This window comes from Danio aesculapii, chromosome 10, assembly GCF_903798145.1.
Source record: "Danio aesculapii chromosome 10, fDanAes4.1, whole genome shotgun sequence".
NCBI lineage: Eukaryota > Metazoa > Chordata > Actinopteri > Cypriniformes > Danionidae > Danio > Danio aesculapii.
This window is the reverse complement of record NC_079444.1, coordinates 13,255,667-13,399,845: the sequence shown is the minus strand read 5'-3', so window position 1 is coordinate 13,399,845 and position 144,179 is coordinate 13,255,667. Positions and strand designations below refer to the sequence as shown.

The following is a 144,179-nucleotide window of genomic DNA, read 5'->3' as shown; positions in this document are numbered from 1 at the left end:
ATGATGAGTATTACCATGACCCTGTTTACACTTGATATTACATTGTGCTTTCACCAATCCAATCAAGAGATTTCATGCATCAATCCAATCAAGAGATTTAATTAATTAATTCATTCATTCATTTTCTTTTCGGCTTAGTCCCTTTATTAATCCGGGGTCGCCACAGCGGAATGAACCGCCAACTTATCCAGCACATGTTTTACGCAGCAGATGCCCTTCCAGCTACAACCCATCTCTCTTCATAAACACTCATTCACACACATACACTACGGTCAATTTAGCGTACCCTATTCACCTCTACTGCATGTCTTTGGACTGTGAGGGACACCGGAGGAAACCCACGCGAACGCGGGGAGAACATGCAAACCCCACACAGAAACGGCAACTGACCCAGCCGAGGCTCGAACCAGCGAACTTCTTGCTGTAAGGCGACAGCACTATCTACTGTGCCACCACGTCGCCTCAAGAGATTTCATCTTACCTAAAACCTCTTAATTGCAGAGCACTAGTAGTCATATAAGGAATAATTGACAATGAGCCATTGAACCATTATAAAATAATGCACAAACCTCAGGTGTGCTTTATTTTCAAATAATTCAATGGGTTGGAGTGAATTATTCTGCTCATGCTATCTTTACCACACCTAAAGGCACAGTTCAGATGTCATGCTTTGGTCCTCAAACCTTGAAGTTCTTACACATCTCATCCAAAGTCTTTTGTTTTGGTTTGGTTGGATTTTTTACAGCTGTAGGCAGAGAAATACCTGAAATCGTTCAGTGATATAATGGAACTGTAATGCGGTCAATTATCCTCCTGAAACTACTTTAGCTGTGTGTTTATCTGAAAATAATGACACACCTTAGAATTTTTATCAGCCAATCAGAATCAAGCATTCAACAGCCCTGTAGAATAAAGATGCGGTCACACTACACATTTTGCCTCAATAAAGGCCTGATCACACTGAATGCACTTTTCCATTCTGAGAACACAAAGTGCACGTACTGCACTGCCTTTTTTTGTTAACGAGAAAAAAAGAAGTGCGCTGTGCTTTTTATGTTGCCAGGCAACCACTGAATCAGCTGTGTATTTTGTGAGAATGCTGATATTGTTATAATGTAGTATTTTTTTTAAATGAAATTTTATTGTTTATGTGTTGAGATTAGTATTGTTTTTTTTTTAAATACATTTATTGTTTCAGAAAAATGTGATACATACATACTGTATTAATACCAATCAAAGAACACCCACGGAATCCCGACAGAGCCATAAATGATATATCTGAAGAGTTCAGATGCAAAAACCTCTAAAAGCCATTTGATATTTTCTTCTAAAATTAGCATTTTTCTACAACTCCTGTGTGTAGGCTCAGTAATTGTACTTTTATAGCAACGTATCTTTTCTTTGCTGTCATCTTATTTTATCCTACCAACTTTTGCAGCAACCGAATTTCGCATATTCATGTTAATTTAGATCATTTGACTTATCTCAAGCATGGTGCTCTATAAGCACTCCCATGAAAGAGATGTAAAGTGTGAGAGAATAGGAGAGAGGGGTCTTGATAAAATACCATACAAACAGGAAAAAAGACGCATGTTATTAGTCAGAAATGTTGATGTTTTGGGATTGACAACTCGTGATTGGATTATTGAAAACACGTGTTAAAACCAGTTGGAAACATAGCCTGTAAACAACCTCTGTCTCTGTCGGCCAAAGGTATTCTGATCAATTCACTCATCCTGTGCATCCACACAGAGCTGTCATATATAAGAAATTAAAGAAACATCAGGAAATTACCTGAGTGATGGGATGAACAGCTCTACCCATGGCCTCCAGCCATCTAAGGAGAAAAAAAGAGAAAACAAATAGAAAATATATTATTATTATTTTTTCCAAAAAGTTGAAATCAAAATGTATAATGTTTATTTTAAGAGTTCACACTTAGCTGACAATTATAATTAATGATTATAAAGCTTGTTTGGCATGCTGTCCTGGGAGAGAGCCCTAAGCTCATAAGATCCTCGAGCCCAGGGCTCCCTCCCGTTTGCGAGGCGGGAGGGGAGTTTGAGCTCAGGTAGATCTCGAGAACTCCCCTGCTGTAGTTGCTAATGAACAGAGAGTGATTGCTCTTAAGAGATAACTACTTACTAGGAGCATGTCTATGGTGGCAATTTGGATTAGTCAATTAACTTAAGTTGCATGTTTTTGGAGTACTATTTTTAATCTACTGAAGAAAAAAAAGTTTGTTTTGATAATCTTCAATCAAAGTCTGACCATTTGTTTCTGCGTTTGGAGTGAGGGTCTGTCTCTGTTGACTTAAGTTTGACGGATTCAGCCACAATATTCTTTGTGAGTAGGCCCACCCCAACTCAACATTCACGTGGACTTTAAATGTATATAAAAAACAGCATTAGCAGTCCTTCTAAATATGTGCAAACAAAACAGCAACATTGGGGCTTTGTATACTGTACATGTAATAGTTTAGCCTGGGTCATCCTAAACTCGTGGTAAACTGTTAAACCTTGGTGAACTGTGAAGCATCTCTTTGTGGACCGCTCATAATTTAACCAAGGATAATATTTAAATCAGAGTACCTTCCACGCTGTACAATCCTACAATGCGTAAATGTTATGATTTGTCTTACCGTTTGTCTCATCTAATATACAGTATTTCATCTTGTTTTATTTTCCAGAATGGACTTTTTGGACTGTAATGTATAATAAAGAATGAAATTGATGCGGCTTTTGCAATACAGGCTCAGTGGAAATGTACTTCAGCCTACTTTTTCATGAAACCACAAGCTTCAACACTTCATTTGACTGCAGTTTTAAGCTCATTCCTTGTCAAATCAACCAAATTTTGAAAACCTCCCAAGCTCAACTTTTTATTTTGCCTTTGATTTTTTTTTTTTTTCTGATGACAGACATTTATAGTGATGAAAGCCAAAATATTAAATGCCATGGATGAATATTTATTGAGCATTCCATTGTTGTGTAGAGCGAGGTCAAAATGACGATTTAAACACCAATTTAAAAAAGTCAAATTACAAAGGGGTAAAATTACTTGAATTTTCATCTATGACATTTAAACTATAAGCTTTCATCTTTATACAGTACATCTCAATCTTTCTTCAAAATAAATATTAGCAAAATCTAAAATTGAACCCAGGAACTTCTGGTTAAGTTGACATTGAAAGACCCAGCAAATATATCTAATAGAGACTAAATAGATTCTGATATAGTTCAACATAACTTTGTGTTGTTAGAATAAAAACAATCTTATTAGCTGTTCTAATACATTTTCACTGTGAAGCAACACTTGGCTACTGTATTCGGAAACAGAGAGAGAGCAATACACTATTTATTACTAAAATACTGAGGATTTAATTACATTATTATAATAGAGTCAGTCGTAAAATAAAGTGGGCCAGTCCACGGCATAAAACCTAAGGGCTGAAAATGAATCCCACTCCATCCCTGCTGTAGAGTCATACATTGTTAAGTAATGCACATTATTATAGAACATTCATTTATATTTGATACACTGCCATACATCAAAAGTGCTTCAATACATTAAATTCATTCAGTTCTTCATGACAAATACAATAATTTACCCATCCAAGGCTCACTGAATATATGTGCCCAGGGCTACATTTTTGAGAACCAAAAAATATTTACCCAGGGATATTTGTGCTTGCTTTTCACAAATCCACTTGAGGCCACTATGAAATTTTTTGACAATCTCAAATACGTTACTGTGGTACATTTTCATGTATGCCATTTCTTGTAATCCACCAGCGGGAGCTTTGTATTTCTGGCTGTCCCAGTGTGCTTCTTACACATCGTGAATAATATCAGTTTGCTATCGACTGACCCACAAACTCCCAAGTACATTCATATTGTAAAGTAATATTAAATATACAAATTGATCTACATCTCAAAAAGCATGGCATGTTCTCACCTTTTCATCTCCTGGTTTGATGTAGCACACAAGTAGTAAGCTCTGTTGCCAGAAACAGGGCAGCATCTGAAGACGAAGGGCTTTCCTAAAGTGCTGTCAGCCTCCACTAGTGCGCCCTCCAGACTCATCACAGACAGGGCTCGACTCTTCCCTTCATCCTGTGCAGGAAAAACAAAAGCTTCACTTCATATGTCATTCTATATTCAGATTTTCCAAGATGAAAAATGTGTGGAGTAAACTGAACGTACACGCTTGTTTCTGTAGTAGTAGAGGCAGCAGTCATGTCTGAGCACGAACCACCTCTTTCTCCAGCCCTTCAGGAAACTTGATTGCGTTCGCTTATGCAAGTAACCCCTGCAGGCAGGACGTGGAGTGTTGGGCGTTCGACCAATATCCGAGCCGATGGTCAGAGTTAAAAGCTCTGGGCCTTTATAATTCAAACCAGAAATCACAAAATGAGTTGATGAAGATGTTCAACAGTTGTTCAGATTTGTTCAGTTACTCATTCATTCATTCATTTTTCTTTGGCTTAGTCCCTTATTTATCAAAGGTTGACACGGCGGATTGAACCACTAACTGTTTCAGCATATGTTTTATGCAGCGGATGCCCTTCCAACTGCAACCAAGTACTTGGAAACACCCATAAACGCTGCAATCACACACACATTCGTACACTACAATCAATTTAGTATTTCCAATACTGGAAATAAAGCCCCGGGAAAGAGCCCTGAGCTCATAAGATCCTCGAGCTCAGGGCTCCCTCCCGTTTGCAAGGTGAGAGGGGAGTTTGAGCTCAGGTAGATTTCTAGAACTCCCCTGCTGTAGTAGCTAAAGAACAGATAGTGATTACTAGGAACGTTACTAGGAGCATATCTATGGTGGCGATTTGGATTAGTCAATTAACTTTAGCTGCATGTTTTTGGATGGGAGGAAACCGGGGAACAGGGAGAACATGTAAACTCCGCACAGAAATGTCGGCTGGCTTGGTAAGGACTACAACCAGTGACGTTCTTGCTGTGAGGCAACAGTGCTAACCACTGGGCAACCTGCATGACACATCACTTTTTATGCTTTTTGTTCATCAGTGATGAGTGTTCATCATCAGGGCTGTGCATTAGAGCTTTGTGTTACATATAAGGTTGATAAATAATGTTTATTCCATTACTTTTATGTCTGTTATATTATTATATACTGTATAATGTTATGTTTCTGTGTGTGTAAAAGCTGTGTGTGATGATCTTCATCATATGACTTTCTCATCCACATGCTTATAGTTTTTATTTGTGTAACAAAGCAACATTATGTATAGGTTAGTAATTCAAAACATTGCTGTATGGCTATGAATGAATGAAATACAGGGATTTACCATACAATTGGTTCATTTCTTTAAATTCCTACCATATTTTTAATGGTAAATCTTTTTTACGACTGTCAAAATTTGCAGGTATTTTGGAATGGGTGTGTGAATAGTACTTTTCCAAAATATTTCAGAACATTCTTGCCTGTGTGAACAGCAAGTCTTTAATTTACCGGTATAGTCATTCTGGTAATTTTATGGATATTTACTGGTATTCCCATGTGAAAGGGGCTAAAGTCTGAAGCTAGAAACCCCTAATTGAAACCCATTCTACACAATTTAATTTGAATTACTCTGTCTAGACTCTAAAAATGCTGTGGTGTTGTAACCCAATACTGAGTCAAATAAGGACAAACTTAACAAGTGTAACTTAAATTGAATTGAAAAAAATTAACCCAACATTTAGGTTTGTTTTTGACCCAACACATAATTTTTATAGTGTAAACTACTCAAAATCTCCAGCCTGTCTCAGAATTTCAGGAACACCTAATAAATAATACAGAGTATTCTGGCCTTAAAACATAATACCAAAGTTCTCTTTACAATCTCAAGCTACAGCAAATGTTTAACTGTGCATGAGGGTCCAGATATACCAGTTAAAAAATGAACCTTGTCTATGAGAAAACTGAGAGCTTATATTGTCTGAGAACGTCCACCTACCTTGCCGTGCGAGATCAGCTGCTTCTGAGTGTGGTACACTGGTGACATCCGTCCCGTTTACTGCCTGCACAAAATCTCCAACCTGCAGCCCTGCTTCCTCTGCTGGTCCATCTGAAGCAAAGCACAACAACATCTGTACCCCACTACATTTGTGATCTCAAAGTTTAAACAAAATGATTCATGACATATACATAACCTCAAACAGACTCAAGACTATAAGGTTTGAATTTTTGCATTGTCCATATTCTCAGGTTGATATGGGACTTAGACCTAAGTATGATTATTGTTTTAATTCATTAAAATTAAATCTGAATATTACATGGAAACAATTTGTTGTTCCTAGTTTTTTTATCTTGTTTATTTGCATTTGAGATTAATTCACCAAATTATTTAATGCTAAAAGTAGCTTTTTACCCAGGACAGCTTAGAAGTCATCCTGAGGATTCTATTGGTGACAATATACTTCAAGTGACCCTACACGTAAAGTCGGCATTCATTCCTTCATCCATTCATTTTCTTTTCGGCTTAGTCCCTTTGTAAAGTCGTCATAAAATAAAAATTTACGCATCTTATTATTTATTTTTTTCCTTCAGCTTAGTCCCTTATTTATCAGGGGTCACCACAGCGAAATGAACCACCAATTATTCCGGCATATGTTTTACGCAGCTGATGCCCTTTCAGGTGCAACCCAGTACTGGTAAACACCCATACACTCTCACATTCACGTAAACTTATAGACTATAGGGCCAATTTTGTTTACCCAATTCACCTACAGTGCATGTCTTTGGACTGTCTGGACTTTGGGGTGGAGATATCAGTGGGCATCTTGCTTTATCTTTTCATCAATTTTCCTCCATCTTACAATGATCTAATAGGTTCCCATGGGACAAAATCATGCAACGCCCTACATTTTTTTCAATTGGAAATATGTCATAATATGGGAAAAAAGTTAACTTCTGTTTTATGTCAGCCTTAGGAAATCCTTATGAAGGGGTCGTGTAATAAAAACTGCGCAAATAACACTGTGTCCAAACAAATTGTGGCATGACAGGATTCCAGCAACAAACAATTTGGCTGTCTGAACCAGATGTGACACTACAGAAATACCACAGACATTCAGAGGTGCAAAAAAATTACATTGAAATGGCTTTAAAACTAATTAAGGTTTAAAATCTAATTAATAAATATATAAAATGAATCTTTTTTATCGGATCTTCTAAGTGAAGCAGTTGAATTAGTTCACCAAATCGAACTGAGTTGTTTGAAACAAATTGTGTCTCCAGTAAGCACTCTTATCCACAAACTACTTACTTTTTAACATGCCTAATACCCCCCTCTGACTTGAAATAAATATATACTGTTGTTCAGTTATTAAAAGTACACTGAGTTCAGATTAGAGAAGCGGTAAACTGAAATTCTGATGCGTGATTCAGCAGATGGTACATCATGACAGCCTGCTGTGACTGAACTAAACTTGAACAACTGCAGCACGGGTAAACGAGGGCTTAAATGAGAGGATCTGGCGAATCGTAAGTTTATTTCATGACAGAAAGTCATAGTGGACTTTAAATAAGTGAATCATGCTTCAGTTGGGTTGCAAAACTTAATTCTAAGAAATTTTTCAGATCATAGTGTGTTTTAACTGTTTTAACTGACTTGAAACTGGATAAGGCACAAGTGACAAGTGATTAGCACTGTAGCCTCACAACAAGAAGGTCGCTAATGAGTCTAGGCTGGGTCAGTTGACATTTCTGTGTGGAGTTTGTATGTTCTCCCCGTGTTGGCGAGGGTTTCCTCCAGGTGCTCCGGTTTTCCCCACAGTCTAAAGACATGAGCTATAGACAAATTACCAGTTTGTAAACATTCAGGATGAGCGCTCAGCGAGGTTGTAAAAAAAACGGAAGTGCATTTACAGCGAGGGAATGACATCCGATGCGCTACAGAGTTTGTCGTTAGAAATAAGTTATATTGATTACATATTATATATATTATTTAATAATAATGCTTTCAGAGTATTATAACAGCTTGTTACCCAGTAATAAGCACAGTTATTTGGCAAAATTAACGTTAGAGTGAGCAGCGTTCATCCCCAAATGTACATTGAAACTCCAAGTAATTTTACAAGAGAGAAGTTAAAGGCCTACAGGTGTTTGGATGCCAACAATTATGTTCTGTGGTCATGTGCAAGAAATAATGTTCCATGATTACCAGATTCAAAACTATGTAGTGCTAAAAACCGAGGTTCTGCCTAGCCAAAGACATGGAAAGAAGACGGAGCTATACAAGGCCTAGGTAATCATCAACAAGCAGAACATTTTTATATATGAATTGAGAGTTTTTCAGAGGGAATGGGCTAGTTTTGATTAGCCATTGGGCTACTTTTGTTGTAAAAATCTGGCAACCCTAGGTTTAGGCTTTGAGATTAATAGGGGTCATCTAGTTGAAGTTGGTGAAGTAAACCTCACTCCCCTGGCCTCAAGAGGCTAATATTTATTTCGAATTCCTCTCAAAACCGTGAGTAAAACCAGAGGTTATACTGGTGCCTTCTACTGAATGGGAGTGAGGTTCAGGCTGGTGAGTGTAAAGACCAGCTAGTAGGAGCTGTGTGAGTGAAAATATCATATCCTTGGCTTTAATAGGTGCAAATCTGCTAGAGATTTTGATTACAATCCCACTTTGATTTTGATTACAATCCCACATCAGGTCAAGCAGATGCAGAGGGGTTAAATTGGGGCCGTGACCCAGATGTAAAAAAATTGTATAAACAATCAAGAATGAAGCTCAAATATAACCCTCAGTGAATTTCTAATTGTTTTTACACACATATTTGCTTTTGTGCATTAGAGTATAGAGAGATATATAATATTAAGGACTTACTTGTATCCACCTCAGTAACCACTATGGGTTTGGAGAACTGAATTCTGAAGCCCCAAGGATACTCGCCCACACCTTTGCAGATTTTTACTGTCCGCTCACGAACTGAAATACATGAAGCAATGCATCTTTAAACACTTTAAATCATAAATAGTCAGTTCTAGCCTGTTTTTATTTTGGAATGCTAAGGACTCACTTGCTGCTGGTCGAACACAGCTTCTGAGGCAGTGGGGGCTGTCGTTCTGGGTGACGTCAGCCCCATGGTATATCCAAGAAACTGAGTGAAATGTTTCAGTGTAAAATCCTCTGTCCTCAATGTCTCGCATCGACATGTCCACTGAACGAGTGTCCTCAGAGTTCATTGTGTCTGAATGACGAAACAAACAGAAAATAATATTCAAAACAGCACTCAATTTTTCTTTTGTTAAATATATTTTTGTATTGTTAAGCTACAGCACTTTAGATTTTTCAGCTTGTTGTATTGCATGTTATGGCTTGGCAGAAGAGCAGCAAATTTACATTAATTTTGTCTACTTCATGTATTTCTTTTTGGATTAATTTAAATAGAATTGAAAGGATTAGTTCACCCAAAAAAACTAAGATTCTGTTATTAATTACTCACCCTTATGTTGTTTCAATCCCCTGAGACATTCGCTTATCATTGGAACACAAATTAAATTGTATTTTTTATCAGATCTGATTTTTTTGCATAGCTTTTCACAGAGATGGGCAGTATTTATGATGTATTTTGTAATTTTTATTTGATAGCATTGACGAAAATGGGTTAATATTTTATAACAAAATTCTTTGGTGTCTTGTTTTTTTGAATTTTAAAATACTGTAAAATACTTTGTAAGAAGTCTACATGATGACATCATACAGATGCAGCCTCAGATTGATTCTTCCTCAGTTTTTTGCCTAGGCAAATAACAGAACATTGATAAATAGGTTGGTCGCATGGATGAAAATTATGCAACACACATAAAGAAAATAACCGTCAAATGGCATGGGTATATTTGAATGAAATTAGTATACCGCACAATCCTAACACCAATATATAATGGGTGTATAGTGTTCAACTTGGCATCAGCATCTTTGCTTAAGAAACGAGATGGAATGTAATATCAGTCCTTAGGAACAGGATGTGGAGCCTTCAGTACATAATCATTCTCAGTCTCAGTGCTGCAGTTGGAAATGCAGAGGATGTTTAGAGAAATAAAACTCCTAAAGATGGTGTACTGTTGTTCCCCGGGGGGGAGGGGGGGATTGATTAAATAGGCCTGTTGGTGGAAGGTTTGCATAGAAATGTCATGCTTCCTTGTAAAAGTATTTTGTAGTATTTTCAATATACAAAATACAGTATTTTATTTTGATACATTTGTGGCTGCTGTATTTTGTAGTTTATTTTGATACACTTAAAACTGAGGTATTTGGTATTTTGATTTAAAATACATTTTAATGTATTTTTGCCCCTCCCTGGCTGTTCACACTGTTGTTATAAATGTGGCCAATATCAGATTTCCAGAGTGAACAGACCATGCTCCTAAACAAAAGTTACTATGCACAGCACAAAATGTGTAATTATGCACACAATGTGTGTCCTGTATGAAGTGAATAAAGCCCGTTGTCAGAGAAACGTTGTCATACAGTGTTATGCCTGGAGTTCATCAATAGCCTTGCATTTACTAACACGAGCTATAACTGAAGTATTTGGATGTAATTTGCGTTTTCCTCCGGTAGAAAAATGTTATAAGAACAATGTTTAGTGACTCAATGTATAACAGTGTTTTTTACAACACCTCTTTGCCTTTGTTTGGTATTCCCCAGTTGGTGCGATGACACGCGAACAAAATGGCAACAGTTGGCCACGCCTACTGATTTTGGGTTTTTCAGAAACCTATGGGTGACATCACGGATACTACGTCCATATCTTTTACAGTCTATGGTCAAAACTCATCAAAGTGAAATGGAACCATTGCCTATTAAAAGATTTTGTCCTTAACAACAAAAAAGTTTAAAAAGAGCATTAAACTTGTTGAACTTAGTTTTGTTCATCTAGTAACTATTTATGTGAAATATAGCTATTCGTGTAGGCCTATATTTTATTCCTTTTATATATTTTATTATGGTGGTGTAGAGGGTGTTTGCAGCACAAACCAGTGCAAGACAATGACATGGGTTGATCAAAGTGAAGTTTATTTATAAACTAATTTCGAGAGGATCACATGCTTATGATTGTTCTCAGCTGGTCCCGCATCAGCTCATGATTGATTCTCCAATCAGATGATTCCTAACTCACTATAAATAACCAAAGTTTTCTTATCTCAGTATATTCATCTTGAAGAATCCCTCTTACCCACCCTTACTCCCCCTTCTTTCCAGATGGGTTACAGCGCGGCCCAGTGATTAGAACTGTTGCTTCACAGCAAGAATGTCTCTGGTTAAAGTTCCTTCTAAACCATCTGACATTTCTGTGCGGAATTTGTTCGTTCTCCTCATGTGAACACGTGGGTTTTCCCCGGGTTCCCCAGTTTCCTCCCACATTCCAAAAAACACGCAACCTAAGTAAACTGAACATACCAAATTGATTCCATAGCTAAGCTCTTAGCGAGTACACCTCTCCTCAGCCATCCTATATCTGTCATTAACCAGAAATAAGCCAGGGGGAGTTCATCGAGATCTACCTGAGCTCAAACTTTCCTCTCGCCCTGCAAATGGTAGGGAGCCCTGGGCTCGAGGAGCTTTCTCCCGGGACTGCAGGCCAAACAAGCTTTATAATCAATCATCAGCTAAGTGTGAACTCTTGAAAAGTATGTTAAAGTCACATGAATTCCAATATGACCAGTCATACTGCAGTTGCATTGCAAAACATCAAATCTGTGTCAGATTAAATACCACATATGAAAGTGGCACAAATCAGAAGTAAAAGATCAGATTCCATGCAGTTTGGGCTGTTCACACTGTCATGACAAAAACAGATCTGAATCACATGTGGGCAAAAAAAGTCAAGCCACATTTGCCTGCCGTGTAAATGTAGCCTTATTGCCGGTATTACATGTTCACTCTAACCTGATGTAGAAGAGAAGAAATAGGTAAACAAAGTCATATTTATAGTTTTTTGCTGCACAAAATTGTTCATGGAGCTTTATGTGATTACAGCCGAACCATTGAAGAGACATGAAGGGTTTTGACAATCCTTTTGTTTGTCTGTTTATGGAGGATGGGGGAGCTCCTTTAATTTCATCTATATTATCTTAATTTGTGTTCTGATGATGAACGAATCTCTCAGGTGGAGTGAAACAACATAAAAATTGAGTAATTAATGACAGAATTTACATTTTTGGGTGAGCTAATCTTTTAATGAGCATGGGTGTAAGTGATTACCCGATTCCTCTGTGATATTGCTAGATATTGAATTTCCTCCTGCAGAACTACGCTGTTTGCTCTCCTTGAAGAGTTTACGTCTCTTTGCCCAGTGGTCTGAATGATCCTCTGAATCTTTATGAATGGAATCTGTTGGAGGCTTTAGGTGCTCTTTGACCTCTAATGTATCTACAGTGTGACAAAGTAAAGAAAAATTAATAGGCTTGATTAATACAACACTGTTAAGCCAAGGCCAACAAAACACTTAAACCAGGGGTGCCCAACCTTGGTCCTGGATGGTCGGTGTCCTGCAAAATTTTGTTCCAACCCCAGTTAGACACACCTGAACCATCTAATCAAGCTCTTTCTAGGTATACTAGAAACTTCAAGCAGGTGTGTTGAAGGAATTTGGAACTAAATTATGCAAGACACTGGCCCTCTAGAACCGAGTTTGGGCATCCTTGACTTATACAATAGTGTTTTTACATGGTTTTCAGCTTTAGGATCACAATTTTACATTAGACACATCCGCCTGTTATTATGATTTTTAACATTTTAAATGTAGTTTCAATTCTTAAATTATTTATTTTGATAACTACCTGAACAAACCTGCCCAAACATTTATATAACATATTTTTTTTGTTGTGTGTCTGTTTTGTTATCGAGACAAAAGCATGCATCACATATTTACATATTCATCTAAAACTCACTCTTATGCTAGGTACACTACAAAAGACTTCAAAATGTTAGCGACCACAAACTCGAGGATAAATAATTCTTGCTTTGACTGTTATGCTCAACCCGGGCTCATTCTGAAAATGTACCGCTATATACATTTCTGGAAAGCGTCAAATACGTCCTAGGAGCTGCGTTTTTTTTTTTTTTTTTGCAGTTTTTGTTTTTGCAAATCCACTGGAGGCCACTGTGTACTCTTTTTGAGATCTCAAACTTCTCTCGCGAGTGCCATTCACACCTGCTGTTCTTGCGTAAATCCACCAGAGGCCGCTGTCAACTGACTCACTGACTGACTCATTGATTGACTGATCAACTGATTCACCCTCCTCTTTCCGTAAACCCAACCAATAGCAGTTTCAAAAGCACTGATTGACCCCTTCCTTAAACTCTACTGACAGTTTTAAAAAACAATCCAGTAAAAAGAAAAGCCCTCGCTTGATTGTTTTTACTGCATTTTCATATTTTACCACATTCTCACCATGTTATTTACTTGTTTATTTAATTTTTTAGTTTCTGTTTTTGTCTTACCCACTTTCTGGAATCGTTCTTCTTCATGGTCAACTCCTCTCTGTGTCTCAAGTCTGCCGATACACATGGCGAGCTAACTGGACATTTTGGGAAAGCCGAAAGTGCAAAAAAAATGCATCATACCGCCCTGTAGCATTCGTTTTAAAGACGAAACGCAGCCATACATACTACATAATTTGCGGTCTACAGAAATGTATATAGGGCTATGTTTTCAGAAAGAGCCTATGTTGGTTATGCTTGTATAGCGTGTGCTGTGACAAGACCAATTTTCAACCATAACTACAATGAATATCTGGACGTTAGATCATGCTCGGTCTCTTGTAAAATATGTTGTGTGCAAAAGATTTGAGCCAAAGCATTAAATTGAAATCTACAGTTTAGTTAACGACCACCAGAGTCACTAATAACAAGGATCTGAGATATCTGCCTTCTGTATATACACTCTCAGAAATAAAGGTACATGAGCTGTCACTGGGGTTGGTACCTTTTCAAAAGGTACAAATTTGTACCTAAAAGGTCCATATTAATACCTCAAGGGTACATATTAGTACCTACAGTAAAAAGTACCGGGGTGGTTTTCCTAAATTCTTTAGGTACTACTATATACTTTTGAGATACCAATAGGGTCCATATTAAGTACAAATGTGTACCTTTTGAAAAGGTACCACCCCAGTGACAGTTCGAGTACCTTTATTTCTGAGAATGTAGCCCATTTAAACAAAGCCTATTTTCATGATTTCACACCAGTTTGTGGACAGATATTTTATGGAACAAAATGAACAGATGGTCACCCTAGAGGTATCCTATCACTATCAATGCACTACAGCATATTAAATGGAAAATGACTTTAGTTGATTCACTCAATTTCTCTTTAACAGGACAGATCTCTTTGGTTGTGACCAATCAGTGACCCTATCCCTAATCCCAAGCAAACCTAACCTTAACCTATAACCTTAACTCCTAAGCCCTTATCCTCAATCCCTTACCACCTTTAAGAATGTATCAGACATTTCAGTACTTACTTTTTGAGGCATTTGGCCGTTCAGACAAATCATGTTTATATACTTTTGGTGTTCTACAGACATCTCTGCTTATTTTATCCAGGGTTGCATTTGGTGGCTGAGAGGACATCTTCATCTGTACAGTTGTTGTCTTTGGTGCTTGGGATGAATCCTGGAGTTCTTCTACTACTTCTCTAATGCTGCCGAGGTCATCTACTGGAGACCCAGTTGGAGACTCACTCACTGGGCTCAAAGCATCCGGCAATACATCCCCATCAAGTGAGAAGACGTAGTTGCCTTGTAGAAATCTCTGCTCATTATCCCCAGTGATTATTGTCATCACCGATGCTCTTCGCATTGAACTGTCAGTCTCATCTTCCTCAAATGTGTTAGGCTTGAGGCTGTAGTGTATTCCTTCATTGATTTTTTCTTCAGAGTTGCTCAGTGAAGGTGGGATGACATGAATAAGAAGCTCTCTTTGATGACTGTCCATGGTGTTGCCTGCAGAAATAGACTCGTCCAGTTCCACCATCTCCTCATCAAATCCACTCTCACTGATTTCATTCAGTTCAGTATGTCCCCCTGAGGTGCTGTCTAGATCAGCAAACATCATCCCAACATCAGCTTCCAAACTGGGTTCCTCCATCTCATCTAGATGCTCTTGCTCATGATACTGTTCACCTCTAAAAAAGACTTCTTCTGGACTTTCATCTGACCTGGATGGATAAAATGGGTTTTTGATTGTACTATAAGCTCTACATTTTGGACCAAAAGAGTCCGGACCAGTTGTAGAGCTTGAGCTCGGCCTGTAGCTACTGCTACTGGAAGATTTGCGACTCCCAACTGGACGAAGTCTGTCATCTTCTGCAAAGAATCTGCCCATCTTCTCTGCTTGACAGGGAAGCGACTGCATGAAGAAGGAAGAGAGCGTGCCAGAAGAAAATGACTCTCTGTATGAGGGAATGCTGTCTCTGGCTTGGCTAATAAGATATGATACTCCTGGGAAAGTCTTTCGTCTTTTGGGAGGTATGTCCATGTAGCCTGCAGGATGTGTTTTGGTTTCTAGGATGGCAATGCTATTGTTGCGCAAGCGCGTCTTTCTTTCATGATTGTTGATGAAGTTTTTAGTGAAAGATGATCTGTTAATTGAAACTCTAGGACTCATGAATAAATGTTCATGAGGACTTGCTTCAGATAGTCCTTCACAGTACATTGGCTCATTATTCTCATCCAGTGTATTCTGGCGTATAAACTCTTTGCATAAGGTGACATCAGATGCTGTCTGTGTGCAATTGATGTTGTCTTGATTATTGAATTTTTTTCTGGAACTGATCTGACACGATGCAACATTTTCTGCAAGAACATCCAATGCACTGCTGTTCCCATCAGCAAATTCTTCAGGTGGAGGGATATCCCATAATGCCTCATTACTGAGGCTGGTAGGCAGTGATGGCTGTTTCTGACGTTGCCATAAATCAGAGAGCGATGAACATCGGGAAGATCCATCGACCAGTGTGAAATCAGTGTCAGTTTGACCACCCCAATGAAAGTTATTTTTACAGCAGCTTTTACGACAAGCCACTTCTTCAGGATCATCCCATGAGCTCTGGCTCTTTGAAGCGCATGACGGCTCCGCATTTAGCTCTGCGATGCTAATCTTATAGCTGACATTTTGCTGGTAATGTGCTCCATGTTGAGTCCATGAGTAGATTTGGGGATTTTTGAGATTCTGATGTTTCTCCATTCGGCTTGTGAAATGAGTCTCTTCTCCTCTGTCGTTTTGAAGAGTAACGGTTGTCTTGAAGTTTGAATCATCTGACGTCACTACTTCACTGATCTCAAGCCTCATGTTTGGGCCCATGCACTTGACCTCAGTGGTTGTAACAGCTATTACACTGCTAATTGCTCCTCCTAGAGGAGCCTCGTGGCACCGTTCAAACACAACTCTGGGAGAAGTCAGTCCAAAATTATCGAAGGTCAGTGAATGAGTTATCTTCAACCCTGGATCTCTGCTCACTGATTCTGAGATTGGCATTTGCCTGTCCCTCATCTGTTTGTCTTCGAAGAAATCTTCATTACTCGTGGATTCATTTTCTTTCTCCATGTTTGGAGCCTCTGTCTCTTTCTCATCTTCAGACTCCGAAACTATATGTTCTTTACAGAAAGAGTCCGTTTCTCCCTTCTCTGCAAAATCTTCCCCATGAACCACAGCGTCCATCACAGTGTGCCTTTGAAAATTATATGGAGAGATGCATTCTGTATAAAAAAGAGAAAAGGTTTAGATACATTAGACTATCTTCATGTTTATTTTTGTTGTAGTAGAATCTTTGTTCAGTTTCAAGGAAATGTATTAAGAATTTGCTTAACTTTTGTCAAAAAAAATCTAAGTGCCCTCAAAAATATTTGCACAAATGAAGCAGAACTGTTTTAATATCTGGTTGAGGTCCTTTTATAACACTTTTAATATTTACTGCTGTACACTTAAAGCACTTTACAATCATGTCAGGTCTCATATCGCCGACCACCATGTGCAGCACAGACTGAGTATTGCTGCGTTCTACACCACTTTCAGATATGCAAACTTCCCAAAGCACGTCCCCTCGTGGGAATCCCCACTTCCATTTTAAAGTGTGTTCCACTTTATCAAGTAATTATGGGCAGCTTACAGGGACATACCCTTTTTGACCCCTTGATTTTGACAGAAAATCAGTCAACCATAAAATATGTCCACTCTAGCACTATTTTGCAATTGTGATGCCACAACATTATAGTTCCCAACAGCTTAAATGAAAATTCAGTGCATCCCTAATAAATATGATACTAGAACTGCTGGTTAGGGGCGACAAGTGATTCCCTCAAGTTGAAAATGACTTGATGTCTTCAAAATACAATCATTTGTGTTTAACAGAAGAAAGAAACTCAACATGTTTAGAGTAAGTGGAGGGTAAATAAACGTTGACAGAATTTTCATTTTTGTGAACTATCCCTATAAGTTTGACATAATGTTGCACAGTTTCTGTTTCCAAGCACTAAACTGATCAACAAGCTAATTTAAAGGTCAGATAATGATTCACCTTTTATTAATCATTCATATATTGGTGTCTGGGATGCAGCAAGTCCAGATATTGAAGTAAATTTTGGCTTTGACTATTGGCTTTGACAAGTGGAAATTTGTGTTTGGCTTCACCAATCAATTACATTCAACATCATCACATATATCACATAAAATAGAACAAGTAGCACAAATATATTCAACATCATTACCCAAATCACATTTAAAAAAATAACACAATCAAAACTACTCATACTCAAATCCCAGTATTTCAAATTCTAACAGTTGGCGCAAATTACACTTGATACACATTTTTCTGTGCTCAGGGTCACCTAAAATGTCTTTTGATGACAAAAGCTGAAATTTAATATTCAAGGGATGCGAAAAATCTTCAGTTAGGACATGCTCTCTACTTACATATCATCCAGTTGTTTATGTGTAACTTGTGATGATGACCTGAGCTTTAATGTGTGATGTGAGTAAATAGTGGTCAAAAATGGCTATTGCAATAGAGTTTTATCAATTTAAATGAGTAGAGACTCGGACCGGAAAACAACACGGTATTTAACATGTCACAACTTAACAAGCAGATAAGAGGTGAGGACAGGTGAGTGACAGAGACAAGTCAATGGATAGGGATTACTAGTAGGACACGACTGAAAACAACATATGGATGGAATCTGGCCAGGACACCGGGGTTACACCTGTACTCTTTGACAAGAAGGATCAGAAAGTCAGAACCTTGCTTTAACATCCAAAAGATGGTGCTTTTTTAAGGCTAGTTTACACCGCACAGATAGAAGCAGCCAAATGGATGTCACATTCTTGACATTCTATGATCATCAATTTTGCATGCTGAAGTGACAAAAATAAGATCCAAAAGACACCAAAGAGTAAAAGAGAAAATCCCACAAAACTCAAGATGACAATGGCTTCACAGGTCAATGGGGACATGGCTATACTGGGTAGGACCCACACACAGAAAGGACCCATTCACACAGAATGTGTCTTCGCGTCTAACACACGTACAGATGACATATTTTAAAGAGCATTTAAACTGGAAAGCATCTGCTGTGTACATTGTTCTTATAAACATCTTTAAAAGGTTTTGCTGTATGAACATTCTGAATTGCAAACACCTTAAAGACATAATTTCAACATCAATTTAATGTCCAAAAGGAGATATCTAATATACACAATGTAGATGAGCAGACGCTCTTATAAAGGCATCTTCTAGATGTAAAAACAAACATCCAATAGGCATTTCTGATTTGTGCTATCAGGTTTCTGTGTGAATAGTACTAAAACATTCACTAACACAGCTTCCACAGGTCCTCTATCACTTTCAATAAAAACACAAATTTCCTTAGATGCTAAGGTTTGGAAGGGTGCTTTTAAACTGAAATTAACCACAGATAACAAAATACACACTTTAAAAAATTGATTTGTAGCATATCATATTACCTATATGTATTAACTAAATCTAAATACTAACACTAACACTAAGGAAAGTATCACAAAAACTGCTCTTAAAAATGAAATCCATAAAGCACAGGACTTTGCTCTGGATTTTGTTTAATATCATCAATTTTTCCCCAAACTCTTTTGAAAAATGTAGTCTTTTTAAAAAGGAAAGAAAAGTATATTAAAGAATTTGATTAAGCACCTGATCCTGTTCATATGTTTACACTCCCTGCTCTTGTGTTTCTTTCTTGAGGATCAATAAATGTTTCCAATTTTTCATAATAATTGTGTCTTAGTCACTCAAATATTCTTGAATGTGAAAAACTGTGAAAATCACACAGTCACTGCTGGAAAGTGAATATACAGAAGGTGGAAAATCAGAAGAAACAACAGACAGGATCCCCAACAAACGGGGAACGTTCTTAGAACAATAATAAAATGTGGATGGAATGTAATAAATAATGTAACAAAATATATTCTTAATAATGTTATGGACCCTTTCACATTTCCGGGTTTCTCCGTAGCGGAAGTCGTCACAGTTGGGTAAACTTAGAGCACAGTGAATGGGAGTGAAAATAATTTTTTACAATCCTATTTGCTGAAATAATAAAAGAAAAACTCCACGATAGTGTTATCAAGACAGATGAGAAACAACATCAAATTTACTGCCCTGACACATAGATACTGCATTAGAAACCCCTCGCACAATCGGTAATTTCTTTTTTTAATTCGATGCAAAGATAATATAATTCATTCATTTTATTTTCAGCTTAGTCCCTTTATTCATAAGGGGTCACCACAGCGGAACGAACCACCAACTTATCCAGCATATGATTTACACAGCGGTGTAACGCCATGCCAGCAGATGGAGCCCTCGCCTGACTACTGACTCAGCTCCGCTCCCTCTGCAGTCACTTCCTGTTTGTGCTGTATTTCAGTGAGTGCTCAGGCCATGCTTCCTTGTGAAGTATTGCCAGTTCACCTGCATTATCAAGCATTCTTCCAAGAGACTTTCATGACTGCCTGCCTGCCTGCTTTGAAGAACGTTATCTGTCTTTGCTATCTTGCTCTGTTTTGGACTGCTTATTGTTGCCTTGAACTTTTGCCTGCCTTCTCACCACATCTTCTGGATTTGCCCTTGTGTTTGTTGATCTGTTTTGGACTGATTGTTGTTATACTGAACCTCTGCCTGACTCTCACTATGTCGTCTAGATTTGCCCACTGTGTTGGATTGGACTGCTTGCATGTTGCAGACTCTCTGCCTGTTTATTCGTTGATGTCTCTGCCTAACCCCTTTAATAAACTTCTGCACATGGAATCTAACACAGCCTCAGACCCCATGTTACAAGCAAATGTCCTTCCAGCTGCAACCCATAACTGGGAAAAGATAATATAATACATATACATCTATATACGTTTAAAACATATATATATATATATATATATATATATATATATATATATATATATATATATATATATATATATATATATATATATATATATATATATTAAACATTTTCAGGGAGTTTAAAATTATGAACTGTTAAACGTGTCTTGTGAAAGAGTCCATTATAACAAAAAAATCATGTTAATACATCAGATAAAAAAAAATTATAATAATAGGATGTTTTAAATGTACTAAGAACATTACAAAAATAACATTAAACATTATTAAACTTTTTAGAACCTGAAATTGTTAGCTGGGTTAACCCATCAGAACAAATAACAAGAAACTCCAGAACAACTATCCCTAAACATTAAAATGTGTGTCATCCTGGTAATGTCAGACAATAAAAATTAATGTTAACTTTTAAATGAGGAAATTTTATAATTTTTTTTAATTGGCTTGAGGAAACTAAGTAAACATTAGTTAAGAGAAATAGCTAAAGTGGGTCAAATTGTATGATCACTCAGATTTGAAATGATTAAACTTGTATATATTTAGCAAGAGGTGTTCAAACTTTTGAGCACCGCTTTACTTAAGAATCTTCTAAGTGTCAATACATAAATTAAGTGGAAACTGTATTTTACATTAATCTCAGAACTTTCCCAGTACTGGGTTACGGCTGGAAGGGCATCCGCTGTGTAAAAATAAATGCCAGAATGCTTGGCAGTTCATTCTGCTGTGGCGACCCCTGATAAATAAGGGACTACGTTTAAGGAAAATGAATGAATGATCGAATTAATCTCTGAACAAATAAATGAGATTAAAAATCAAATGATCATTTAGTAGATGTGAAATACTCTTGGGACGGAACTGTAATGTGCTTCGTTTTCTGTAATGAAGCACATTGTGGGCTGGTGTGTGTGTAAATCGGGCTCTCGTGTCTGGGTTGTGCATCAGGCATGGGTTAAGCGTGACTCAGACAGAGTTTAGCGGATTATCCTGCACACGTGGACCCGCAGACGCATTTAGATCCACACTCACGTTTACTGCTGCTGGAGCTTTTCCTCCTGCGGCTGTTCCTCCTCTTCCTCCGGCTCATTCTGCTGCACGCCGGCACATCTACACTCCTGTAAAACATTTACATTTAATCATTTAGCAGACGCGACTGTCCAAAACCATTTGCAATCGAGGAGGCATTCAGCGATTTGAATAATGAGAAGAAATACACACAAGAAGTGCTAATTATACACAGGAACTGTTTGTGCTCAGAGAATTAAGTGCTAGAGTTAGGAGGGGAAGTGTTTTTAACTCGTTAGAGAGAGAAGAGTGTGTCTACAGGTGGTTTGTCAAGCCCACTCACCTGTGTGAAATACACTTCATAAATGTTCACAATGTTTTTTTTTTCAGAGATATGAAGAGATGTATGTAAGAACATGCATGGTGCAAGTGTGGGCTAAAGTGTCAGAGATGAAAGAGTGTGTTTTTTACAGGTGGTTTGTCAAGCCCACTCACCTGTGTGAGGCACACTCGGAAATGCATAATGTTTTGAGTTTGTCAACATGGCAAGCTCACCTCATTTCATCAACTTTACACACATGTAAAAATACTATAGTTAATACAACAGTGTTTTCGAACCATACTATGGGAAAGTGTATTTTACCTGTAGACATTACAGTATTTAGAACATGGTTAATGCATGCTCGAGCATTGTTGTATTCTTATATACATATAGTTTTTACTAGAGTATATTTTAGTATAATATAAGGTATAGTTGTAGAAAACAGTATTGGGTTGTTTATATTATTATAGTTTAAATTTAGCAACAAACTAATTCAAATATTTTACCATAGTATTATTTTAAAACTGCAGTATTTACTAGGAGTTACTATGTTATTTTTTCATGTGCTATTGATAATGTGTAAATAAACATCTTTTCACTGTGATTTTATTATTATTATTATTATTATTATTTGTTTATTCATAAAGTTCTGGAATAGTCCAGTGAAAAACACTTGAAATGTATTGCTTGTGGTTATTTTAAATGACCATATTATAAGTAATGTCAAAGTCTTTGGTAACATTAAAGGTCAATAAAGAAAAGGGGGTTTTCAAGGATGGTAACAAAGTTTTAATTTTATTTTTATACATGTGTCATTACACATTTTCAAATAAATATTTTTTTTACCATGATATACAGATGATACCCATTACAATTTCAGTGTGATGGTAGTTTATGTACTAAAAATATTCATTTGATGACACATTGAAATATGCACCCCAAAAAATAATCATTAATTTTAATTTTTTATCTCAATACTTTGCAGTTAAAATATAATAACGATTAGTATGATCAATTATGGGGCGGAACAGTGGCTCAGTGTTTATCACTGTCACCTCACAATAAGTCAGTATGTTGTCTTGATGAATTTTTACATAAATGTATCTATTTCACTAAATAAGAATACAGCAGCATTGCACCCACATTTTGACATTAAAGTACACTTGCGTTTAAATTCCTTTTTAGGTATATAAAACATTTATGTAAATTTAATCCCATTTACAGATTTTTAAGCACAGTTTTACCTTAGTTCGTTTTAATACATTTTTAAATGACTACTCTACAACTCTGCTCAAATCCCAGCCAATCCCTGCATGCCACCTTCCCTTTAAAAGGTCTTCAGTCTGGTAGTTCAGGAGCAGACTCTCTGACTCACTGTTTGATGCTTTGATTCTTGCATACTGACGCGTTTGTTTGGTTTGCTTTTGTGCTTTGTTAGTGTTTGATAGTTATTACACAGCAAATTATGAGGTGATGAATGGCAGTGGTGATAATCTAGTATACAGTTTTTGCACTCTTAGTGTAAAATTATTTGCTTTCTTTAAGTGTATATATTCAACACTCTTACACTCTGGGTGTGTGAGGTGTTGAATTTCAGGTGTAAGCCCTTGTAGTGTTATAGCGTTAAAATTCAAGTGTACATATATGGTTTTTAACACTGATGTGGATTAAATTAAATGCTTAAACACTCATTTTAGTAAGGCAAAAGAAAAAAGTTAGTTGACATTTTATTATTATTATTACAATTAGTTACTCTCCTTAAGAGTATATTTTCAACACTTTCTAAAGTGTAACTTATGCACTGGGCGGGTGGGACTGTATATACACCAGTAGAGAGTGTAATTTAACACCTCTGGAGTTATATGTTCACTAGACAATTTACCCTGCAGGTGTTAAAAATGTTTCATGTGGTGTGTATTTTTACACTCCAAGTGTAAAATATTTTTCACTGCAGAGGTGTATACACTCAACACTTTTGAGAGTGTAACCTGGGCAGTTGGCTGGTGGGACTCATATATGTATGTATATGTATATATATGTAAATGTGTATATGTATATGTATATGTGTATACATATACACATTTACATATATATACATATACATACATATATGAGTGTGTGTGTGTGTATATATATATATATATATATATATATATATATATATATATATATATATATATATATATATATTTATTTATATATATATATATATATATATATATATATATATATATATATATATATATATATATATATATATATATATATATATATATATATATATATATATACACACACACACACAAGAAAGTGGTAAATTTCAATAGTTGGAATATATATATACACAAAGAATATATATATATATATATATATATATATATATATATATATATATATATATATATATATATATATATATATATATATATATATATATACACACACACACACACAAGAAAGTGTTAAATTTCTATAGTTGGAATATATATATATATACACAAAGAATATATATATATATATATATATATATATATATATATATATATATATATATATATATATATATATATATATACACACACAAGAAAGTGTTAAATTTCTATAGTTGGAAAAAAAAACTACAGTATTTGAGTCATTGGGTTAAAGTACTGTTACTTTAGGATTACCACAAATGATTAGTTCAAATACTTTACTATAGTATGGTTCAAAAACACCACATTAAACTTCAAAATACTTCAATTTCAATTTATACAGCCCCATATAATGGGCACTTGGCTGATGAGAGTCATATATACACCAGAAAGTGTTAAATTCAACACCTGTATACTATAGCAAAGCGTCTTATAGGCTACTTAAATATTTACATTTATCATTGTATTATATTTACAACACTTTGTTAATGAATGCTACAACATACTGTAATTTGAACTCTAGTTAACTGATAAACACTGTAGTATACTTCAGTTTTTACTACATTGAATAAACTATGGTGATACTATCGTATAATACACCCTATAGTTAGAAAATGTATTTGGTCATTTGTATATATTACTGTTCCTTATGTGTTACCATAGCAAATATAGGGTTACCACAAATGACTCAAGTATTTTACTACAGTATGGTTCGAAAACATGACATTAAACATCAAAATAATTCAATTTCAATTCATACACCCCCACATAAATGCATTATAGGCTACTTAAACACGTACATTTATCATATTTATGCTGTATTTACAACACTTTGTTAATGAATGCTACAACATACTGTAATTTATTACATAAGTTTTACCGCAGTTAGCAGTGGTGAATTGTAGTATAATACACCCTACAGTTAGAAAATTACAGCATTGGGTCATTTCTTAATATCACTGTTGTTTGTGTTTCCATAACAACTATAGGATTACCACAAATGATTAATTCAAGTACTTTACTATAGCATGGTTCAAAAACACCACATTAAACATAAGGAAAAATCTAATTCAATTTATTTAGCCCTACATAAAAAATAATATAGTAATTTATAAAAGATACTATAGTGTTTTTGAACTATACTATAGCAAAGTGTATTATAGGCTACTTAAATACTTACATTTATTATATTTATATTTACAACACTTTGTTAATAAATACTACAGCATCTATAGCATCTGTAATCTACAGCATCTGTAATCTATAGTGATCTATAGTGAACTGATAAACACTGTAGTATACTTCAGTTTTTACTAAAGTAAACTATAATTGTAAAAAACTACACTATTGGGTCATTTGGTTAAATTACTTTTATTTATGTGTTACTATAGCAACTGTAGGATTACCTCAAATGATTATGAGTAACACCACATTAAACTTACTACTTTACTATAACTGCTTTAGCAAAGTGTATTATACTTACATTCATCATATTTATACTGTATTTACAACACTTTGTTAATGAATGCTTTAGCATACTGTAATTTGAACTATAGTGAACTGATAAACACTGTAGTATACTTCAGTTTTTAAAGTAAGCTGTGGTGAATTGTAGTATAATGTACCCTAAAGTTGTCAAAAAACTACAGTATTTGAGTCATTTGGTTAAAGTACTATTACCTTAGGATTACCACAAATGATTAGTTCAAATACTTTACTATAGTATGGTTCAAAAACACCACATTAAACTTCCAAATACTTCAATTTCAACTTATACAGCCCCATATAAAAACACTATAGTACTTTACAGAAGATACTATAGTGTTTTTGAACCATACTATAGCAAAGTGTTTTATACATACATACTTTATCATATTTATATTTACAACACGTTGGTAATGAATGCTACAACATAATACTGTAATTTGATAGGCTACTGTAAGTAGTACTATACACTCTCAGAAATAAAGGTACAAGAGCTGTCACTGGGGTACATATTTGTACTTAAAGGGTACTTATTAATACCTCAAGGGTACATATTAGTACCAAAGAAGTACAAAAGAGTTCCTCTGAGGTACCAATATATACCTTTTAAGTACAAATACTGTATGTACCTTTCGAAAAGGTACCACCCCAGTGACAGCTCTTGTACCTTTATTTCTGAGATTGTACTTCAGTTTTTACAACAGATACTGTGGTGAATTTTAGTATGCCCCCTGTAGTTTGAACAGTACTTTGTCATTTGTTCATATTTCTGTTGTTGATGCGTTGTAGCCATAGCAATTATAAAATGACCTCAAAATATTATTTCAAGTACTTTACTATAGTATGGTTCAAAAACTTAGAAATTTACCTAGAAATTACTACAGTTATTACTATAGTTAAATTTTTTTGTCATGAAAGCTCTGGTCAGTAAAGTCAGTCAACAAACAGACATCCAAAAGCATAACATACACAAATGACTCCATAAATGCAGCATTAAGTCAGGTATTTTTGTAGCTTTACTGCTTTGATCTACTGAATTAGGAAATGCGTCAATCGCATGTGTTTCCCCTCATCATGGTTTGCACGAGTCAGCAAAGTCTTAACCTTGTGATGACAGAATGACAGTAGACAACTACAGAGAGACTCTCAAAACTTGACAGAGAATCCATATAAATGCATTTTCTCACCTGAAGGCAGTTAGTGCAGGTCTCCACTGCGGTTTGTTGAGAGAAGTATCGAAGAAAGGGCCAGTATTTGTGCAAACAGCAGCATGAGCTGATATCAGGGCACTGCTCCACTTCTTATTGTTCTATTCTTGACATAAAGCCCAGAAGGAGCTTAATTGATCTAATCCTCTGAAGCTCCACAGACTACAGGTACATGACACTCCCTTCACAAAGCCAGACCACATTATTTCTGGAAGGAAACTTTTTATTTTTTATTTTATTTTATTTTGTCCATTTGCTTTATTTTATTAGTGGCTTTATTTTATTTTATCTTTTTATTTTATTTTATTTTGTCTTGTTTTATTTTATCAGTGGCTTTATTTTATTTTATTTTATCTTTTTATTTTATTTTATTTTATTTTGTCTTGTTTTATTTTATCAGTGGCTTTATTTTATTTTATTTTATTTATCTTTTTATTTTATTTTATTTTGTCTAGTTTTATTTTATCAGTGGCTTTATTTTATTTTATTTTATTTTATCTTTTTATTTTATTTTATTTTGTCTTGTTTTATTTTATCAGTGGCTTTATTTTATTTTATTTTATTTTATCTTTTTATTTTATTTTATTTTATTTTGTCTTGTTTTATTTTATTAGTGGCTTTATTTTATTTTATCTTTTTATTTTATTTTATTTTGTCTTGTTTTATTTTATCAGTGGCTTTATTTTATTTTATTTTATTTTATCTTTTTATTTTATTTTATTTTGTCTTGTTTTATTTTATTAGTGGCTTTATTTTATTTTATCTTTTTATTTTATTTTATTTTATTTTGTCTTGTTTTATTTTATCAGTGGCTTTATTTTATTTATTTTATTTTATCTTTTTATTTTATTTTATTTTATTTTGTCTTGTTTTATTTTATCAGTGGCTTTATTTTATTTTATTTTATTTTATTTTATTTTGTCTTGTTTTATTTTATCAGTGGCTTTGTTTTATTTTATTTTATCTTTTTATTTTATTTTATTTTATCTTGTTTTATTTTATCAGTGGCTTTGTTTTATTTTATTTTAAATTAAAATATTTTAACAATAAGTTAAAACCTGAGAATGTTTTTTATTTGAATATTTCGTTTGATTGTTTTGTGACCAGTGAGTTTTCATTTTATTTTATCTTTTTATTTTATTTTATTTTGTCTTGTTTTATTTTATTAGTGGCTTTATTTTATTTTATTTTATCTTTTTATTTTATTTTATTTTGTCTTGTTTTATTTTATTAGTGGCTTTATTTTATTTTATTTTATTTTATCTTTTTATTTTATTTTATTTTATTTTGTCTTGTTTTATTTTATCAGTGGCTTTGTTTTATTTTATTTTATCTTTTTATTTTATTTTATTTTGTCTTGTTTTATTTTATTAGTGGCTTTATTTTATTTTATTTTATTTTATCTTTTATTTTATTTTATTTTATTTTGTCTTGTTTTATTTTATCAGTGGCTTTGTTTTATTTTATTTTATCTTTTTATTTTATTTTATTTTGTCTTGTTTTATTTTATTAGTGGCTTTATTTTATTTTATTTTATTTTATCTTTTTATTTAATTTTATTTTGTCTTGTTTTATTTTATTAGTGGCTTTGTTTTATTTTATTTTATTTTGTCTTGTTTTATTTTATCAGTGGCTTTATTTTATTTTATTTTATTTTATCTTTTTATTTTATTTTATTTTATTTTGTCTTGTTTTATTTTATCAGTGGCTTTGTTTTATTTTATTTTATCTTTTTATTTTATTTTATTTTGTCTTGTTTTATTTTATCAGTGGCTTTGTTTTATTTTATTTTATCTTTTTATTTTATTTTATTTTGTCTTGTTTTATTTTATCAGTGGCTTTGTTTTATTTTATTTTATCTTTTTATTTTATTTTATTTTGTCTTGTTTTATTTTATCAGTGGCTTTGTTTTATTTTATTTTATCTTTTTATTTTATTTTATTTGTCTTGTTTTATTTTATCAGTGGCTTTGTTTTATTTTATTTTATCTTTTTATTTTATTTTATTTTGTCTTGTTTTATTTTATCAGTGGCTTTGTTTTATTTTATTTTATCTTTTTATTTTATTTTATTTTGTCTTGTTTTATTTTATCAGTGGCTTTGTTTTATTTTATTTTAAATTAAAATATTTTAACAATAAGTTAAAACCTGAGAATGTTTTTTATTTGAATATTTCGTTTGATTGTTTTGTGACCAGTGAGTTTTCACATACAGTATTAAGTGAATCGTTAATAAAATCATTAACCAATAAATTAATTCTTTAAATGTAATTTTTGAATAATAATTTTGAATAGATTAAAGCCATTTTTACTTTACTTTGTTTTATTTTTTGTTTAGTTTTGTTTTGTGACCAGTGAGTCTCCATATACAATATTGAGTGTATTAAAAAAAAAAGTTAATTAATAATAAAACCATTACCCAATAAATTAAAAATATTTTACAAATACTTTTTGAATAATAATTTTGAATACATTAATTTAATTTAATATATAATTTTTTATTATATTGTTTTCTTTTCTTTTCTTTTAAATTATAAAATTTTTTTTATTCTTTTTGAACAATAATTGTAAATAAGTTAAATCTTGAGATCTTTTATTGTATTTTATTTTTGTGACCAGTGAGTTTTCATATACAATATTAAGCAAAACCCTAAAATAGTAAAATTATTACCCAATAAATTAAAAACATTTTACAAAAATGTTTTAAGTAATAATTTTGAATACATTAAAAACAATTGATTTGATTTTTTGTTTGCTCTTGTTTTATTTTGTTTTTCTTTTATGAAAACAGTATACAAGTTTGCAGCATTTACACCATTCAGACTGCTGTCTTTGGTATTGATGACCAGAAGTCAAACACCAGAAGTGAAAGATTTGCAAGCCAAGTTGTTCTATTGGTTGTTCAAGTTATCCAAGTTGTTTTAAAATATACTTTCAGAAGAAAACTATCTAACTATCTATAGTGACGCTATATTGAACTTTCAAATTACTCAATTACTCAATTACAAAATTCAATTGTCAAAACATCTGTAGATATGCCAGCTCTGTCTATGTGTGGACCAAAGGACTTGAACAGCCTTTTCGATCACTGATCATACATATTTTGTTGATACTGTTCTAATAAAAATGATAAAGCATATTTGGTGCCATATTGCTGCATTTAAAATACTGAATGAATTGTTGAAATGGTGAATGCTTTAAATTTATATATATATATATATATATATATATATATATATATATATATATATATATAGATATATATATATATATATATATATATTATATATATATATATATATATATATATATATATATATATATATTACTTTCCAGTCTTTTTTTATCTTTACCTTTTTTACATTCAAGAGAGTTGAATAAAATAATTTATTGTAGTAAAAAAAATTACACCAACACAAACATAATTTATTTTCAAATTAAATTTCAATATTAAAAATATTTTAGAATAGCATTTGGCAGTAAGTGGATTGGTTTTGTAAACTCGATACAATAAATAAATAATAGAAAATTAATAAGTAGTGCTAAATACTACCTAAAACGGAGAAGAAAAAACCCTGACCCCAGAAGAAGTGTTTAATGGCAAACACGCGGCAGATTAGCGGCCAGGCTGTCTATTCATTAAGTGATAAGCGGTTTATGAGCTGTTTACTGAAGCCTCTCTTCCATTCAAAAACTCAAGAGCATTCACGGCATCCCTGTGGAAACTGCTGCACCTACAGGACGGAGTGGAAACTGCTTGTGATTTACAACACAGGGTCTAAAACTTACAGGACCTGGTATCTAGAGAACATTTACAAATAAATCATTTTTACCAGCTGCAAAACTTTCCAGCAAATCAACAATGACAAAAACATGCTGCAGAATGCACATTTGACTGCAATTATTTTTGTTATTAAAATTAAACAGATTAAATAAACAATAAAAATATAAATTTACTTTTAATTTGGAATTATTTTTTATAAAAAAAAATTAATCTAAATAATAATTAAAACAAAATTAAATTGGGACGGCACGGTGGCTCAGTGGTTAGCACGATCGGCCCACAGCAAGAAGGTCGCTGGTTCGAGCCCCGGCTGGGTCAGTAGGCGTTTCTGTGTGGAGTTTGCGTGTTCTTCTCGGGTTGGCGCGGGTTTCCTCCGGGTGCTCCGATTTCCCCCACAGTTCAAAGACATGCGCTATAGGTGAATTGAATAAACTAAATTGGCCGTAGTGTGTGAATGTGAGAGTGTATGGGTGTTTCCCAGTACTGGGTTGTGACTGGAAGGGCATCTGCTGCTTATAACATATTCTGGATAAGTTGGCTGTTCATTCCACTGTGGTGACCCCTGATAAATAAAGGAACTAAGCTGAAGGAAAATGAATGAATAAATAAAAATCAAATTGAGCAATTAGTTTTATATCGTAATTAATATTATTAGTAGTTGTAGTAGTAGTAGTATTTAAGTTGTTATTATTATTACTGTTATTATTATTAATTTCATTATTCAACCGTTATAAAATAAACATTTCAATAACAACTATAACTACTATTATTATTATTATTATTATTAGTAGTAGTAGTAGTATTCAAATTATTATTATTATTTCTGTTGTTATTATTATTATTGTTATTATTATTATTATTATTATTATTATTATTATTATTATTAATAATATTATTATTATTATTATTATTATTATTATTATTATTATTATTATTAATTTCCTTATTATTATTAATATTCAACCAAGTTATAAAATAAACATCAATAACAATAACAACTATAACTACTACTACTACTACTACTATTATTATTATTATTATTATGTTTATTATTATTATTATTATTATTATTATTATTATTATTATTATTATTTCGTAGTTAAAATATTTGAGTAAAAATGATTTGAAGTTCATGGAATTTATGACCTGTACTTTATCCAGCCTCCAGGGGTCGCTTATAAGCTTTAATCTAACAGCACCTGCAAAGAAGGGGATAATTTACCATGAACCAGGCCTAATTTTTTCAGTCTAAATTAAAGGGATAATTATAATTATTTATATAATATATAAAATGAATGAATGAAATAATTAACAATTAGTAACAATAAAAATTTTCCCTATCACAATTAAGCATTTTGCATTATTTTACATTAATTATTCATACATTCATTTTCCTTTGGCTTAGTTTCTTAGACACAGCGGGAATGAACCGCCAACTACTCCGGCATATGTTTTACGCAGCAGATGCCCTTCCAACTGCAACTCAGTACTGGAAAACACCCATACACTCTTATTCACACACATACACTACAGACAATTTAGCTTACCCAATTCACCTATACCACATGTCTTTAGACTGGGGAAACCAGAGCACCCAGAGAAAACCCATGCCAAAATGGGGGGAACATGCAAACTTTACACTGGCGAGTAAAGTGCCAACTGCCAACTGACCCTGGCGAGGCTTGAACCAGCGACCTTCTTGCTGTAAGGCGATTGTGCAAAAATTTGGGATTATGCTTGAAATGTACCCACAATACTGGAAAGTCCTATGCTAATTTCACGATTTATTAAACATAAATATGTATTAGCTTTATTTTAATAACAAAACCAAGCAATGCAATTAAAGAGTAAAAAGAAAAACCACTGTTTTTGTTTACACACACACACACACAAACACATCAACATTATCTTTGAGTTTCCCATTAGTCATTCAACTTCAGATTTAGTTCATTTCCAATTTCTAACTAGAAAACTCATATTTCTAATAATAATCTGATAGTACATTATTATTGTAAAGGCAGCGTGAAGCCTGGGCCAACATCTAAAAGTAAACACTAGAGTGCCCTCATGCATGCACAGCTCCATTGGTGAGCTGATGTAATGGAAGATTTATGGCTCCTGTGATGAGGTGCAATTAAACACCATCTGTGCGTCATCACGTATTCAGTGGTGTTCTGTTTACACACACACTCTTCCTTGGAGAAACACAACCCAGGCTCATTGGAAATCTCAGCCTACTGTACATTTTTGCAAAACTTAGGATATGCTGCTCTGGGCACGTTTTGTTCCATGTTTCAAACAACAAATCCACCAGAGGGCACTGTTTACATTTTATGAAATCTGAATTATGTTAGTTAGGGTACATTTTAGATGCATGTCCTTGTACATGCACATGAGAAAGCAACATTTATTGTCTAGATCAGCAAACCGCTGACCTAAACCCAACCAACAGTGTTTTCAAAAGCAAACATAAGACAAAAGTGCGCCACGACAACAAAGTTTTACCTTGATTTTACATTGCTTTTATCTCTTTTGCGGAACCAAACTTCTTCAGACTTGAACCTGAGCGCTCTGCTTCACAAGTACAACATCACATAGTGAGCTATTGAGTAAAATGGCCATGCCAGAATTGTTGTCCATATGAAGATAGATAGAGAGGCAAACATATTCGATTACAAGTTATAAACGTGTAAGTTGTTTTATTTATCTATTTACTGAAGTACATTTTCTTGGTTTCACAATCATGTAGGCTAACGCATGCATTTCCAGTGAACATGTGTTGCAGCAGTAGTGAGTGATTAAACATTGTTTTGTTGATATCATCACGTATTCAGTGGTGTTCTGTTTAAACAGACTTTTCCTTGGAGAAACACAACCTACTCTAATTGGAAATAAGTGCCTTAGCCACCTGTACAGTTTTGGCAAAACTCAAGATATGTTGCTTTGGATACATTTCGCTGCACGTTTCAGATGACAAATCCACTAGAGGGCGCTGTCTACATTTTATAAAATCTGAATTATGTTAGTTAGGGTACATCTTGGTTACATGTCCTTCTTGTAAATGTCCATGAAAAGGTAGCACATCGTCTAGACCAGCGAACTAATGACCTAAACCAATAGTGTTTTTGAAAGTAAATAAAGGATTTGATTATTATGTGTGTGTATTCTACTGTTTTTACAGACTGTTTTTCTTGTTCTCTCTACTGTGTCTTTACACTGCAGAAATGTGTGTGGGTATGCATATTCTGTTCATCTTATCTCGGTGTGGCTGGAACATTCCGTTCCTCTCTTTGGGTGCGCAAAAAGTCTCTATCTAACTCGCTCACAGATGCGCGCATACCTACACGCACACATTCTCACGTATCCTGGTTGCTGTAAGCTGTCTCTGTATCGCTGTTTTCCTCCTTCTATGATAATATTCTTTTATGTTAGGGCTCAGCTGCAGGCAGACCCTCAATGTGTATATAAGATTGCGCTTCCCTCCCTTGTGTCAGAATAAATCATACTGAACCACTCAGCTGATTTTCTTCTCATCTTTCCAAGCTTGGACGGTCTTGATGCAGATACTCACTGGTGATACAAAAAACTAGAGTGAAGGGACCTGAGAAAAAACGGATTTTCCTACAGTAAACATAAGAGAAAAGTGCACCACGACAACTTAGTTTTCCTGGATTTTACATTGCTTTTATCTCTTTTGTAAATTGTAAAAAGACCACGCCAGAAATGTTGTCAATTTGAAGATAGAGAGGCAAAAGTAGTAGTAGTTGTTTTGTGGTATTTATTTATTTACTGAAGTGCACTTTCTTGGTTTCACAATCATGTAGGCTGAAGCATGCATTTCCAATGAGCCTGTGTTGCAGCAGCAGTGAGTGAGTGATTGAACATAGTTTTGTTGATATCATCACATATTTAGTGGTGTTCTGTTTACACACACTCTTCCTTGGAGAAACACAACCCACTCTCATTGGAAATACGTGCCGTAGCCTACTGTACATTTTTGTGAAACCTAACATATGTTACTCTGGGTACGTTTTGTTGCACATTTCAGATGACGAATAAACTAGAGGGCGCTGTCTACATATTATAAAATCTCAAATGTGTTAGTTTGGATACATTTTAGATGCATGTCCTTCTTGTACATGTCCATGAGAAGGCAACATTTGTTATCTAGATTAGCGAACCACAGACCTGAGCCCTTCCCTAAACCCAACCAATAGTGTTTTCAAAAGCAAACATAAGAGAAAAGAGCACCATGACAAGATAGTTTTACCTTGATTTTACATTATTTTTATCTCTTTTGCTGAAGCATGGTTCTTCAAACTCGAACCTGAGCGCTCTGCTTTAAGTACAACATCACAAAGTGAGCTATCGAGTAAAATGACCGTGCCAGAAATGTTGTCCATATGAAGATAGATAGAGAGGCGAATGTATTTGACTTCAAATCATAAACATGTAAGTTGTTTTGTGGTATTTATCTATTTACTGAAGTACATTTTTTTGGTTTCATTAAAATGTAGGCTGAAGTGTGAATTTTAATGAGCCTGTGTTGCTGAAAGTAAATTGAACATTGTTTTGTTGATATCATCATTTATTCAGTGGTGTTATGTTTACACACACTTATCCTTGGAGAAACACAACCCACTCTCATTGGAAATACCTGCCTCAGCCTACTGTACATTTTTTGCAAAACTTAAGATATGTTGCTCTGGATACGTTTCATTACACGTTTCAGATGACAAATCCACTAGAGGGCGCTGCCTAAATTTTTTAAAATCTGTAAGTTTTTTTTTTTAACGTTAGGGTACGTTTTGTCATGAGAAGGTAACACTTGTTGTCTTGGTCAGCAAAGCACTGACCTAAACCCTTCCCAAAACCCAACCAATACTGTTCAACCCAACCCTAAGCAATAAAAAAAACATAATCAACATAATCAAATTAATCAAATCAACCTGTAAACATAATGAAAAGAGAATTTAGAGATGTTTACCTGAAGATGAGAACTACACAAAGAAATTGCGCGGAATATCTGCATTTAGATTCCCTGACTTAACTGCCACCTTCAAAATACCTACTTTTAAATACCTACTTTTGTACCTCAGGGTATTTCTTTGATATTAACATTTGAACATCTCCCTATTGGGGTGGAAACTTCATGTTACTTTGATTTTGGTGAGAAGAAGTTTTTACTGAAATGTCCAATTTTTTAAATACTCAATTGAATTAATTGAAGTGGATGTGAGGGGCTGTGATGCACCAGGAGCTCACTCAAATACTGGGAGACTAAGCCATTTAAAGCTTTGTAGGTAGTCAATAAGGTTTTAAAAAGTATGTAATGTTTAATAGGGAGCCATTGCAAAGCTGACAGAACTGGAGTAACATGATCTATTTCTTAATTCTAGAAAGCACTCTAGCTATAACAAAAAGGACTGGTAACCACTCACCCAGACAGTGTTTACTTTTAGATGTAAGCTCAGGCTTAATGCTGCCTTCACAATATTAATGTACCATCAGATTATTATTAGAAATATGACCATTGTGTCTGCCTTTTCAACTACTGGCATTTGGAATACTGTTTTTGCACAAGCATGGGCTATTTATCTAAAACTTGCCTGCTTCACCGACTATGATTCAGCTATGTGATTTGGTTTTGTTTGATGACAGAATTACATTTTTTGGGGAAGGGGAGAAAACATATATTTGTATATATTTATTTATTATGTAATTATTAAATGTATTTAGAACACATTTAATTTAATAGTAACCTTCCCTATGCTGCTTACTACACACTATAAGCAGCAGGGGTAGTCTATAACAGCTGCTCTTACAGTGAAGCTACTGATTAATGCTCAGATTAATGGCACTGGCGGCGAGATGCTGGTTAAGTGCTGGCAGGTGCTCTATTATACTGCAGACCACTTGACATGGCGGTAATGAGCCTCACCGGTTTTATTACTCTGACATGTCTAAATACCGCAGAAATTCTTCCTCCACCTTTCTCCCACACACCAGCACTGAGTCAAACCATTCATCCCGTTTGAATAAGCAAACAAACAAACCAGCCAGCTGGCTGAATGACCTTTATGTAATTGTTTACACAAAGAGGAAGCAGAAATATCTACTGCAGCCTTTAAATTATTAATATAATCATTTCTAGTTGAATTCTTAACCCCGATGTATAAAATCATACAATATACGATCAATTGCATAATATTATTTATTTTTGTTGCGTAGTACAATCATATAAACGTGTAGGCACACATGATGTTTATACAGGCATTTCATCCAAACAATATTACAATTTGTGTATCAGATCTCCTAATGTAAAACAGAAACCAACTGTATGCAATTTCTGTACCTGAAATTCAATTCTCATTACCAACATTCCTTTATGGAAATTAACCATATACTTACAGCAAATAAAACCATGTTATTGTACTTAAATGATGGTAGCTACAAAATCTGACACATTTCCCATACTTTAACCATTGTATTTGATGTAAAACTGTGACTACCATACAAAGTAGTCAATAGGTCAAAACATGTTTATTACACTATGTTATATTGGTTAATTTTCAAAAAGGGTTTGCGCACATTCTGATATTCAAGTTAAGTGATAGTTACCCCAAATCATCATTTGTTTCAAACCTTCATGTGTTTATTTGTTCTATTACACACAAAAGAAGACATTTTGAAGAAGGTTGAAAACCAATATGCATTGACTTCTATAGTATTTCATTTTTCCTACTATGGAAGTCAGTGGGTACACTGCAAAAAATGCTTTTCTTATTTATTTTTATTATTTTTATCTTGTTTTTAATCCAAATATCTTAATATTCTTCAATCAAGAAATATTTTCAAGACAAGCAATATATATTCTATAGTTTTATGCCAAAATTAAGTGAGACTTTTCTTTAAAACAAGCTAAATAATATGCCAATGGAGTAAGCAAAATAATCTTGTTTTTCTTTTTGGCATATGATTATTTTGCTTAACCCATTGGCAGATTATATAGCTTGTTTTAAAAGGGACATATTTTACCCCTTTTTCAAGATTCTGAAAAGTCGTTTGTGTCTCCAGAATGTGTCTGTAAAGTTTCAGCTCAAAACACCTGTCAGATTATTCAGAATATTGGAATTTTCAGCTCTGAGCACCTCATAGCTGTTTTTGTCGCCTGCGCCTTTAATGCAAATGAGCTGCTTCTCCCACTGTTCCCACGTGCCTGTCAGAGTGTGTTTTCATCTTCTGCTGTGTCAGACTAACAGCACCGTGACAGACATGAAGGAAGCAGATCTCACATAACATTTGTGAGAAATACTACAGTAAGTACTTTCCCAATGAGTATTTGATGTATTCGTTGCGGAGTGAATTCAAGCCTTTCTGCAATGATGAGTCACACACAATGTCGTTACAAAGTTCACGCAAACACACAACGTGCAAGTTTAACTTTGCACTGTTTTTGCACATCAAATGTGACAGGATACGCATAAATATCCACTGCTTTGTGGATATACATTGTTAATGTACAAAATAAACCTGATTTAATGTCCACAAACCAAGACTGAAGCGTCTTCTTTTAGAATTGTACTGACTCGCGGCTGTGCTGATGAATTACAGCGATTTTATCGTCTTAACTTTATTACAAACATGCGCTGTTTTAAAAATGTTTTAAACTTGTAAATCTCATTCTTGATCACATTTGATGATGATCACAGAGAGCTGAACAGATCTTTTTATCCGGGTTGCTTTGCGCACGTCCTGTCTTGTGGATATGATTATATGTGTTACTACGGAGTCATATTTATTATGCGGCTGTCAATCAAATTGTTGTGCAGGGAAAACCACACTCCTGCGTCACATTGCAGTGGGTCTCAAAATGAGAGGGATTTGGATCCTATTTTAATGTAAGGAAATTTTATTATCATTATATCAACCCAATATGACTGTGGACCCACTATACCTACACACAGTTCTGTCCAAACAGCTTACAAAAAAATGATTTTCATCATAGGTGCCCTTTAATTTTCTCTAATATTTCTTAAAACAAGACAACAGTTTTTGCTAGTCTAAAAAATGCTTCTTGATTTAAGACGTTGTAGATAATTGTACAAGAAAACAAGACAGAAATTTAAGTAAGAAAAGCATTTTTTGCAGTGTACTGGTTTTAAACCATCTTCAAAAAGAATCTCACAATGGTTTCAAAAGTAAATGGTGGCATAATATTTGGGGTGAACTATCCTTTAAACATCGCACTTGTTAAAGGCATCCAGTACTACTGTATATACACTCTCAGAAACAAAGGTACATGATCTGGGGTGGTACCTTTTCGAAAAGTATAATTTTGTACCTAAATGGTCCATATTAATACCTCAAGGCTACATATTAGTACCTAAAAAGTACAAAAGGGTTTCTCTTAAAATTTTTAGGTACTAATACATACTTTTGAGGTACCAATATGGACCCTTCAGGTACAAGTATGTACCTTTTGAAAAGGTACCACCCCAGTGACAGCTTACCTTTATTTCTGAGAGTATACAGTACAGCGGTTTACTTCGATAGAAACACACAAGTGAGTCTCTTCTTGTGACAAACATAGCATAGCACTTGAATTTGATAAATATCTCACTGTACAAGTACCGGTCATGCTAAAATATATCATTATAAAAGCTATTACTCTCAAAAGCACTTGTTGATGTTTCACTAAATACATGTAAACACATCTTAGTTCGTTTTGAAAAACCACAGCCAACTATTGTCACCTTGTAAGCAATATTATTACAAATTTCATTTTCAGACCATATTCATGTTAAGTTCTCTGTACAATTACAGTAGTTGCCACTCTGAGTATAGCCTTACACACTATAATATCCATACAAAATACTGTATACATTACTTGGAAAATAGTCAACATTTGTAGAGTTTTCTTTCTAAAGCTCTGATACAAACCGGGTCTAAGGCATACGGAGTATAATGAAGCTATGGCACAACTAACACAGCAACAATCCTTCAGCTTATTTTAGCTGGCTACTACATCCACTACTGGCTGCATGCCTTGGCTTGTTACCATTCAGTTGATGTGTATTACATTAATTATAAACTGCCTTTTATTATGTATTTGTTATACACTACCTGATAAAAGTGTTGTCGTTGATCCCAGTTGTAAGTGCAACAAATAAAAACTTGAATTCTAGTTGATCATTTCGAAAAGTGGCAGAAGGTAGATTTTTCTGATAAATCGTTTGTTGAACTGCATCCCAAACATCATAAAGACTGCAAAAGACCTATTGGGACCCATAAGATTATCACAGAAATCAGTCAAGTTTGGTGTCAGTTAACCAATCAACTTCTCATACTTTAGCCTCCACATCAAAGTTCCTGAAAGCAAAGAATATCAAGGTGCTCCAGGATTGGCCAGCCCAATCACCAGACAAAAACATTATTGAGTGTATCTGGGATAAGTTTGAGGAGGCATTGAAGATGAATCCAAAGAATCTTGATGAACTCTGGGAGTCCTGCAAGAACGCTCTCTTTTCCATTCCAGATGACTTTATTAATAGGTCAAGACTTTTATCAAGACTTTTATCAGGTAGTGTATACTGTTTTATGTTAAAGCGGAAGTTCACCCAGAAATGTACATTTTGTGAACACTTACACTTGATGCAAACCTGTGTGAGTTTCTTTCTCTTGTTTAGCAAGCATAAAGATATTATGAACAATGCTACAATTCATTGACTCCTATAGTATATATTGTCCGTACTATGGACATCAATGCACTGCGAAAAAAGATTTTCTTACTTAGATTTTTTTGTCTTGTTTCTAGTCCAAATATCTAAAAATTCTTAAATCAAGAAGTATAGTCTAGACAAGCAAAAAAATATAGTCTTGTTTTCAGAAATAATATGCCAAAATTGAGTGAGTTTTTCCTTAAAACAAGCTAAATAATCTGCCAATGGCATAAGGAAAAACCAGATAAGTTTGCTTACCCCACTGGCAGATAATTTTGCTTGTTTTAAGGAAAAACTCACTTAATATTGGCATATTATTTCTGAAACCAGACTTTATGTTTTGCTTGCCCAGAAAAAGCTTCTTGTTATAATAATTTTTAGATATTCAGACTAGAAACAAGACAAAAATCTAAGTAAGAAAAGCATTTTTTGCATTGTGGTTATCAGTTTTCAACATTCTTCAAAATATCTTAATTTGTGTTCAACAGAAGAAAGAAAACAACATGATTAAATGGTGTGTACATTTTCAATTGTGAGTGAAACGTCCCTTTAATTCAGCCAGCCGGTGCTGTTGTCCACACAACTGCTATAAAGCTGACTATTTTGATCGATCCCTGGAATCGATATAGAGCTTTTAAAACCCTTTGCACTGCTTTTTACTGCTTTTTGAAATGTCATAAGTGTACATTACAGTACTGTCATTGAGATCATGCACACTTGGGGATTTTCCCTTTAGAGTTTGCGGTTGCCAGGTAATGCTGAAATCCAGTGCAAACCTACAGCGGGTTCAGTTACATCACAATCACATCTAGGAGAGTTTAGTCATTACAATGATTACTTCATTACATTAGTTTTGCATACTGTAATAAATATCTGTTAATTCACAGTTGCCTATAGCTCATGATTTATGCATGTTTTATTACTATATGCTTCTAAAATGGCATTTTATGACGTTGATGTCTACTTTAATTTATTGTTGATAAGTTTAACAAAGTGACATTCGAGAGTTCAGACTTAGCTGATGATTGATTATTCAGTAAAGCTTGTTTATCATGCTGTCCCAGGAGAGAGCCCTGAGCTTATAAAATCCTCGAGCCTGGGGCTCCCTCCCGTTTGCAAGGCGAGAAGGGAGTTTGAGCTCAGGTAGATCTCAAGAGCTCCCCTGCTGTAGTAACTAATGAACAGATAGTGATTGCTCTTAAGAGATAACTACTTACTACAGTAGGAGCATGTCTATGGTGCCGATTTGGATTAGTCAATTAAGTTAAGTAGCATGTTTTTGGACGGTGGGAGGAAACCCGGGGGAAACCCATGTGAGCACGGGGAAAACATGTGTACTCCGCACAGAAATGTCAGCTGGCTTGGTAAGGACTTGAATCAGTGATGTTCTTGCTGTGAGGCAACAGTGCTAACCACTGGGCCACCGTGCTGCCCATCTAGGAAAGGAGGAGGAGTAGGGGTGGAAGGAGGGATTCTTCAAAACGAAGATGGCTGTTATATGGAACTTAGGGTATTTATAGTGGCTTAGGAATCGTCTGATTGGTGAAACATAAAATAAATAATGTGGGACCATCTGCAAGCTATCATAAGCACGTGATCCTCTCGAAATTAGTTTATAAATAAACTTCACTTATTAGTAGTCTGAAATCATATATTGTCCTGTAAATGAAAATACAGTTATTGTACAGATGTATTTGTTTTTTGTACAATAAATTGTTTCAAACTATTTAAAGTTTGAATTAAAGTCACTTTAATTTAATCTGTTTTGTAACTAAAAACACTATTGAATCACAAAATATAGGCAACTGTTGACTTTTGACTGTTTTTGCAGCGTAGGTATTTTGCCATAAGAAATTGTATGATTTTGTTTAAGGTGTATCTACGGTGGCCATGAGAGCTCAAACACGCAGCAAGTTAAGAAAAAAAAACACATGAAAATAGAAAAACACTAACAAATTGAGATAATAGCATCGGTTTGACCATACAAGCGTAAGCTAATTCTCACCACATGTGCAAATGCAAAACCACACTGCAAATAATGCAGACCACAACAGAAATATGTTGGGGGATGCCAAAAATTGATGAACACAGCTACTTCCTGTTTAGAGTCAGCAGTTATTTAATGTTAATTCTTTAGATTATTAGAGTGAAAATGTACAAACAAGGAACCATAAGATCAGGACTTTAAAATAAACAAAAAGACCTCACAGATCTTCAACAACACAACTGACTCTAAACAGGAAGCAGGCTGGTTTGTCATTTTTATGGTCCCCAGATATTTTTGCAATTTGCAGAATGTTTCTGTCTTTGCATGTGATGTCAGAATTTAAGTGTGCTATCAAATTTAAGATGTATTTTCAGTTTGTTAGGGTTTTTCTATTTGCATGAGTTTTCTTAACTTGTAGCATGTTTGAGCTCTCTTGACCACAGTATTGAGATAGTCATAAGAGAACTACAAATCTGCTGGTATATGGACTACAAGATCCAGTCACGCAGCACACACCCACACCTGTCTCTATTGATTACACTCCCACAGCTGATGCTGCTCATGGACTGATTGCACCACACATATATACGGCTAAAGCTGAGGTCACACTGGACTTTCCTCCCCATAGACTTCCATTCATATGCATGCTAATGCGTCAGACTGGAAATGCAAGCTCGTGCCTCAAGTTTTGCAGATCGCTCCGATGGAAAGTTCAAGCTTGGTGAACTATGACCTGTGAAATCGACTTGCAGAAATTTTAAATATTTTAAATTATAAATAATATTGCTTGCTTTTTTAAATGTCTAATCACCCCTTTTCGCAGGCCTGTATGACAGAATTTTGCAAGTTCAATCTCTAGTGTAACTGCAGCATCACTTTGAAACTCTCATGGCTGAGTTTTGTTATCTGTTTCTATGACATTACAACGCTTTTTCCTTGCCTTGCCTTCCGTGTTTAAATCTTGCTATGTTTTGTTTATTCTTGTCTGCTGCCTGCCTCTCGACCGTCTGCCTGTTTATTGACCGCAACTCTGGATTGCCTGTATACATCTGTTTGCTCCTGTGTTGACTGTTGCTTGGCTGACCATCCTGCTTAATAAACCCTGCGTTTGGATCCGCACCCCTGTTGTCAGCGTCACTTCACATTATAGAAGACTCGGCCATGAGAGTCTCAAAGTGAGCCGTATGTGTGGTGTAATCAGTCCATGAGCAGCATCAGCTGTGGGAGTGTGATCAATGGAGACTTGGAGCAGGTGTGTGTGTGTGTTGCATGAATGGATCTTGTAGTCCATATACCAACAGATTTGTGGTTCTCCAGTGATCTGCATGGGTAAGATCACTAGTGACTGTTACAAGTATACAGTATATCACCCTTTTGTGAATAATGGAAAAAAGCACCATACAAACATCTTATCAAGAATAAAATCACATTACTTCAGATGCATTACTTTTGAGTCATTAGTTAGAGTTTGTAGTTATACTTTTATGATGCTTTTTTTCATTTTGGACATTCTCCTATTCACTATAATAAATAATGGCCTGAATATTTTTCAGAAATGTAACTATTTAAGTTCCATGTAATAAGAAAAGTCTTAGGATTAACTGTTTCTTTAAGGTACTTGAGTATATGAAGGTCACCTCAGGTAATCCTTGCTCCTGGAAATGTACAATGGATGAGTGATGTCTGCCATTCCTGTCCTCAGGTGTAAACAGTGTAAACCCTAGCATTAAAGGGTTGGATCACCCAAAAAATTCATATGTAGTCATTATTCACTCATCCTTAAGCCGTTCCAAAAACCATAGGATTTTCATTCATCTTCAGAACATAAACATATTTTTAATGAAAATGTTTCTGTCTCTTAATTAAAACTCTATTTACCCCATATTAAAAGTAAATAAATCCATAAGGATCAAGCAGCTTAATCCAAGTCTTCTGAAAAGACACAACAGATTTCATTTAGATTTTAATTCACATTTAAGCATTGATCAGTAAACATAAACAAAAGCCCAAGCATACTTTACTGGGACCAAATCCCATTGGTTCTTAACAAAGTAATAATGCCTGATATTTCTGTGACCAAATTTTAAAGGTGCAAAAACTGATATGTCATCAATGTTTCCATGTAAATAAAAGCCTAAATGAAGTCTGTTTTATGATTTATACTTCTTCAGAAGACTTATCTGTTATCATATCTGTTAATATATATTTTTCCAGTCTCCTAATGAATAATTTGAATTGTGCCAAAATTTTTACTTTAAATGTAGACACAAAAATGACTTCCATTTCATTGAAAATATCTTCATGGAAGAGGAGTTGTCACGGACAAAGGACAAAAGTGAAAAGTGGGGGGTTGTTGTCGCGGATGAAAGTGAGGAGGGTTGGGGAGTCACAGAAGAAAGTGAAAGTGAACAGTGGACGAGGGAGGGGGGCAGTTGAGGAGGGTGATCGGTAAAATGAGGTGCCGGATCAGATTTCAGAGGTTCCGGAGCCGGCGTGTTCTGGCACAAATGAAGCCCTGATGTTGTCCCAACACAAATTGATTAAGTTAACGTAATTGTTTTTACAAATTTAAGTTGATTGGACATAAAACAATTTACAATTAATAATTAAGTTGTGTCGTTTCAACTCACTTTAAATAAGTAGTTTGAACAAGCAGCAAAAGTCATTTTTTGAGTGTAAGTGAACAAACTGTGCATAATTATAAAAGTTAAGTTGAGTCAATGAGTTTACTGACTTTTTTTTAAAGTGAAATCAACTTGTTGCGTTTAAGGCAATAGGTTTACTCCCTTTTTTAAAAAAGTAAAGTAGCTAATCAACCACTTTTTATGGTGTGTACAAAGAAGCTGCTTGCCCAGCAGGGACACAACATCATAAGACGTAAATATTAGGTTAGATTTAGGTCATGACGTCAGGTGACAAATTGAATGTCTAGTCAGCGTCAACGATATTTTGACGTCAAATAACGACGTCAAATTAAATTGATATTTGGTTGATTTTAGGTTTTGTTGGAAAGGGACCAAAATCCAACATCTGATAGATGTCATAGTGGTAACGTCCACACAACTTGATTAGACATTGATATTTGGTTGATTTTAGGTTTGACACTGGACATTGACGTCAGCCTGACGTTGGGTTCTGACGTCAACCCGAAGCAAAATCCAATGTCCCCCATGATGTTGGGGTACGTTAGGGTACAGCATCAATATGACATCATATTGATGTCCTGTGCCTGCAGGGTTGAGGAGCAAAACCCAGACAAATGTCTTAAAATACAACATCTGAGCAGCGTGTTTAGGTGTGAGAACCACTGTATAAGTAGAATAATTGCCTTGAATGATTAGAAAATAATGCACCCTCAATGTTTTTGGAACAACTTTGAGTTGAGTACATAATGACAGGATTTTAAATGTTGCAGTAAACCAACTCTTCAATATCATGATAGTGAAAACGTTTTGGTTTTCCACACACACTTCTTCACATGACCACACATTTGCCTTTCAGCTTCTCAGCCCGTTTTTGCTGCTTGCTCTTCTTTCCATCGATCTGAAGGCTGACTGTCCTGCGCTTTTCCAGGTTGAGCAGCTCCTGAAACAGCTCTTTGACGTTGTGATTTGTCTTGGCTGACGTCTCCATGAAGGCACATTTCCACTTCTTTGCCATGGCCTCTCCATCACTGCTCTCCAACTCACGAATGTTCATCTCGTCGCTTTTGTTTCCGACCAGCATGATAGGGATGTTCTCGATGTCGCCTTTAATCTGGCAGATCTCCTCAAATATGGGCTTGAGCTCCTCCAGAGACTGTTTGCTGGTGATAGAGTAGACCAGGATGAATGCGTGGCCTTTGGTGATAGACAGACGCTGCATGGCGGGAAACTGGTGGCTGCCTGTGGTGTCTGTGATCTGGAGGGTGCAGATGCTCTTGTCGCAGCTGATCACCTGCCTGTAGGTGTCCTCGACAGTGGGGATATAGCTCTCTCGAAACGTCCCCTTCACAAAACGCAGGACCAGCGAGCTCTTGCCCACCCCGCCGGCTCCAAATACAACCACCCGATAATCATTGCTCTGTTCTGGCATGATTCTGAAGGTAAACACCTGGATGGAGGCAAACGAAAAAGAAAAAGAAAGTAGTGATTTTAAAAATATACTTTTACTTATATTTCATTGCAGACAATACAACAAACATTATTTAATGTGTTACTCATGATTTTTATTGTTTTTCCCCCAGAATAAACACATTCCAATTTTGGTTCATGCAACACATTTCCAAAAAGTTGGAACACTTTATAATGTTGTCATTCCTTTTCACAACACTTAAAAGATGTTTAGGGTCTGAAGACACCAAGTGATGAAGTGTTTCAGGTGTAATTTTGTCCCATTCTTAAATCTTAAGGTGAGCAACAGAACAGGATCTTCATTGTCACATTTTGCACTTCAAAATGCACCACACATTCTCTATTAGAGACAGGTCAGGACTGCGGATAGGCCATGCTAGTACCGGCATCCTCTTCCTCCACAGCCAGGACTTTGTAATGTGTGCAGAATGTGGTCTTGCATTGTCTTGTTGAAACATGCATGGGCGTCCCTGGACAAGAAGGCAGCATATTGTGCTCCAAAATCTCTATATACTTTTGAGAATTAATGATGCTATCACAGAAGTGCAAGTTACCTTTGCCAAGGGCACTTAAGCTTGACAGACTCTGGCTTTTGGACTTGTTGCTGGTAACAATCTGGATGGTCCTTTTCTTCTTTGGTCTAAAACAGACAGTGTCCATTTCTCCCCTAAAAAATACTTGAAATACTGATTCATCTGACCACAGTACATGTTTCCAGTGTGGGATGGTCCAACCCTGATGCCTCATAGCCCAGAAAATCCCACTGCGCTTCTGGACACTGTTAACATAGGTCTTCCATTTGGCACAGTACAGTTTTAACTGTCATTTGTGGATGTAACTACGTATTGTGGTACTTGACAAAGGTTTGCCAAAGTAGTCCCAAGCCCATCTGATGATATCGCTTATAGATCAATGACAAATGTTGATGCAGTGCCACCTGAGGGATCAGAGATCATTGTGCACCCTTGTTTACGCATTGGCCCTTAAACCAAAGTGTTCACAAAGGTTTTAAATTTAAAATTAGGAATTATAACATGAATGTTTGTCAATAGTTTTTTTATTTATTTTTTTATTATTATTAATGTAAGCGATAATGAACATTATGGGTTTGTTCTCGTTTACACCAGAGATTGTATTTTTTGCGGAGTTTGCGTCTTTTTGGAGTTGACAAGAAACTCATGATGTTGTTTTATAAAGCAGTTCTTGAAAGCATTGTTAGATATGGTATCACAGTGTGGTTTGGCAACCTATCTGTTCAGTGTAAATCTAAATTGATGCATCTCTTAAAGACAGCATGGAAAATTGTTGGGGACGATGAATATTTTACTCCTCGAGTTTTATATGAGAATTGTGTCCTCAATCAGGTGGAAAGGATTGTAAACGATTCAACTCATTTTTTGTTTCCTCATTACGAACTGCTTCCTTCTGGTAGAAGATATAGAGTCCCAAAGTGTAGGTTAAACCGTTATAAGAAATCCTTTGTACCTGTATCAGTGGGTTTATTTAATAAGAGTCTATCTTAATTACCATTATAAATTTTGTAACTGTTGTATTTTGTATTGTTTTATTGCTTGTTTTAAGTGAATGTCTGCAGCAATATGGCGATGCCCATAACAAATGTCCTGTCAAGGACAATAAAGTTTTACTACTACTACTACTACTACTACATCCAAATGGTTGTTCTTGCAAAATAAAGGCTGACAGGTTTATTAGGAGTTGTCAGACTGAAGAGCTTTTTTTTCTGCAAAAAAAATTGGTTGGATGTACATTATTCCACTTATTACACAGCTACTTGACTCAAAACTAAACAATTAGACATGAAATAGTTTAAAATATCTAGTTTTTAATTAAACAAAAAGTGCAGAAAAAAACGTCTTATTTTTGTCTTTGACCAATCAGAGTGAAGTATTTCACAGAGCTGTTTAATAAAATAAAATCTATGGTAAACAAAATGTGACAACACTCTGATGTTGCAAATTAAACACACCTAGATTTGAAATTTGAAGCTTTTATGTGCGTTTTATAAAACACGTTTCTAATAATTCACCTGACATGTATGTCCAGGCCAATTTGCATCAGTATAGCACATGAAATCAGCCAAACATACTGTATAATATTATATTTACTTTAGCACTTTCGTGTTAATGTTGTAAAATTTAACCAACAACAATAATTACAATCATAAAAATATTTGTAAAATATACAATTATACAGTTGCACATCCAAAGAGAAGTGCTATGGGAGGTCTATGGAGAATGCAATATTGAACCACCAAACATACATGCGTGGATAGTGTAAACAAAGTCCACTGATAAAAATGTTTCTGTGATTAAGTACGCTACAGAAATAAAATTATTAAATAATTCAGCCCAGAAAAGTAAAAGTACATTTTATTTTAGCTATCAATTCAAGAGTGTAAAAATTCAACTTAGATATTTTAACAGTACTTTAAATTGTTTGTTTACAATGATTCTTCGTCAAGAATTCTCTAAGACAATTAATTAAAATTGACCAAAATAATTCTGATATGCACTGGGGGATTTTTCAGTTGTTTTTATATTGTGTTTACCATTGTTTTTGTTGTTTGGTGTAGTAAATGGCTCGGTTATGATATTTGGAGATAATTTTCTACTCAGTAATCAAGTTAACTATTAAAATCTCTGTTACAGTATATAAATATGCTATTGTACAGATTATAACAAAAAAAATCTACTGTGTTGTTTACTTAAATGTTTTCTTTTATTATAGACTTCCATACCATTTATGATTTTAAAAAAAGAGACAAACATGAGGAAAAGAGGTAACCACTGACATACATTGTAGAAAAAAAAACTCTATGGTAGTAAAAGGCTACCTGTTTTTTCAACAATCTTCAAATTGTCTTCATTTGTGTTCAACAGAAGAAAGAAACTCATGCTGGTTTGGAAGTGAAGGATAAGTAAATCATTTTGGGGTGAACTATTCAGGTTTAATTCCATGTTAATATTTTAGGTGAAACTTGCAAACAATAAGAGAGTTAAAAGGTACTTACAACAGAGACTAAGTAAATTGCTCAATGATGTTGCATGACTTAGTTAAACAAATTAAACATAATTCTGTATTTTTCTGTATTTTTTAATAAATTATCTTATGTCATTGGTTTGAAGTGTGTTTGAACTAAACAAAGTAACAACAAAGAGAGAACACTTATATTATTAAATCTCTCCGTATAAAGCATAGGCTACTTATATACAATCTTCAGTCTGAGGGTAAAGACAATATGTTCAATTCAATTCATCTTCATTTCTATAGCGCTTTTACAATGTAGATTGTGTCAAAGCAGCTTAACATAGAAGTTCTAGTGAATTGAAACTGTCAGTCCATTTTTCAAAATTGAATTTCAGTTTAGTTCATTCTCATTATGTGCAATTAGCAATTATTTGGGACACGTTGAATGTATATTTAATATTATTATTATGGTTATATGGTTACATCAGGTACATTCAAATCAGACTTTATACAGCTTTTTTCAATACACTATGTTTTTCTTTTTTTTTCTATTAAAACCTGTTTTAAAACATTATAACATCGTTTTTATTTCTTATACATGTTTTTTTAATTCTTGTTGATGTAAAGAACTTTGAATTACCATTGTGTATGAAATGTGCTATATAAATAAGCCTTGCCTTATAATTAATGTTCTTGGTGTACCATAAGTGGGCCTTTAACCATGAATGTTTCAATACATAAACCTTTTCATAAACATTTATTAAAGTATATACTATTAATATTACTACACATAAAGTATAAGCCACAAGAACACTTCACATAAAACATTTCGAATGAATGTTTCCATACTCAGCTTCCATACTAAAACTGTATACGCTATATACAGTAATCAGAGTCAACAGAGACTGCTGGCCAATGAGACTCTCTTCCAGTCTGACATGATTAGTGGAGCCACCAGGACGAATATCAAAGCCTCACGAGCAGCATTTGTTTGCTGAGCACATGGATGCGAGCAAAAACGGCGACGGGGACGATTTTTGAATACATTAGTACGGATTAAATCCGACGGTGAAGCGATAAGGATGTGATGCAGCGCTGCTGATGGTGCAGGCAGGATGAGGATGCGCAGAAAACACAGACGGGATAAAAAACAAAGAGAAAACAGACGCAGACTGTAAGTACAGCCTATATACTGCTCCTTTAAGATTATTTAATATATAATAAATTCTAAATAATAGTTACAAAAGAAAAACATCAATAATTAGATGTTATTCAGGTAGTGTTATTCAGAAACTCACCTAAATGTTGATGTATGAAAGACGCAGTGTTAAATTCCGGTTGTCATGTCACGATGGATTTTTTGGACTGTTTTTCTGGAGCTCTGCGGATCCTCTAAAGCTCCATCCGAGGCATGAGTGCGATATTTAAAGGGGCAGCGCTGTTTCCTGCATCTGCTGCTGACTCCTCTCCCATTATCTCTCCGTGACGTCACGAGGGATTTCAGCACTTCTCCCTCCTGCTGCTGCAAAACACATATGAGCAGCCCTGCCTCATTACCCTGGAGGCTATTTATATGCCGCGCTTCCGTTTGTACAGTTTACAGATCTTGAAGGGCATCGCTGAGTTCGTTCACACTTTCTTTTGTTCATTGCTGTGGTTGTGTACTGAGATGAGATTGGCTTTTGTTGTTCCTGTGTTGGTGATTATATAAGCACATCTGTCATTAATAAATATTTTATTATTGGTGATTTATCTTATTACTAGCATATTTAATTCCGATTAAAAATGACATGCAAAGCATCATACACTCTCAGAAATAAAGGTACAAAATGACTAACTTTACAGAAAAACAACACTATTGTACTTTACTGGTGCACATTAGGGTAGCCTTTATAGTAACCCTTCATTTTGATGTAGTATTTGAGTATTAGTAGACTGCTTAATATCTGTTAAAAAGCCCCTATGATGGGTTTTTGAAACGACCTTCCATGCTGTGTGTCAGTGGCAGTTCTAGCTTAAATGGCACCCTGGGCGAATTACCCTATATACGAATTACCCTTAACACCTCCACCCCCATCCACCGACCCTCCCAAAAAAGAACCAATTTTAAAAAAATGTTGTTTTAACCCAAAATTAACCCAACAAACCTAAAATATGGACAAAACCAGAAATTGGATTATTAAAAATATGTATATTTCATTCAATCATTCATTAATTCATTTTCTTTTCGACTTACTTTAGAATACAAAAATGTATGTTTTATAGAATTATCTCTTCATATTAGACCTGACTCAAGGCCGAGAACTAATGTTAATAAGTCTTACCTCCCTGACTCTATCCCTCCTTTCTGCTTCATAGCCATGCTTAGTCAAAATAAGATCATCGTCATATTATAAGCTTCAGTTTTGTCAACTTGCAAAACTTGCTGCGCATCTACGCCTCGTGTCACAAAAGTAACAGAAATGGCTTTTTGTATTATAATTTTGTATTTAATGTAATTATTATTTTTTATTTATTTTATTTGTTTGTTTATTTAATTACAATTAAATTGTATTTACTACTATTATTATTATTTTTATTATAATTTTTTTCATGTGGGGTTCAGAATTCAAATGACATGTATGATAAATATCTTCTTTTTACTCAATGTAATTTTCTGACATGTTTTTGCACAGAAAATTTTCGGCGTGCACATGGGTGTAAATTTGATTTAACAGTAGGGTGGGGGGACAATAAATATAAAATTTCTTATGAGCAATTTTTTGAAGGGGACACAAATAATACAGTCAAATTGTACTTATAGAGATATGTCCCCACAGTTAAAAATGGTTTTATTATTATTATTATTATTATTATTATTATTATTATTATTATTATTATTATTATTATTATTATAGCATGGAGACCACATCATTATGGTTATTATCAAAGTTTTTCTCAGGTTCAATGAAAAAGCTAATTTTTCTTCAAAACTATTTATTGCAGTATTTGTTGTGTCGTTTACAGTCAACAGACTGACTCCTGAAGCAGCAAAAGTGGAGGAAAAAACGTTTTCCATACTCATAATAACTAACTTGTTTACATTACACTTGTTAAATTGACAGATCATGTTGTTAATTGGTGAGCCTGTGAGGTTCATCTGCTAAACAGCCACAGCTCCAAAAACATTTTAAAAAAATTGTTCAGCCCCCAAAAGAATTGTCATTATCCCTTCAATAAAAGCACAACACCCTTACCTGACACTGTACTGATTGACCCTTCTCTGCCTGTTCCTCAATCATTTCTGTCTCCTTTGCCTGTGATTGATAATGTAGCATTAAGAATGAGTGCTTATGAAAATACTAAAGCCAAATTGCCCTAATATGTGAACTTTTTGTACTTGACGGTTAGGTGCACCGAAAAATTATCTTATGTCCATTTTCTCTGTCATTTATCTAATGCATGACATTGCAAGGCAAGTTTATTTATACTGTAGCACATTTTGTACACAAAGGTAATTCATAAAAATAATCACAACAATAAAAACAAGGAATTAAAATTAATTAATTTTAATTTCAAAATAATTAAGTCACTTAAAAACAGAACAGAAATTGATTATGCAAAAAATAGTGTGGAGTTAATTTGGACATATCACGGTGCTCCTTTAGTAAATACACAGCTAAACAGTATGCTAAATGTGGCCGTTAATGTTAAGTTAACATTATGCTAAGTCGCCACAATGCGTGGAAAACGGCTTTGGCGTGTTAGTTGCAGTGCACTTTGCAACACGCTATTGTAAACAAGCTAAAGTTAACTAAATAAGTAATTTTAATCGCTAATACAGCAGATTAGTGGACAATTACATAGGTAATCAGCATTTTTGCTGCAACTAATTTATGAATGAGTCTGCAATAACTACATTGAAGAGAATCTCTTTATTTAAGGTGAATAAAACAACCTACTTACTGAAGTTCAACGTTAACTGAGCCGCAGTCACACACCTGACTTGTGTGTGTGTGAGAGTAGGTGAGATGAAGATGACGTGGGAAAGCAGGCACTGGGCCAAACCACTGTGAGGAAGGGGAAGGGGAACTCAACTGTTTCTAAATGCATTTTAAATGATTAATGCGGTTTTCTTTCTGCTTAGACAATTAGTCTAGGTATACATAATTGTAATTTTTTTTATACATATATTTTTTCGATGGGATAACATGTTCCCCTCGTGCCAGAAACCCCCCCTCCCCCACTCAGGTAATGTTAAATCTGTATGAGGCTTTACCAATTTACATGTGTTTCTGTCGATCTACTGCTATTTGTCTTTGCTATGGCCACCATCAGCCGTTCCTACACACACATAGCGCAGTCAATTTTCAAAATAGCTCAACTTTTGCCATTGTATGGATTAATACTGAATGTGTGTCATTATTACTTGAGGTCAGGGTTATGAGCAGAATAATATGCTGGTGTTTAACTGCATTGCTTTATTGCATTCCTGCATTGGGCTCTCACATACTTTCTGCTACTTCATACTGTAGCCATGGTGGGCATTTCTCTCTGTCTCGTGCTGAACGCAGTCGACCAATCACAACCGACTGGGTCATCGGTCCAATCAGCGCAGATTAGCTTTGCTAATGATTCATATGAGAGTCGTTGGGATAATTAGGTAAAAATAAACGCATATTATAAGACAATGAAAGTGTTTTTTGACCTTGCACACATATCAGCCTGATGTTGGAGACAAAACCAAAATATGACCTTTTTTAATATAGGGGCTCTTTATAAAATAGGGGCTCTTCAATACTGCTCTTTCAACAGACATTCAACAAATGCAATGTAACTTCGAATTCAACTAACGGACCATCAGAATAAAGTGTGACCCACTTTTTTTTATTTAACAGGTACATTGCTCATTAATCAACAGTAAAACTGTAAATAGAGGAGCCAGAGTTAGCCACAGGGGTTAATTGTAAAAGATTTTAAACAGACAACCTAAGATCAAACAACACATTATTACACATACAATAACAGTAAAGTTACATTAAAAAGACAAAACGTATAATAAGAATTTTATAAAAAGCTAGAGAAAAGAATTAGACATGATTACAAACTTGATTTGCTTTTAGCCATTTCTTTAACTCGTATTTAAATGTTGAATAATTTGTAACACTCCTTAAATCAATAGGAAGTGTGTTCCAGAAATGACTGGCTCTAACTGAAAAGACTGACTGTGCAAAAGTTGCATGTCTAAACTGCACAGTGCAGTCTTCTCTAGTAATAGATCATGTTGCTTTACCATTATTCTTCTTATGTGTTACAAACTCACATAAAGGAGGTGAAGCCTCCACTTAAATTTTAAAAATCAAACAAGCATCAGCAAAATATTTCATATTTTAAAAGCTCAATAAATAATGTTTTTGTATTGTATTACAATGATGATACCTAATAGTCTTTTTATCAAATACTTGAAGTGTCTGTTTATAAAGTGATTCAACTGGTTTTAAAACTGCTTTACTGGTGTGTGACCAACTAGTAGGACAATATGTAATATGAGAAAAAATCCTGGAGTGCATAAAAAGTTTTGCTGCTTCTGTAGTCAAGCAAGGTTGTATATGCCTGAAGTGGGTCAGATTAAATTGAACAGTTTTAATGACCTTCGTGTCACCTTGAAGGTTCACTTTTGTATCTTTAAGGTACAGGGACTTTAAGGGACTTTTTTGGGGGTATTAATATGTACCTCTAATTTAATTAATGTGATTTTTCATTTTGTAGACATTACAAAAAGCTTTTGAAAGAAATAATTTATTTGATACTACAAAAATACATCGCAAACTACCTTGTAGACTGAAATGGCAGAAGCTCTATCTGAATTGGTATTTAGATAGATTCTAGATATATACAGTGGAAGTCAGAATTATTAGCCCCCCTTTGAATTGTTTTTTCTTTTTTAAATGTTTCCCAAATTATGCAACCTCATTCTGAAAACGTACCTCCACGGACGTTTCTGGAGACCGCGAAATACGTCCCGGCGGCACGTTTTTCTGCAGTTTTTGTTTTTCGCAAATCCGCCAAAGGTCGCCGTATATGCTTTTCGAGATCTCAAATTTCCCTCGCGAGTGCCATTCGCGCCTGCTGCTCTCGCGTAAACCCACCAGAGGCCGCTGTCGACTCACTTTTGGACAGATTTGACTGATTGACCGAACGATCGGCTGACCCACCCTCCCGCTTCCCTGAACCCAACCAACACGTTTCAAAAGCAATCCAAAAAAAAAGCCCTCGTCTGACTTTTTTTTTTTTTACCACATCCTCACCCTGCCATTCGCTTGTTTGTTTTATATTTTGGATTCTGTTTTTGTCTTACCCGCTTTCTGGAACCGTTCTTCACTGGACTCGAACCCCCATCTTCATGGTCAACTCCTCTCTGCATCTCAAATCCGCTGACGGACGTGGCGCACTAACGGGACAAACTGGTTGCAGCCGGAATGCCGTCCATACGGAGGTAAGCGTTCAGCTGGTAAGCTCGAAAAGGAACGGCGTCGCACCACCCCGTAGCGTTTGTTTAAAGAAACAAAATGCAGCTAAACGTACCTCCGCCTACGTAATTCGCTGTCTCCAGAAACGTCCACAGGGCTACGCTTTCACAATGAGCCTGTGTTGAAATTATGTTTAACAGACCAAGGAAATTTTCACAGTATGTCTAATAATATTTTTTTCTCCGGAGAAGTCTTATTTGTTTTATTTCAGCTAGAATAAAAGCAGTTTTAAAACATTTTAAGGTAAAAATTATTAGCCCCTTTAAGCAATATATTTTTTTCGATAGTCTACAGAACAAACATCATAATACAATAACCTGCCTAATTACCCTAACCTGCCTAGTTAACCTAATTATCCTAGTTAAGCCTTTAAATGTCACTTTAAGCTGTATAGAAGTGTCTTTAAAATAGTCAAATACTGCCATCATGGCAAAAATAAGATAAATCAGTTATTAGAAATGAGTTATTAAAACTATAAGAGAAATGTGTTGAAGAAATCTTCTCTCCTTTAAACAGAAATTGGGGAAAAAAATAAACAGGGGGGGCTAATAATTCTGACATCAACTATATGTGTCAGCATAGTGACAGATTCAAAAACTAGACTAACATTCTATGCTAATGAGGGAGAGATCATCACTAATGGGCGTGGCTTTCCACCTCTGATGACACAATGGAAGAATGTCAATCAAAGTGTTTCTGCAGACTGTTTTTAAGAAGTGTGATTACAAAAAATAAAATGTATAATTTTTACCTTTAGAAGCTAGTTATATTCACAAACTTTTGCCACACAACTGTCTATAAACCCTTTATAAAAGTGATTTTTGCATAATAGGTCCTCTTGAAAACAATATGGAAATTATTTAATACAATGCTTTTAAATGAAAAACAAAAGCTGTTGTATAATGTTTCACATTTACATGTTTGTATTACAGTAAATAATTTACAGACAATTCAGAGATTTCTGTACTGTACATGTGGGCTTGATAAGATCAGCTTTGATCAGTTTCGGAAAATAAACGGCTTCTAACCACAACATCTATTGCTATAATAGATGTGGTTGCTATGAACATGTTTCAAATTATCTGAAGTATTGTGCTGCCCCCTGCTGTGAACATAAAAAATATTTTACACTTCAAAATTGACAGCAGTATATATAGTTTGGGGTCTGTAGGATTTTAAATGTTTTAAAATAAGATTATCCTGCTTACCAAGGCTGCATTTATCTGTAATGGTATTGCACTATAAAATAACTGTTCAAAAGTAGTTTATAATTTAATTAAATAATTTTTTCCAGTGATTTTAAAGATGAATTTTCGGCTTTATTACTCCAGTCTTCAGAGTCACATGATCCTTCAAAAATCACTCTATTATTATTATTATTATTATTATTATTATTATTATTATTATTATTATTATTATTATTATTATTATTATTATTGATAATAATATTGATATTAATGGTAATATTAATAAAAGCAATAATCACTGGAGTAATAATTTCATTTGAAACTACATACAATAAGAAAGCAGTTATTTAATATATATATATATATGTATATATGTGTGTGTGTATATAATATATATATATATATATATATATATATATATATATATATATATATATATATATATATATATATATATATATATATATATATGTATATATGTGTGTGTGTATATAATATATATATATATATATATATATATATATATATATATATATATATATATATATATATATATATATATATATATATATATATATATATGTATATATGTGTGTGTGTATATAATATATATATATATATATATATATATATATATATATATATATATATGCAATTCTTACAACTCTATGTAAATAGGGTATTTTTAACTGTAGATATTTTTAAATTAAAATAAAGAATAATCTGCACATACAATCTTAAAAATACAAACATTTTGTTAATGAGTTATAAAATACTTCAATACATAGGAAAAAAAGTCCAGTATTTTGCATTAAACAGTTTACTTTTATACATTTATTATGCATGACATAACAAAAATTATTACAATGTCAGTAATGGGTTATTTCTAAGTATCCGGCTATGTGTGGCCTGCTTAACTTGTGACAAAAACTGAAGCACTGCATAGAAGTCATACTTGCTATCTAGAATTCATGTTTGTTGTCAATAAATCTCCATATTTACTTATTCATTCACTGAATTGTTCATTCTTTCATTTATTTATTTGGTTTGTCATAAATACTTTAATACAATTGAGACAAACCAAATTTCCTTTTGTGGTCAAATAACAAACATTGCAAAACTGCTTACATCTTATACCTGACACTCTTTCACTGTTAAAAACTGAGCATTGCTAGATAAACTGATAAACTCCGCCCTCTTTGATTTGATTGGCCAGTCATGAGCCCATGAATGCTGATATGCTGAACAGTTGAGGCAGACCAAATTCGTAACTGGTGTCAGATATGAAATATGTAATATACTTGGTCTACACATGACTCTCTTTCACTGTTAAACACTGAAGTGTCATGCTGAAATTACTCATTGAATAATCAAGTTACTTTTCAGACAAAAAGTAATTAGAAAAGTCATTTAAATACAATATTAATAATTAGTAATTGTATTTAATCGTTTTTGAGGTAACTTACCCAACATTGGTCTCCACATAAAGCTTAAAAGGATAGTTTATCCCAAAATGAAAATTCTGTCTTTTCACTCACACTCCACTTGTTCCAAACCTGACTGAGTTTCTTTCTTCTGTTGAACACAAAAGAAGATTGTGTGAAGAATGTTGGAGACTGACTTCCATTTTTTCCCTACACAATGGAAGTCAATGGTTACCGGTTTCCAACATTCTTTAAAATATCTTCTTTTGTGTTTATCAGAGGAAAGAAACTCAGATTTGCGACCCCTTGAGGGTGAGAAAATAGTGAACACATGTTCATTCTTAAGTGAACCGTCTCTTTAACAAGAAATCCACCATTGAGAGTGGAAATGTCACTGGGTTGTGAAATCCTCTGATGATTGTTCTTGCAGGTGTGCCACGGTTCTCTCTGTTATGTGAAACAACCCTCAGTGCAAACATAAGATATAATACTCCATCACGCAGACAGATGTACTGAAGACTCATTACAGAAGTACAGTAAACTGTGTCCATCACAGCTCAATGAACCGCATCACACATCTGTTTATCCTGATCACACACTTTCCACTAGTGAACATACAGATTGGTTCATGCTGTATTTTTAAATGTTTATTATTTTTGAATGCTTTGCCTGTATAGGGCTGCATGATATTGGAAAAGTTTAGCATTGTGATATTTAGTTTTACTATGATTGCGATGTGAATATAATTTCACCAGATGGTTTGAATAGCTCTATTTTGAAAGACTTCATTGATTTAGATTAATGGGGTGGTCAAGTCTTTTTCTAAACAGTTTTTCTATCTGCATAAATTCTGATAAATTACAAGCAAAAATGGAAACACTTTATGATAATTAAACACAGTGAATAATCTATTAAGCATTAGCAAATAGTGAATGTATTATCTGTTATTAACTCTACATTAATAAACGTTAGTAAGCATTTTATAACTGCAGCTACAAATGAGGTATTCTTGACTTAGAACTACTTTTATAATCTGCTTAATGATTGTACTTTCATACTTTGTTAATGATTTATTTTTCATTACGAAATTAAGTATTGCATCATTTACAAACCAGTTAATTAAACATTGGTGTTTTTTTTAAGATCATTAAGAATAAGTTAGTAAATGATTAATAAACTATTCAAATTAACATTTATAATTCTTATTATTCAGGCTTATACTAATAGATAATTTGTATGTTAATAAATGCTTTATTAATTCAACTTCATCCAGTTTTGTGACTTAATCTAAAGTGAGGACTATTTATGCTTTATAAATCCATAATAAATGACAATTAAAGGCTCAGTTAAATTCTATACAGGAAAAAAGAACATAAAGGACTCATTTCTATTCATTTAAAGATACACAAAAGAAACTATATCAAATGAAAAATAAATCTTTGCAACCTTATCTAAAATAAAATGTACAGTTTAAACATTGCATCTTATTATATTGTTAAATTATTATATTGTTGTTGTTTTATCCAGTTTTATGTTGTATTTTGACACTCCTGTTATTCAGCAAACTTTACAGTAATTTGACTTTTTAGATAGGATTGCAAAGATTTATTGTTCATTTGATGCCGAGCCTTTAATTGTCATTTATAAAAGATTTATAACTTTATATAGCTAAAAAGATTTATAATGCATAAATAGTCCTCACTTTAGATTAGATCGCAAACTGCATTAAGATAAGTTAATAAAGCATTTATTAACATACATAGTAACCATTACTACATGCCTGAATAATAAGAATTATAAATGTTAATTTGAATAGTTTATTAATTATTTACTAACTCATTCTGAATGATCTTAAAAACCTCCAACTACTTTTGAATACAAATGGTTTGTAAATAATGTAATACTTAATTTAGTAATGAAAAATCAACCAGTCACAAATTATGAAAGTACGATTATTAAGCACATTATAAATGTGTTTATAAGTCAAGAATACAGCATTTGAAGCTGCAGTTATAAACTGCTTACTAACGTTTATTAATGTAGAGTTAATGCTTAACAGATAATGAATTCACTAGATAGTAACGCTTAATAAATGATTCATAGTGTGTAGTTATTATAAAGTGTTACTGCAAAAATAAAGAAACAAATAGTGCTTTATAGTTTGGGGAGTTGAACAGTATTCAAGAACAGAAATTGAACAAGTAACGTAAAATAGCATGCTACTATAATTGAATAAATATTTTTTTAAATAATACTTAATAATGTCTTTTAATCTTTATAAATGATCTAATCAGGGTGGCACAATGGCTCAGTGGTTAACACTGTCGCCTCGCGGCAAAAAGGTAGCTGGTTCGAGTGCCAGCTGGGCCAGTTGGCATTTCTGTGTGGAGTTTGCATGTTCTTCCTTTGTTGGCGTGGGTTTCCTCAGGGTGCTCCGCATTCCCCCACAGTCCAAAGACATGCGCTATAGGTGAATTGAATAAACTAGTGCATGTGTGTAAATGCGAGAGTGTATGGGTGTTTCCTGGTACTTGGTTGTCCCGAAGAGCATCCGCTGTGTAAAACATATGCTGAATAAGTTGGTGGTTCATTCCGCTGTGGCGACCCCTGATGAATAAAGGGAATAAGCCGAAAGAAAATGAATGAATGAATGAAATAATCTAATCCTGAGATGTGACTATTGCAGATACACACACTGTGATATTGATACTATTGATATTAATTAGGTTAACTAGGCAGGTTAGGCTAATTAGGCAAGTTATTGTACAATGATGGTTTGTGCTGTAGACTATCGGAAAAAATATATAGCTTAAAGGGGCTAATAATTTTGACCTTAAAATGTTTTTTTAAAAATTCTAAACTGCTTTTAATCTAGCCGAAATAAAACAAATAAGACTTTCTCCAGAAGAAAAAATATTATCAGACATACTGTGAAAATTTCCTTGCTCTGTTTAACATAATTTGGGAAATATTTAAAAAAAGAAAAAAAAATTAAAGGGGGCTAATAATTCTGACTTCAACTGTGCTTTTTAAGGAGAGATTTGATTTTTAAAAAATCATTAACACGTATTGAATGAACTTTAAGAAATATGTACGAAATATGTAGTGTTCATCTTGGCACAAAAGTGCTGTGAAGGAATGAGCAAATAGCAAAATATTCACTACACTCTAAAAATGCTGGGTTCCACACAATCCCTTCATGTCATCCTAACACAAATAAATTAAGTTGACGTAATTATTTTTACAAATTCAAGGGGATTGAACATGAAACACTTAAGTTGTCCCAAAACGTCAAGAATTGTGATCATACAGCTCATTTTAAATAAATAGTTTGAAAAAGCAAAATAATTTTTGAGTATTCAGTATATTTTAAATTAAATAATCTAAAAAAACATTGTTTCAATCAAGTTTTGGGTGACATTTCACTGTAAAAACGGCTGGGTTCAACACAAATCATTCATGTTGTCTCAACACAAACCGATTATGTTTTTTTAAGTGGATTGAACATAAAAAATCTCCAGTATTGTGCCATTTGAACTTATTTTCAACTCATCAAGCAGCTATTTTTTGTGTATTGACAACCCCAACTGCTGGGTTAAATTGTTTGTCCATATTCCACCTACAATTTAGCTAAAGCAACCCAGAACTTTCTGTTAAAAGCAAATCATCGACTTTACCTAAATATATGAGTAAACCCCGTTGTAACATGGAACTCTTAAGTTGACTTAACTTCATTTAATCATGCACTCAGTAAATTTACTTAATAATTCTAAGACAACTCAATTGTGCTCACTTTTTTTCAAGTAAAGTCAGATACTAATCAATAGTCATCACGAGTAATCACTTTTTATAGAGTATACATACTATGATGATTGATTAATTTAATTATTTGACTAAAATAAGAAAATGTACAGTACATTAGGCCTCACTGACTGCATGACTATTCATGTATTGCATGTTATATATTTATGTTCTGAGATAGAAGAGGAAGTTAAAGATAGGACAAAAAAACAGTGAAGGAAGTAGGCAAGTTTCTTAAAATGAGGAAGTCTGCAAATAGCCGCTCTTACTGAAGTACTAAAGAAAAGGTTTGTGTCAGTACAAAAAAGCGAGAGAAAAGGCAAAAAATCTTGCGCTTCTGGCATCAGTGTATGCTCACAGTTTCAGCGTTCAGTCTGTGAGCGAGAACTCCTGAACTGGCAGCTTCTTTTGAACTATCCACTGAGTTTAAAGAGGCTCCACATCCTGTTCAGTTACAGACATTTGAACATGGTATACAGCCACTGGCCAAACTGAGGGCACTTAAACACTTCATACGGTAAGAATGGGTCTGGTTCTTCATGAATGATTTGTTTTATGAATGTGTATGTTGTGCTGGAGTATGATGTTAAATTGAATAAATTTCTAAAGCAAATTATGAGGCCTAAATGACTGAAAAACCTAATAATAATAATAATAATAACAATGTTATTGGCCAAAACTCTGGACACAAACACTTCATGTAGTCAAAGTGTGTCTGATTCTATATGAATGGTTTGTTTTATGATTGTGTAATGTTGGGCTGGTGTATGATGTTAAACTGAACTAATTTCTACAGCATATTAGAAACCTGAATGACTGAAAAAGCTTAAAATTATGTTATTGGCTGAAACTGAGGACACTTAAACACTTCATATGGTATGAATGTGTCTTATTCTCTATGAAATGTATGTTTTATGAATGTATAATGTGTGTATAATGCTGGAGTATGATGTTAAACTGAACTAATTCCTTAAGCAAATTATGAGGTCTAAATGTATGAAAAAGCTAAACTATATAACTATATATTGTTATTGGCCAAAACTGAGGGCATTTAAACACATAATACAATAAGAATCTGTCTGATTTTCTATGAAATTTCCTTTTCTTTTGTATGTTTTATGAACATGTAATGCATGTACAATGTTGTGCTGGAGTAAACAAATTTCTAAAACAAATTATGAGGCCTAAATGATTAAAAAAGCTAATAATAATATTAATGTTATTGGCTGAAACTGAGGACACGAATACTTTATACAGTAAGAATCTGTCTGATTCTGTATAAAAAGTATGTTTTATGAATGTATAATGTGTGTATAATGTTGTGCTAAAGTATGATGTTTAGCTGAACTAATTTCTAAAGCAAATTATAAAACTAAATGACTGAAAAAAAATTAAAATAATAATGTTATTGGCTAAAATCGAGGGTATTTAAACACATAATACAGTAAGAATCTGTCTCATTTTCTTTAAAATATGTGTTTTATGAATGTGTAATGTGTGTACAATGTTGTGCTGGAGTATGACGTTAAACTGAACAAATTTCTAAAGCAAATTATGAGGCCTAAATGACTTAAAAAGCTAATAATAATAATAATAATAACAATAATAATAATAATAATAATAATAATAATAATGTTACTGGCCAACATAGAGGACATTTAAACACTTTATACATTAAGAATCTGTCAGATTCTCTATAAAAATTTTGTTTTATGAATGTATAATGTGTGTATAATGTTGTGCTAAAGTATGATGTTTAGCTGAACTAATTTCTGAAGCAAATTATGAATTTAAATGACTGAAAAAGATTTTTTTTTTAATGTTATTGGCCAAAATTGAGGGCATTTAAACACATAATATAGTGAGAATCTGTCTGATTTTCTATGAAATATGTGTTTTATGAACGTGTAATATGTGTACAATGTTGTGCTGGAGTATGAAGTTAAACTGAACAAATTTCTAAAGCAAATTATGAGGCCTAAATGACTTAATAATAATAATAATAATAATAATAATAATAATAATAATAATAATAATAATAATAATAATAATAATAATAATAATAATGTTATTGGCCGAAACAGAGGACACTTAAACACGTTATACAGTTAGAATCTGTCTGATTCTTTATTAAAAAAATGTGTTTAATAAATGTATAATGTGTGTACAATGTTGTGCTAAAGTATATTCTAAAGTATGTGCTAAAGTAAATTTCTAAAGCAAATTCTAAACCTAAATGAGTGAAAAAGATATAAAAAATAATGTTATTGGCCAAAACTGAAGACATTTAAACACATAATGCAGTAAGAATCTGTCTGATTTTCTATGAAAAATGTTTTATTAATGTAGTATGTTGTTAAACTGAACTAATTATAAGCCCTAACTGACTGAAAAAGCTAAAACACACACACACACACACACACACACACACACACACACACACACACACACACACACACACACACACACACACACACACACACACACACACACGCACACACACACACACACACACATATATATATAAAATTATTATTATTATTGCATTTAACATGATTGGCTCTTTAAATATTTCATGAGCATGGTTTGATTATTCCATATGAAATGATCATCATGTAAATTGTGGTTATTATTAGAATACTTCAAATCTTACCATTTTGATGTGGCAGTAAGCAAATAATAGATAAAAGTTGCGAAGTGTTTTAAATGATCAGTATAATAAGAGCACTTTGTTGTGGCATCGATCTGTCATTACTTCTGTAACTTTGAAGGTGGTGGAAAAAGAAAGCTGCAGAAATATTTCAGATGTTTCTCTGTTACTGCTGTTTCGCAACTCTTTTAAAGAAGAAATCCATTATCTGTTTTAAAGTCAGATGTCATTTGATTATTTCACAAGCAATTTATAAACGATTACATAGAAATATCTGAGTCTAGGTGATTTTGAATATGTAATTTAATCTTTACGTTTTGTAAGATTTTGAAAGCTTTTATTTGAAACTTATTTGAAAATTTATTCATATTATTAGCACTTTGTTTTAAAATATAATTTAAAATGGCAAAATTATATGATTTATGCCAAAAACATTTTCACTATTTGAGTTTTAATACAAGCGGTTCATTCCGCTGTGGCGACCCCTGATGAAAAAAGGGACTAAGCCGAAGGAAAATGAATGAATGAACGAATAAGTTTTAATACAAAATTTGTTACATTTAATAAACGTCACATTGTTTTGTCAAAAAGATTTATTAATCCTAATTTCTACATTTTAAAAAACAAACGCTGTATTTGTTTGCTATTTAACGTAACTTAGCAAACATGAACTAACAATAAAAAAGATTAAAGATTTTTAAATATTGTAAAAATTGTGTTGCTCTGTGATAATGCTAATGAATTAAAGTGCCTTATAGTGAAAATTCTTCAAAATCATTTTGTTTTAAATGATAATTTAATCAGTTTGATTAAAACTACACTGTAAAAAATAAATAAATAATATATATAATATATATATATATATATGATCAAAAAGTCAAGACAACATATGTTTTTAGTTAATTGTAACTCCTTGAACTAAGTCAACCATGTTTTAACTTAATTTTCTAAGTCAGTTTAATATAATACAAGTTTAAATGATTCAAGGGAATTCGATTCAGCTTAAAAATGTAATTCAACCAGGATTTTTTACAGTGTATGAATGAAATGTCTATTGTACAACATTTCAACATCATTTGGTTTTTTTTAAATAAAATTATTTCTATATTCATTTCAATGTCAGTTTTATTTATATGACACATTTAAAACACACAAAAACAATAAATAAATAAATAAATAAATAAATAAATAAATAAATATATGAAGAGAACAGATGCAAAAACCTTTACTGTAAATGGCATCAACTATTTTTTAGAAAATTAGCATTTTTCTCAGTTTCCCATGTTTATATGCTGTTATTTAACTTTAAATGCTATGAAAATAACCTATTCATCAGCATAAAAGTGAAATATCTGAACTTACACACAGGAAAAATGAGAAAAAAACACTTAAAATTGAGAATCAAAGGTTAAAATTTAGAAGAAATGTTCAATATTGTCCTTAAAAGTTCTTATGTCTATATTGTCTATATGGACTAGCATATTTTCATTTTATGACTAAATCTAAATAATAGCACTTACTAAATTGATATTATTTTGCTTCAGTGAAGCACATTTTACTGTATCTCAACACAAAATCCCCAAATCACGTACTGTAATATACAGTAAACCTACACATCTGACCAACTGCGCTCATTTATTTTAATTAGGCGTTCTGCTGCTTTGTTGCATTTAGCGATTTCTGCTGCTTTGCTCACAAGTCTGTGACCACAGTTTCCATAACAAACATCAGTCGTGTTACAATAACACTGACCTGCTCTCTCTCAGCCAATCTGGTTTCTTCTTCATGGAATCTTTTGTGGTTGAATTCATCGCGTTTGCTCAAACACGCTTCTCTTTCATGCAGACGCTCGAAGCCCTGAAGTCTAGCATTAGCGCCTGAGTTTGAGGTGGCTTTTTGGCGAGCAAAAAAGGGCCAGAGGATGTTGTCTGTTCACTCAAGTCACATTATAAGCTCTCATTGTTGGAGACAAGGAAACAGAATGTAAAGCAGCTCACTGTATTTCAGTCATTTATTTCTGTAAGGACATTTGATCAAACTGTAATCGGGCTTTAGTTATTAGACTAACAGTACACTGAATTTTGCTAAATTTTTTTAAGGTAACTGGTTGCAAACAATTCATTTGGGCTGAATTTAAAGAAACATATTAAGTTGAACATTAATACATTTAATTACTTTGTTTAAATTCAACTTATATAATATAAATTGTATAAATTATAAATTGTTTGCAGCAAATTACCTTACAAATAAAGTAAATCTAATGAATCATTTTTTTCAGTGTAAATGGTAACACTTTACTGTAAAGTTGCATTAGTTAATGTTAGTTCATGTATTTAGAGACAAGATAAAACAATAATAATATATTACATATATAATATATTACAATAATAAATAACAATACTTTTATTAGAGTATTTATTCATCTTTATTAATGATGGTTGTTTATGAATGTAAAGTAAGAGTAAAGTAAATAAAGTAGCACAACTCTGAAGATGAATAATGCATTGGGAAATGTTGAACGATGATTAATAAATGCAAAAACAAAGTATCGTTTATGTTTTTTGAACAATCTTTTTATTCAGATGTAACAAAAATGTGACAATATAACACATCACAATCATATTTACATCTTTGTTTTCAATTTAAAGGAAAAAACAACACTAAAAAACCTACAAAATAAAAAAGAGGATAAAAAAAATACATGAAAAAGGGGGAGATGGGGGGTCACGGGTTGTTTTAATTTGTATCATATTATTCTAGATAAGATATTTGGAAGAAATTGTTGAAAATACAAGTTAAATCATCCATAAAGATGCATCATTATGACAATGGTTTGTTAAATAAATCTTATATATTAAATCTTATATGTAGAAGGTCAAGTCAGTGTCAATTAATTTAGTCTTTTCCTGTTTCGTTTAGTAGACTGCTGAAATTTGAAATTGAAATAAGATCTTTAAAGGGCGAAAGTATCCACCGTCAAGTTTTTACAAATTTATGAGTTTTTTTTTCTGTTGAACACAAAACAAGATATTTTGAAGAATGTTGGAATCTGGTAACCATTGACTTCTATTGTATTTATTTTTCCTACTATGGAAGTCAATGGTTACCGGTTTTCAACATTTTTCAAAATATCTTCTTTTGTGTTCGACAGAAAAAAAAACTTTTTTTATTTCGTTTTTACATATTATTTTATATTATTAATATTTATTTCAATTTCAGTTTTATTTATATGACACATTTAAAACACACAAAAACAATAAATAAATATATATATATATATGAAGATTACAAATGCAAAAACCTCTAAATGGCATCAAATATTTTTCTAAAATGAGAATTTTTCTCAATTCCCCTTGTTTATGTGCTGTTATTTCACTTTAAAGGCTATGAAAATAACCTATTCATCACCATAAAAGTGAACTTACACACCGGAAAAAATGAGAAAAAAATGTTTTAATTTTAGAGGAAAAGGTTAAAATATTCAATATTGTCTATAAAAGTTCTTATATGTGTCTCTATTGTCTATATTAACTAGCATATTTTAATTTTATAACTTATTTAGAAGATGTTTTGAAGAATGTTAAAAACCGGTTTGATTTTTCCTACTGCTTTCCAACATTCTTCAAAATATCTGCTTTTCTAGTGTTGGACCAAAAAAAAAAAACTCATATTAGTTTAAAATCACTTGAGGATTAGTAAGTATGAAGTGTTTTTTCCCATTTTTAGGTGATTATTATTATTCCGTTAACTAATGGAACCTTATTTCAAAGTGCAACCAAAATGATCACATTAAGAAAATGCTCATAAATGCACAAAATATTATTAGGCGTAGATTCTGTAATTTCCATGTAAAAATATGATGCTGCTATTTGTGTTCTTAACTTGGACTAGTCATCTTGAATTACCCTTAAGCTCAGTGTAGGAATCAGCTTAATTTATTGTAAAAATATGATGTTATTGCAAAAGCTTGACCACTTCCTGCATGAACTAGTTTCTGGGTGCCACGTGTCTTTTAACTTTTTTCACAAGTTAAGTGTCGCATATGTGTGAATACTTTCTGTTTCTGTAATGTGCTTAATAATGCTTAATAACTATAATAATAATAAAAAAAAATGCCAGTTAAATGTTTGGACAAACTTTCAAATCTCTCTGGCCACTTTCAATGAATTATTATTTTTTTGCACAAAATATGGCTACATATCAGTTTGAAAGCCTGCAGGTTATTGAGTTTTGGTCTGCTAGTGAAGATAAATGTGCTATATATTCTGTATTGTTTAATATATGATTTTGGGATCACTTGCAATATTTATTTGCAATAGCTCGGGTTATTAAATAATTAAAAGATGTAACTTTTAATTCAAATAACGCAATAGTAAATGTCTAAAATAGCTTTAACTATTATTAACAGTTGCTTTGTTCATTAGTTATTTTTGATTTATGTTTAATGTATTTATTCTGAAGTCTGAATGCTTCTATTTACTGTAGAAAAAGCTTTTATTGAAAGTTTATTTTATCATACTCTGTTAACAATTTGAGGGAAATGTTAAAGAAATATCAAAATTCAGTAGCATTTATGTACAAAGTAAAGTTTGACTCTTTCGTAAACATTAAAATTCTTTACATTTCTAATAGTCCCCCATACTTATTAAACATTTGAACTTCATAAATAGACAAATCATTTAAGAGTATCTATGAATTATTATATGAATATTTAAAACAGAAATTGCCTATGAATTTAATAGAATTACAAGAATGAAAATTTGTTTTGATATTTAGTATCAGAATCGGAAAGAGCTTTATTGCCAGGAATGTGTTGCTTCCACAGTGCAACAGAATGACAGAGACAGGACAAAAAAAAACTGATAATCAATATATTTTCTAACTGAAGTACTGTAAATAGTGAACACAAATATACAGATTGACAAGTGTTTGTACAAGTATATTACTATATACAACATTATATGTGCAGCTGTTATTTCAGGGTGTCTTCGGCCTCTTAAAAAGACTTCAAATGTCTTAAATTTCCAAAATTTCCAAGTTTTAGGCCTTAAAAAGTCTTAAATTCATTGAAATATTGTGTTGTACTGTAGGTCTTAAATCATTTTAAACAGGTCTTAATTTTCCTTTGTGCAATTAAAGCTACCCAATCAGGCCAACACCTAATCAACAATAATACATCTCAAAACATTATTTTTTTGTATATTTAAGATTTTATTGCAAAGAGATAAAATTCACAACAGCTATTAGACATTTTTACAGAAAATTCTCCCTATTAAATTCCTCTATCAGAGAAAGAAATCTAAAGCAGCACAACCCTTTACGTGATCTTCCATTAATTCAAAAACTGTTTACAGAAGTAACCCTACCATTAGAAAAAATCCTGTGAGCCCTGTCCAAAAATTTCATTCATAATGGTCTTAAAAGGGACTTAAAAAGTCTTAAATTTGATTTGAAGAAACCTGCAAAAACCCTGCAATTTGGCATATAAAGTATATGTTATTAAATAAATAAGTGAATATGTGTGCAAAAAGTAGTGATGTTTGTTTCACAATTACTATCATCACAATTGCTATCATCAGGTAGTATTAATATTGATATCTCTATATTTTTATCTCTGTTATTTTTAAATGACAAACATCAAGTGCCACATGATTGCTTCTGTTTACCAAGCACAAATAAATTAAGTTAACTTAATTGTTTATACAAATTTAAGTTGAACATAAAACAATTAAGCTGTCCCAAACAACTTAAGAATAACTTTACAATATTGAAAGTTTGAATTGTTTACATTAGTTAATGCATTAATATTAAATAATAAAAAGCAACATCTTTATACAACAATTATGTGTGTTTATATGATATTATTCGTGCTAGTTCAGTTTATAAACACACTGTAAAAATGCTGGGTTCCACACAATTCCTTCATGTTGTCTAAACACATATAGTTTAAGTTAGCTTGACTGTTTTTACAAATTTAAGTTGAACATAACACAATTAAGTTCTCCCAAACAACTTAAGAATTGTGTTGTTTTAACTCATTTTAAATTAGGAGTTTTGGACAAGTAGCAAAAAAATCATTTATTTTAGTGCATGTTTAATAGGAACCACAGATAAAACTTTAAAATATTAAACGTTTAAATTGTTTACATTAAATAATGTATTGATGTTAAATATTAAAAGCAGCATCTTTATACAACAATAATGAACCTTTATTAGTGTTTATAGCATCATATTCATGCTAGTTTAGTTTATTAACACACTGTTAAAATGCTGGGTTCCACACAATTCCTTCAAGTTGACTAAACACAAATAGATTAGGTTAACTTGACTGTTTTTACAAATTTAAGTTGAACATAACACAATTAAGTTCTCCCAAACAACTTAAGAATTGTGTTGTTTTAACTCATTTTAAATAAGTACTTTTGGACAAGCAGCAAAAATATTTATTTGAGTGCATGTTTAATATATAGGAACCCCAATTTTACAATATTAAAAGTTTAAATTGTTTACATTAGTTAATGCTTTGATATTAAATAATAAAAAGCAGCATCTTTATATAACAATTAGGAACCTTTATTAGTGTTTATATGATCATATTCATGCTAGTTCAGTTTAATAAGCTGAACTAGCATGAATATGATCATATAAACACTAAAAAGTATTTATGGACAAGCAGCAAAAATCATTTATTTGAGTGCATGTTTAATAGGAACCAAAACTTTACAATATTAAATGTTTAAGTTGTTTACATTAGTTCATATTTGGAGTTCATATTTAATATTGAACTAAATGGGTACCATTATTGACCGTTTTTTAAACTTTGAGGCAAATTATGAAGCTGTGTGCAAAAAGGGGCATCATCGCCTTTTTTGTCCCAGGAAACTATCACGTTTTCACATTGACCCCAATATGCTTACTCTTTTCTATCGTCTTTTTATTGAGTTTAGTCTATCCTTTGCTCCGGTGGCATGGTTTGGAAGTTTGTCCCTCAAAAACAGGAATAGCCTGAGCCAGATTATTAGGTGGTCTAGCAGGTTGATTGGTGAATCACAGCTGAGTATTGAATCCCTGTGTAGTAGGCAGCTTTTACAAATTGCCCAGAACATTAGTAGCTGCAGCTCTCATCCTCTGAGGAGTTTAACCTACTCCCTTCCGGTCGAAAGTTTAACTTTGTCTCATCATCAATTGTTGCTCTGAATAAATTGTTATATTTTATAAAGTACTTTTTTTATATGTACTTTATATGTTCATTTCTTTTTTATGTGCATATGTGTGATTAGATTGTTTGTATCAAATGCCAAATTTTGCTGCATAAATAATCTAACAAGTCAACTAAACTGAACTGAACTAATGTATTGATATTAAATAATAAAAAGCAGCATCTTAATACAACAACTATAAAGTTTATTAGTTTTTGTACTGTTTTTACAAATTTAAGTGGATTTAAGTCCTCAAATATCTCAAGAATAGTGTTGATTCAGCTCATTTTAAAGTTTTTCCTCAGTCGCATATCTCACAACACTATTTACATTTGGACAAGAGTTAATGCATTTCTCAAAACAATTAGTCATTTGTGCACATCATAGTAGCAGTTTCTTATTCCTTTCAACAAATTGCGAATGCTTTTGGACATGCATCAATTGCTTTCACACAACTCTCTGCTGTTTTCTAACATTATTATTAGCTTATGTCATGTCAGTCAAAATTAACTAAACTCAATGTGTGATGCTGAATAATCATTCTATATAAAACTAATAGTCCTCATTTCATTACTTGAGTCAGTACATACCAAAATGTTGAACTAGTTGTCAAAATCTGTCAAGCTAATTTTATGAATCTTTATTTTTTTTTTCTAAATTGAACATTTCATGAATGATTTACAGACCTGTGTATGTTGTATGTTCAGTTCCAATATGTACTGCAATATTGTTTACAGTTGTGCACAGCTCTACCCAAAAAGAGTTTAGGTTTGTACTGGTGTATTTATTCTTTTGCACAATGCTGTGAATAAATTAGAATTGTAAAGAGCATGTGCAGTAAAAATGTGAAACGTTCAGTGTCTTGGACTCAGATATCTCACTAAATGTAATCAGATACAGATAGATAGATAGATAGATAGATAGATAGATAGATAGATAGATAGATAGATAGATAGATAGATAGATAGATAGATAGATAGATAGATAGATAGATAGATAGATAGATAGATAGATAGATAGATAGATAGATAGATAGATAGATAGATAGATAGATAGATAGATAGATAGATAGATAGATAGATAGATAGATAGATTGATTGATTGATTGATTGACACTGAGCACTTTCTGCATACTAGCCAGTTTCTCTGCTTGAGGCAAAAGTTGTTTGTGATGAACACTGGTTTGTTATAGGACTTTCTTACCACCATATTTATGGTTGAGTTAATATGTTTTTGTTAACATGCATGACTGTGTAAAAAAAGATATGAGGTGTAGTTGCTAGTATGCCTATTTAAAAACACTAGACTTTAAACTCTAACGCTAATATATGAATTACAGTAGTTAACTGTAGAAATTAGAAATTACTTCTATATAGTTTGTATCGTAGCACAAACTACCGGTAACGCTTTATTTTGATGGTCCATTTGAGTATTAGTAGACTGTCTGCTTAATATCTGTTGATACTGATCTTTCAACAGACATTTAACTGACTATAAGAAACTTTGCAAGTGCATGTCAACTTTCACTAACAGTAACCCTAACCCCAACCAACCAGTCTGCTTATAAACTAATGAGAATTAGTTGGCATGCAGATGCAATGTAACTTAAACTCAACAAACGGACCATCAAAATAAAGTGTGACCAAACTATCTACTGTTTTTTTTTTACCATTAATTGTATGGATTTTTTAAAAGTTTTTGCACAGGCTAAGGGTCCATGCAGTGGTGAAAAGGAAAGCATATTATTATTTTATTGATCCGCTATTATATCTATTATAAGTTATTTGTTTACAATATGGTTTGGTCATTTGTGTGTTAAATCTACACTGTAAAAAAATTGTGTCAATTCAGTTTCCATATTTTGTGTTTTCCTTTTATTTACGGTCGTGACTTGCATTATTAGAATCTCTGCTTTGGGCTCTTTTGATGCTCAACATTCAACTTTACAATTTAACAAAGTGACTTTTATTCACATTCTCGTAGTTTCAAATAATATAAGGTATAAGAAATAATATATAGAGAAATAAGTCTGTAAAATGTCCTGGCAGTTTATTACATGGTGTTTGCAGCATAATATACAACAACAACCCAGACAATATATCACTTTAAACTGTTACAAATGTTCATAAAAGTCCATTTTTGTGAACTTTGAGGTTAAAATTGTTAGAAGAAAGATCAAGATCCCCTCAAAACCATAAATAAAAACATGTATCAGAAAATACGGGGAAGAAAATGAAAATTTATGGATATTTTTACCCCTAACCTGAGGTCACAAAGCAAGACATGTAACTGGATTAACATCTATGTTGATCCTGGAACAATATTCCAATCAGCCAATCAGAATTAAGGGATATGTTTATCGTTTATGTTAAGTTTAGGCTTTCGGTTAGGTTTATGCACATGGATCGGTTTCTACATGATTGTTATCCAACTATTACCCCCCCCCCCCTGATTTTAGTAATAATTTACAGTTATGGTTGGGTTTAGGAGTAGGGAATAGATATAGATTACATTTTCTAATAAAAATTATGTTTCAGAATCAACATAGATGTTAATCCAGCATTGTACTTGGCAAAATCATGACGTGCGTTTTACAGTGCAGGACACAACTTCCGAATGTGGTTTAGAGAGCTGGTTAAATAGCCGAGGTGGTGTCGTACAATCCCTTCAAAATATTTTTGAGAAGTCTGTAAAGAAGCAGAGCCTTAAAATTATTAGTGATCCAAGCCAAATTCTCTATAAGGAAATATAAGCTCTTACCTTCAGGGGAGAGGTGTAGGATACCAGCCTGAAAGTTAAATATGTGTAATATATATTCGTTAACTCCATTATCAATATTGCTTATGAAAATTGATTGGAATTGGAAGATGTTGGTGGTTTGTGGAATGTATTACTTCCTGTTTATATATTATTAATAGCTGTTTTGTCACTAAAATATATTGTTAATTTGCTTAACTAATCTTTATTTAATCTCTTTAGGAAATATAGACAATATAGTTGTCTCCTTAGAAAAATAAAGATAACATTTGAATCTGCAGTGTTTTATATAGCCTTTACATAGCCTTTTCAGATAGCCCCCTCCACCCCAGCTCCACCTGTGTATAGATGTGACAGTAATTTCATGTATGTTATTTTTGCAGCAGAAGTGCGTTTTATTCCATCATAATTTTACAGTAATTCCTACCTTTTTGATTTTGTAGCTAAATCATATAAATTTGTACGATCTCATTCATACATTTTAGTATGGTTTGCTCATCCCTCAATGGCAGTTGAGTTTAGGGGGTGGGGTTCGTTTGCATGCCTCCTTTTAAAAATTCATATGCTTTCTTATAAATGAAATCATAGTAATTTGTGCAAATTTGCCACTTTTTTAATCTGTGAATCAGTCGCAGCTGCATCCAGAAGTGTATCGGGTTCTAAAAGTTTGAATACTTTGAAACTGAATGCCATTTATTCAATTTAAGCATTAATCTGAAAATTATTTGGCAATTAATATAAAGGGTTGTTGTCAACTGTCCGACTCTAATACTGACGAATAATTTTAGTGAAGGCTAATTATGTGCAATCTGCAAAAGCATCTAAAGGTACATCCCTTTTCTGTTCCTAAATTTACATATAGTACACCATGCAGAATATGCAAATTATTTAATAATTTTATCAAGCATCAAACGGCATGTTATTTTTATTTACAGTCCTGAATAAGCTAAAGATGGTTACGTAGACTCTAGACAAACTAAATATGCTCAGTTCTCAAGAATGAAACACACTGAATAAAGAGCAAAGGTTGAATGTGTATATATTTCATTTATTGTTATAGGATCATACTTTTCATGTAGTGCTGCTGCCCTTGAGAAGCTAATACCTGCTTGTTTCCAAGAGATAAAATAAGTAAAATTTATTTTCTGTTCATTTTAAACACCCTGGCAGTAGAATCTGCAGATATTCTATTTTATTTTCAGAAATCTTTCTCCCAAGGACTTAGATTAAGATGAATGATTTTATGTCATCTAACACATCTTTAGTTTGATGGTCTGTTCGTTGAATTTACTGTAAGTTACATTGCATCTACAAGCCAACTAATTCTCACTAGATTATAAGTAGACTGTTAGGTTGGGGTTAGGGTTAGTGTAAGTTGACATGTACTTGCAAAGTCTCTTATAGTCAGTTAAATGTCTGTTGAAGGAGCAGCATCAACAGATATTAAGCATACAGTCTACTAATACTCAAATGGACCATCAAAATAAACCGTTACCAAATAATGAAATGGCAGCCCATGGTCCTGATCTAAACCTGATTGAAAATCTCTGGGAAATTACAAATCATTTTTTAAAGTGTGTATTTCTAATCTGAAACGTAATATATTTTAAAAGTATTACCAACAATCCCAACTCTGTAAACCATTAATAATCACACAGAATGAGATGGATTATATTTATGTTTTTACAGTTTACACTGTGACTGTAAAAAGTACATTTTAGGCTCCCTAAATGCTGTTGGCAAATAGTAAAATGCTTGAAAGTTTACAATTTAAAATTAAATACTGTTGTGTAAATGCAATATTAGTATCAAATACAGGAAATAAATATTTTCTCATGCTACAAGACAAGCAGATGCATGTGTGTAAGATAGAGCATGAAAACAGATTCTCAATCTCTATTTAATTTGAGCTCCATTAGATGAGTTGTGTTTCACCTAAAAACTTCTGCTTTAATTTACCCTCGCTGTCACGGAGTGTCAAGTGTCAGAGAGTGTCAAGAACCCTCAGACCAGCACTTCTCAATTTTGTCTGAAAGATTCACATCTACTGACATTTAAATTACAATTAGTAATAGCTTAAATAATCAGATACTTATTAAATGCTCTGCCGTGAAATTCTTCAGTCACCTCTTCCTGCCAGATCACTGACTGCAGTTTTTCTGAGCTATAACTTTGAAAGGATTTTCAATAAAGTTTAGATTAGGACCCTGGGCTGCCATTTCATTATTTCAGTGTTTTCATCTTTAAGGAACTGCTTTGGTTCATTGTCCAGCATGGAAATGCTTACTGCTTGGGTGATGAATGCAAGAAAAATACCACTAAACTATGACTCTTCACTGTTGATGTATTTGGACACTTTCCACAGTCTGAAAATGAATATGATGTTTCACATCAGACTCAAATAAAATATACTTTTTTTTGTACCAATTTTCTGTTCACTCAATATGCTTCTCAGCAAAGAGCTAGTCTGGTAATTTGATAAATTCTGGTGATAGGAGTAATTAGCTATGTTGTTGCAAACCAGTGGACTGACCACATTATAAAATATCTGAAATGTTGTTGTGGTCATTCTAAAATCTCTCAGCCAAAGCCTGGTTCATGAAAGTGGTTCAGCATTGTTGCCTCCAAAATGGTCTCCCCTCTAAACACCCCTGCATGTTCATTGTATTTCGTCTTCTGATGTGCAGGTAATTTGTTATATAGAGAGAAAAGGCCCACAGTGGTTTCTCTTACCAGAACAAATGCATTTATTATCTTTGATATTTGACTTCAGATGGAAACGGTGCTTTATCTGCAAATGTTTTATGAGATATTACAGTTTTGTGCGTAAGTCTAATTCACATCATCGGATGGAAACATAGCCACTCTCATTTACGTCTTGTTTAGTTCAGAGACTGCTCCTGTCCTGTTCTAAGTGTAGTGCTCGGCTCAAATTTGTTCGGGCCCTGCACTCATTTTTCTTGTCTTTGTCTTCGAGGTGAGCTCAAGCTGCGTGTTTTTACTTGTCTTTGTCTTTGACATGAGCTTGAGTTGCGTGTTCTCACTTGTCTTTGTCTTTGTAATGGCCACACGGTCTCAGCCAGTCTTAATAGGATTATGCAGTGACCTTAAAATTTAGGGAATTGTATGTTGTTGATTTCGATCTCCACTATATTGACACTATATTATTTTATAATGGTCGATTGTTGAAAATTAAGTTTTATACATTAATATAGTTTTTATACATTATAATGTACATCTGAAAGCTGAAAATGACATGCAGCAGTCTGGGTGGTTTGCTTTTTGGGGGCTTCTCTACACTGTAACTCGAATGTGGGAAAGACAATGAAGGTGACTCATCAGTGACAATACATGTTTCACATTGTCCACAGACCAAGATTTTCACTGCTGGCAACATTGAAACCGATATTTGGCCTTTGCACAAGTGACCAAAGATTTGGCTATGGCAACCCGGCCATGTATATTGACCCTGTGGAACTCTGACGAACAGTTTTGGTGGAAACAGGAGAATTTAGGTGCACATTTAATTCTGCAGTGAGTTGAGATGCTGTGGTGTTATGTTTTTTTCTTACAAACTGGGATAAAACCCAAACGGCTCTTTCATACAGCTTTCTTTGCATCCACAGTTACTCCTGTTGGATGTGGTTCGTCCTTCTTGGTGGTAGGCTGACATTACCCTTGATACTGTGGCTCTCGACACATAACAAACACTTGCTGTCTTGGTCACAGATGCTCCAGATATGTCACCCATAATGTTGTGTGCATTGCAATATTTTAAGCAAAACTGTCTTCCTCTGCTATTTAAACCTTCACACTTTGCTGAATGAAGACTGGCCACCAGACTGGTCAAGTTTAGCCATAAAACCTCCAACACTAAATTGGCCAGTGTTTCAGTTTGGTTGTCATTTTTATAGATGGATGGATGGATGGATGGGTGGATGGATGGATGGATGGTTCGATAGATAGATAGATAGATAGATAGATAGATAGATAGATAGATAGATAGATAGATAGATAGATAGATAGATAGATAGATAGATAGAACCTATGATTTAGTAAAATACCTAAAATTTCAACACAACAAAACTGATCTCCACCTTTTCCCTTTCCAGGTTATTCGCGCTCCTTTAGGTTTGCCAGAAGGTTGAGCAGATATGGTGGATAAGGTGCAGGTGCTGCCGTACTTCTTCGGCAACATCACCCGCGAGGAGTCTGAAGTTTATTTGCAACAGGGAGGATCAGGAGACGGTCTGTACCTGCTCCGCCAGAGCCGCAGTTTCCTCGGCGGCTATGCCCTGTCACTGTCCTACGGCCGCCAGTTCTACCACTACACCATCGAGAGGGAGCTGAACGACACCTACGCCATCGCTGGAGGCAAATCTCACCGGACGCCTATAGATGTGATCGACTACCACTCGCAGGAGTCTGACGGCCTCATCTGCCTGCTGAAGAAGCCCTTTCACCGGCCCCGCGGCACAGAGCCTAAAGTCGGGCCCTTTGAAGACCTGAAGGAGCAGCTCATCCGGCAGTATGTCAAGCAAACCTGGAATTTACAGGTTGGTGACAGAGTTTATTTCATTTCATTCGTTGGTAACACTTAAAATAAGGCTGTATTTGTTAATGCATTTACTAACTTAAAAAACAATAAACACATTTATTACAGTATTTGTTCATGTTATAATATAATGAAAATCATGTTGTTCATTGTTAGTTGTTAACTCACAGTGAATTAACTAATGTTAACAAGCATGGATTTGGAATTTTAATAACGTGTCAGTTAATGATTAACTGTGATTAACAAATGTTTTACAAGGACTGTTCATTATTAGTTCATGTTAGTAAATACATCAACGAATGAAGCCTTATTGTAAAGTGTGACCCACTCTTTCATAGCTCATAATACCTTTATAGTATTTTGGACAAACTGGTAGTAATTAATTACTATTCTCTTTTTTTTTTTGTAAATATATTAGCATAACTTAATCCCTGGCTACTTCTGCTTATATCTTTTCTAAACAAAATCAGAATCTTGGTAATATTATTATCGTATTGATTGTATTTTTAGGAATCTTTCTTAGTAGACCCAAGGACTTAAATTAAGATGAATGGCTTTATGTCATCTAACACAGAGAAATAATCATCCCAGGCTCATTCTGAAAGCGTACCTCTACAGACGTTTCTGGAGACCACAAAATACATCCCGGCGGCTTGTTTTTTTCGCAGTTTTTGTTTTCGGGAATCCACGAGAGGCTGCTGTGTACACTTTTTGTGCCATTAGCGAGTGCCATACGCGCCTGCTGTTCTCGCGTAAACTCACCAGAGGCCACTGTTGACAGACTTTTTGACTGACTGAGCGAACAATCAACTGACCCATCCACCCTCTTCCCTAAACCCAACCAATTTAATCAATTGGCACACCCACCCTCTTACCTAAACCCAACCAACAGGTTTTAAAAGCAACCCAAAAAAAGAAAAGCCTTTGTCTGATTTTTTTTTACCACGTTTTTAGATTTTACCACATTCTGACCCTGCTATATACTTGTTTTTTTTTTTTTTGAATTCTGTTTTTGTCTTGCCTGCTTTTTTGGAATCGTTCTTCACTGGACTCGAACCCCGTCGTCGTGGTCAACTCCTCTCTGCGTCTTAACAAACTGGTTGCAGCCAGAATGCCGTCCATACGGAGGTAAGCGGTCAGCTGGTAAGCGCAAAAAGTAATGGTGTCACACCGTCCCATAGCGTTCGTTTAAAAAAAATTAAATGCAGCCATACGTACCTCTGGCTAATTAATTTGCAGTTTCCAGAAACGTCTGTAGGGCTACGTTTTCAGAATGAGCCTGTGTTGGAAATAATGAAATGGCAGCCCAGGGTCCTGATCTAAACCTGATTGAAAATCTTAGGAAAATCACACTTTTTGAAATTGTGTCTTTCAAATCTGAAATGAAATACATTTTAAAATAATTCCATAACATTGGAGTTATTTGAAACTCACGTGGTAATTCAATACTATTTTTTGTGAATAGATTAGCAAAAATTAATTCATGGCTACTTTTGCTTATATTTTTTTCTGAACAAAATCAGAAAAATGTTGTTGTTGGTTGTGCGTCAGGGTTCAGCGCTGGAGCAGGCCATCATCAGCCAGAGGCCTCAACTGGAGAAACTCATCGCCACAACAGCGCACGAGAAGATGCCCTGGTTTCACGGCAAGATCGATCGCGAGGATTCAGAGCTGCGTTTGCTCAATACCTCACGGGTCAATGGCAAATTTCTGTAAGTCTTCTTCACTTGTTGAATAACATGTACAACATCAAAAAACATCTGATCCTAATGTGAATTTTTAGACTCACTAACAGTGGATATCAACATTTGAAAAGTAATTTACGGATGTAAATTACGGATTTTTATTATTATGAGAGGTTTTTTCAAGGTAACAGATAAAAAGATTCCACATTACGGATGTATGTGAAGTTTCAACAAAAAAAAAACACACAATTACATAATATAACTCTTTGAAACTCCCCCTTTTTGAAGTTTATTTATAAACTAATTTCGAGAGGATCACATGCTTATCATTGCTTGCAGCCAGTTCCGCATTATTCAATTTATGATTCACCAATCAGACGATTCCTAAGCCACTATAAAGACCCTAAGTTCCATATAACAGCCGTCTTCATTTTGAAGAATCTCCCCTTCCACCCCTACTCCTCCTCCTTTCCTAGATGTGTGGCACGGTGGCCCAGTGGTTAGCACTGTTGCCTCACAGTGTCTAGTCCTTACCAAGCCAGCTGACGTTTCTCTGAAGAGTTTACACGTTCTCCCCATGCTCACGTGGGTTTCCCCCGGGTTCCCCAGGTTCCTCCCATCATCCAAAAACATGCAACTTAAGTTAATTAACTAATCCAAATCAGGACCATAGGCATGCTCCTAGTAAGTACTTATCTCTTAAGAGCAATTATTATCTGTTCATTAGCTACTACAGCAGGGGAGTTCTCGAGATCTACCTGAGCTCAAACTCCCCTTTCGCCTTGCAAATGGGAGGGAGCCCCAGGCTCAAGGATCTTATGAGCTCAGGGCTCTCTCCTGGGACAGCATCCCAAACAAGCTTTATGATCAATCATCAGCTAAGTGTGAACTCTTGAATAGGCTTTGAACCAAATTGAGTCATTTTGGTGACTGACGCTTTAAATTAAAAAAAGGTAGAGCTATAAACACCTGTGTGTCAGCATATTGACATATTCAAAAATCCAAGGACAGACGGCTGCTTCTCACTCAGGGCTGTCTTTGCTAATCAGGGAGAGATTGTCACTAATGGGTGAGGCCTTCCCCCTCTGTTTACATGTACAAAGGGAGAATGTCAATCTATGGGCTCTATTTTAACAATGTAGGTGCAAAGTCTAAAGCACATGGCGCAAAAGCATTAAGAGCAGGTTCGAATCCACTGGATGGACAAATACGCTTTACACCCCGGCGCATGGTCTAACAGGGTTGTGTTTATTCTCTTAATGAGTTATGGGTGTGTTTTGAGCATAATGTACATTAAACCAATCAAAGTCTCATCTCACATTCCCTTTAAGAGTCAGTTGTGTCGCACCATGGTGCATTTGGTATTCACATGGCGGACTTTGTAAGTGGAAAAACTGAACGCTTCACTAGCGAGAAAACAGTAAAACAGCATCTGCAGAGCGAGGATAAAGAACGTGCCTCTTTACTTTCTCTTTGGTTTACTTTTACTCTTTACTTTACTCCTTTACTTTTGTGGGTAAGGAAACAGTGTTGTACGCACTCCACTGAAGACATCCATTAGCCTACATATATAATTTTGTTTGTTAAGCGCAATGATTTGATATCTCTAAATTTAGATCTAATTTCCAGGAAACAAATAAATGAACAATAAAAATGAAGTGTGGTCAAACAACTGAGTTATATCCAAACGCGTCCTGTTCTTATACCCCATATGGTGATGCACGTGTCTCCAAACCCGTCAGGTGGACAAATCTAAACTTGTTTTTATTAAAACAAATATAAATATGCATATAATAAATAATACTGTTAATAATAATAATAACATTATATAAATACATATTGTCATGAATAAACTGAAAAAAGCCCCCTGAGATGAAAAAGGCATGAAGGCAGTGGTTTTTATAAGTTATAAAATAATTTTTGTAACATTTTAATCCTTACATTTTTTTCATTTGTAAAGATATTTGTGTATTGCTGTACATCCTGTGTGTGTTAAGTGTTTGTGTAAGTGTTTGGACCTGTATCGGTGCATAACTAACGTGCTCTGTGTTGGACTTTAGACCAGCTTTTAGTTGGGCAATGGCACAAGTCTGTTTCAGTTCCTCAAAATAGCAATGCACCAACAATCCACCTTAAAACACTTCCTTTTGAGACCAGCACACCATGAGTCCACAAAGTGGCACAAATGGATTTAATATTTAAACAACGTGGTGCAAAACGTGAAAGTTAGGGTTGCGTTGGTCTGAAAACAGCAGCAAATCACACCAAATACGCCTTGCACTTTATTGCGCCAGATGTATGATAGGGTCCAAAGTGTTTCTGCTGTTTCTTTTTATGAAGTGTGATTATAAAAAAAATAGAAAAATATATTTTTTACCATTAGAGACTGGCTACATTCACACACTGTTGCAACACAACTGTTTAAAACACTTTTAAAAGGGATTTTTGCATAATAGGTCCCCTTTAAGAATCATCAGTGAACAGATCTTAAGCAACAGATCTTTTATCTAAGAATAATTTTCACTATAATTTTTTTCTTTGCAAATTTAAAAGGTTCAATGTATGTTAACATTCAATCAGTGCAAATAAAGAAGTGACATTATCCACACTTATGAAATCGATGTCTATTATTTGTCTAAAAATAGCAGACATTGTTATGTGAACAATTAATTCATGCAAGTTAATCTACTGAATAAAATTTTTTTTATTTTTTTAAATCTTAAATTAAAGTCTGTCAATTTTCTTCTACGTTAGAAGTGGCGGTTCTTCTCTGTTAACAATAACACAGGTGTCAATTCCAGTTCCTGGTGGGCCGCAGCTCAGCACATTTTAGTTCCAACCCTAATAAAACTAATTGAGACCTACAGGTAAGTGTGTTGGAGCAGGGTAGGAACTAAACTGTGCAGAGCTGTGGCCCTCCAGGAACTGGAATTGACACCTGTGATATATGTTAACAATTAATTCATGCAAGTTAATCCACTGAATATCAAAATTTTGTATTTTCTTAGCTTAAATTAAAGTCTGTCCATTTTCTTCTGCGTTAGAAATGATGGTTCTTCTCTATTGATGTCAGTTTGACAGCTTCAGCTGCAATGTTCTTAACCACGTGCCTTACCAATTGCTATGAGGGAATGATGCGTGAACATAAAGCCCCCTACTCAATATTCCACTTCAGTTAGAAGTACATACTAAAATAATAGTTTTGTTTTATTTATTTATTCATTTTACTTCGACTAAGGCCCAATTCCAATTCTACCCCTTAGCCCTTCCCCTTACCCCTTGTTTTGCGCGTTCACGTCAAGGGGTGGGGGTGTCCCAATTCTCTTTAGCTTGAAGGCGTAGGGCTAAGGGGAAGGGGTGAATACCTCTTCGAATTAAGATTTTTCAGGACCACACTTGAAACCGAGGGGTAAGAACATTTCCCAGAATACACCAGCCACAACGGCAGAATCACTGCACCCGGAAGTAAGGAGATCCACAAATTTGTATTTTTTTGTCATTATTACGAATTTTTACAACAAACGATCACATGTTTGAATATATTCATTACCGCGTTCATGTTTTACCGGCATAAAAAAACACTAAAATAAAAACCGCTAAATTTCGTGATCTATAATCCATAATAATAACTCCTGTATAGCAGGTCCACAACATTCTGACACTCGATGACACTTAAATATCCTGTCAGAAAAGTCTAGTGGCTGGGAATGAGCTTTTTACAGAGTCTGCTATAATGTTAATGGTGTTGGTCTGTTTACATACAGGTAGATGAATATGGCCACTGTGTAAATGCACAGTACAGTTACAATCTTATTGCCACATTAGATCGTTATGATAACATGATATCGATGCCTTCAGTGATTTCCTGAAGATAAATACTAAAAAAAATAGCACAACTGGAATAACTACAGCAGTCACCATCGTCTTATGAAGCAAGAGATCGCGATAACATATGATGACGTGTTCAGGTGTTGTAGTGGTGTCCCAGTTCTTAGGGGGAAATTTTGAAGTTCTTTCCCTTCACCCTTGGTTGTAAGGGCCAAGGGGAAGGGGTAGGGGTACAAAAATAGAATTGGGATTGGGCCTTAGTCCCTTTATTTATCAGGGGTCGCCACAGCGGAATGAACCGCCAACTTATACAGCACATGCTTTATGCAGCGGATGCCGTTCCAGCCGCAACCCAGTACTGGGAAACACCCATACGCTCGCATTCACACACACTCATACACTATGGCCAATTTAGTTTTGTCAATTCACCTATAGCGCGTCTTTGGACTGTGGGGGAAACCGGAGCACCCGGAGGAAACCCACACAACAATGCAATCTCCACACAGAAATGCCATCTGACTAAGCCGGGGCTTGAACCAGCGACCTCCTTGCTGTGAGGCGACAGTGCTAACCACTTAGCCACCGTGCCGCCCCAGTCTTATTTAAGTACGTACTAAAAAAAAATCTGCAACTTTCGGTTTAAGTGACCTTTAAAAATAAAGGTGTCAGGAAAAACCAAGAAGGTATTTTCACAGTGATGTCATTAAAGAACCTTTTTTTCGGTTCTCCAAAGAACTAAAAATAGTCTGAAGATCAATTTTACTTTATTTTAATGTACAATTTACACTATTAGCAAACCAGTAACAATTAACTAAGACTTCTAGCTCAATAGACTACTAAGAAGCTGCTTATTAATACTTGGTAAGGTAATAGTTCGGTTTTGGCAGTGGGCAGGATTAGGATTTCAGGACTCTTTTTAATAGGTAATAAACCAGTAGAAAATGTCAATTGTTACTTAAATTAAAGTGTTACCAATTTCATAATCTACTTTTTTTCCAGAATAGGTGCATGAATTGATCAAAAGTGACAGTAAAGACATTTTACATTGTTATACCCCATTCTTTTGTAACAATAAACCAAGCACATATAATAGTTTGTGCTGTATACGTTTTATGGTACCACTTTACGATAAGGTTGTATTAGTTAATGTTAGTTCATATATTTGCTAACATGACCAGAACATTTACGGTCTTTATTTATCTTGGATAACATTAGTGAAAGGTAATGAAGTTGTTCATTGTTAGTTCATGATAACTCACAGTGCATTATCTAGTGTTAACTAGCATGAATTTGGATTTTAGTAAATGTTGAGCTATCACTAATAAATGCTGTACAAGTTATATTCGTTCTTAATTCATGCTAGTAAATACATTAACTCATTAGTAAATACATTAATTCACTAGTGGGCTTCAGCGATCCTGCAGGTGGGCCGCGGGATAGCTTAAAGTTAACTCTCAGTATAATATTATAATTTTTTGATTTTATTATTAATTTGCTATATTAAAATGATCGAAGTAATACACTTTCTCCTCTTCTTTGATTGATTACTTTAAACTTGGCGCAAAAACAGCCTCATAATCGCGTCTGCGACTAGTACTCGCAAGTCTGTTTATTCACAAGCTGCCTAAAGTGAAAGTGAAAGTTTCTATTTAATACATCCACATAGTAGGCCAAAATAATATCCTGTGAGAGTTTTAGAATGGACAGGCGCACACACAGGAGAATCTAGCGAGGCTCAATAGTGTTTCTGCCATAGAATGTAAAATAAACTTGCATATGAGCTTCAGACACGCTCTGGCTAAGAATGTTCCTGTCAGCGATCTCTTAATAATATCCAGCTGCAAACTCAACCTCCATCAGATCGACGCGTTTCAACAGATTTAGGGTGTTTTACTGTATTTGACATTTGTCTGTATCCTTTTGCATAGTAGATATTCAGTCAGAACAGTTTAAAGCAGAAGCTGGTCATCTGCAATCTCCCTGTTTGATTTTTTTTATTTTTTTTTGTCAAATAAGTTTTATTTAAAATTAATTTAAAAATTAAGAGGAAAACAACATGAACATTATACAAAAAAATAAATAAAATAAAATAAAATAATAATAATAAAAAAAACACCCACCCACATAACAAGCAAACTTGTTACAAAGACCTGTTTGAACAACAGAGTATGATGACAAAGCATGTTAAAACATTACAGAAATGATGCATTATTATGAGAGTTTTTTTCAAGGTAACAGATAAAAGGATTCCAAATTTTGTCAAATTGTTCAAGTTTTCTTTTCAAATAGTATCTAATTCACTCCAAATGTAACATAGAGGCAATTTCTCCAAGCCACAGTTTACATGTAGGGGATTCCTTTTTTTTCCAAAACAGTAGCAGTAGCTTCTTGGCAGTAGTTAAGCAGTCTGAGAGCGTTTTATGTTGTGTATTTGACAACAAATACGTTTGTTCAGAGAATCCCAGAATTAAAAGCATTGGATCTGGTTGTAATTGCAACTTCAACACCTCGGAAAGCACTTCAAAAATTCCACTCCAATAATTCTGCATCTTAGAACAAAAAATAAAACTGTGAGAAAGATCCGCATCTGATGAATTACATTTGTCACAAAGAGGTGAAATATTTTGGAAGATTCTATGTAGTTTTTTCTTTGAATAATGTAACCTATGAATTGTTATAAATTGAATAAGACAATGTCTAGAATTAATAGAGCGTTTATTAATATCCTCCAAACGCAATCTCCCTGTTTACCTGTGGTTCTCATTGAATCTGTGTATGTAAAAAAAAATAATAATAATATTAATAATAATAATCATTCATTCATTTTCTTTTCGGCTTAATTCCTTTATTAATCAGGGGTCACCACAGCGGAATGAACCGCCAACTTATCCAGCACGTTTTTACGCAGCGGATGCCCTTCCAGCCGCAACCCATCTCTGGGAAACGTCCATACACTTTCATTCACACTCGTACACTGGGGAAAATTTAGCTTACCCAATTCACCTGTACCGCATGTCTTTGGACTGTAGGGGAAACCGGAGCACCCGGAGGAAACCCACACGAACGCAGAGAGAACATGCAAACTTCACACAGAAACGCCAACTGACCCAGCCGAGGCTCGAACCAGCAGCCTTCTTGATGTGAGGCGACAGCACTACCTACTGTGCCACTGCATATCAGTATCAGATTATATCAGATTTCTATTTGGGACCTATGTTTCCATCAGTCTGGTCTTCATCACAGTGCATGCTTTTATTATAATGAAGCATCTCTGAAAGAACCTTCTGGCTAACCCAGGCCTGACAATGGTCTGCTGTGATCGGCCTTTCTTGCATACAGTAATGTATGAATATATGAAAACATTGTCTGTAAAAGTGCCAGTAAAAGTCACATTTCTGATAAAGAATGTAGATGAAAGATGGCCTCTATAGATAATTTAGTCCTGCTGGGTCATCTTCTGTGGTGACTGCTGTCATTTGATTTATCCTGAAATTTTCATCATCTAAACATGTAATTTTGTACATCAGGTTTCCATGCACCAAGAGTAATGCAACAGTTACTTATCATTTTGAGTATCCATTTATAATTACATCATTTTAATTGTAAATTTAAAGTGACTGCACAGTTATTTCAGATGTAATGTGTGACTTGCGTTTTGAAACGGAATTAACTGGATGTCAAATTGTGTTATGTTGAACAGGTTATTTTAGTACAATGACCAAAGTATCTTTGACTTTTATTGTATCCAAGCATTTAAAGAACAAAATAATTTATTTTGATGGTCCGTTTGTTGAATTTAAGTTACATTGCAGCTACATGCTAACTAATTCTCATTAGATTATAAGTAGACTGTTGGGGTTAGGGTTGGGTTTTGGGTTAGTGTAAGTTATAAGTTTCTTATAGTCAGTTAAATGTCTGTTGAAGGAGCAGTATCAACAGATATTAAGCAGACAGTCTACTAATACACAAATGGACCATCAAAATAAAGTGTTACTAAAAAGTGTTTTTTAAATATGTGCAATTTTGTCAATGGTTGTGAATATTGTGTTTAGATTTTTGAAAATTGACACCAGGGTTCTGATCTTGTATCAAAGCGATTGTTAAATACTTTAAAATCTTAATTAAAATTGTATATGCCGTCATATATGAATCCAAAACTACATTGATTAAATATCAAAACAAGAACAGCAAAACAATTTAATAATAAAAGTATATGGTATAGATAAAAATGTGTCACTAAATTTTGAAAAGGAGGCTGGATGAAGCTTAAGGCAGAGGTTTTGGACTGCAGTTATAGTGAAAGCAATGAGGCAGAGAGAGGTGCTGTGTGGTTTCCGCTCTGACACTGTTTGAGAGGGACTTCCTGAACTGACCAAAGGCGGAAAACAACAACAAGCTGGGTGGGGGTTGTGTGTGTGTGTGTGTGTGTGTGTGTGTGTGTGTGTGTGTGTGTGTGTGTGTAGACTGTGCGTTTGCTTTAAATAGAACACTTGCAAGTAAAGGATGGGTATGTAGTCCTCAGAATAATGGAAAAAGATGAATGTTGGTTTACAAGACAAAGACACTTTTGTCATCAAAGTGTTGAGTCTGCATCTTTCAGTGCTCTAGTTTTTACTGAAGCCTTTTGAAAAGAAAAATATCATTCTGGAAATATCAGTTTGCTGTTTATTTAGTATATTTTGCACTTTTATGAAACATTTATTGGTTCACCAAATAACCCAACATTATACTGAATCTGAATGTTGAATCTTTGTTTTAAAAAACATCCACAGCGCCATCTACTGTTGATTTGTGTGTAATATAATCAGAAAAAAAAGTCAGACTTGGTTAATTATGTAGGGATTACAGAAAAACCTTTCCACAAGATGGTGAAATGCTTCTTAAATCCTTAGAAATTTTTCAATAAAAAATGTATGTACATTTATAAAGCTAAACGTTGCATTAAAGACCACCTATGATTCAAAACCACCTTTTGGAAGCTGTTTGGACAGAGCTGTGTGTATCAGTCATATTGGAGTGAAATAAACACAATAAGTCCTTTTTTTTAATTTCCTGATGTTAAAATAGAATCCAAATAGCAGTATTTTGATGGCCACCACAACCTGACGTAGCAGTGCGGTTTCCCCATCCACTAAATAAACTGACAGCCCCGGATTAACATGTCCCCATAGTAAGGCGAATAAACATGTCCATAGACCAGGATTTACAAAGAAAGGGGGATTGAAAGATCTGTTCTAACTCTCTGTGGTCATCTGCACCTCAAGAATGAGTTTTAGGTTGAAAACGTTTTTAAAAGAGAGCATGTTTTCAGGGCCGGAGCAAGCAGAACTGGCGCTCTAGACAAAACGACGATCATGCCACCCTCAACCCGAAATTGAAAATGGAAGTGCCGCGAAGTGAAAGTGGGTGGGTGTTGCGGATGAAAGAAAGGAAGTGAGGAAAGGGGGGGGGGGGGGGGGTCTTTGAGGATGAAAGTGTATGTGTGTTGGGGGGGGGGAGATGGTGGGTTGAAAGAACCAGCTCATTTGCATTTAAAGACACAGGCTACAAAACAGCTACAATTTGCTTCAAGCTCAAAAATTGGCATATTCTGCATTGTATAATAAATAATCTGATGGGTAATTTGAGCTGAAAATTTACTGACACATTCTGGGGACACCAAAGTCTTATCTTACATCTTGTAAAAGGGGTAAAATCATATTAAAATCATAGTAAAATTAAAAAAAAGGGGCAATCATATTATATTTACTAATGCTGGCTGTATTCACACACTGATGCCAAACAACTGGGTTTAAACCTCACATCAATGTGATTTTTGAATAAAAGGTCCCCTTTAATGCACACCTGATATGGTGATGTGTCCACAATGCTAGGTGGAAACCTCGGTTGTGCATTATTTTCTAGTAATTCAACAGATCTCAGTCAGTTATTTCAGTTACCACAGTAAATACACTACCGCACTAAACTATGGTTACCACACATACATTTATCACGTGTCAGGTTTTCGTCCACAAACAGCTCTTGTGTGTAGTATTACTGTACATTCATCATTCTACATATTAGAACGTACGCTGCTCTTCTGTTTGACAAACAGGAAAATGCAGTAATCAAATCAGGTTTTTTTTCAGTTGAGATTATTAGACAAAGTAGAATGGCTTTTTAACTTGTGTGGAATTCGAGAGATTAATTGATGCATTTATATCATCACATATGTTTTAGAATAGTTAAACATTTTACTGTGTGTTTTCAAGGTATTAAAAAGGTGGCACCACCTTATCTTTCTAATCTTATTAGCAGGGCCAGACAGAATCTGCAGACATGTTATGCTATTTCAGTGGAGAACTTTGTAAAAGATCTGCAGATTTATGCATATTGATTTTGGGAGTATCATAACTTAATACATGAAATAAAAAAATAATACTTTTTAACTTTTATTTAATGTTTACAATTATCCAACTAGATCCACTTATTTGGTAAACAAAGCAAGTCTCTTATAATGTATTAACTAAAGAACATATTACTTTACAAACTGCATTGTAAGAAAATCAAAAAATTTACATTTTGATATTATTATTATTATTATTATTATTATATCACAATAATATTAGTGAAATTAATTTAAAAACTAAATAAATATAAATGAACACACATATACAAGTAAATACATTGGCTCAATGATGGGCTAAAAAAATTGCGGAAATCTGTGTATTTTTGCACATGCAGATTCCTGTGTGGGCCTACTTATTACTGTTAAAATATCTGGCAGATGCGTTGTCAAACCAGAAAATGTTAATAGTCCCCAGTTCCAAACTTAAGAAAAAAAGAGGCCTGTGGAATGGGCTGCCTATGTCTATTAGAACAATCTCTAATGAATCCTTGTTCAACGGGAAAATCAAACTGTTGTTTTATTGCGCTTTATAAATAAAATAAATTTAAAGGAAAGTATATATAAAGTGTTCTGTTTTGTTTTGTTTTAACTGAAATGATTCAGTATAGTGATATTGAACTAATGTAGTCAAAACCTGCCTGGAACTACTTTAGTTGTGCGTTTATATGAAGATTATGGCACAGCTTAGAATGTTCATCAGCCAGTCAGAATCAAGCATTTAACAGCCCTGTAGTATAGAATAATAAATAGAAGGAAGAATAATTGTAGATGCGCTGCTCAAAATAAATCAATTCAATAGACCGGAGAGCTTTATTCCGCTTATGCTACATTTCTCACACCTAAAGTTCAGATGCTGTATTTCAAGATATTTATCACGTTTTTGTCCAGCTCCAGCATGTAATACTAGTTTCTTACACATTTCATCCTAAGACTTTTGTTATATTTTGATTAAAGTTTGTTTGTTGTAGACTGTAAAGTAGTTTTAAGTATCTCTATAGTTCTGTAATATCAGTATACTTCTGTACCGTAAATATGGTCAACGCCTACTTTTTAGTAGTTCGTGTGGTTCCCAAAATATAATTACACACCTTATGAAGTTTATTTATGAACTGATTTCGAGAGGAGCTCGTGCTTATGATTGAGTGCAGCCAGTCCCACATTAGCTAATGTATGACAATCAGACGAAGCTTAACTCGTTATAAATAACCAGAGCGTCTTACCGTAGCCATCTTCGTGTTGAAGAATCCCCCCTTCCACCCTTACTCCTCCCTCTTTTCCCCTGACAGGGTGACACGGCGGCCCAGTGATTAGCACTGTTGCCTCACAGCAAGAATGTCAAAACCTGGCCAAATTGACATTTCTGTGTGAAGTTTACATGTTCTCCCCGTGCTCGCATGGGTTTCCCCTGCGCTTCCCGGTTTCCTCTCACAGGCAAGACACGTGACATAAGTAAATTGGCCAAACCAAATCGACACCATAGAAGAGCACTTAATTAGTAGATTACCTATCCACAGTAATTCCTTATTCCTATCCGCCATAACAAGCAGAGAGTTCTCGAGATCTACCTGAGCTCAAACTTTCCTCTCGCCCTACAACGGGAGGGAGCCCCGGGCTCGAGGATCTCATGAGCTCAGGGCTCTCTCCCGGCACAGCATGCCAAACACGGTCTATAATCAATCTTTAGCTAAGGGTGAACTCTTGAAAGAATAATTATATCAGCCAATCAGAATCAAGCATTGAACAGTCCTGTAGTGTAATATAAATTATTTTCCAATCTCTTCTTAACACTTGTAATTTTCTCTCCGTCTCACAGAATCAGACAAAGAGAAAACAGTGGCAGAAACGAGTCCTATGCGCTGTGTCTCCTGCATAACAATCAAGTCATGCACTATAGAATTGATAAGGACAGGGCTGGCAAGCTCTCCATTCCTGATGGCAAGAAGTTTGACACACTATGGCAGGTAAGAAAAAGAGACATGACAAAAGATTTTTGAGCAGATGCTGATGATAATCATGATAGAGCATGGTGATTAGATTGAGCCAGCTCTCTTTTGCACTAATAAATGCAGAGAGAGGGTCAAAACCTGATGACATCACGTTGTAGAGTCCCAGCAGCCAATCAAAACTCAGAATTAATAGAGTTACCTCACATTTTGTGAGCTTAGATGCTTTTGTTCTTGCTGTGAGGCGAACGTGCTACCAACTGCGCCACCCTGCAGCCATAATAATAATTAATAATAATAATAATAATAATAATAATAATAATAATAATAATAATAATAATAATAATAATAATAATAATAATAATAATAATAATAAACATATTACTGACAGTTCCAACTGTTTATTTACAACAAAACAGCTCCAGATAAAACGATTCAGTAATTTGTGGAATATTTTTTGGGGGGGTGGGGATGTGGGGGTATCCCTTATTTTCACATCCCAATGTTGACAGGTATGCTTTAAGTGCATACATTAGATTTAAAATGACCCACTAAATCATTCGCTACCCACCATCCCTCTTGTTGTTCTTAAAGAAATCTACCTTTTTAATATGCATCAATATATCCCTTATAAACAAAACAACAAGGAAAATCAGTTATTAAAAGATTTCTGTTTTCTAATGTTTTTGTGTAAAAGGAGAATAGGGTCGCTGGTGACCCAAGATCTGTAATAGTGTAGATTTTTCATTGTACAACACAATTTAATATCTAATGACTCAGCAAGTGCAATTCAATTTTAGTCCTCAAAGTATTAATGTTTGATATACAGATAATGTGATATTTTACAGGCAGGGCCGGATTAACGTAAGGGCTAGGTAGGGCTGAAGCCCCAGGGCCCACTGTAGAAGGGGGCCCTTGATTGGCTGAAGAATTAATTTGCGCTATGGCGCGGGAAACGCCTTTCTCTAGTTGATAATGTGAAGTATTCCTTTCGGTTCGCTGCTGTTCAAAAACAGTGATGCCAGTGCTAAACTGGGGCTCAGAGTGGCTGTAGCCCAATCAGAACATTGGATAGCCCTGTTTTAGTCACCCATAAGGGTGATCAGATGTCCTAATTTTCCAAGGACAGTCCCTTATTTGGGCACTACCTTGAGAACCGTCCAGCCAAAGGCTAACGAAGCTCGTCATAGAACAAAAACTAAAATTCAAACAGTCTTCATCATTGATACAATTGTACTTAAGTAACAGAAGCTGGGTCAGGCGGAATCATGATAAATGGACTCCTAACTGAAGCGCAGTCTCGGCTGCACAGCGGTTACTGGACTCAGACCGGCGCGCTCCTGCACAATCCTTCCATCACACAATATAACTGAGACAGTGTATGAACAAATCAAATAGCCTACACAAGCAGTTGTCAAAATCTCTATCGTTGCGGAGTGTCTATGTCAAGTAAATAAAAGTCTAACTAAACCAGTTAGAAAGCAAACTATTTTTTATGAATGTTTACTTTGCCCCTTGAAAACGACCGTAATAATATGGAGCGATGAAATATTGGCACTGGCTTTCATAAGACAATATATCTGATGCAAAAATATATAAATGAATAAATAAATAAATAAATAAATAAATAAATAAATAAATAAATAAATAAAGTAAGGATGCTAGCCTTCTGTAACTCAGACGACAACAATCGTTTGGATATAAGCATGAATATTAAAGATATCCTATTATTAGGGATTTATGGTCAGCTAAAGTTCTAAGTAAACTTTTTAAAGGTGAACCCCATTTAAAGTATTTATTATAAAGCACTAATTTAGGAGGCATTGCAAATGTTTTTTGTTTTGCTGATTTTTGCAGCCTGTTTGAACTTTAAATTCAGATTATGTCATTACTTAATTTTGTATACTTGCAGGCCTATTTTAATAAAATAGAAAATATATATAATAATCAAATCATGGAAAATTAGATGATAATATTAATTAGTAAATTATTAATAATAATAACAACAAAATCAGAAATCAGAATCAGAAATCAGAAAGAGCTTTATTGCCAGGTATGTTTGCACATACGAGGAATTTGTTTTCGTGACAGAGCTTCTACAGTACAACAGAATTACAGAGACAGGACAAAAAACAGATAATAAATATAAAAAAGCAGTAAGTAGTGAATGCAAATATACAAAAATAGACAAGTGTATGTAGAGCTACATTACTATATACAACGTTGTATGTGCAGCTGTTATGTGCAAATTGGCATGTAAAGTGTGTTGTTACATAAGTGTATATGTGTAAAAAAGTGTATAGCAAGTAGTGATGTTGGTTCCATAATTATTATTATCAAGTGGATTGCCTGAGGGAAGAAACTGTTTCTGTGTCGGGCTGTTCTGGTGCGCAGTGCTCTGTAGCGTCGACCAGAAGTAAAAGTTCAAAGAGGCAGTGTGCTGGGTGTGAGGGGTCCAGAGTGATTTTGGCAGCCCTTTTGCTCGCTCTGGATAAGTACAGTTCTTGGGGAATAGGGAGGGTTGTACCAGTGATTCACTCAGCAGTCCGAACTATTCGACGAAAAATAACAACAACAATATATATAGCGAGAGCCTTGGATTTGCTATATATATGTCCAGGGCTCAATATGTTCTTAATCCAGCCCTGTTCACAGGTATAAATCAAAACATTTTCAGCAAACAACAATTTTAAATGAGTATTTTGGGGTTTTATGGTAATTCTTTAAAAGAGCCTTTTCATTTAAAACACTTTTTTTTTTGTTGTCTTTGACTCTTATATAGAAAATAATAATCTCTGATACCTATCAAAAAAAGGAGAATTCAGTTCTTCACGCTTGCAGAGGTAGACATTGACTTTGAATGTGGTGACCAAAGGGACAAATGACGTGTTATATTTAGATTTCCTGCTTGTGTGATTGAGCGTAGCACAAAGCATCAAAGCTTTAGCAAGGTTACGGCTACAGCAAGGCCACTAACTACAGTAGCCTTGACAAACCCCAGCCACATTGTGATAAGAAGAACTTGAATGAGATTTCAAAAAGGTGGGTGTGTATTTAAAGCATGTTAACATGGAAATAGTCGAATTTGTTGAGATATACAGTTGGTGATGATGCGTCACAACAAAAGTGTGTTGATCAGGAGTATGTTTTTTCAGTGTATTTGTAGATTTCATGCTTTGTTAGTATAAATTAGCCTCGTTAAAGGTATATTCAGTGTATTATTTGAAGATGAGCCGTTAGCAAAGAAACATACACGATGTTTTTATACCATTCGCTGAAAAACAAGTTTTCTACAAAATGGCCTCAGCTTACAAAGCGTAACCACAACACTGAAGCGATGGCCTGTGATGATGGCAAGAGTCTGATTTGATGTGAAATGTGTTGTATATTATAGCTGGTAGAACACTATTCTTACAAGCCTGACGGCCTGCTCCACGTGCTCACCGAGTCCTGCCAGAGACCATCACATCATTCGGAGGTACGTACATCCACAACTATCATCCAAACACACACTACAGTCAAAATGTGCTCTAAAGGCTATGTTATAAAAAGATAGTTCACCCAAAAATGAAATCTACAGTTCATTTTCTTACCTTTAGACTATTCAAGACTTCCAGTAGAATATTAAAGAAGATTTTTAGCTGAATATGTGGTCCTTGAGGATATCCTCCGAAAACAAGTCAATGGTCACCCATTTTTCATCAATTGTTTCCCCAATATCGTGCAGCCAGAATAGCACATTTAGATTAGTTAATGACCATGTTAAAAGCTGTCTTAATTGAAAGCCAACTACAGCCAATCAAGAGCCGGTCAGATGACGAGAAGCCAATAAATACAGGCATATATTTGGATCCCGCCCCTACTTAAAACCTCATGCTTGCAGAAATGACTAGTTTGTGTAGACTACATTGTTCACTTATGTGTGTTCTGTTTGTTATTTGTCCTCTCAGCGTGTTTGTGTGCACAATCATTTTTTTTTTGTGTTCAAAGTTGGAAATTAGAAGTTTATTCAGATTTACAGTTTAGTAATTTGCTTGCTTTCAAACATTATAACATACAATTAAGATATCAGTGTACCATTAGAAAACAAGAGGTTGGATTTGGACTTAATAAATAAGAATAAATCCCCCATAACAGTGGTGTAGTCCTAAAAAAAAGGGGAAATAAAGGGGAAGTCTAATCAGCAAAACAAGCGAGTATACCGAGGGTATACGCAATTATTGATCCTCAGAAGTCGTAATACCCAAACAGCTAGTGGAAAAAAGTTGGCATACTGAGTATACGTGCGTATAGCCCCGACTACACCACTGCCCCACAAGGATTTATTACCAAGGACCACACATTCAGCTGAATATCTTCTTTAATGTTCTATTGAAGAAAAGGTCATCATCTTAGATGGTCTAAGGGTAAAGAGTAAAAGCAAATTAACAGCAAATGTTCATTTTTGGATGGACAGTCACATTTGCACTGCTCCAACAGATGCTAACCAATGTGGACAATCACCACATAATAGTATTTCACTTCTCAGACACTCCATCCCAGCAGGCGCACAACGTCATAAGATGTTAATATCAAGTTAGATTTAGGTTGTGATGTCAGGTGACCAAAATTCAATGTCTAGTCAGCGTCTAAAGACAACGTTATTTGATGTCCAATAATGATGTCAAATGACGTTGATACTTTGTTGATTTTAGGTTGCGTTGAAAAGTGACCAAAATCTAACGTCGATCTTAAATCAACGTCATGTTGATGTCAAACACTGACATTTATTCATCAGGTAAGGCAACCAAAATCCAACGTCTGATAGATGTCATAGTGGCAACATCCACACAACGTCAAGCTGTAACATCATTATACATTGATATTTGGTTGATTTTAGGTTGGACGTTAAACATTGACATAAGCCTGATGTTGGGTTACAACGTCAACCTGATTTTCATTTCCAAACAAAATGCAACGTCCCCACAACATGCGGGTACAGCGTCAATCTGACGTTGTGTTGACGTCCTGTGTCTGCTGGGATGACTCACAATATCCAACAAAACCAGACTGAATTCTCTGATAGTGTTGGTCAGTGTCTGTCAGTGCAATGTGCATTAGCCTGAATATGTGATCATGCTTTTAAAGTGAACTGACATGTTTGACTACAAGAAATGTCTACCAATTAATCTCAATGTAAGCTAGTGGGATAAATTAAAAAACGGTTCTCAGCTGGTGAGTTGTGACCCAAAACTGTGACAGACAACAGGGACAAACACTGCTAAATGCAACAAAGAAATCCAATGCAATCTCACAGCTATTCTTAACTTTTTGATTTTGTGGTCAATTTGTATTCATTAGTACAATCTGATTTGTCCGTTTTAGTATAGTTTGTTCATTTCACAATAAGGGGTAGGGGTAAAGGGTTGTTTTTTGAGGGGGGCATGCCACCTTTTAACATGTGTACGTTTTCTAAAGGTATACCACATGAATTTGTATGAATTAGTCACTCTTCTGACTAATGTGTTTTCCTGTGAAATCAAATTTTTCACTGAGATAAATAAATGAATAAAGCCCAAATCTGAGAAAATCTGCACTTATTGAGAACGCTTGAGTTTTCCCACAAAACCTATTTTGAATCCTCGTAGAACGGTGCATTGGCTCTGGAGCAATGGGTTGCAGCTGGAAGGGCATCCGCTGCGTAAAAAATATGCTCCATAAGTTGGCGGTTAAAGGCACTAAGCCGAAAAGAAAATGAATAAACGTTATATTTAATATTCTATATTATTTTTACATTTAATTATTAAGCATAAAAATTAAATCAGAATCTGCGTTGGATCACCACTTGCCATTCAAAGTAAAATCTGGGTCTTGAATCAAAGCCCGCTGAGAACCACTGACCGATTTCACATTAGGGTTGTTGAATATAATGTCACATGCATATACAATCAATATACATTGAATTAGTGCATTTTCAGAGCTAATTGTTAAAGAACACTATTTTGTGCTCATTCTGCATTGCTGTTGTAATGTATAATACAACACTAATGGGTCATGGATCTGTATCTTTAAACATTAGCGGTAAACAAGAGGGTAGGATAAAAAAATAACCATGTGCTCTTTAAAATTGTGGTTTCTAGCGGGGTGCCACAGGTGGGATTCTCTCCAGAATCAAATCATACTCCTTCCCCAAACCTGGCCAAAAAAAGGTGCACTAACACACCCCTCTCTTCCTCTCTATCCCCCACTGGCAGTGGTAGGACACCCGCCTTGCTTGGTTTTTGCTTCTGATTTCGCCTGTGGGATGCCTACCCCCTCTCTGATCTCTTCCTCCATTCACTGCCCTGTGCATCACATCCAGTCTCATGCACTCTCACATAATTACAGACACAGAGATGCAGCTATAAGTACTTTCTTTTAAAGGCCCCCTGAAATTAAAATGCAAGTTTTTTGGTATCAACATGTTAGTCTTAAATGGATAGTTTACCCAAAAATTAAAATTCTTCCTCACTTCCTCAAGTGATTGTAATCCTTTGAGTTGCTTTTTTTCTGTTGGACACAAAATAAGATATTTTGAAGAACCAGTAAGTGTAACCTGTACTATTTTCCAATATTTTTGTGTTCAATAAAAGAAAGAAACTCAAATAAGTAAAGGGTGAGTAAATGATGACAGAATTTAGTGCACTACTAAAAGCAAAATTTGTGTTCATAAGCATTTAAAACTTGCAGTTTCTTGCTTTTGCCAATATAAATCAACACTTTTTATGATGCCACATCATACTTCTTTATCTCATCAAATCCTCTGACCAATTAGATGCTTTCTAATATCTGAATTCAAGTGTACCGCCAAAAATGCATTAGAAAATGCATTGCACAATCACTGTATGGACATTCAAAATTAAGGCTGTGTCCGACAGCTATGTGGTGCCTTCGGAAAAAGCATTCTAATACAGGACAGCATATCTGACACATCTTAATTTAAATTCTGCTTCACTTCCTATCTCAGAAGTTCCTTTTCCTGATTGAATTTTGAAGGCAGCATAAGTGTCTTACATAACAGTCAAACTATGTAACCAGCGTAATAACCAGTAACTTCTTGGATGAAAACTGCATTCATTCACGCTGGTCTTCTGAGGTAATTTTCAACTCATTCCAAAAAACAAATCTGTGGGCGTTCGAGTGCCTGCTGTCAAATGTTTGAATGGCGGAGGTGGGAATTAATAATAATTTAAAAAATGAGGTCAGACTGGAAAGACTCTCTGCCTTAATTCCAGTGTGTTTACCGACCCCAGAGGGTTCATTAAATGAAGATCCAGAAACTTTCATAAAGAACGCATGTCTAGACTGAGCCCCTCCCCTAAATAATTGTCAGTCTATAGCGATCAATGATTGGCTGCTTTACTAGAGCAGCCATATTGACCATTGCATTTAAAACTGTACAAGTGACACATTTAGTGTCTATAGTCTTTAACGTATTTGACTGGCAGAGCTGTGATTTTAACGAAACGCTATTCCCTACTTTTTAAAAGAGGAATGGATTACTTTAATGTCCCACCCTGCTTTCATGGTTCCTGTTGAAATTACTTAATGCACCAAACAAATCTGCATTTCAAGGCACTTCAGGGGACCTTTAAAGAAGTTTAGGGTTCAGTTAAAAGATGGTTGCCATTTACACATATTTTTTTCAAACAGTTTTATACATTTTCACCTTGATTGCCTATCCACCTTATTTCTAGTCTCAATCATACAGGCATTTTTACCTTGATGATTTTTTTACCTATAATGTTTGATTTTACCTTAGTCGCTTCCATTTGTTTTAGCTGTTCATGAACAGCAATCTGTTTATTTGAATTATTAGGAGCCAAGCACCAAAGATACATAAGCACCTATTGTATCATTAGTATGTGTTCTTCTTTTTCATATTTGTGTAAAATTTTCATACACACTCACTGGCCACTTTATTAGGTACACCTAGTACCGGGTTGGACCCCTTTTGCCTTTAGAACTGCCTTAATCCTTCGTGGCATAGATTCAACGAGGTACTGGAAATATTCCTGAGATTTTGGTCCACATTGACATGATAACATCAAGCAGGGGCAACGCGGTGGCACAGAAGGTAGTGCTGTCACCTCACAGCAAGAAGGTCGCTGGTTTGAGCCTCGGCTGGGTCAGTTGGCGTTTCTGTGTGGAGTTTGCATGTTCTCCCCGCGTTCGCGTGGGTTTCCTCCGGGTACTCCGGTTTCCCCCACAGTCCAAAGATATGCGGTAGGTGAATTGGGTAGGCTAAATTGTCCGTAGTGTATGAGCAAGTATAGATGTCTCCCAGAGATGGGAGCTGGAAGGGCATGCGCTGCATAAAACATAAACTGGATAAGTTGGTGGGTCATTCCGCTGTGGCGACCCCAGATTAATAAAGGGACTAAGCCGAAAAGAAAATGAATGAATGAACATCAAGCAGTTGCTGCAGATTTGTCGGCTGCACATCCATGATGCGATTGGCCCGTTTTACCACATCCCAAAGATGCTCTATTGGACTGAGATCTGGTGACTGTGGAGGCCATTTAAGTACAGAGAACTCATTGTCATGAAACCAGTCTGAGATGATTCCTGCTTTATGGCATGGCGCGTTATCCTGCTGGAAGTAGCCATCAGAAGATGGGTATACTGAGTACATTTACATGGACACCAATAATCTGATTTTAATGCGATTAAGGCAATACTCTGATTAAGAGTCTACCATGTAAACAGCAATTTTTGATTGATTGAATGCGATTAAGGATATAGTTGAACTAAAGAGAAATGGAATTAAGACGTGGAGTATGCCGATTTTAGTCGCATTATTGAAGTGCAGTACAGATATGTAAACACCTTAATCAAACTATTACTGTCATGTAGGACTTTTCGGCATATTTTGCGTCAGGATAGTCCACACACACACACACACACACACACACACACACACACACACACAGGGCTGTTTGAGACTATGCTTTGTACCTTTCGAGTCAGTGAAGACCACATAGACCTGCATCGTAAAAATTGCAGATTTTTCTTTCTTCCATTCAGCGTGCAGTATGAACTTCCATTAAAACAACACTCTTCCAGCAGTTCATAATTCCATCCAATATCTCATTTTTTTCACAGGAGGCATGCATGAAATGTTCCCAAATGAAAGTGAGACTGCCAGACTGCAGTTAAAGTCGACAAATTAAAAATGAATCACCCGGAATTAGATGAAATTCCGGAGAAAATGCGGATTGCGTCACTGCGCTATGAATTATGTGCTATAACATGTGAAACGAGATCCAAATTCCAGTAGATCAGCAGTTTCTAAAATACTCAGACCAGCCCGTCTGGCATCAACAACCATGCCATGTTCAAAGTCCCTTAAATCACCTTTCTTCCCCATTCTGATTCGCATTTTGAACTGCAGCAGATCATCTTGACGATGTCTACATCCCTAAATGCATTGAGTTGCTGCCATGTGATTGGCTAATTAGAAATATGTGTTAACAAGCAGTTGGACAGGTGTACCTAATAAACTGGCTGTTGAGTGTATACACGTCAGCTTCTTCTGCTGTGGAATGAAATTTGGCACACAGGGAGAAGGCAATCGGAATATTAACCATACCAAGTTCAGAGCGTGTAACTTAATCCCTCTATTGCCAACAACTCTCCAAATTTTGTAATTGGTGTTACGGCTTGGCATTTGAACCATATGGGCTAAAAACAAAATCTTATCACACTGTTAATCTTAAACAAAATGTAATCTTAAAGAAACACTTCTTTAAAAAAAAATAGGCACATTTAACAACTCCACTACAGTTAAACAGTTCAGGTTTACCATTTATAAATTCATTCCGTCAATATCGGCTTCTGGCAGGAGCAATTTTATCTTAGCTTAGCATACAGTTGAAGTCAGAATTATTAGCCCCCTTCTTTTTTAAATGTTTCCCAAATTATGTTTAACAGAGCAAGAAAATTTTCACGGTATGTCTGATAATATTTTTTTTTCTGGAGAAAGTCTTAGTTGTATTATTTTAGCTAGAATAAAAGCAGTTTTTAATATACAACAAAACATGTTAAGGTCAAAATTATTAGCCCCTTTAAGCTATATTTTTTCGATAGTCTACAGAACAAACCATCGTTATACAATAACTTGCCTAGTTAACCTAATTAACCTAGTTAAGCCTTTAAATGTCACTTTAAGCTGTATAGAAGTGTCTTGAAAAATATCTAGTCAAATATTTTTTACTGTCATCACGACAAAGATAAAATAAATTAGTCATTAGAAATGAGTTATTAAAACTATTATGTTAAGAAATGTGTCGAAAAAATCTTCTCTCTGTTAAACAGAAATTGGGTAAAAAAAGAAACAAAGGCTAATAATTCAGGGAGGCTAATAATTCGGACTTCAACTGTAGATCTTAGAACTTTACATTAGCCACAATTCATTTTTTTTTATTTTATGAAAGCAGACTTTCATAGTAAATAGCTTACATTTCCCTTAAAAAATAAGGTGGATACATGATGTAAGTCAAGGTACATTATTTTCACTAGCGTTTTTTTTCTTTTTCTTTAGTGACACAACATACATGTAGTACTTCAACATTAATATTTGTTTACAGATGGGAGTTTTTTTATTATACAACAATCATATACCAGCTAGTCCAGTTTTAAGATGTTTTTCTTTTCTCCAGCAAAGATGTAACAGAAGTCCAAACCTTAATTCTACAACACTAAAAGCAAAACGATAAAATGATAATAAAACCCTCATCTGTAAGGTTGGTTACCATATTGACTCAAGATTGAGCATAATTTTAAGTCATTTTAAACCTTGCTTTTATATGCAAAACTGGTCAATAAACTGGGGTCAGTTTTCTTCTTGTGTGTGTTTTACATTAATTTGACAGAAGTGGCAGTAACATTGTTGATATATGCTATTATAAATCAAATGTTCACTTCTGTTGACTGCTTTTTATCCAACTGCATAAAATCAGGGTTTGGAAAAAGCCAATGGCTGGATCTTTATCTAAAGATATGGCAATCATTTGTGATTATATTAGATATCTGTTGATTTTTCAGCTTCTAAAAGGTGCCCCAATCATCCATCCATTTCCATTTTCCTTTTCTGTCACTCCTTTTTAATGGTACCAATGACATAATTATCAATCTGCAAGAGATCTCTTTTCTTATTTTATTCATTTATACACTATATTTTGGCTTTTTGGAAGAAGGTTCTCCTCTTCTTCATGGACACTGACCACATCATGTATAATGCTGTATTAATGAATTGCCATTCACATAACATTGACTCATCTTAGTAAATGTAATTTTGCATTCAATTCTGATTCAAGGTGCCATGAAGAACACAGGAACGTTTGGTTTGACCCTGTCCTTCTTTCCCATTGATGCATGCAGGCATTTCAGATTACCTGCCTGTGTCCTTTCAGCTTTTGCAATGTGGACCTGTGTATTTTCAGATATATAATTGTGCTCTTTGCTTGTAGGTTCCCACTGAAAACCCTTATAAAATCACACCTAACGGCAAAGGCGACTATTCCAAGCAGAGTAATTTCTCAGACTCAGGTTAGTGTGCTTCAACCCTCAAACTAGCCGTCAAAGTTTGAACACATCACTCAATTTGTTTTTAATGATACTTAATGATCTTTAGATACACTGGCACACCTACACTGACACACTGTTCAGGTGTTGTATTTCAAAAATGTGTTTTTGTGTTTTGTCCTCAAACCAATGAGTTTCTCGACTCCCTAAGATTCCTTACCAAATTACATGGGTTAACAGTAGATGATCCCAATTGGATTGTGGAATTGTATTGAATGTGTGGAGTTGCAGGGAAGACGAGAACTTTAGTTTTTGCCAGATTGAGCTGTAGGGGATATTCCGAACTGAGATATTTTCCAGACAGTGTAAAATCCTTGCAGCTACTGTACCTATGGGTCATCAGGATGAAATAAAAAATGCAGCTATGAAATCAAATGGCCTTTTGGTTCCCAGGGATATGGTGTAAAAAGAAAATAGAAGGAGACCTAGAACAGATCCAATATAGGCTTATTCTGAAAACGTAGCTCTATATAGATTTCCGGAGATCGCGAATTATGCAACCAGAAGTACGTATGGCTGCACTTCATCTTTAAAGCGAACGCTACAGGGCGGTATGACTCCATTTCTTTTCACGCTAACCAGCTGACCTCTTACCTTTGTATGGATGCTTTCCTGCCGTTACCGGTTTGCTCATTGGCTCGCTGTGTACATCGACAAACACAAAAGAGAAGTTTACCATGACAACGGGGTTCGAGTCTGGTGAAGAACAGTTCCAGAGAGCAGGGAAAACAAAAGCCAAATATAAAATAAACAAGTAAATAACAGGGTGAGAATGGGGTAAAATTGGAAAATGCAGTAAAAATCAGGAGGTTTTTCCTTTTCTGGATTGCTTTTGAAAACACTATCAGTTAAGTTCAAGGAAGTAGGTGGGCGCTGATCAATCGGTGCTTTTGAAAAGTAGTTATTAGAAATTAGTTAAACTATTATGTTTAAAAACGTGTTGTAAATAATCATGTGTTGAAGACTCGTGCTTTGTGACTGAAAACAAAAATGAATGAAGGCAAAACTAAACGAGTTAAATATTACTTTTACATGAGCGTGACACAAAATTAAATTTGATCAATGTGTTACATCTGCTCTCCGGTACTTGCCGACTGTTTGTAATTTCAAGACTGCATTTCCTAACATAAAACTATTTACACTTAATTTCTTATTAATAATAGCCTATGCAAAGCCGAGGAGTTCCTATATTAAACGTTTTAAAATCGCTATTGATAACAGAAGTCAAATATAATCAACAGTGGACATTTTAATAGTTTTTCACAACATGAACATGACTGAATCTTTTTATTACCTGTGTCAATTTGGGGGTTAACTTTTGACGAATGCAGGGAATTGATGCGTGCAGCACCATCACTGATAGAGAGAGCGTGCTAGTGAGGCCTCAGTCATATCTCCGTAGTCTGCCACCGATGGCTGATCTGGCTTCTCCGTGGCGTTTTGACACAAAAATACACGTCCAAATTTAGGGGGGCCAGAGGCAGGGCCAAGCTTGTTGATACCATCCGCCCTCCTCTGGTGGATTTATGCGAGAATAGCAGGTGTGAATGCCACTCACGAGAGAAATATGGGATCTTAAAAGGCAGAGCGGAACAGATCCCAATGACTAGCTGATGAGCTTTAAATACCTCTTCTCTACAGGCAACTCTGAATGATTTGCCAGTGAGGTAAGAGTCCAACCAGCAGAGCGGGGTTCCAGTGATGCTCATTGAGAAGAGAGAGGACAGTAGAATCTGATGAGCAGACAGGTCCAGTGAAAGCACAGTGCAGGGCTTAAGTGACCAAAAGTAGTGCAGTCTCAGTGAAATGTCCACATTTGAAGACTGATTGGACTGCATCCAGCAGCACTTTATTTTGATGGTCCGTTTGTTGAATTTAAGTTACATTGCATCTACATGCCAACTATTTCTCATTAGATTATAAGTAGACTGTTAGGTTGGGGTTAGGGTTGGGGCTAAGGTAAGTGTAAGTTGACATACTTGCAAAGTTTCTTATGGTCAGTTAAATATCTGTTGATAGAGCATATCAACATATATTAAGCAGACAAGTCTACTAATACTCAAATGGACCATCAAAATAAAGTGTTACCAAGTGTAGAAATTTGGTTAAAAACAACCCTTTCCGGTGTTTTGGCAATAAATGGAAAGTGATAGACCGGGCTGTAATTTATAAATTTTGGACCTGCTTAAAAGTAGTCGGGAAAGGGCCAGTGTGGAGTGAAGTGTTAATGATGTGTATTAGGTCCAACACTATGGCCGGGGAAATATCCTGCAGGATGTGTGAGGGAATTGGTTCCACAGGGCAGGTTGTAGGATGGGCAGAAAGGATACGTTTAGATACTTCTTCCTCTGTGAGGAGGGAGAAGGAAGAGTGAACTATCTTCAGAGGGTGTTGTTTGGTGGAAATTTAAGATAGATGTGGTGTGAAATAAACTGCTAATTTGAGATTTTTTGTGTGTAAAAGAGGAGGCCAAGTCATCAGCTAATGAGGTGGTGGAGGAGGATAGAGCAGGGTATTAAGTGTCTTGAATAGTTTGCGGGTGTCTGAAGTGCTGTTGATTCTGTTGCTGTAGTATAGGGTTTTGGCCGGATGAATTTGGGAGGCAAATGATACCAGCTGGACTAAGGTCAGGGGGGATTTGATTTGCACCATTCTCTCTCTGTTGTCCTAAATGCTGTTCAATGTTCTCTCAGAGATTAGAGGGAGAAGAGAACATTGACCTGGTGGTAAGAGGACAGATCTCATCTAGGCAGGGTTTTAAAGTGGAACAGAAAGTTTCTGTTGCACTATTAACATTATGAAGTGAGAACTGGGTGTGTAAAGGTAATATCATTTTTGCTAAATTGTCACCACAGCCACATATTTTCTAACAAGTGCTAAACTGTAATCATATTTCAATTTCTATAGTTTTGATGAAATAAAATTTGAATATGAGTGTTCAAACTCTTGACCGCTTGGTTAAACCTGACTGTGGTGTAATTATTTCTCTCCATCTTCTTAATCTGTGTTGTGTTGTTTTCATACCAGCTATGCCAATGGACACACAGGTGTATGAAAGTCCATATGCAGATCCCGATGAGCTGCGATCGACCACAGTGAACCGCAATGATCTGACTCTGGAAGATGGAGAGCTGGGCTCAGGCAACTTTGGCACTGTCCTGAGAGGGGTTTACCAGATGAAAAAGTTAGTCAACCAAGTTTATGTAGAACATCATTTCAAGAGGATTTTTGTAATTATTAAGAATATCAAGGGCCAGATTTAAAAACAAACAAACAAACAAATTAGAGCACAATTTCAAAACAGTGCCGACGGCATGGTCATTGCTAGGCCATTCTACTTAGCCCTCTTAAAAAGTCCTTAGCCTAACCTGTTGACTCTAGATTCATACCTGGCTGATGGGTGTGAAAATGTCTGCTGATGATTTACAGACAATGCACAGATTAAAGAACAAACAGTAACATCTTACTATATATTGACAAATGCAAAAAGCACAGAACAAATTAGCATTGTGGCAAATAAGATGTGGATAATCCACCATGATCAGGCAGGGTGCAACCACATATTTGCATGTGGATTGCAATTGGTCCCCGGTCTTACATATGTTGCACACAGATAACAAATCATTTACAATACAATTATTTTTGAAACCCTTCAGCTGATCTCTGGCGGGAGCAATTTTAGCTTAGCTTAGCTTAGCACAGATCATTGAACTGTCTTTGACCATTAGCATCTCAAAATCTTTAAAAAGAGTTTTAAACACTTTCCTATTTAAAGTTTGACTCTTCTGTAGTTAAATTGTGTACTGTAAAACCGACCAAAAATGAAAGCCCCTAGTTGGGTAACTACACACTGTTGAAAATGTTGGGTTCCACACAATCGAACACACAAACATAAAATGTGTCAAAAACACTTTCAAGAATTGTGTTGTTTCAGCTCATTTTAAATAAATAGTTTGAACAAACAGCGAAAGACATTTTTTGAATTCAGCAGGTAACAGCGCTGCATAATTACGTTGTGCCTGCTGCACAAGCGGGAACCTCCCTGCTAGTCCTGGCTCCATAATAGAGCAAATTTCTATTGACCCCTCTTTTAAAATGACCAACATAACAGCAGAAAAAAGGGTGTTTAATGCCTGGCACATAGAACGATTTTGGTTCTTATTGCTAATATTACCCTTCATGACAACTGTGAGGGGGTACATTTTTTTATAACTCATCCATTTCCTTTATATTAGGTTTTATTAAGTCTGCATAATTAAGGGCGTGGCCACTTGAGTGGCAGCTAGGTCTCGCTGATCGCAGTCACTTCACCTCAGCTGATTCCGGCTGATTAGCCGCTGAACTCAGCATATTCATCGCATTTTTGCTTTGTATTATGTGGCTTTACACAGTCAGTTGCCTTTTGGAATTATTTCTTACATTTTCAGATGATATAGCATGCCGCGTATACTTAATTGTGCTCACAAATTATTCACGTGACCTCCATTTCCCAGGTGAGTGAAATTATCTAATTATATACCATCTCTATAAATGTATTTGTTTTATTTAAGATCATTTATCATTTAAATTTTTCTTTGAACCTGAAATGCACTCCAGAATCTGACAGATTGATTAGCTGTAGGCTATAATAGTCATCTGAAACATTGTCGTACAGTTTTATGCCTGGATTTCATAATTAGCCTTGCAATTACTAACACAGACTATATTTTAAGTGTTTAGAAGTAATTCAGATTTTCCTCCCGTAGAAAAATGACATAAGACCAATGTTTAGTGACTCAATGTATTACAACAGTGTTTTTAAAAGTCTAAACACGTTATTGTTATAGTAAATAACCAAGCACATGTGGTCAGAACATAAACGAGTTGCAGGTAAGGAAGTATTAAGTGTTTCTCCCATAGAAAAGCCTGTCTAAGCAAAATGCCAGCAGGTGTCTGTAGCTCTGCCTCTTTGCCCTTGTTTGGTATCCCCAGGTTGGTGCGATGACATGCGAACAAAATAGTAGCTTCTTTTGGGTTCTTCAGAAACCTATGAGTGACGTCACGGATACTACGTCTAAATCTTTTACAGTCTATGCTGCTGCAGCCATGGTACCGCGGTAAAGTTACTTGATTATTACGCAAGGATAAAATTATAGTTCCTGGACATATCAGCCCATGAAATAGCAACTTTTCATTTTCGGTTGGTCTTAGTACACAATGTAACTACAAAAGAGTCAAGCTTTAATTTTCTTTTTTGATTTTTTTGAGGGAGATACTAATGGTCTAATCCATTTCAACGATCTAAGCTAAGATAAGCTAAGCTAAAAGTGTCACTGCCAAACTCAAAAATTGGCTGAACGGATTCAAAATGTTTTTATTTTCTAAAATAAATGAGTGTTTCTTTAAGACACATTTAAGAGTGTATGTGGTTTATGTTTACTTCAGAACACAGAAGGTTGTTGCTGTTAAGATCCTGAAGAATGATGACGATAATGCAGCGGTAAAGGACGAGATGTTGCGGGAGGCGAACGTCATGCAGCAGCTGGATAATCCATACATAGTCCGCATGATTGGCATCTGTGAAGCGGAAAACCTCATGTTGGTTATGGAGCTCGCTGAACTGGGGCCGCTTCACAAGTTTCTGCAGAAGAACAAGTACGTCATGCTACAAATATGGGTCCCACTTTATATTAAGTGTCCTTAACGACTATGTACTTGCATCAAAAAATAAATACAATGTAATTACTGTGTTGATAATGTATTTGAGAACACTTGTGGTGCTCTTAATTTGGGATACGGGTATGGTTATGGACAGGTTTGGTGGTATTGATAGGTTTAAGGTTGGGTTAAGGTGTTAGGGATGGTCAACAATCTATTTAAAAATGTAATTACAGAAATTAATTACAGATGTAATTACATACAGTTATTTAATCAAGCATAATGTAAAAACAAGTATTTACACAATAAGTACATTGCAACAAATTATTAATTTTAGTATAAGTACATATTAAGGCCATTATGAGTCTTGAGATCATGTGCTGTCATGAATATGGTGATGGCTAAAGATCTTTTTTTTAAAGATTTACAGTTAATTTACTCAACCTCATGTCATCCAAGATGTAGGTGACTTTTTTCTTCAGTAGCACATTACAGATTTCTTAACTAAATTTGTAATTCTTGGCGATTTTTAAAAAAGCAGTCAATGGTTAATGTTTTATATATATATATATATATATATATATATATATATATATATATATATATATATATATATATATATATATATATATATATATAATTTATACATATATCCCCCACAGTCCAAATGCAATGTTTCCCCCACATTCCAAAGACATGCAGTACAGGTGAATTGGGCAAGCTAAATTGTCCGTAGTGTGTGAATGTATGTATGTGTTTCCCAGCGATGGGTTGCGGCTGGAAGAGCATCCACTGCGTAAACAAATGCTGGATGAGTTGGCGGTTCGTTTCGCTGTGGCGACCCTGGATTAATAAAGGGACTAAGCCGAAAAGAAAATGAATGAATGAATGAATGAATATATACATACATGCAGTTGAAGTCGGAATTATTAGCCCCATAGAATTATTATTTCCCCAATTTCTGTTTAACGGAGAGCAGTTTTTTTTTCAACACACATTTCTAAACATAATAATTTTAATAATAACTCATTTCTATTAAATTATTTATTTTATCTTTGCCATGATTACAGTACATATAGCTATATAGACACTTCTATATAGCTTGAAGTGACATTTAAAGGTTTAATTTGGTTAACTAGACAGGTTAGAGTAATTAGGCAAGTTATTGTATAACGATGGTTTGTTCTGTAGACGATCGAAAAAATATATAGCCTAAAGTCGCTAATAATTTTGACCTTAAAATTGTTTTAAAAAAATGTATATACATATACACTGTATACACACACACACATTTATACAAGTATAAATAAATCCCTGTGGCTCCTGATGATACACTGAGGTCTTATTAGGTAAAACGATCAGCCTATGCAAGAAACTGAACATCATTTCCAACATTCTTAGCTTTATCAAGAGTTTGGTCAATCAGATCTCAGCACAAGTTTAGTGAAGATGAGCGACTTCATAGCATATGTGTGCGTGTATCTTTTGAAACTGAAACTACTGTTTAATAACTTTAACCCTCTGAGGTCTACTGTATCACTGCTGATAGTCAAAAGAAACTCAATATTTATAATACTCCTCTATTTTTGTCATACAGATAAGTGTTATACATATTTAAAAACTGTAAAGTGTTTTTGATACTTGTGTGCACCCATAATAAAAATTAAAAGTTATGTTTTTGTTGTAAAATAATGAATTAAAAGGGTTGAGCGTCTGCCACCACTATTTCTCAATGACGATCAATCTAAAATTAATCCAAAAATGAACTCGGCAAATACGTTTCACAAAAACTTGAAACATGACTCTGCTAAAAGCTTAGAATGTCTGCTAATAAAGAATGTTACTCTACTGTTACACAAATATTCTCAGTACATTTAATATGTAGGAAAGCAAGGAGATGCATGGTTTTCTGTAATTTTTTCGTTTTTGTTTCCAGGCACATCACTGTGAAGAACCTCACAGAGCTGGTTCATCAGGTCTCAATGGGGATGAAATATCTGGAAGAGCACAACTTTGTTCACAGAGATCTTGCAGCCAGGAATGTGCTTTTAGTCACTCAGCATTATGCAAAAATCAGCGACTTTGGACTCTCTAAAGCCCTGACGGAGGATGAGAACTATTACAAGGTACAGTACGTTTTCAAAACGTTTCCCTTCATATATTTAAAAAAAAAGTTTATTCCTTGCTACAATGCTTCTTTCAACAAAAATTCTTCTTAGGGTTTAGTTCTAATTTCAAACCAATAGTTGATTTTGTCAATTTTTTCCCAAATTTTGGTTTAAATACCAACAATAATGTATTTTCATGTACTACATCTATGGAACCTTTCTTCTGCATTTTTAAGAATTTTTAAGAACTGCTGACTAAAATATACTTTGGGGAAACACAACACGGTTCTTCTATGGGATTCTTAAACATTTTTGCTTGAAATCCCAAAAACAACAATTCAAGTGAATAGGAACTATATAAACATGAGCATATTGGCAACAAAAAAAGTGCAGCAGTCTAACAACCATATCATATTTTAAAGTCATTATTAATTTGTTTAGGAGATTTTGATTTGGAGATCATCCTCCATGTTTGGTTGTGGCCTATTATTTTAATGTACGTGAGTGCGTAAAGATGTCAAACTTTAACATTGTGCCGTAAAATCAATCTGATGCATCTGACACTATTGCTGTGTCATTAATATAAGGTAAACAACCCAGGGGTCGCAGTCCAATGGAATAAAAACTTGGTTCTTTACCACAATGCTTCCAACCCCTTGGGTTAGTTTTAAATTCAAACCAATGGTTAGTTTTGTCCATTTTCCCCAAAATTTTGGTTTAAATACTTACAACAATCATGTATTTTCAAGTACATTTTAGATTAGGAAATTGATGGTTCCATGAAGAACATTTAAACATCTATGGAACCTTTCTACTGCATTTTAAAGTATTTTTAATCAAGAACTGCTGACTAAACATGTACTTTGGGGAAACACAACATGGTCTTTCTATGGAAGGGTTCCCAAACTTTTTAGCCTGCGACCTCCAAAATAACAATTCCGGTGACTAGCGACCTCCACTATCCTCGAAGGTGGTTATAAACATACACACATTGCACACATTGTGCACATACACCATGAGAAACTATATAAATATGAGCATATTGGCAACACAAAAAAGTGCAGCAGTCTAACAACCATTTCATTTTTTTATAGCCATTATTAATTTGTTTAGGAGATATTGATTTGGAGATCATCCTCCGTGTTAAGTTGTGGCCTTTTATTTTAATGTACGGCACCACTCACTGATGTAAATTGCAACATGATGGTTTATTTACAGTGTGTAAGAGTAAAAACCTAACCACTCTTTGTTTACTCCTGTTCAGGCCAAAGGTCATGGTAAATGGCCGTTGAAATGGTACGCGCCCGAGTGCATGAACTACTTGAAGTTTTCTTCAAAGAGTGACGTGTGGAGCTTTGGAGTCCTGATGTGGGAGGCTTTTTCATATGGACAGAAACCATACAAGGTGAGAAGAATCTGTGTGTTACGCTGACCAGTACTGCAGGGATCCTTTCAAACATTTCTGACATATTTTGTATCAGATCAGGCGACGTGTATAGATTATGAATATGTTTCAGAAGGACGAAACATTTTAAGGGCCCCTGATTTCTGTTATGTGGATTAAGAGAATAAACATTATCTTGTCAAATATTGACCGAAATATATTCATATTGTAGAATATACAGTTGAAGTCTAAATTATTAGCCCCCTTTGAATTTTTTTTTTCTTTTTTAAATATTTCCCAAATGGTGTTTAACAGAGCAAGGACATTTTCACAGTATCTCTGATAATATTTCTTCTTCTGGAGAAAGTCTTATTTGTTTATTTTGGCTAGAATAAAAGCAGTTTTTAATTTTTTATAAACCATTTTAAGGTCAAAATTATTAGCCCCTTTAAGCAATTTTTTTTTGATAGTCTACACAGAATAAACCATCATTATACAATAACTTGCTTAATTACCCTAACCTGCCTAGTTAACCTAATTAACCCAGTTAAGCCTTTAAATGTCACTTTAAGCTGTACAGAAGTGTTTTGAAAAGTCTAGTCAAATATTACGTCCAGTCATCATGGCAAAGATTTTAAAAAATCAGTTATTAGAAATTAGTTATTTAAACTATTATGTTTAGAAATGTGTTAAAAAAATCTTCTCTCTGTTAAACAAAAATTGGGAAAAAAACACGGGGACTAATAATTCAGGAGGGCTAATAATTCTGACTTAAAATGTATATTTAATCAATTCAATCAAGAAAAATGAAAACTTATTCAATACGATGCAAAATACTAAGTTGTACAAAATATGTATTATTTCAAAATAAAAGAACAGTACTGCTGCTATTGTGATTACTATATAGTAAGGAATGTGGCCCTAATGTGGTTGATATTTATTTTTAACTTTTATTAGGTACACCTGTCCAACTGTTTATTAACGCAAATTTCTAATCATCCAATCACATGGCACCAACTCAATGCATTTAGGCATGTAGACATGGTCAAGACGATCTGCTGCAGTTCAAACCGAGCATCAGAATGGGGAAGAAAGGTGATTTAGAACGCGCATGGTTGTTGGTGCCAGATACGCTGGTCTGAGTATTTTAGAAACTGCTGATCTAGTGGGATTTTCATGCACAACCATCTCTAGGGTTTATAGAGAATGGTCTGAAAAAGAAAATTTCTAGTGAGCAGCAGTTCTGTGGGCACAAATGCCAGAGGTCAGAGGAGAATGGCCAGACTAGTTCCACCTGATAGAAAGGCAGCAGTAACTCAAATAGCCACTCGTTACAATCGAGGTATGCAGAAGAGCATCACTAAATGCACAACACATTAGGCCTATAGGCGGATGGGCTACAGCAGCAGAAGACCACACCAGGGCCACTCCTGTGAGCTAAAACAGGTAACTGAGGATATAATTTGCACAGGCTCACCAAAATTGAACAATAGAAGATTGGAAAAAATTTGCCTGGTCTGAGTCTCGATTTCTGCTGCAACATTCGGATAATAGGGTCAGAAATTGGCATCAACAACATGTAAGCATGGATCCATCCTGCCTTGTATCAACAGTTCAGGCTGGTGGTGGTGGTGTAATGGTGTGGGGTATATTTTCATGGTACACTTTGGGTATATTAGAACCAAGTGAGCATCCTGTCAACGCCACAGCCTATCTGAGTATTGTTGCTGACCATGTCTATCTCTTTATGACCACAGTGTACCCATCTTCTGATGGCTACTTTCAACAGGATAACGCGCCATGTCATAAAGCATAAATCATCTCAGACTGGTTTCTTGAACATGACAATGTGTTTACTGTACTGAAATGGCCTCCACAGCCACCAGATCCTAATCCAATAGAGAACTTTTGGGATGTGGTGGAACAGGGGATTCGCATCATGGATGTGCAGCCGACAAATCTGACGCAACTGCATGATGCTATCATGTCAATATGGACCAAAATCTCTGAGGAATATTTCTAGTACCTTGTTGAATCTATGCCATGAAGACAGTTCTGAAGGCAAAAGGGGGTCCAACCTGGTACTAGTAAGGTGTACCTAACAAAGTGGCCGGTGAGTGTACAATAGCAATGATGCTCATGTTGGTTTATTCATCTTTTGTAGGGCATGAAGGGAAATGAAGTCATCCAAATGATTGAAAATGGACAGCGGATGTCCGCTCCGCCTGACTGCCCACCTGAAATTTACGACCTCATGAAGAAATGCTGGACATACAAGTAAGACAACGTTAAAAAAAAAAAAAAAAACATGGGATAATGTCATTCTGATCATCGCTTTTAATTTTGAGGAAGCAACATTATACAGTTGTAATTCAGAAGCAGGGTTAGCATCACTGTTTTTACTGGGTTATAAAAGCAGGACAAGCAAGGCTTTAACATTATCACACAGTAAATTCAATGCCAAAAAACCGTGTAAAACAATTTCATGTTAAATTATGCCATATTAGATCAGAAAAAAGGGAGGAAAAGGGAATTGTAAGAAATAAACTTAGAATATCGAATACAAAGAGATTTATAAATTCAAAATTCCGATATATATAATCTCACAATCACATTAAGTAATACAAATTTTACTTGGTGATTATGTAATTATTGAAAGGACAATATTTAAATAAACAAAAAAAAGTAAAACTTGTATACAAAAAGTAAAAATTGTTAGATATTAACTTTAAATTGCAAAGTGAAAGTTTACTATACCTTTTTAAATTGGTAATACTAAAAGTGTATGAATCTACAGTGCTTAACATCAGATTGAACCTAAATTGAATTGTAAATCATTGGCAAAATATGAATGTGAAATGTGAAGATATTTTGGAATTCACTAGTGCAAAGAAGCGTAAATAACGATACAGTGTATCGGTAAATTTGCTTCTTTTAATCAGCATTTATTTAAAACTCTGTTATAAAAAAATTGGAATATTTAACATTTGTCTGTTTCATTTCTGCAGGCCAGATGAGAGACCTGGATTTTCTGTAGTCGAACCCAGACTGCGGCATTACTATTACGACATTTCTCAGTGATTATGCAACCCAGAGCATACAGTATGCAAATTATATCACCATATTTGAAAACAATCATTTTTGCATAAGGTGGCATATGCTGTATTGCCGTCCTTCCATTCTTCATTGGTACCAATTTTAATTATATAATTGACAAAAAATTCATCTTGCGTCATTTAAAGCAATAATTTGTATCATAGTATTTGTACTTCCAAGATGGTTTTGTTAATTGTATGAAGTGGATTTCTTAAGCAAAACGTGCTAGTTCAATGGTGGATTTGTTGATTGAAAGGGCATGTTTGAAATGAACATGAGTGTGAGTATGTATCAATTAAACCAATTGAGCGCTCGATAAATATGCATTTTTCTCATTCATCTCCTTCCATTTCTGTTTTGTACTAATTTTTCATTATGTATTTGACAAATGTGTTTTTTCATTAGTTGAAACATTCATAAGGTCAAACAGTCATTCATTCAGTGGAAACACTTTACAATAAGGTTCCATTAGTTGATGTATTTAGTAACATGAACTAACAATGAGCAGTATAGTTATAACAGTATTTATTAATATTTGATAATGAAAGTACAGTTCATCATTAGTACTTGTCAGCTTACAGTGCAATGACGAATGTTAGTAGATGGCTCTCAGGAATACTTTATTCTGATGGACTCATTCTATGGTCAATTATGAGATTCCAATATATTTTATTCACAGAAAACAACTGCTGTAGGTTCATCTGGGTACTTTTGAATAATCTTGACCCTTAGTGAATATAATATTTATTATAAATTCTTATAATATGGCGCCACCTTGTGGCTGAAAAATAAGTAGAGTATAGTCGGCCTTCAGCTGTTGTCCACAACCTTTTTTTATTGTAAATATGTTCAAACTTAGTACAAGAGAATACATCTCACAACAATTATGTACAAAATAAAAATAACTAAAATAAAATTAGATAAATTATCGTATTGTTATGCAATCAAAGTATAAACAGATGCCAGGGGTAAAAAAATAACAGTAATAATAATAATAAACATTTATTTAATCAAATGACATTTACATAATTCTTCATATTTTTTATTTTTTTTTAGCTTTTTCTGTTTCTAATGTTACATAGTGTAGTACCATATTGTTTAATCTCCTTTATAAAATGATCACAATTTAGCTTAGCTTTGGCCCATTTCTTGACATGAATATGGTATTTTCCAAGTAATATTATTAGTTGTATAAGAAAATAGGTTGTACTTTTTGAATCAATTAAATCTTGTACTAAAGCAAACATGACATACATGACATCATATAATCCAATTTGTATTAGTGTACCAAATGTCTTTGAAATAAAGTTAGAAACATCAATCCAAAATAATCTTGAGTATACACATTGAAAAAACAAATGAGTAACAGATTCTTTAACAATACCACAAAAATCGCAAGAGTTTTCTCTATCCACTTCAAACCGTTCAAATAATTCTTTTACAGGATAAGTTCTGTGTAAAATTTTAAAAGATACTGTTTGTTGACAACCCAGTGAGCACCTTGATGTCAAAACGACATCAAAAACGCAAATCAATTTAGTGTCAAAACAAAAACATGTCTATTGGACATCCGCACAATGATAATATTAAAAATTATCTAAAACTTAAATTCCAAACTCCAAATTTCCACTGCATTTCGCATCCTTACAAGGCGTATAAATTACCTTGACGTAAAAACGACGTCAAATTGACATCTAGCATTGCTATCAGAAAACACATCAAAAATGGATTAAAGGACAGTCCTGTAGGCTAATCAAGCTTTAATGTGTTTTGATGCTAGTGTTAGATGCGAATTTGTTGTCTATTAGACATCAAATCGATTAGCATTTTTGATGTTGTTTTCATATCAGTCTTACTGCAAGCTTTTTAAAAGAGGTAGTAAACTACTACAGCTCAGATCAATATTTGTTTTTATGTGAAAGTTTAAGTCTGTGCCAAGTACCCATGTACTAAGCAGAATTATGTACATAAAGCCAGTTGTTTTCACAGAATAAAGCACTTTAGTCTTATACAGAAGGGCTCTGCTTGTACAACATTAGCCTAGATTATACCTTATTTAACAAGTACAACTTTAGATTTAACAATGCATTATTTAATACTGAATTCTGATTAATAAATGCTGTGCAAGTATTGTTTGTTCTTAATTTGTGTTAGTAAATAGATTAACCGATTCATTTTTTATAAATTATTATCCATGTTGTAAAGTGTGACCCATTCTGCTCATGCGCAGTGTTTACTTCACACCACCAAATACAATATGAGCATATACTGTACATTTTGCATGTCATCTGTGACTTCTTTTGTCCTCTGTGAATTCATGATTTGTCAGCTTGATCCAGTCACTTCGGACTGTTTGCAAAAGCTTGAAACCCGACCAGCATGGCACGATCCTGCTCTTCCTCAGTCTAATGGTATTGATAAATGATACTGAGCACATGTACAGTATGAATGCAATACGACTGATGCTTTAAAAATAAATGACCAATTTTTAACAAAATGCTGTGTTACTTTCTTGGCTATGACATGTTTTAAATTCACAATGGAATAAAGTTGTATTTATTTGTTGTTCTGAAACATGAGTTAAATATATTTAATTACCACTAAAGTATATTCAGACCAGACACCAATCTCATTTTTGGGTAACACTTTACAATAACAGTAGATGAATGGTAATGTGTTAATATATAAACTAAACATTAGTTTATTATGAGCTAATGATGAGTTAATGCATGCGCTAATGATGAACTAACTTTAACTTGTGTGAATAATGGCAACCTTAATCACTTGTTGGTACATGATTGTTTGTTAATTAATGTACGAATAACCTCATTACTCAATGCTTACATTAACCATTATAAACTCATGATATGTTAATGCATAATTATATCATGACTTTACTTAGAGAGGCATATCATTAACCAATTCTTATCTACTCATGAAATCCTCATGTATGTCCATCTTGTGCGTTTACATTGAATAGCAGTAGAAAAGTGTTCTGTCAACATGAACAGTTTACACACAGAAGTTCATGTTTATGTGTCCCACCAAATAAAGTCATGACATGATTATACATTAACAGCACATGAGTTCATGCTGGTTACATTTAGCTTAAACTTAAATGTTAATTAATACATTAACAACATGCACTAACAAGTAATTAAGGTAGCCGTTATTCACACATGAACTCATGTGACTCATGTTGTAATTAAAGTTAGTTCATGATTAGTGCGCTCCTTAGTACAAGTAATGTTTAGTTTACGTATACATCATTATTCATGTACTGTTATTGTAAAGTGTTAGCTCTTTTTGTTTATTGGCATTAAACTGTTGTTTTAGCCCATTGATTGAAAACTACAGATATAATGAGTAATTATTTGTAAAGAAATGTGCCAGACAGGCCAATATATGACCATTTTTATGTCAAATTATAAGAGTAATATGACAACAAATAGCAATCATAACAGGCATCTGACCTGAAAAATTGCCATTCATTCATTTATTTTCTTTTCGGCTTAGTCTCTTTATTAATCTGGGGTTGCCGCAGCGGAATGAACCGCCAACTTATCCAGTACATGTTTTACGCAGCGGATGCACTTCCAGCCGCAACCCATCACTGGGAAACACTCTCTCATTCACACACATACACTACGGACAACTTTATCTTACCGTATGTCTTTGGACTGTGGGGTAAACCGGAGCACTCTGAGAAAACCCACGCAAACACGGAGAGAACATGCAAACTCCACACACAAATGCCAACTGACCCAGACAAGGCTGGAACCACTGCGCCATTACGTCGCCACGTAAATCACCAATGTGATTACATTTTTATCGGAAATACAAAGGCCATTTGTTCATAACAAATCTAAATTTTGGCCATGTGCTTGTGCTGGTTAATAAAATCACCAAAAATTATGTCAAAATTGAGAGTAAAATCACTAAAAATTCAGAGAACTCAGTAATAAACAGTAATTTTGACACGGCGATGACTTTGCCTGGTCAAGTGAAAAAATTATTTCAAAGTTTAAATAACTTTGGAAATAGATTAACCGGGTGAACATATTGACAATAGCCCCCTTCACACAGTAATACTGGTAAATTGCAAAATAATTACCTGAACAAATTTACCAGCAAATTTTTAAAAATGCGATTTTCACACACAGCAGAATTCCTGCAATTGACTGGTGAGGATCTAAACCTCTCATTCAGGACATTTGCCTAAACTCATTTTCTGGTATTTTTAAAAAGGCTGTTCACACATGAGCACTTCACAGCAATTTACTGGTAATTTTCCAGAAAAGTCTGTATGTGTGAAAGGGGCTATTGTCTTTTCTGTGGACCATGACTAACCTTTAGAGTTATTTGTGCATGTGACGCTGGGCTCAGGGATGATAGCAGATCATCTTCAGACAAACTGCCAACACAGTTTGAGAGAGTGAGGAATGAGAGATGTTGTCCATTCTGCTGCTTTACAGGTGTTTATTCTCTGCATTGACCTCCTCAGATCCTCAGCAGACACACCGAGACAACACCCCTGCTGTTGTCAGTTTGGAAGAGGGTTTGGTGTCTCAAAGTGGGCAAATTCTGTGCTCGCGAAATCAGGGAGAGAAGAGATTCTGAATGTACTTATTAAAAGACTCAGAATATACTGTATATAATATTCTGTGTGGAACAATAATAAAAAGTTTTATTATATATAATTTTTTATCTATTTCAAGAGCTCACACTTAGTTAATACTTGGTGCATTTGGAGCATGTCAAGAGTGTCTGTTCACCACATCTCATGGCTTTAAACGCCACCACGTGTTCATTGTGTGTCGGCATTGTCCTCCGAGATGAAAGTCATTTATTAAATAAAGAAAAGATTCACGCAGCTTCTTCTACCGCAGTAAATTCTGTTTTTACTGTTAATATTTGGCGCCAGTTAATCAGGAAGTGACGATCTTTGATTCGTTGGATGGAAACGCTGCTTTATTCGCACGTCTTTTATGCGATATTCCAGTTTTGTGCATAAATTTAATTCGCATTTTGGATGGAAACATAGCTAGTGCCTACATTTCAGTCACACAAAGAACAAAGTCACATACGAGAATGGCTTGGCCTTTTTTTATGTATAGTTGGCTTAAATTCACTGTCCTTCGACGGGGACATGTACTGTAACTAGATTAATGGGATTATTACTCGTTCTAAACCTTTTTTTTAGTTCTGCTTACATTCTAAATGTCATATCAACCTCTACCACTTGATCAATAATAAAGCAGACACACAAGTGCACTTTTACATCTAATAAAAACTCAATTTTACAGATGTTATCTTAAACTGATCAACGTGTGTAAAAGTGAGAGCCTTAAATTAAACATTTCCACTGAACATTGAGTTAAGGTTAACTGCATTCTTTTTTTGTCAAATTTGTTGTAGAAACTATGCAGTTGCCTATTTTATGTACTTTAATGCAATTACATCTGAAATAACTTCAAAATTATGGCCAATTCCCAATTTTATCAAGTAAAAAGTCAATAAACGTCACATATTAAATTACTTATTTTATTATACTTAATATTTAAATATGTATTATGCTTAATATTTAAATACTTAAATATTTAAATACTTTAAATGTAAACGTACACATTAACTTGAGCAGCTATGTTTTTCCATGCTAACTGTCTCTGTTTCACTGATGCAGTGGTGTTGCTTTTTTAAATATATGGTCATATTTGCTATAACTTTGCATGAGCACATCTCTTTTTTTCAGATGTTTCCATGGTGACTCGTAATATCTGAGTTCCATAGGTAATGCCTTTTTATAGCCTTTTATGGTCTACACAAAGTTGATTGACCTAACTCAGATCAGCTATCCTGAAACCGAAAACTCCGAGTTTTTAATCTCTCTGTAAGTCAACTCAGAGTTCAAGTTTAAACTTTGAGTTGGTTAAACCTCCTTACTGAAACAGGCCCATTTACATGGCAATCACTGTATGTCTCTACAAACACCAACTACATGACATTTTAAGTAAAATAGTATTATTCAGTGGTATAACCAATGTGCCCAAGCCACACTACTACACTTTTATTATATAACGTGGTTAACTTTCGTAAGGCTGATAAGGTTTCTTATTGGTCTGCCCTTCCTCAGGTTGACGAGAGAAACACAAAACAAATCCTTGTGTTTCCACCTGAACAAGAAAGTTCAGGGAAAAATCAGGTGTTTTCATGAAAATTAAGTCAGTCCATACATGCGGCCCACATTGAGGTTGTTGTTCTACAATACTTTACAATAAAAACAAGCAAAGTACACTAATTATTTCTGAACTTATTCACATTAGGATACTTCTGAATTATTAGCTGGCTAATATGTGCATCCTGTGGCGTTAACATCAGCAAATGCGACTGAGTGGAGTTTTGATGGTGTTTGATTAACACACTTTTGTCAAGGCATAATGTCCTTGTAATTAAATGCCCTTTACGAAGTCTAAACTATTTGTTAGTAACAATAAAATAAATTCAACGTACATACAACGACAATCACATGATGACCTTTCACCTGTTGACATCATCCTCGACGATCAGGAAACGTTCAAACGTGCGCGCCTCGGCCACAGGTAATAACTTTCAGTGAACTGGAGTCCTTGTTTGTTTACTAGTGTTATTTTTATAAGAAAGACGAGAAGGGGGTTTACGCACCTGTTTTTATATTGCTGTGTGTATAACGTCCACCTCTTGCATGTTGGTGTTTGAGAGGAAAACAATGCACGTGTGTGGGCTGGAGGGCTCTTCATGTTATTTAAATGAAATCGCCGGTTGAAATACTCATGCTTAGAACAGGCCCGTAGCCAGCCTGGTAAAAGGGGTGGTTCTTCCCAAAAGGTGGACCTTTTTGCAGTTATACGCCTCATTTTCTATTTAATTATGAGATTTAAGTACTTTAGAGACATTTTAAGCACGGTTTTTAGCTGAATTAGCTCGTCGGATGGTCGTCATAACCGCACTTTTTTGATATACCAAAACAGTTTATTAAACATTTACAATGAAGAAATGGCAAATAATACTTATTTTTAAAATACATATTTATTACATCATATATCATTAGAAAAAAATAGGAATCTGTTAAATTTTAAATTAAAGCTGTAGTCTATTGTCATTTATTAGACAAATACACTGGACAGCACATTCAACTTTCCTCAGTCAGAATTTAATAATTTTGATTATTTGAATTAAGAAAAATAATTAAAACATAATACTAATATCAATAATGTAGAGCTTCACAATTTTTCTAGCCTCTTTTGTAAAAAAAATACATTTGAAAATTCATGGATAGAAACATTAGCCAAAATAGTAATCAAATCAATTTTAGATATGGGTCGCTTTTGGTGCTTCACACATTTTTTTTGGTAATTTTTAGTTTCAAGAATAAGGTCCAAGATTTTGAATAAAAGTTACCTGTAAAATATTTTCTCTGTTTAAAAACATTGCAGTAGCGAAGGATGACTTCTGTTACGGCAGATTGTAAAATGAAAATATTTGTTAGCATTGACCAAAACTGATTAGCTGAAGACACACCAAAGTGACAGCCAACAGAAGATTCGGCATGGTCTTAAAGCTCTTTTCGATGGGTTACTTGCACTATTTATGATTGCATAGCAGTCAAAATAGGACAAATGAGCTCATGTATGGGACAAATTCTGAACCTTTGTTTGTGATGAGTGCCTTCAAACACCGCAAAACAGACTAGATTTTTTATTCTTTTTGCATATCTTATTCTCTCGCTCTTTGTATTTTTACACAGCATTCAGTCTTGGCAGCACAAACAGCAAATCAATTAATGTGAGCCAAACATCTTAACATATTTTGGTCACATAACAACTGTTTATTCAACTAATATATCTCATTTGATTGTTTTAGTGATTGCATTCTCAGATCACCTTGAGAAAGCAAGCAGCAGATATCACTAACAACCCCCTCAACATCATCGGTAAGTTATTTCAGACAACAGTGTTGTAAACTAGAGCTGGGTATAGGCCTGTCACGATATCTATTTTGTTGTACAATATATTGCACCATGACATATTGCGATAAACAATTATTATTATTGTCATATTAAGACTATTTGCCACTCAGTAAATAATGCCAGAATGACAATATAATATCATCACAATGTAATGTATTGTGTGTTTATATAGCGTATTTATCTTGTATGGGCATACACCCAAGGCACGTCACAATCTTGAGGGCGGTCTCTCCACACCACCACCAGTGTGCAGCATTTACTTGGATGATGCGACGGCAGGCACAGGACAACAGCGTTAGTGCGCTCTCCACACACCAGCTATAGGTAGGTACAATGTAGGCACACTCTTCTAATGAAGACATAATATTTTATCCTTAACAATTTATCATTTAATTATAGTCATTTTAACTATCTAATAATTAGGCATTGGAATCAGAATGTGAAAAAGCATATCCTAAATAAATAATAATAAATGTTAACATAAAAGTGCAAGGTAAAAAGTAACAGAGGCTGTGATATCTGCAACCAGGTCTATTTTCAGTTGTCAGACACCCACATGAAGATATACTATAGTAAATATTAAATGCTTTTTTAACTATACTGACACCTCCAGTAGAGATAGGAAGCTACGCAATAGACCCTTTTCACAATGACGTCACTTTACTTCCCCCTATCAGCAACGCAGTGTATTTTTAGTTCCGGTTTACCTTTGAATGAATGGAAGACTTCTCTGGAAAATTTACAAATAAAAATATTAACGTTGCACGATCTGATTTAAGACTATTATTGGTATCGGGCATGTGTCCAAATGTTTCTCTTTCAATACTGAACTGCTTTCTTGAGTTTGAAAATGATTCTTTAAGTTATTAAGAATAGGAAAAAGCTATTGTTTATCAAGGAAAGCAACCTTTTCACTTATTAATTAAGCTTATTTACTCAATAATGGATTTATTTTTACTTTAATGCTGCTCTGAATAAAATTTTATATTATCTGTTATATGTAAATGTTCCAGCATAAGTACAATTCTTTACTAAATCTTCTTATATTACCTGGTAAGTATGTCTATATAAATGCAACCAGTTTCATCATTTATTATTGACTGATCTGTTAATGTTTTGTTCAGTTTCTCCATTTAAATTAATTAATTATGTCCTACCGCCACCTTTTGGGTGGATTTAATTTGATATTAATACTACCTTTTAATTAATAATGCTATAAATTAATTCATAATCTAATTGTATTGAATTATAACGCGGTCTTCTTGGTGTTATTTTTGCAATTGTAAATTTTTATAATGATTTTGTTTGATTATTAAGAGTCACATACAACATTGTTGTTCTATTTCATTTAATTTAAATATTAAATAGACATAAATGTTTTATGTTCATTAATAAAATACCTACAGTATATAGGAAAAAAAGGCAGAGAACTGAGCAGTAGAATGTGGATAATATGAATGTGTTTGTGAATCAGCTGTCCACTGTAAACAACCACAGTAAAACACCCACACTTTATTCTTCAGGACACAAAAATAAAAACAATTCTGACATAAAAAAATGTGCAGCACCCGTGTAAACATCTGAAATCTTTATTTGACAAATGCTGACAAGTCCATACCAACTTCATCTGCAGTAAAGACTGCAACACAAAGCAATAGACTCTGTTTAAAGTCCCATTTTCTTGGTTCAGGCAGAACTCTAGATGATCCGTCAGTTTTTTTTTTAGATATCTGATGTCTCACCTTGAATGCAGTCAACAGAAAACAGCCGTAGTCACGGTCTAACCATTTCTGTAGTAAATATACAGCTGACTGGGTGAGTTATCTATGGGGATTTCTGTGTAGGCTGAAGTAACGATACACTTAATGTAGTGAAACCGGAAACCGCGTGACGTCAAGTGAAAAGAGTCTATTAGCTAAAATGTTGCTAGAATTGGTTTTTACAGCATGTATCAGCAATATTTGTTGCATCATCAAATATGATTGAGGTCATGTCCATGTGGTGTGCGATATGTCAATCTATTGATTATTGTGATAGGCCTAGCTGGGTATATTGCCTACAGTTTCAAAATAGTATATGTATTGCAATACTGTCAGGCCCCTGTATGTTCGTCATGTGACCTTCCCTATGTTTCCATTCTCCATGTGTGTTTGTTTTCATAATGTGACCCCTTTGTTCTAGTTCCCGCCATTTGTTAATGTCTCATGAGCTTTACCTGCATCTCTCCCCTGTATGTTATCAGTCTAATCATATACAGTACCTAGTATTTAAGTCCCTGTGTTCAGTTAGTTCCTTGTCCGGTATTCTTAGTTGTGCGTTGTCGGCACCCCATGTCGTTCCTGAGTCTCCTATGTCTTTCATGTGAGTGTTAATCAATAAATCTACGTGTTTTGATAACTCCTGCTTCTTAAATATCCCATAAACTGTATATTAGAAATTAAATAATACTTAAGGTTTATGAAAATTCAAACACTTCAATTTTTAATCCTGGAGTTGTTATAGGTGCTTGAGTCTTTTAAAATGGGAAGCTTTTTAAGTATCAACACACAAGGAATCAGCAAGATTTATGGGGGGGTATGAACATGATTTGAGCATGTGCAAACATTGTACAAACATTAACATACCCGAATGTAACAAAATAAAAGCAGGTTTTTCATATTCAGTCTAAATAATATAACAACATTTAATTTTTTTTAATGCTTTAATCTTAAAAATGTTGAGTTTCTATGCAGTTTTCTTATTTCTTCTATTACTCTAGATGGCGCTGGTCACCTACTTTACAACATGTTTGTAGCACAGAAATGTTACCAAACAAACTTTTGACTGAAGATTTTTAATTTCATTTCAATATTCCAGCCATTAAAGATATAGTGATGAACATTTACTCACTATTTACTCACCCTTAAGTGGTTTCAAACCTTTCTGAGTTTCTTTAGTTCTTTATTTATTTTTTGAAGTAGAAAAATTGTAACCATTGACTCCCATAGTAGAAAAAACAAATAATGTTGACAGGTTTCAAAATAACATATTTTGTGTTCAGCAGATAAAAGAAACTCAAACAGGTTTGGAACAAGTTTTGGGTTAACCATTTAATAACCATAAAATAGGCTCTACTTATGAATGTGTTGAATTACATTATACAACAATAGAGTTGGTGCGGCATAGTGGCTCAGTGGCTAACACTGTCCCCTCACAGCAAAAAGGTAGCTGGTTCGAGTCCTAGCTGGGCCAGTTGACATTTCTGTGTGGAGTTTGCATGTTCTCTCCTTGTTTACGTGAGTTTCCTCTGTCCGGGGGCTTCGGTTTCCCCCACAGTCCAAAGACTGCGCTATAGATGAATTGGATAAATAAAATTAGTCTTAGTGTGAGAGTGTGTGGGTGAGAGTACTGGGTTGGTATCCGCTGGAAGGGCATTCGCTGCATAAAACATATGCTGGAATAGTTAGTGGTTCAGTCCGCTGTGGCGACCTCTGATAAATAAGGGACTAAGCTGCAGGAAAATGAATGAATGAACAACAGAGATCTCTGTTCAACCAGAATACACCTTACTTTTTCATACTTTTTTATTCCCTTTTCACACTTTTATTTTTCAGTGGCACTCTACCAATAATATAGACGTTATTCTTTTTTGCAAGATTTCCATGCGTTTTCCAGGCCTGTAAAACACAATTTGGGCAGCACGGTGGCGCAGTGGGTCGCTGGCTCGAAGCCCTGGCTGGGTCAGTTGGCATTTCTGTGTGGAGTTTGCATTTTCCCCCATGTTCGTGTAGGTTTCCTCTGGGAGCTGCGGTTTCCAAAGACATGCACTATAGGGGGATTGGGTAAGCTAAATTGTCCGTACTGTATGCGTGTGGTAGTGTGCGGGTGTTTCCCAGTGGTGGGTTGCAGCTGGAAGGGCATCCACTGCGTAAAACATATGCTGGATAAGTTGGCGGTTCATTCTGCTGTGTTGACCGCAGATTAATAAAGGGACCAAACCGAAAAAGAAAATTAATGAATGAATGAAACAGAATTTGACACTTCTGATGTTTCCAGATTTCCAGAATCATGGAAGAAAAAAACTCAGACAGAATAATAACATCAAATAGACTCAAACAAGTTAAAACAAAAAAGTTTTTGTCTAATTTTATCTGAAAATAACAATTAAAAGTAAAATGTGGCAAATTTTATGACGTTTTTTGTCATTTTTAAGTTTTACATATTCATTTATTTTCATACTTGATTTTTAAAAGCATTGCAAAATAAGTTAAATAGATGAGGTTTTCAATTCATATTGTTTTTTTCTTACCTTTTTTCTTGTCAATAAAATGTACAACCATTTATGAGCACATTATTGTATAGGAAGAACAGGTGAAAGTAAAAACAAATTATACTGTTCCAAGAACACTCAACATGACACTGTTTTTGTCACTGAACGTGACAACAGAATTACAATTCAAAATCTGTAATGATGGTTATATTTTACATAAGATCATGCTTAAATGGTGGACTTCTGAAAGATCTCTCTAATATAAGTTGTGAGTTTCATTACATTTGTTTGAAGGCCCACCATAAGCCATGCATAGATTCATTAGAAACACTCTGCACACACATTAACACCTACAGAACTTAACCACAGAGACTCACACATCCGGCCACATGCACGCACATACACACAGTTACACACATACACACGCACAGACTCGTATACTGTTTGTGGTCTACAGGGACTCCCTGAAGACATAAAGATTTTTTATACTGTTCAAACTGTAATTTGTATCATTTGTTCCAAAACACAACACTCACAGAAAACCATTTTTGAATTTTAAAATAACATTTAGTAGGTTTATTTTTATAAGTTTAAATCTTGTTTTCAGTGACGCAGGAATTACACATAAAATCCTTGTTTTTATGCACATTTGTGTAAACCATCTATTCAGGAGCACTTTTTCATAGCTGTAGTAGTTTTCTAAGAAATAAGCTAAGTATAAAATTTAAAATTAATGGTGCAAATGATTAAGTAACTTTCATGCACACCCAGGTTCATGCAATATTATTTTATATTACTTCTCGAGTACATTTAAAATATATATATACTGTATATATATATATTACTTGTACTCTAGAGCAATCTTTTAGAGATAACAGGCAGGCCCACTTCTGGCCAAAAGGGTGCCATAAGCTAATTTTTTCTGTGGTGCTCCCACAGAAAAAAACGCATGTATTATATACAGTGTATATATATTTATATGTATGTGTATATATAAGTATTCAGACCCAGAGGGGATCGTCTGCCATTCCAGTGTTGGGGAGGTTATTTTGAAAATGTAATTGATTACAGATTACAGATTACCTTATTTAAAATGTAATAAGTAGTGTACCTTTTCAATTACTTTATAAAGGAAAGTAACTGATTATATCTGATTACTTTTTGAAGAATTTCAAAATCTTTCATCACTTGAATTAAGATTATGTTAATTTAATTTTAAAGTACAGCTACCACAAAACCAGACCTCATAACAAAAAAATTGTTACTGTTGTTACAAAATCTAAATTGTTGTTGTGCAGGGTGATTTTTGTAGCATTTGCAATAAGAAAAAGTACATCTAAGCTATTTTTGCAGTTTTCATTTTTATATCAAAGCAACTTAAATCCAAGTCAATCACATCTTAGTGATCAATAAAACTGTCAATGAAACATACGAGGCAGAATTGATCAGTTCAGTTATTTACTGTAAATAATATGCTGTACTAAACATAAACAGAAATAACTACCTCTCCCTCCGTCATCTTTCCATCAAGCTAATTTTTCGTATTAGCCAAATTGGTCAGCTACGCCACCGACCAGAGCGAGAGGTGGAAGCAATGCACCAAAAAGTTGGGTGCAGGTGCGCCGCAAATTCAAACTGGAAAACCAGTCAAAAGCATCAGAATAGCACCGCTTTATTAAATGGTCTTAGCAGAACGCATCGTGCATATCAAAAACAGCCAAAGCAACAGATAAATATTATTCAACATATCCAAGGTTTTTAAAGAAAAATGTTTGATGTAACCCCATGTGTAATCTTTAATATTTTCATAAGTAACTGTAATTTAATTAAACATATTTCTCAGTAACTGTAATGAGTTACTGTTACTTTTATTCTTTAATTAAATTACGTAACGCAGTTACATGTAACTAGTTACTCCCCAAAATTGTGCCATTCCTCCTTGCAGATCCTGCTTGCAGGTAAATGTTGGTGGACAGCCATTTTTAGGTATCTCCAGAGGGTTTATGTCAGGTCTCTGGCTGGGCCATTCAAGAACAGTCACAGAGTTGTTGTGGTCGCTTCTTCCTTATTTTAGCTGTATGCTTATGGTCATTGACTTGTTGCAAGGTAAACCTTCGGCCCAGTCTGAGGTCCTGAGTATTCTGGAGAAGGTTTTCGTCTTTGCCTCGAATGCAACCAGTTGTCCTGTCCCTGCAGCTGAAAAACACCCCCACAGAATGGTGCTGCCACCACCATGCTTCACTGTTAGGATTTTATCGAACCGGTGATGACTAGGCCCACACGGAATCTGTGCGCGCAGAATTCCGCATATTTTCCGCAGATTTCTGCAGATTTTTAGCCCATCATTAAATCTGTTTATTTACTTGAGTAAATGTTTGTAAATCTATATTAATTAATTTTTTTTAAATAATTGCAGAAATATTGTTGACTAATGTGAAAATGTTCATCTGAATTATGTACAATGCAGTTTGTAGAGTAATATTTTCTGTCTTTTAGTAGATATATTATATGAGAGACCTGCTTTGTTTACCAAATAAAGTGAATCTAAATGGATTTGCATTTTAAACATTAAATAAAAGTTTAAAAGGTATTACTTTTTATTTTATATATTAAGGTTTTAGTTATGATACTCCCAAAATAATTCCACAGAAATCCGCAGATTTTTTACCAAAATTCTCAGCAAAAATGGCAAAATACGTCCGCAGATTCCGTCTGGCCGTGCTTGATTTTCTCCACATATACTGCTTAGAATTAAGGCCAAAAAGTTCTGTTTTGGTCTCATCAGACCAGAGAGACTTATTTCTCACCATTTTAGCAAACTCCACGCAGGCTTTTATGTGTATTTCATTGAGGAGAGGCTTTTGTTGGGTCACTTCAATAATGCCTTGACTGGTGGAGGGGTGCAGTGATGTTTGACTTTCTACATCTTTCGCGTATCTTCTGACTGCATCTCTGGAGCTCAGCCACAGTGATCTTTTCAGTTCTTCATTACCTCTCTCCCTAACACTTTTCTCCCCAGATAGCTCAGTTTGGCCAGACGGCTAGCTAAATTCAATTCAATACAATTCATTTATATTTCTATAGCACTTTTACAATGCGGATTGTGTCAAAGCAGCTTAACATAGAAGTTCTAGTAAATTGATACTGTGTCAGTGCAGTTTTCAGAGATGAAGTTCAGTTCAGTGTGGTTTAATTTTCACTGCTGAGAGTCCAAACACTGAAGAGCTAATCCATTGATGCGCAGCACCACAAGTCCCAAAACAAGCAAGCCAGTGGCGACATTGGCTGGGAACAAAACTTCACTAATTGACGAAAGTGAAGGAAAAAAAAAAGGTTCAATTGGGCACGACCATTTCTCCTCTGGCTAAATTTCTTGTGCAGAGCTGCAGTCTAGGCACCGTAGGCTGGAGAACGCTGGACGTCCATCATGGAGAAGCTGCAGGTGTGAGTAGGTCACTGGCGCATGTTTAGGCTAGCCCACGAGATCAATGCAAAGACTCGTCTATCTCTGGGGTCTTTCAGAAATCAGCCTTATGTTCTCCACTCCTCCATGACCAACCACAGCATCTGCTCAGGATACGGCCTGGTATAAGATATAAGAAAGATCTAGCGCCTACAGTCGATTTTGTTATTCTCGGAATAATCAATTGTCCAGAATTAATTGAGCGTAGTGGACGTGAGGGGCTATAATACACCAAGCGCTCCCTCAAATACAGGGGAGCTAAGCCGTTCAGGGCTTTGTAGGTAGTCAATAACATTTTAAAATTTATTCTTTACCCATCATTTCCTCCCAATCTACTGAATTGGCTGTATCCCTGTCTTTCTCCTCCACCTGCATCTGATGTTTGGTGAAGCACTGGTGCCGTTGTCCTGTGGCTGTCGTCGCATCATCCAGGTGGATGCTGCACACTAGAGGTCTGCATGTAACCCTAACCCGACCAGATTTCTTGCGAACTGGGAATAAATTTCTGAATAAACCATGGTAGCGGTCAGTAACTCTGGCGTAATTTGAATGAGAGCGGGCAGTCTGACAATATAGCGCTCCTGAGTCCCGATTTTATTACAGAACAACTTATCTGTGATTTTCTCATTTTTATTGAGCACCGGTATAGCCAGTGCTCACAACTGTTACACATGCTGAACACATGGACCAGTGCTTTTTTAATTTGAGTTTTATGGGTTTACCATAGCAGAGCAAAGTGAAGATGTTCTGTCCTTGAAGGACGTTCAGCTTGCATTAGAAAACAGTCACCTCATGCAAGCCTTTTTCATGCATTATAGAAAAAAAATTACGCTATGCGCGATGTGATAATACCTTAAAGTTTTACCCTTTAGCAGTCAAGGGGGTCACACACCGGATCCGCAATGCCACGCAGCGACATGCATTTTAGAATTCTAAACAGATTTCTATCAGGGTACACACCGGCGCTGCAAGTCGGCATCTATGACTCGGAACACTGTTCATATTTTTGCTGCGCCACAGAGCATCATCTGAATAGTTTCATTTTAAATAACATGCAAATGTGCGCGTCTAGCGGCGCATCCAGTGTGTGACGAGCTTCAGAAGACTGAAACCTCAAGTTTAGGGCAGCACTCATGTCTCATCATAAAGGGGCAAACAACACTGACATTTAGCCTACAATCGTTGCACAACCTACAGTTATATCTGTTGTCTCTCTCTTTTGGTAGTGAGTGCCCAATTCAAAAGTGAGATTTTGGAAACCAGATCTAAATTTATCGGGAAAGGGCGGGTAGAAAATTATTCTAAGTGAGCAGCGGCTGAACAAAGGCTGAATATATGGCGGGAGCAGTCGGATGCTGAGTAAAACCTGATGGGAACGAGATTAAAAAAATCTGTCCCGCACAGACCTCTACTGCACACTGGTGATGGTGTGGAGAGACTCCCCCACATGATTGTAAATAAGCATTCTATATACATGTACTTTACATTTGATTTGAATAAATATTTATTCATAACAAATGTATTACTTTTTCTTTTTAATCTTTGAGTAAAAAACATTGAGCTCTTTTGTAATTCAACTTAAGTTTATTTAAAAAGGAGCGCTTAAAAGGGTCCTAGTTAAATAAATTTTATTTGTAAAGTGCTTTTCACAATAATTGTTGTTTCAAAGCAGCTTTACAAAAGGTGCACTTTATTGCATCACAATCAAAATCAGAAATGTTAAAGCTTAATTTGTAAATTGTGAGGTCCTGGAACAGATTGGGGTAACGGATTTGGCATGTTACCAGAGGAGGAAAAGGTGTTGTGGACGAAAGTGAAGAGCGGGGAGGGCGGCAGGGTGTTATCGTGGACGAAAGTGAAGAGCGGAGGCGGGGGGTGTTGCGAATGAAAGTGAATAGGGTTGGGGAGTCACGGAAAAAAGTGAAGAGCGGAAGGGCTGGTGTGTGTGAGGAGGAGGGGGCATAATATATATAAACTTATTCCTGTACATTGTATGGTGGGGATGATGATGAAGTTCCAAGATCCTTTTGCAATTCGAGCCACAAATGTTCACTTGGGTTTATGTCTGGTGAATTTGGAGTTCCTTGATCAATTTATTAAGGTTTCTGGTAGTCTTGGCCTTGTCCTGTTGGTTCCAGCTCTTAAAGATCGTGTTTATGAGATCATGAGGAATCATGAGATCACAGATACAGATCACAGCATAAACAACTGCAGTGGGCCTGATAAATACAAATTTGTAGCTGCCAACATGTTTATAGTCCCTCTATTAATGATTACAAAAGGTCATGGTTTAGTTTTGGGAGTCCCCAACGACAGGCTGATTTGCATAAGGTCAAAAAACACTTTAATTGTCTTAAATGTGCATTTATACTTACCTAGTTATCCCAACAATTCCCATTTTTATTAGTGCAGTGATTCATGCCAAACCCCTCCATTGTGTGATTGGTCTGATTACCCAGTCTGTTGTGATTGGTCGAATACACGCAGCTCAAGTCTGAAACAAAAAACACCTATCACAGCTTATCAACTGAAGCACAAGCAGATACAGAGCATGTGTGAGCTTTGGACATCATTAACGATTCCAATTTTGATTCCACTTATGAAATTAGATTTTTAGCATTCCTGGTTGCGATTCCAATGTAGTAAATAAAGTAATTTAGGCCCTGTTCACATGCTATTCAGATGCATTTTCGTCAATCTAATCTGGTCTACAAGTAGAAAAAGGAGACACATAATTTACAAGAAGATAATTTCTTATTAAAAGTTCCAGACCAATTAAACACTTAATGAATAGGCTACTTTATGAAATAATTAATTAAATTATAGATAAATGATTTTCTTTAATTCCGATCTATTAGGTCAACACACTTTATTCTGTTTTACCGTTATAGCATGTATATATGCTTTTGTTATAAAATTTGTTTTAAAATATTTTAGCACATTGAAAGTAATTAAATTATGTGTTTTAACATAATTAAGAGATTATGATCAGGAATGAATCGTACAAAAAACAATCATCATCCAAAACTCCATAATCAAATGTTTTTGAGGCTAAATACAATTCAATTCAATTCAATTCACCTTTATTTGTATAGCGCTTATACAATGTAGATTGTGTCAAAGCAGCTTCACATAAAAGGTCACAGTAAATAGGAACAGTGTAGTTCAATAGATAATAAATTGAATAGAATAAAATTATTAAAAGCGTATTAAAGATGAAACATTTGAATTAAACATTCACAAAGTCTTATGAAACACACCAGCTGACAGGCACTGCATGAGATTCAGTTTGAAGAGAATCGAGCAGATTTCAAAAATCAAATTTGCAGTCAAATAGATATTTATTTTTGTGAAAGAAAAAGATTAAACATTTGGATTGGTAAGAAAACATTCAACTTTGTAATTTGTTTTTTTTTGATTCCTCTACAAAACCTAAGATCAATGAAGGAGTGTAAATATGTCTCTCCTGCGTGCTTCGGCAGCACATCCCAATGTTTAGGAATGAGGAGGTGAAGGAGGAGAATGCAGTGTTCAGTTTTCACCTCAAGTTACAAAGAAAAATCAGCTCTGAGCTGCTCAGCTACACGTTCAAAAAAAGTTCAAATAAAACACACAACACATGTTGGTGCATTCTTCTAATTAGATGATTGTGAACCAACCGCAGATTTTTGTGTTTTAAAATACTGTAAAATACTTTTCTGAACCGAACAGAGATCTAAACAGAAAATTAAGAAGGCAGTCAATGCTTGGAGTATGGATGGAAATTATGTAACACACATAAAGGGTTCAGTTTTAACGATCTAGGCGCAGAGTCTAAAGCGCATGTCTGAATCCACTTTTGCTATTATAAGTATGGAAAAATATGCTCGTGCGCATGGTCTAACAGGGTTGTGCTTATTCTCTTACTGAGTAATGGGTGTGGTTTGAGCATAACGTGCATTAAATCAATCAGAGTCTCATCTCCCGTTCCCTTTAGGATACAGTTGCGCCGCGCCATTGCACGTTTGTTATTCACATGGCGACTTTGTAATTGGATTAAGTGAATGGAAGAACTGAACGCTTCACTAGTGAGAAAACAGTTAAAGAGACCATCTGCAGTGAGAATAAAGAATGAGCCTCCTCCATTCAGCCTCTTTATTTTCTTTTAACTTCTTTACTTTCGTGAAAGTCAATAACCTGATGGTCACTCTGTCTGCGCTCCAGCGTTTTTCTGTGGAGAGAGTAGAACCTTACAGAAGGACAACCATCTGTGCAGCAGTCCACCAATCAGGCCTGTATGGTAGAGTGGCCAGACGGAAGCCACTCCTCGCCTGAAATTTGCCAAAAGACATCTGAAGGACTCTCAGACCATAAGAAACCCAATTCTCTGGTCTGATGAGACTAAAATTGAACTCTTTGGAGTGAATGCCAGGCGTTACGTTTGGAGAAAACCAGGCACCGCTCATCACCAGGCTAATACCATCCCTACAGTGAAGCATGGTGGTGGCAGCATTATGCTGTGGGGATATTAGCAGCAGGAACTGGAAGACTAGTCAGGATAGAGGGAAAGATGAATGCAGCAATGTACAGAGACTTCGTGAATGAAAACCTGCTTCAGAGTGCCCTTGACCTCAGACTGGGGCGACGGTTTATCTTACAGCAGGACAATGACCCAAAGCACACCGCCAAAATATTAGTAGAGTGGCTTCACAACAACTCGGTGAATTTCCTTGAGTGGCCCAGCCAGAGCCCAGACCTAAATCCTATTGAACATCTCTGGAGAGATCTGAAAATGGCTGTACACCGTCACTTCCTATCCAACCTGATAGAGCTTGAGAGCTTGTGGCATCATATTCAAAAAGACTTGAGGCTGTAATTGCTGCCAAAGGTGCATCAACAAAGTATTGAGCAAAGGCTGTGTACATGTGATTTTTCAGGTTTTTTATTTTTAATACATTTGCAACAATTTCAAAAAATATTTTTTCACATTGTCATTGTGGGGTATTGTGTGTAGATTTTTGAAGAAATAAATGAATTTAATCCATTTTGGAATAAGGCTGTAACATAAAAAAAATTGAAAAAAGTAAAGTGCTATGAATACTTTCCGGATGCACTGTACATGAAAAGTTTATTTGCAAAAAAGATAACTCCATCAAAGAGATATAACTCCATAGATAACTCCATTTATAGAGATATCATGTTTTATGTTGTGTATTGAAGAGTACAATTGAAAAACATAATTTATGAAAATGACAAAAACTGGAGATTTGAGTAGTTTTCAGACATCATGTTTTTACATGAGGTGTTAAAGATTTCATTTGCAAAAAAGTAAGTAAAGGTTTATTTATTTAGCACCTTTCCCATACATTGAGTCACAAAGTGCTTTACAATAAGAGAAAACAAATAAAAGAACACATGACAATAAAAGAAGACATGTTAGAACATACTAATAAAACATGTTAAAACATACCAAAAAGGTGTGTCTTTAAATGCTTTTTAAAAAGCTCAACTGATCCCAGAGTTCTCAGTGCTATCGGGAGAGAGAGAGTTCCAGAGCTGTGGGGCCACAACACAGAAAGCACGATCACCTTTAGTCTTAAGATGAGTTCTGGGAATGGCAGATCTTTGCCAGAAGATCTCAGAGACCGGCTACACGAGTGACTGCTTAAAAGATCTTGAATATAAAGGGGTGCTTGTAAAAAAAAATATATAAATATATATATTTATTTAAAAAAAAAATGTATTTCCTCTTTATATATGACCCTTTAAAATATAAGACTTTTAAGAGATTGTTGCAGTTTCACTGGCCACGCAATGGATGGAAACACAATAAAGAGATATAGCACTATAATAAAACTCATTATCTGCATTACAGGCTTTTTAAAGTGATTAAAGAGATCATCTTCAAGACAGGACTATCTGAATGAAATTTGTTCAAAATCTATGCTAAAATTAAAGAGTTAGCCAGCTTAATGGTGAAGGGATTGATCCAATAGGCCTGTCGATAGAAGGCTTGCGAAGAAATGTCAAGGTCCATTGTAAAAGTATTTTGTAGTATTTTCAAAAAACAGTATTTTATTTTGATACGTTTGTGGCTGCTTATTTTGTAGTTTATTTTGAGATATGTAAAACTGAGGTATTTTGTATTTTATTTTAAAATACATTTCAATGTGTTTTTGCCCATCCCTGAGTCAGGAAAGGTCTTGAGCAATACTGACATCCTCAGTTTTATCTTCCATTTAATGTTGTTCATTATTGGGTAAGCCTGAGTTTAAAAAAATAGCCTGATAAAAGAAATAACCTGTGGCAACCCTAAAACAGCTATTTCTCTCTGGTTAACCCATAGAGCAGGGTTTCTCACATCTGGCCCTTGAGATCCACTTACCTGCAAAGTTTAACTCTTAACCTAATCAAACACACCTGACAGGACTGGACTAACATTTAAGAGTGGTGCCAGCCGTGGCATGGGGTAGCTTACTGAAAGTAAAACTCATTGAACTGTAGGTAACTCATTGCAACTTTATTTTTTTGTAAACAGCTTTATTTTAAAGCAGACCTTTATCACATTCATGAGCCGTAATCACTACAGAATCACTAGTTCTGCGCCTTCTATACTTAGTCTGATGAGGTCCTCCACTTTGTCTGGGTTGAGACATGACCACATCACATCAGATTTGACCAGCTTTTGTTCTAAAAAGCCTCTCTCAAATACAGCAGAGGACACAGACACACCTCATCGTTTTAAAACTAATCCAAAAGTGTTCTTGAAATTGCTTGGTTTTAGCTATAATATATTGAATTCTGATGGCTCAGTGAGTAGCGATATCACCTCACAGCAACAAGGTCCCTGGTTCGAGCCTCTGCTAGGTCAGTTGGCATTTCTGTGTGGAGTTTGCATGTTCTCCTCGTGTTCGCGTGAGTCCAAAGACCTGCACTATAGGTGAATTGGGTAAGCTAAATTGTCCGTAGTGCATGTGTGTGAATGAAAGTGTATGGGTTTCCCAGTGATGGGTTGCAGCTGGAAGGGCATTCGCTGCGTAAAACATATGCTGGATAAGTTGGCGGTTCATTCCACTGTGGCGAGTCCTAATTAATAATGGGACTACGCTGAAAAGAAAATATAAATATTGCATTCTGATTAAAGCTTATAATTCAGAAGTTTTCAAAAAAACACATGATAAACAGTAGATAACCAGAAATATGGTAAATTTGTTGCTGCACTAACAGTTCTGTACAATAAAGTGACAGCACATCCATACAGTTAAGAGACAGATAAGAGAGAAACACAAGCTGTCTTTACTCTCATCTTCAAAACAAATCTGATTTATCAATATTAAATCGCATCTTTTGTTAAATCAAAGCAGGATACTGTAGATGAAAAGGTCAAACTGTTCTTTATTAGAAAGCTATTTCTATCAAACTTAACCCATAACATTTATATTTAAGGTTTTTTTTGTGTGATTTAGCAATATTAAATAGTTTGTACGTCAGTAAAAGCCACTAAATAAAGACATTTATCATAAAATTGCTAACTATAGAGTAATATTCTCCAGCTATGACCTGAAAGAGGAGATATCCACCTAATTTTACCTGTAGAATCGGGTTTTGTTGGTAAAAAGAATGAATTCAGATTGATTAAACTATTGAAACATAAACGCAGCTAACTTTGAAACGGCAAACTTCAAAATCACCATTTTGGTTACTATTTTTTTCTTTAGTAGAATAATAGCAAGTTAAAGTAGATTTCAGCATAAAAGAGTTAGAAAACACCACAGACCCCTCCAACTGTCATTTTAAAAAGCTATTTCTATCATATTTTTTACCTATGGAATTAAGATTAGTTTGAGAGTTTGTTTTTTTTTGTGAATAGCAAGTTAACTCAACAATGACAGTAACAGTTAACAGTGATAATTAATCTCAATCTGTGAACTTGAAGAGCCATATCTATCAAATTAAAACTGCAAAACCGTGTTTTGTTGGTATACAAGAATTAATTCACATTAATTAAACTATTAAATCAAAAACACACTTAAATAAAGTTTCTGCACCCTTTTTTCTGCAAGCTCAGTTTTTTAAAAGCCATTTCTACCAAATTTAACCCATGAAATTTGATTTGTTTGATTCAATTTTTATGATTTAGCTATATTTAGATTTTATATGATTCTTTTTACTTTAATTTCGGCCACTTAACCTACACGCTGTCATTAAATCCTTAACTAAACTGATATTCTCCAACAATGACCTGAAAGAGCCATCTCTATCAGATTTAAGTTGTAAAGTCTAGTTTTGTTGGTAAAAAATAAATAAATTCTGATTCATTGAAATGCAGCTAACTTCGAAATCACCAAATTTGGTTACCATTTATTTCTGCTCTGTAAAAACCAGAAATATGGTAAATTTGTTGCTGCACAAACAGTTCTGTACAATAAAGCGTCAGTTTTCCAGCACATCCAGGAAACATACAGTTACATATGACAGATAAGAGAGAAACACAAGCTGTCTTTACTCTCATCTTCAAATCAAGTCTGATTTATCAATATTAAATCGCATCTTTAGTTAAATCAAAGCAGGTTACTGTAAATGAAAAGGTCAAACTGTTTTTTTTTAAAAGCTATTTCTACCAAACTTAACCCATAACATTTGTATTCAACACGTTTTTTTTTTTTTTTTTTTTTTTGTGATTTGGCAATATTAAATAGTTTGTACTAGTAAAAACCACTAAATATAGACATTTATCATAAAATTGCTAACTATAGAGTAATATTCTCCAGCTATGACCTGAAAGAGGAGATATCCACCAAATTTTACCTCGGAAGTCTAGTTTTGTTTGTTAAAAAGATTAAATTTGATTGATTTAAACTATTGAAACATAACTGCAGCCAACTTCGAAGTCACCATTTTTGGTTAACCTTTTTTTTCCTGCACTGTATGCAGGAATTTTTTTCCTGCACAAACAGTTCTGTACAATAAAACGACAGTTTGCCAGCAGATTCACTACAGTTACTGATGACGGATGAGAGACAAACACAAGCAGTCTTTACTCTCATCTTCATCTGCTGTTGTTGGAAGTCTGGCCAAACGGATGCATCGGCCCCCACACCACCTTTACGCAACCCCCCACACCCTGCACCCCTTCCTCCTCGCCTCGGCCCTGCTTCTGGGACATCTGCCGGAAGCAGGTCACCCACAGTGGGATGTGCGTTTGCCTGACAGGCCCCTGCAGCTCTGGGACTGAAGCCACAGCTTAGGCCTGCTGCAGGTTCCTGGTCAAGGCTGATCGTCTGCAGGCGTCTGATAGCAGCCATCGGAACTGAACTGCAGACGCAAAAAACCAGAGCCTATTTCTGTTGTGGCTCCACCTGCGTCGCTTCATTTCAGTTCAGCTTCTTATTTCTTTCCACGTCAGGTGCTTCAACAGTCACTCTCAAATCCTCAAAATGCGCTTAGCAGGGAATCGATGAAGATTCAGTTATTATCGGGTTGTGATCTTTGGGCTTTTGCTCAAGGCCTTTGTCAGATGCTGGAAAGCAAACCTTGAATTGTGAAATTGGCAATTGTTTAGTTCTAATATAAGCAAGTTTGGGGTGTTAAATCCCATTTTAAAATGTGGAAATTGTTCATTTTTTTAAAGGGTTATCTTATTATATTTGTATATCTTACTAAGCACATAAAAAAATATTACAGTAGGATACATTTATGTATTTTAGATGATGTATTTTAGATTTTGTTTTATTTAAGTTATTTTATGACAGTGTAAACTAGTATTGGCATATTTTTAAGATATAAAAACTGGCCTGTTGTTGAATATTATGTAGCAGTGTTGAAAAAAGTGATTTATATAGATTTATTTACAAATTTATACTAGCAATAACACAAACACACAGGCACACAGTGAACATACCACACTGTAAAACCCATCCATATGTGAATGAATGAATAAAAGAAAAGGTAATTAATAGTAATAACTAATTTAAAAGGTTTGCCTTAATCTCAATGTAAATATCAAATCATTTGTGAATCTATCTATCTATCTATCTATCTATCTATCTATCTATCTATCTATCTATCTATCTATCTATCTATCTGTCTGTCTGTCTGTCTGTCTGTCTGTCTGTCTGTCTGTCTGTCTGTCTGTATGCAATAAATTCACTTCTCAAGCAAACTCATCTTGACTATATATATATATATATATATATATGTGTGTGTGTGTGTGTGTGTGTGTATATATATATATATATATATATATATATTATTTTGTTATTAATTCTATATTATTATATTGTTATTAATTATATATTCTAATATTGTTATTAATTATATGACTATTATATTATTAATTATATGACATTATATTTAGAATACTATAGAACTAAAGAATTTCAATATTTGTAGAGGAAAATGAGTCAAAAAGCTGTTTTGTGTGTCGCCTGAAGTGATGTTTCTGAAGCAGGATCAAGCTCAGGCATTTGACAGCAGCAGGCGGGGAACTGTAAGGTGTGTGGCTCGATGTTTAATTTATTATGCAGTGGATGCCAATTCAGCTGCCTGTTCAAACCACTGGATATCCGCTGGAAGTCTATTCAATCTTCCCTAAGCCCTATGTGGTCGCCCTGCGGTCAAAACACAAAGGCCACCACTCAGTCTAGGACAGCATATGCTTCATTTGTTGTGGGCAAAAAAATGCTGTGGGCTTCACTGTAGAAGAGACAAGCACACCTAGATTACCGCTGATATTCAACTAGCACAAAATATCAAACACAGGAGCTGCCATTCGGCGAATTATCATAACAGATAGCTTTGATTTTAGTAGAGGTTAGCAAATGGAGTGACGTTTGAGACAGAGTTGGTCTGCAAAGAAAAATGTATTTCCTTTCAAATGTAAATCATTTACTAAAATTATACAGTAATGTTATATTGTGTTGGTACTGTATGTTACAATGTATTGATTAGTTAGGGATTGTCATTTTGAATCTATTGATACATACAGTGCATCTGGAAAGTATTCATAGAGCTTCACTTTTTCCACATTTTTTTTTGTTTCAGCCTTTTTTTGAAATTGTTGCAAATTTATAAAAAATTAAAAACCTGAAAAATCACATGTACATCAGTATTCACAGCCTTTGCTCAATACTTTGTTGATGCAACTTTGGCAGCAATTACAGCCTCAAGTCTTTTTGAATATGATGCCACAGGCTTGGCACACCTGTCTTTGGGAATTTTTGCAGATTCTTCTTTGCAGCACCTCTCAAGCTCTATCAGGTTGGATGGGAAGCGACAGTGTACAGCTGTTTTCATATCTCTCCAGAGATGTTC

General features: G+C 34.6%; 2 protein-coding genes across 3 annotated transcripts; one reads left to right on the top strand and one right to left on the bottom strand.

Annotated features, from left to right (window-relative positions):
- Positions 1 to 45,725: 45,725 nt before the first annotated feature.
- LOC130236595 (GTP-binding protein Di-Ras2) lies at positions 45,726 to 46,389 on the bottom strand. The gene has a single exon (XM_056467331.1). The coding sequence runs from the start codon at positions 46,387 to 46,389 to the stop codon at positions 45,790 to 45,792; it is 600 nt and encodes a 199-aa protein (XP_056323306.1). The 3' UTR covers positions 45,726 to 45,789.
- A 16,218-nt stretch (positions 46,390 to 62,607) lies between these two features.
- On the top strand, positions 62,608 to 117,453 carry syk (spleen tyrosine kinase). 2 transcript variants are annotated; one of them, XM_056467033.1, is made up of 13 exons: positions 62,608 to 62,853; positions 79,055 to 79,498; positions 81,049 to 81,209; positions 93,212 to 93,359; positions 96,736 to 96,819; positions 99,461 to 99,529; positions 104,831 to 104,909; positions 107,973 to 108,129; positions 110,370 to 110,579; positions 112,519 to 112,708; positions 113,955 to 114,095; positions 116,239 to 116,351; positions 117,083 to 117,453. In XM_056467033.1, exons 2-13 carry the CDS (start codon positions 79,097 to 79,099, stop codon positions 117,153 to 117,155), a joined length of 1,827 nt encoding a protein of 608 aa, XP_056323008.1. In that variant the 5' UTR covers positions 62,608 to 62,853; positions 79,055 to 79,096; the 3' UTR covers positions 117,156 to 117,453. The 2 variants fall into 2 exon arrangements, with proteins under 2 accessions (XP_056323008.1, XP_056323009.1); XM_056467034.1 differs by lacking the exon at positions 99,461 to 99,529.
- Positions 117,454 to 144,179: the final 26,726 nt, after the last annotated feature.

What these genes read in the sequence shown, in the direction of transcription:
- syk (XM_056467033.1), top strand. Translation starts at nt 79,097, where the DNA reads ATGGTGGATAAGGTGCAGGTGCTGCCGTACTTCTTCGGCAACATCACC. An exon ending in CGGGTCAATGGCAAATTTCT is followed by an intron (nt 81,210 to 93,211) that starts GTAAGTCTTCTT and finishes TCCGTCTCACAG; the next exon opens with AATCAGACAAAGAGAAAACA. An exon ending in ATGGACAGAAACCATACAAG is followed by an intron (nt 114,096 to 116,238) that starts GTGAGAAGAATC and finishes CATCTTTTGTAG; the next exon opens with GGCATGAAGGGAAATGAAGT.
- LOC130236595 (XM_056467331.1), bottom strand. Translation starts at nt 46,389, where the DNA reads ATGCCAGAACAGAGCAATGATTATCGGGTGGTTGTATTTGGAGCCGGC.